The sequence below is a fragment of the Rhipicephalus sanguineus genome, chromosome 1 (genome assembly GCF_013339695.2).
Source record: "Rhipicephalus sanguineus isolate Rsan-2018 chromosome 1, BIME_Rsan_1.4, whole genome shotgun sequence".
Taxonomy (NCBI): Eukaryota; Metazoa; Arthropoda; class Arachnida; order Ixodida; family Ixodidae; genus Rhipicephalus; species Rhipicephalus sanguineus.
Genome location: NC_051176.1, coordinates 209,426,854 through 209,571,032, shown reverse-complemented (window position 1 = coordinate 209,571,032; position 144,179 = coordinate 209,426,854). Strand labels below are relative to the sequence as shown.

Sequence of the window (144,179 nt, the reverse complement as noted above, 5' to 3'; positions counted from 1 at the left end):
TTTGGTGCGCGTTCATTGGCTATTGAGCAAAACCAGAAAAGTGAGGGCGCTATCTAGTATCTACATCGACGTGAGGGTGCTCTACGGCACTCCTGACATGCCTGGAATAAACGAACACAACTTATCACCGTCGGATGGTGGTGAGGTCTAGCATTTCAGTGACACAGACGGTAGCTTCTAGTATTCAATCCTCGGTGGATGTGCGCAGCATTTTTACGTTCACGCTTTCATCGAGCATTAGCTTGGGGTGTCTTCAGTATACTCGTTCTTTGCCCGCGCGTGTTTTTTCATGGTTTGAACGTTCCAGGAACACGAACCGTGCGTTGCTCGCGTGCTTTATCGCGCGCCGGCAACATGTTGAGACGATGTCGCTGCGGCGGCACATATACAGATGAACGCTGTGAGTACGCCGTGTTAAGCTCTCAACGAAAATACATTCCACACAAAGTTGATTTCTTTAAATATTATACTATTATATAAACAATTACACAAGAAAATGTTGAAAGCACTTTCAACACGTCCTATTTTTCAAGTAGCCACAGCCAAGCCAAGCCACTGCGTAGAAGCCAGCATATATACGCTCTAAAACGACGCACTCGGGTCGCTCTGCGCTCGTACGGTACGCTCTCTCCTGTGTTGTGAGACATTCGTAACACCAACGGCCAGTGCAACAATGACGTCACAAGCAAGTGTTTCTTCAGTTATTGAACGCATCAGATTATACGTCACCAAACACGATACTATCGCCTTTCGCGATCGGTTGAGAATACGGGCCCTGTTCTCTTTCACAGAGCGCTGTTCTCAGTGCGGCCTGACTCTGTAAGATCAAAGCGGCGCGTTTCTTCGGCCGGGGAATGGCAGATATAGCGACCCATTTTTTTTTCTTTTATACTGGCTACCTCACAGTGAGCCTGTTTGAGGGCGCATCTTACTGATGCGCACAACAGTCTAGCCACGTGTCACTCTTCAGATTTCGCGGGCTTTCTTCATCAACCGGAAAATATGAGCGAGCAATTAGTACGTACGCTGTTGAAAATAGCGAAGTTAGATGTCATATGAACATGACTACTTATGCCTCATTTACATTTCCATAATAAACTTTGTCGAGTTACAAATATAATTATGACTTTTTAATTAAACCTCATTAACGAAAAGAAGATGGTTGATCCCTCTGTCATAGGAATCGGTATAAAAAGAAAGTGAAACGTGTCGTCACAGAAGTAGTTGACTGCTTTTGTGTATTGATATATCAGAGCTTGTATAATGTCTATTGTTGTTTGGCATATGTAGCGCCGCGTGATATGGACGTACTCACGTTGACGTCTAGTGGCACGTCTCCGTACCGACGGCTAGCGCCCATGGTCATGATTAAACTCTTGCGGTAGCTGAAGTCCTTAACATAACGTGGACACCGCATATGGTGAATCCCGCGCAAGGATGACATCAACAAGCACATAATAAAGACTAATACTCGATATGCACTCCTCCAAAGCGTCGTGAAACGCGAAGAGAAACGCTACGGGCGTCGTGTCTTCCGTCGTGGCAGTTAATTATCAGAGGGCGAGCGCGGAACGCGGTGCGACAGCCAGGCGAGCATCGGAGAGGTTTTTTTCGATATGGATGGATGCTATGAGCGAGGCTTGGGCTACAGCACTACTTCGCGGTGTGTTAAACGAAATTAAACTTCTATTGGAAACGCGCCGAATGGGACGGTTGCAGCAACGGCGCTCTTTTGGGATTTTTTTTTCTTTTTTGAGCCTGGTGGGACGCATGTCACAACCCCGTTATAAGCGGACGCTCATAGCATCCATCCATCCATCCATCCATCCATGCCAGAGCACTGTGAGAGGAAAGTGTGAAAGATAAAAGGCGCATTCATGTAGCCTCCTATATGTGTTTGGCGGTAGCTCAGTGGGCTAAACGCCCGTCAGCCATCGTCGCGGACCGAGAGTACATGGGTTCGAATCCTTTCAACGGAACGTTTTCTTATAGTTTTTTTTTTGCCATTTGATGGCGTTCATTTTGCTGACGTATTTCCGCGACGGAAATACGTCATAAAAATCTTGGTGGACCCCGGCATAGAACACTTTCGTGTTAAAAATAGTGTGGCTACTCCAGTGTACTAGGAACAATATAAACTAGGTTTGCTTTGCGTAACGCCATTCTTTCTTTTCTTAAATCGTGCTGCGTGATAGTTGGGACGCCCTGCATACATTACGCCTGAACCATCATATAAATTACAAGCTTGCTGATAACTCATCGATAGCATTAAGGAACATGCTTATTCACTGAGCTACATCAGTGATGCCGTTGCTGAGTTTGAAGGCCTGCTAATGTGCATATTGAAATACAACCTGAAAGAGCATTGTCGTGCTTCAGAGCACACCTCTTAGGCTGCCGTACCTTCGTAGAGCGTCGTCCCTCGTTGTCCATAGCCTTAACAGAGCGAAGGAGCTCAGCGAAAGATCGCTTGGCTCACTCGCCTCGAGCCACGCGACGCTCTTCTTCTTTTGCCAATGCCGGCTGGATTGCACTGCAACCTTCGCCGCTGAAACAGCAAATTTAAAAAAAAATATAAATAAACTACAAGAATGAGAAAACACAAAGGAAAAGAGGCCAACTGGATTACTCTGGAACCTTTGCCGCCGGCACAGAACATAAAAAAAAATAAGGACTACAGTATAAACACTTTAAAAATCAAAATAAAGCGTTGCAGTTGGCGCAGCCTAAGTGGAAAATAAGGAAGTATAAAAGAAAATAATAAAAAATATCAGAATAATAAAATAAGAAATATTCATAAACGAACATGTTAAAAATATTAAAAAATAAAACAAAATAAAGAGTAGTCTGTAACTGTACGTACATACGTATGTCTCTCAAATTCTTTGCTTCAATCTATCGTCCAATGCGCAGTCGTTTCGCATTAGGGAGTATCGTAATCGTCTGTCTTCTTTTTTTGTTTACCCATCACCACTTCAGCGCTAAGGCCTTTTGTATCATTACAAATGATCACGTGGTTCGAGAGTACCATCTCGTGCAGGCTAATTTTTGCCATTAGCTTGTTTTTGTCAGTGCTTTGTAGCATTCTTTGAAGCATATGACTGATGGCCCAAGCAGAAATCTTATTAACACTGCGTGCATGTTATTATAGTAATATTTTTTTCACTGTCTTACCAGCACATTATTATTGTGGACTCTTTTCGCACTCATGTATCGGTTTCTTTTGTTTTCTTTTGTTATGTGATACTCCCCTTACTCAATGCTCCCCATAGGACCTGTACGGTACTTTTAAATAAATAAATAAATAAATAAATAAATATTCTTCCGTGCTGAGTGTAAAGTTTTAAGGCGGTTGTTTCATTCGTGGTATCTTACCTATCCTGCAGTTACCTATTTAGGCGTACATTGCCAGTTACGAAAGTCTTTTTTTATGCCACTCTTGTTACGCATTATGATATACGACAGTGGTCTCAAGCTCATCTCAGCTGGCGGGCCGCAGTCACGAAATTCAGTCGCGCTAGGGCCGGGACAGTAAAGAAGGTTGGAGGGGGGAAGGAGGGGGAAGGAGGGGGGATTTGAAGGAAACGTCAGCTTACGGTGCCATTTGAAAGAAGACGTCCCTTCCCGGTCTCGTATATGGGTCATTTCAGAAAAGGAGTGGGTCGGAGGACTCGAGAAACATCGATACCGATCTACAGAATGGCTCAAACGTGGACGCCGGTTCTTAAATAGAGAGATTTTGTTGCGCGGTTACATTTCAACACATGGTGACTGCATGGTGTACGTCGGTGTTGTTAGATTTAGGTGCATGTTAAAGACCCAGGTGGTCGAAATTTCCGGAGCGCTCCACTACGGTGTCTCTCATAATCATATCGCGGTTTTAGGTCGTTAAACCCCAGATATCATTATTATTATTAATAATATGCATGGTGTACGTCACAAAAAATATGGGATGAAGGCAGGCATGTCCGGGCCGTGGGCCGCTAGCGAAGGGTGCGCGGGCCGCGTGTTTAGGACCCTTGATATAAGGTAAAAGTTTATTGGTCATTAAACACGTATGAGCTGAAGTATACGTTGCATATATAATTTTGCACATTTTACCTAAATTTTTCTCTAATAGTACCCGCGAGTCGGGCAGTTTTGACATGAGGAAGGAAGGAAAAGGAGAGAAAGGACAGGCAGGGATGTTGACCAGTCTAGAAGGAGCGGTATGCTAAGGGAGCGGTGTGCTAAGGTATGCTGTGGGAAGGGATGGGGGAGATATGAAGATAGGGAGAGACAGAAAGAGAGCACGCACGCACAAAAAGTCACACACATCTCACTGTCATGCTAACGCCGTCAGTCTATAACCGCCGGTGCAAGTCTGATGCCTTCAAGAAGTTGAGCACTGCCCTCGTCGCCTTCACCCGCGATGACCTCTCAGGATTATATTCCAGAATGGTTTCTGCCGTCATCGGTCTGGGATCTATACACCAATTTCACAAGGAGGCTGTCATTTTTAAAGCACTTCACCGCCGCAGCGCCGTCTACATCTGTGATGTTTCGCCCTCCTTCCGGTGTGTGGGGTTCTGCAGCGGTGTACGCAGCGTATACGCTCAGTTCACAAGGTATTGCTGTTCTTCGCGGTACACGAGCAAAACGCAGCAACGTCTCGCGAGTGTAAAGGCGCTGCTAAGTAATCGCCAAGCTGTCAGCTTCAAAATGGCTGAAACAGCAAGCAGCGGTGGCCAACGAGACTTTCCCGCAGCAGTGCCGACGATGAGTAGAATGCCAATGCAGTTGTGTAAATTGGTAATTCCTTTGTATGTTTTGTTATAGCTCTCCTTGTGGGGTTCTTGGAATATGCGCTATAAAATAGCGTCAACTTTTAGGGCAACTCTCGAAGTAATCGGTGAAACGTAAATGGAGACGAGCGAACACGTAGGCCATTGTCCGGCTTAGGGTGACTCTCAGGTTCCTTTGCCGTGACTTTTCAAGTTCAACGTGACTCTAATCCCCAACAGACCATTTGGTGCCGCTTGGTACGTTGCGATACAAAGTTCATGGAACGAAGTGAGCACAAACACCGATGCCTGTGTTGATTCGTGTCGTCGTCGTAGTTAAAAGCTTGTAGCCTCTGATCGGTTGCGCAGGATAAGAAACAGACGTACGACGGGTTAGCTCGAAATTCGGCATTGAAGCATCACGATTGTAAAATGAAAATAGGCCTGTTGCACATCTGGAAGCACGGCATGGCGTAAGTTCGCTTCGGCGCGAGCAGCCGTCACTAGAGATACGCTGAAAAGGCGCCTGTTTTTGGTAACATTATTGTTAGCTTGCTTTTAGCGAGTATTTGAGAAGCATTACGACAAGCGCAAGTGTTCAGGTAACGACCTGGCTTTAACGAACGTGGGTCGATTATTCACGACACCCACGTTGCCGTGCGAAAAAATAAAGTGTGGTTGTCCTAACGCTACCCCAGTTATCGTCACAAAATTGACAAGTCGAGAAAGAACGTGCTCTCGACGAAACGTTAGAGGCGCGTACCTGTGCCAAAGAACACACGTCATGCGGGCCTTTCTGTCATATCGAATGGAAAGTGCTAATTCGATAATCTCGTAATTGCATGCACTAAGATGGAACATTTTCTAGCCGCAGGCATTGTAAATCATGTGCTGTAGCATAGAAATCAGAGATGTTGATGTTATGAGAAAACAACTCTTGGCCAAACATTTTGTGTATTAATCGTCAGCTTTGACATCGGTTCTCTTTGGTGCAGATGATAAAGTGTACCAGCACCCAAGCACAATCAAAGGCTGGTGTGATGACTTGAACAAACGGCCATAAGTGCAGACACCACATATAATATAATATTTGTTGGAGAAGTAGGCGTGCCACCTAAGAGAAGCAAAGTCATTTAAAAGTTTGGTGCACTTCGCATGCCTCGGCTGCCAGTCTTTTACGCTTCCGATGGTTGTTGTCGCAGCCAAACACAGCGCAGTGGTAGCGTGTCGACCTGTTATCGTCCAACATTTCGATTTTCAGCAGCACAATTGCTTTAGCGCGTCAAAAAATGGAAACAACACACTGACCTCTCACGTGCCGCGCTCTGCAAAGCGCGGGAATCCGCACACACCAGCGGAAGTGGCCGGACGGTCGGACACGCGGTGGACAGAGAGAAAGTGGCGAAAATGCACCGATTCGAGGCTACCCTCCTCCTCTCCGTGAAAAAGGTCTATACGAGCAAGAGCGAGTGCGAGTGATTTTCTCTGCGCATTGTAGCTAGGACAGTCGCAGAAGATGTGCTGTAGTGTCTCCTCGCTACCACAGTTGTCACAAAACGGGTTGTCAGTCATTTCGATTCGAAAGGAGAATGACTTTGTGAAAGCCACTCTTAGCCATAAACGGCAAAGCAGATTGGCCTAGGTGTCTGAAGACGTAAAGTAGTCAGGCAGTGGCGATGGTGGTTGTGGTTGTGCAGTCTGCTTGCTGTATTACAAGTGGAGGAAGTCATTTCTTGTGCGGACGCTCGAAGTTGGCTAGCAGCATTGGTCCTTGATAGGGGTATTGTTTCAAGCCTGTCACCTTGAAGAGCTAATCGAGCAGCATTGTCGGCGTGTTCATTGCCTATCAGGCCGCAGTGACTTGGCAGCTACTGAAATGTCACGTGGTGTCCTTTCTCTAACGAAGTAAGGAGGAGATACCTAACCTCGAAACCAACTGCTCGTATGGTCCGTGCCGCAGGGCTGATAGCAAAGATTGCAGGGCTGCCTTCGAATCGCAGAAGATTGACCATCGTTGAGGCGGTTCGCGGTTGACTACACAAAGTGCAGCGCGAAGAGCCGCAAGTTCTGCTGCCGTCGATGTCGCAGGGTGGTCTGTTTGAAACTGACGGTAATAGCTTTCGCTGGGACGACCACTGCTCCGGACGAACGCTGGAGGGTAGTTGATCCATCGGTATAAACATGCACGTGATCAGCGTACTCCTCGTGCAAAAGATTCAGATATAGCTGTTTCAGCACTGGAGATGAGAGCTCAGATTTTTTTCTGATTCCCGGTGCGCTGAGGTGCCCTTCAGGTCGAATGAAGCACCAAGGTGGTATCGCTGGCTTAGATGCGGGGCTGAAGCCTGACGGAAGGTGGGCAGAATGGTTTGCAATCGTTGCACAATACGATGCCCGTGGTCTTTCTGAAGGCAATGTTGCAAGGTGGTGGCAATGGGCCGGGGAAAAATTCCTGATATGAGCTCTCAAGGCTTCCACCACAATGTGCGTTTGCATAGATTGGTCCCATGCAATGTAAATAGTCGCTTCAGTCGACGCGCATTTCGGCAAGCCAAGGGAAACTCTGAGAGCCTGAGCTTGTACAGCCTGCAGAGTGCGAATATTTGTCTTGCCTGTTTTAGTCAGTACAGGAGACTATATCTCAAAAAACCGAGAAACAGTGATCTGTACAGTTCCAGCATTGCGTCTACCGACATCCCCCAGGTTTTTCCACCCAGGAACTTGAACAGCTGGGAGATTGCTGTCAGGCGCTGTTTCATGTAAGACAAATGCGGGCTCCAACGAAGGTCTCTATCCACGATTATACCCAGAAATTTGTGATTTCGGTCATAAGCAATGGTCCGCCCTTCAATAGAAATGGCATAGTGGAGTCATTGGTTTACGTGTGAAGGCCTCTAATGCACATTTTTCGCGGATATTTTAAGGCCTTGCTTGCCGAGATAGCTCGCTGTCTAACTTGCAGCTTTTTGAAGCCTCGCTCGTATCTAGAGGCGTGTGACGGCTGATGCCCAGACACATATTTCGTCTGCGTATGCAGATATCTCGATCGTACATGGCAGGTATTCGGTAAGTTTAATGAGAGCGAGAATGAATAGAGTAGGTCTTAGTACTCCGCCCTGAGAAACGCCCCGGCAGGCATAGCGTCGTGTGGATGGGCCGTCGTCGGTTGACACAAAGAAAGATCTTGCTGTCATGTAGCTAGCAATCCATAGAAAAACTCGACCACCCAGGCCAACCATCTCAAGGGCGTCGAGAATGGCCTCGTGTAGCACGTTATCGTATGCGCCTTTTACATCTAGGAACAAGGCTGCAGACATACGCTTGCGTGATTTCTGCTGTTGAACATACGTTACGAGATCAATGACATTATCGATAGATGAGCGATCACGTCGAAAGCCAGCCATGGAGTTTCGATAAACCTTGTAATGTTCAAGATACCACTCGAGGCGGCTAAGGATCATCCGTTCCATTATCTTTCCCACGCAGCTGGCCAGTGCGATAGGGCGGTATGAGGCAAGTTCAAGTGGGGTCTTGCCTTGCTTCAGAAGTGGTACCAAACGACTTGTCTTCCATTCGTCAGGAACACTGCCCTCCTGCCAGGATGCGTTGTACAGACGTAGCAGCTCTCCCCGCGCAGTCTTACCCAGATTGCACAGGGCTCGATATGATATACCATCTGGCCCCGGTGGTGAAGAACGCCTGCATAGGGCTAGTGCCGCCTCAAGCTCCTCCATTTTAGTTGGAAGGTCCATGCGGCTGTCACGGGAATGAGGGGCGTCACTTCCGGCCAGAGCACCTGGACGAACTACTTGGTCTGCTATCCTCGCGCAAAAGTCTTCTGCGACATCAATGTCTCGCCGCTTTTGGAAGAGCGGAAGCGCCTTGAACGGAAAACGCTGTTCAGGAATGCAGCGCAGACCACGCACCGTTCTCCATATGTGAGATAGGGGCTTGCGGGGGTCTAGTGTCTGACTAAACGTTCTCCAACGTTCGGAGGCTAACTTGTCCATACGACGCTGAATCTTCTTTTGCATTCTTCTGGCTGTTCTAAGGTCGTGGACGGATTTTGTGCGCCGATATCTGCGTTCCGCACGGCGGCGAAGCGCTCTCAGTCTTTCCAATTCGGCATCAAAGTCGTCCCGCCTGGATTTAAAAGGTATCGTGCGCGTGGCATCTTGCATTGTGCACTTGAGTACTTGCTCTAGCCCAGTGCTTAGACCCGCTTGGCAAGCATCTTCCATGTCGGACTTAAACGTGGTCCAGTCAATTCTCCGAACGGCCTTCTCCGGACCAGATCTGGACATCCCTTTGATGTGAAGATAAGTGGGAATATGGTCACTCCCGTGTGTCCCAATATCCGAAAACCACTTAGCACATCTGGCGAACGAGTTGGAAACGAAAGCAAGATCAAGGCAGCTGCCATATTTCACACCTCGAAGAAAAGTGGGGCTGCCGTCGTTCATCAGGGTGAGGTCATGATTGTAAGCGAAACTTGCTAATCTGCGCCCTCTTGCATTTGTCCTCGTACTTCCCCATGGCAGATGATGTGCATTGAAGTCTCCTATGATGACCATGGAGCTGGACACAGGGCCAAGATACTAGCTAATCTTTTTGAGTCAAAATTACTTGAAGGCGATATATAAACACCTATGAGAGTGAACATGAGTTTGTTCTTCTTAATTGCCAGGCATATATATTGATTGCCATCATGAGGCGTAATTGGATGCAACAAATAAGTGAGTTCCCGACGAACATAAACGATGACTTTGCTGCATGCTCCACTTGCTGGGGATATGACAGCTTCGTACCCCGATAGTCTTACTGGCTTCGATAAGTTGGGCTCATAAATTATGATGACTGGGAACATGTTAGAGTGCACAAACTGACGAAAGTCTGAAGGGCGCGATGCTAGTCCTCTGGCGTTCCACTGGATAATGGACGCTGCCTTGACTTCTCGGAAAAGAGAGTGAACGTTAGTCATGTTTGTACTCGAGGGATTCAACCACTGGGCTTAAGGCGTCCAGTACTTTGAGAGTACTTTGACATGAGTTGTGCTGAATTACACATTGCCTGAGATATTTATGCTTTGTTTGCTGAAGCAGTGAATATTTTTTATCGGAGCATGTTACGATTATTAAATACGCTTTATCATTGCTTCTTTGCAAGTTCTCGAAGAAATAGTGCAATCAATGGTGGTCTTTTTGGTGCATTTGAGGCAATTTTTGAAGCCCTGTGCATCTAGTTCAAGAGCGTATAATATTTTTTTAAGTGCGATATGACACCTATATGCAGTATCAATTCAGACTAGCCTAAGGATATTATATAGGGGAACAGAGAACGTATGATGAAGGGAATGACGCAAGGGAAAATGGCTACATGGTATAAGTCAGGGTCTCAAACTCACCTCAGCTAGAGGGCCGCAGCCACGAAATTTAGTTCCGAAAGGGCCGAGCCACGGAAGAAAATAAGAGCGGGGGGTTTAGTTTACGCTAACATTCCCCCCCCCCCGCCCACAACAGCAATTCCTTCCCCCCCCCCCCCCCCACGGCAACGCCAGTACTTGGCCAGTGCTTGGCAATAGTGGAGTGACCTAAAGTCGCCTGTACAGTTACATTGATGGCTGCTAACTCTATGGCACATGGTAAATCCTTTTCGCAGTGTGACGTTAACCAAAAAATTAGATTTTATCATTAACGCTCTCCTTAAAGAAAACACCACAACTCTCAACAAATTTACAGTAATTCTGACGGTGCGCTTCTACTAAAGACAGATGATCAAATAGTCATAAAGAAACGCTTAACGGCTTAGTTTTGGGGAAAAAAGATTTGCACACATATGCATTTTCCCCTTTGAAAATCTGTATATTTGCCTCAACAAGTGCGAGGGTTTATGAGAAGGTGTTCAAGGTCAGCCTCGTTCACTGAAAAATTGGGTAAAGATAAAAACGTGTACCTGCAGTTGCCGATAGAAAGAAGCAAATTCCATTTTGAAAACAAAGTTGATAATCATCGCTAGATAATTGCAAGGAGAATTTTCTAATAACTGCGGCTTCTTGTAGAAATGAAGAAACAGCTGCATTTCAAAGCTGTTATCGGACAGATTGACTCTCTCCCTAATGAATACGTCCGCACCTACACTAAATAGGCCTCGAAGGACGCATTGGATGGTACTCTTACGTAACGTCTGATAAATGAAAATAGCGCGAAAGAACGTAGGACGAGGCAAAGAAAGCTACAGCACAAACGCATGTGCTGTAGCTTTTTTTTCGTGTCGCCCTACGTTTTTCGCGCAATTTACATTCATCATGAATTACCGCCTCGCCCAACAGTCAATTCTTAACGCTGGCGGGCCGGCATGAGTACGCCGCTGCTACAAAAGAACGTCGGGGCGAGCTCTGTAATAGTCGCCAATGAGACGACGGAATTTTGTGTAAAACTTCCGGGATAATTGAAAAAAATATAACGAGTAACGTGACGCCTCACGTTACCGAAAAATGTTGACGTAAGTACGTTACCCGTTACAGTTCCTAAATAGTAACGAGTACATTCTGGAAACATTTCGGCGCGCACACAAAAGACGAAAACAAAAGGCGAGTAGACAAACGGGCGCGAACTCACAACTAAGTTTATTGAAGGAAGTACACGAATATATAACCTAGGGTAGCTCAAGAGCGCATGTGCGTAAAAAGAATCAAACAAACAAACAAGCAAAACATAAGGAAACATAAGAAAAAACACATCATGACAGTAATTTTTGCAGAAGTATCTACATCGTGCAGCAGATTTTGAAAGTCAAGTGCTACTCAGTGTTTGTTTGTACTCAGTGTACTCAGTGTCAAGTGTTTGTTGTTTGATTCTTTTTACGCACATGCGCTCTTGAGCTACCCCTGGGTTATATATTTCGTGTACTTCCTTCAATAAACTTAGTTGTGAGTTCGCGGCCGTTTGTCTACTCGCCTTTTGTTTTCGTCTTTTGTGTGCGCGCCGAAATGTTTCCAAGAATGTCCTCAAACCAACTCGCCCAGCTCTCCATACAGTAACGAGTACGTTACCGCCAACACTGCATATTACACTGTATTTGCTTTGTCGCATAATAGAACTGTACTGCTGTGAAGCTAACTATATTAAATCTGTTATTTTGCACACTAGTAAATATGTAATTATACAGTGCATTGAATCTGAGGGGCGGTGCAGGCCACGGAGGGAAGTAAGCAAGGTGCTCATCAAATTATGTAGGGCGCGCGCAGCACGCAATTTCTTTGCACTCCATAGTGATGGATTTGCTTCAGTAAGCTTCACCGCTACACAGTTGTGTAACGCGATCGGAACTACATGCCGTGCTGTGAAGCGTACAAGCCGTTCGTTGCCGGAAAGAGTATCGCCACGTCTCTTCAAGTACCCAAGACGCCTCCTGGTCCGGCACGCGCGTGTCATAAGAATGGGTTGAAGAAAAATGAATAACAGGTAAACTTCATGGATTAGAAGCAGCTTTAGAGTGACCAATCGTTTAAAAAAGACTGTCCGAGATGTGCGATTATTTTAGAGAAGTTTTATACAGGCGTATTTATATTACTAATTAGTAATATATTGAACTCTTTCGTGATCCCCTTTGAGTTCGATGTGTCCTAGTTTTACTGTATCCGCCTAGCCGAAGGTGTGCACTATTCGCGACGTATTTATGGGCATGTTGAAAGGTGATTTGTATAGCAGTTACTGAAGCAGTAAGGACCGACGAAGAAAGAACAAGCGCAGGTATTGTTGCTCTTTCGTCGTCTATCTTTAGTCCTTCTGTAAACTGTTCTACTCAGCGTATTCCAACATAAACTTGCACAAACCAGCCCCTGCCATGTTGCCTGTGTTAAATGGGGGGTGCCCTTCCTACTTGAGAGAAGGAACACTGGCAGTGCCTCTTATTGGAATACGTGGTAGCGAGGAGTAGAAGGCGGTGACTTTGACTTTAGATCTAGAACATCTCGTTTTTACGTTCCTAAGTTCGAATCCTCTACCAAGCCACTCCACTACATTTCATGCGTACAGTGGCGCCTGAAACTGGCGAGAAAATTGCCGAGAGCTAGAAGCTGCGAAATCAGTCCAGGTGCAGTCAAATTCATATATTAGGAATACCACTCGCTGAGCTTCAGCAGAGAACATCCTCACCAGAACAGGAACGGGTTACCCTTGTGCAATATTTCTTCTTTCTCCCTCATCACTCTTTCAAATAACCCCTGACCCTCGGTATCCAGCGGCTGCGGAGCACATGGCCAAGGTGGCAGTCCGATCTACGACTCACCAGAAGGGGCTAAGGATACCTGGGCGCAGACAAGCAACCACTGAGGACAGTGTTTAGAAACGTTTAACGCGCGAATAATTTGGGGCGAATCTGGTTTAGCAGTGCACTTTACGAATTATCGAGATTGCCTACAGTACCTCAGTGACCTGCCTGAGGTTAAGACTTGGGGAGGCCCTCTGGACAAATGCCTTGCGGACTATTGAACGTGCCCTCTGCTGTGAAGTTGCTCCACATAAAAGAATACGAAGCGCGATTCGTAATTCTTGGTGACATACAGGGCAAAATTGATTAGTACTGTAGCAATAATACAGTGGAAGCAACAGTCACAATGAAACAAAATAGATGATATATTAGAGCTAGTGCCCCCCTATGCTCCAACGCTCATTCATGGCAATGGAAAAAATAAAATGTCTCTTGAGGATGCAGAATGAGCAATGAGAAAGGCACAGATCAATATACCACTCTCATGGGCGATGTGGCATTCATGTAGACGTGCCTGAAAAACGGGACTGTGGAACAGGCAACTGGCAAGTACGACTCTGGGAATACTGGAGGAGAGATGCTGGTAAACATGGCGAAAAGGAATCCACTCAGAATAATGAATACCTCCTTTCGGAGGGCATAACAGGAAGTGCACTCGGAGGAGCTCTGACGGGGGAAATGATAAATAAAGTAGATTTAATACTCTGCCAACCCCACCATGGTGTGGCCTCTAGAAGTGTTAGGGAGGGCAATGGCACTCTGATCGTACGTTACTGATGCCTGGGATTTCTCTCCATTTGAAGAGAAAAAGAACACTGACATTTCGAAGTGTTTTCGGTAGTGTGAAAATTGTTCACAGAGGTAATGTGCAGTAGGATAAGGACAACACGACTTTCGTTCAGCAAATAGAGAACGCTGCCTTCAAAAGATATATGCATGCCGGGAATCAGGTACTTGAGGAATCACCGGAGTGGTTCGTCTCTCTACGTGGTTTTCATAGTATACGAAAAGATATTTCATTCAGTTGAGATACTAGCAGTCATAGGGGCACTGCTCGATCAAGGATCACAGGAAGCACATATAAATGACTTAGCGAACACCTGCAAAGCCTCCGCAGCCGGCTTAATTCTCTACAAGAAAGTGTAAAGATTCCGATGATGAAATGAGTCAGCAAAAGAGACAATTTCTTCAACTCTATTCACTGAATCCACAAATAATGATTCCGAATTCACTCTGAGAAGAATTAAGAGTAAAGAACTACGGCAAATGTCTCATCGACCTACGTTGTGAAGGTGACATTTTCTCGTTCAGCAACACTGGAGATCAACAGCAGCAAATGACTGACGGCCTAGCCAAGAAAGTGTGTAAGTTAGGTTGAAGGATGATATGTAGAAGGGCAAAGGCTTCTTGGGAAGCTTGTCAAGACAACAAAATTTATGAATGGCAGTCAGGCCTCTTGAGTCTGTGCAAGAATATGTGCAAGGAGGAGGGAAAGGAGGTGAGGAGAGGGTGAATCATAGCATAGCCTTGTATAGCATAGCATCGGAAGGAGGTAGGAATGGAAGTGAGGGTGAGGAGCATGGAAAGGAGGAGGGGGAGAGAGTAAACCATAGCATAGCCTTGTATAGTATAGTATAGCAGGGGGTGAGAAGGGAAGGGATGGTGAGGAGGAGTGATGTGAGGGTTAAGAGAAGGGAAAGGTGTAGGAGAGAGGGTATAGCGTAGCAAGAGGTGGGAAAGGAAGTGAGGGTGAGGAGTGATGAGAGGGAAAGGAGGAGAGGGTAAGGCATATCATAGCCATGTATCGTATATCACAGCAATGGGTGAGAAAGGTAAGTGAGGGTGAGGAGGAGGGAAAGGCGGAGGCCACCAAAGGCATTAAAATCACTAATTCGCACAAACTCGTTTATTAACTTTTTAAATTATTAGCTGTTGGTTATATGAAAAAGTTGTAGCCCGTCGCAGTTTATGGCATGCCAGTTTCTTAGAAATGCCCAAAATTGCACGTAATTTGTGACGCTCATCATGGAGTTTCAGTGGCGATATCAAAGCCGAGTACGCAGGAAATGCGGCCGCTTTGTTACGTCAAACCAGAACTTCCCGTGACGAACTTTGAATGATGGCGCTTTGCCGCAGTATCTTGTCGTGAAAAGTGGTGAAACCCATCACTTGCACCAGCGAATTACGTTACCTTTGCGTGTGACGTTTCGTGCTTATCTGTTCCTTTCGCGCTATGCGCAAGAAACAGTAACTTCCAACTTTTATTTCACTGTGCAGCATAAAACTGCGTGGCAGCGAGTGCCGCCCTTCTTGGCGGCAGCTGGAGGAGTGCTTTGCGCCTGTTTGCAGCCCCGATTCCTGCGTGCCCGGCGCGCTAGGTTTCGATATCGCCCCTGGAATTCGATGTTGAATATCTCAAATTACGTGCAATTTTTTGTTATTTATACAAAATGACTATGACATATATTGTAACGGCCCTACAACTTTTTCTCATAAACAACTTCTCTTAAATAAACGAGAAAAATAATTGCGAATTTTCGCTAATTAGCGATTTCAACGTAACTATTGCTGGGACAAAGTGTTTTCGCCCCCACGGTGAGCGAAGCCGACAGGTGCTGGACTGTCACAGCATTTTTGCGCAAAATCTGCAATGGATAGAAAAAAAAAATAAGAAAAAGCACACTTGTAACCAGCTCACAGAAAATTTTCGTTTGTTCGTCAACTTCTTAAGGCTTATTCGTTATACTCTGATCTTCTCGGGGCGCCGCGGCGGTTACGTTTCGTCACGTTAAAGGACCAACCAGATGAAGCACACTTTCCAGTGAACAGTCGGCGGCGTGCCGTCGTCGTGCTGCACGCACATTCAACGAAAAACGGGCGGCCGCCGTCATGATTTCAATGTTGCTAGAAAGATATTTTGTTTTTGCGGAAAAGTCATTTATGATTTAATGGCAACATAGAGAACAGTTTATTGTTCAAGTTTGATGTCCACTTGACTCATTTGAGCCAGAAAGAAGCGAAATAATGCTGTTAAAAGAGAAATTAACATCCGTGTTGTAAGTGTCATAGCAGCAGCATCCCATAGTTTTGGCCATCTTCGGTTTTGTATGGCATATTACTCAGGTTTATGAGCCCAGCGGTTCAGGTGACCAGGTTGATTAGCGCAATTTACTTGCACTAGATTCTAAACGCGCGAATTAAGGTACAAAAACATTTATGAGCTCGCGCGCGCGCATGATCACACATTTGAGCCCTCTTTCCTCGCTCTTTCTATCGACTTTGGCCTCAGCTGACACGTACGTTTAGAAACCACCAGCACTTGGGGGGGTTTTTTCAATTATTTTCGGACAGCACGTGCCCAGAAATCGTCAGATGCAGTCGAGTGATGACTAGCTTGTGAAGCCCGCCACAGCTTCTAGTTGGTCGGGTTTTTTCGCGGCGTAGTCCTCACGAAAAAAAGAAACCGGAACATTTTAGCGATTGAAACAAAACGCGCGAACATCGTTTGGTATCACGTATACAACATGCAGCACGGAATTCGTTTGAGTAAATAACAAGCAAAAACGAGCGTCAGAACCCCATAATTGATGACAAGGCATGATAAGCCCGTCGCGCTCCCGCAATCCTTTCCCTGGAAAGATTGCTGTTGCACAAGCTGCCACGGCGGCAGCAACTCGCGACGTGGGTGATGTCACTATCTTTTCATATATACAAGAAACCAGCCTATATATGAAGAGCAGAAGGGGTTATCGTCAGCGATAATGAGGCTGAGATTACGAAACCCGCCAAGGACTACTTCCTATCGCTTGTCAGAACAACCTTGGACTTGCATGCTACAACGACACAAATCAACCAGCCACGCGATCATGTTTGTATTTGGTATTGGCCACGAATGCAGCGAAAGTGCTCGCTGAACACAGTACGGTGTATGACAGCGACCGCAAAGTTGTACAACGCATTCCGTTCGAGTATAGCCATAATTAATAGCCGAGAGGGCACGGAGGCACCGACAGGACAGTAGGTTCACACTTGCCTTTCTTCACGTTGCAATTACTCGTTACCTTTGCCGCTGGTTCTGGGTGCGCTGGACTCGCGTGGCGAGCCAATCGTCCGTGCTCGCGTCGCCGGCAAATTCGGTGAAGCTGTTTCTGCTACAGTTTGCCCGCATTGAAGTCATCACCAAATCCGAGTATGGAACGAAGCCCCACTCGTATCTTCGTCTCATAACAGCGCACACTTCACGTTACAGCTCAGACTTCACTTTTATCGAAACGAAATGTAAGCGGCGTTCGTTGGCGTATTACTGCGGGGACAAGCAATGCTAGACCATAGCTTGCTGAGTCACAGTAGTACGTATGTAATGTTTATTAGATTGTTTTCATGCGTGCAGCAAACACTGCAAGCACAATTAAAGTTTAACAAGCACCGCCACAACTGCTGTTGGGCAGCCGTTATTGTAACAGACTTACTTACGAGTGCATCGCATGGTAGCTGGCTAAGGGTCGTTGCAGCATGTTTGTCAGTGTTTGTGTGCAACATTAAACATCCCACAACAAACGGAATATCTTTCTCTTGTTAAATACATGCAAAGCGTCTTATAAAGTTTTCAATGTATCTTGCTGTTCCTGCGTTCATATAGACTGTGAATCGCATGGGATATGAGGAAATGGTTTCGTGAAGTACGTGACAGGCATGTCATGTTATTCGTACCATGATCTGTCGCTCATGTTCGTCATACACTCATGTCCTCTTATGCAAATTTTGGTATATCATCACAATCATCATCATCATCATCATCATCTCATCATCATCAGCCTGCCTTGCGTCCATTGCAGGACGAAGGCCTCTCCCAGTAATCTCCAACGCACTCTGTCCTGCGCGAGCTCATTCCATGTTAATGCCTCCGAATTTTTTTTTATTTCATCGCTCTATACCTAACACTTGGCTGTCCTCGTTCGCGCTTGCATTCTCGTTGTATCGATTCCGATGTTCTTACTGACCATCTGTTGTTTGTCCTTCTCGTGAAGTGGCGCCGTCACGGTGGTCTAGTGCTTACGGCGCTCGACTACTGACCCGAAGGTCGCGGGATCGAATCCCGCCCGCGGCGGGTGCATTTTCGATGGAGGCGACAATGTTTGAGGCCTGTGTACTTAGATTTAGGTGCACGTTAAAGAACCGCAGGCGGTCGAAATTTCCGGAGAACTCCACTACGGCGTCTCTCATAACCATATCCCGGTTTTGGGACGTTAAATCACAGATATTATTATTATTCTCGTAAAGTGGCCTGTCCAGCTCCATTTTTGCCTTTTAATATCTACTAGGATATTTGCTGCCCCTGTTTGTTCTCTGATCCTACGCTATCTTAGGGTTACGCCTATCATTTTTTGTTCAAATGCACGCTCTGTGGTCCTCTGCTTCTATTAGGGTTTCTTTGTCATTCACCAGGCTTTTGCGCCATATGAAGGAAGGAATACAAAAGGGAGAAGGCAGGGAGGTTAACCAGACAGCACGTGTATATACAAGTTAGTTAATCCCTTCCTTTCTGGCCATCTCGTGGCATCAATTTATGCAGACCATGGTTAACGACACCCATATGCTTGGCATAACTAAACCGATATGACACTTAAATCAGACAGGTCGGCATGAAATTTTCGTAGATATATTTGCTGCATACCTGAACTGACAACCCAGGAGTTATTTTTGCATAGCTTTCCTTCTGCATAGCCTTCATTAGATTCTAGCCCGCTTTATTAAGTCTACACAAAAATTTCCTCTGAAAGTTGTGCAGGCCCATCGGATATATCGTAGTGTGTCTTGTAGCGGCTAAGTGCAGAAAAAGTTGCCTTTTAAATGGCACGGCTGTATTTCCTAATACCGGGATGCTATCCTCTGACATGCCGAGCAAAGCGACTGAAGTAATATCACGAAAAGTCAGTCTTTACACAGCTGCCTGAGCTATGGGGCTCATGGAAGTATAGCATTTGGTTTTGGTGCCGGAGCTTCGCTCGAGAGCTGCGTTGCCTTGCGGTTAAGTTGACCATTTGAGGAGCCTTCACCATAGTGTGCTGACGCCGAAGGCTTGTTTGCATGGGCAACATCAAGATCTTCTGGAATTGAAGGCAGCATTCTATATGTTCAAGGAAATTAGAAAAAAGAAACAGTTCAACAACTAGGTATCAAAACAGAAAAGCGAAATGGACCTTAACTTACAATAATGAAATTTCTTTCTGAAGTGTGCTGACCGATACAAGCTTGCAAGGGAGTGTTTAAAAACTTAGGATTAAATTTGTTGCAGTGTGACGTCTTCGCAGCTCGATTTGGCTGGAACCAAATAGAAAATATAATATATGTTTATATGCCCGTTCTGAACAAACACGACATGCCCCCCCCCCCCCCCCCCCCCACACCACACACCACGGCAATGGAACGCGATGGTGCAAGTGCTCCGGCTTCGCATCGCCTCATGGTCCCCTTTAGCGGGAAATGGTGTTATTTTTTTTTTTGTGAAACAAATTAGTGCGAGCGCCTTCTCTAGAAATTAGACGAGCAGTTACGCCACTCGACAATGCGCCAAACAAAGGCGCCCGACACTACCTAGTTGTCAGAGACGTGAAACTACGGAATCGTAAAGTGGCTGCGCACGGTGCCTGCTAGTTCGTCATACCCTGGAAAGACTGCCGAGGCCAGCCACTCATGCAAGAAATGCATTTGAAAGATCTTCTTGAATTCTACTGACTCGCGCTCACGCGGGCCATTCGTCCAAGCGAGCGATGAGATTCATTGAAATTCCCGTAAAAGGCAATGTTTTTACGCAGAAAACTTCAGTGAACCAGCATGCAGCTACGCATATCCAGCTGGTACAGTCTCCGTTCCGTCTCGAGCGTTTCATCAGTCCTAGATTTCTCGGCGAAACTGCTACATAATAGCTCTACATGGCACCAATTATACTTATTACAGACGCTTACGCATTCATGCAGCCTGCTAATGCACGGCCGAACTTCACTTCGTCCCGGTCGCATACAATTTCAAGCCACACAACAAAGTCACAGCTCAAGCCAGCGAGGAGAATGGCGCACAGCATGCAAGAGTTCCCGATTTGTTATCCGCCTTGCCGCTAATTTATAAGCAGTATAAACACTCACCACTCACCTCTGTGAAGTGACCGCAGGATCAAAAGTCCGAGGCGTCAAAGGAAAACTTCTTAACGTTGGTCCCAGAGCTTCCGGAAGGAACAATGCTTCGGAAAGGAAAAGACAGCTACTGTTCCAGATAAAACTCGCGAATCAACTCGGATCCACATAAAGTCCCCGCCTGTTACGGTTAATCTATCTTTAGATGCGAGAAACCAGCGAAAACTCGTAACAAGGACGAAGAAGAAGGCACATTATCACACACCGTGGTGTGCGACTGAATGTTCCTTCTTATTCGTCCTTGTTACGAGTTTTCGCTGGTTTCTCGCATCTAAACATGAAGCAACCGGCCCAGCTTTCACCCTTCTTTAATATTTCTTGAAGACTGTTTTAGCTGGAACGTATGTGGACCAAGATTAAGAGTGTACTGGCACCTTACAATTTCAATCCGTTGCAGCAAGACAGTTTGCGTTCCGACTGAACGCTTGCGAACCACATAGCGCGTAACCAACGATAGCAAACCGCGGTCGAATGTAATCCATTGCCCGGAACTGCATTTTGTTCGTTTTCATATGGAAACTGCCACACGATTGAAGCATCGTTAACATTTCATAGCAGACAGGGGTGGATACATGATTTTTCAGAAGGGGGATCGGCTTGAGATATCATTAAAAAAATGAAGGGGGGGGGGGGGGGGGGAGCGAGTCAGAACATTCGGGCCTCCCCTCTGAATTTGGCAGTGATAGAACACGAAAAGCTGGAAAAATACGCATAGTAAAGGAATACGCGCGCAAGGCCTCTCAACAAAGCCTACCTTATTAAAAACTCGACAATCGAAAACAAGCTACAAACAACACGGTCCAGCACAATCGCTGAGAATCGATGACACGCTCGAGCTACCTGTCTAACATGTAACTGTTATCGCAATGTAATAAACAAAGTTCTGACGTCAACAGCAGTGCGGGCACACGCGAGTAGCCTCGATGCAGCTTTGAAGCTCGTACACGAATCCGGTTTGTCTGTGCACGCCGCACGCAGCGCGAAACTGTCTCGTTCCGGCATGACAAGGAGCATTGTTCTCTCATGAGCGCTGATGCTGTCACATACCGCGGCCCTGCAACGCCTTTCTTAGTTATATTGGAATAGTCTCGTTATTGACGTATGACTCTTCACGAGCCATATGCCGCAAAAATTTTTCGAATCCTTCAAGTATAAGTGGTGTTACCAAATTATAGAGATCACGTTTCGCAGCTTTCTCCCTCAACTCAACTCCGCGAGCGCGCGGAAAGCTGCGCTGGGCATGAAGGGAGGGAGGGCGGAGGTGCGAGGAGGCGCCGAAGAGTTTTTTGCTTCATTTTTTCTCTCTGGCGTCTCGGCGCAACCACGTGGTCTGTGGCGCCACTTCCGGTCGGCTCGCGCGGTCGTCGTCGAGCGGCGGAGCTCATCGCACCGTGTATCGCGCGTGCTTGAAAACTGCGAGTCGGTTTGGTAATGTTGGGTGTGCCCTCGAACTGCCGTAGTGTTTTCATCGCTCTGCCAACCATGGACGCGAACTGGCGTGCGCGTTTGGAACGAATGACAGCTGAGATGGGTTTCGACCCACACTCCGATACACCGCCTCGTCGCACTGCTCGCGCTTGAATCGTATTCAACACGGCAAAGTTGCGTGCACCCTTCTCCCAGTGGCGGTACTTCGATGCTGTTTGCTCTTCGAATGCGGGCGCACAGCGAGTGCGGGCTGACAACAAAGAACTAAAGACTAGAAGAAAGGATCGTGGGGCATCGGGCCGGCGCGGACCCATCCCCCGGCTGTCTGCAGCTACCGTGAAAATGCGAGTCTGCTTGGTTGCTGTGTCGCGGTTTCTCGGGAACTTGAGACTACGGGGAGGATACGCCGAGGTACGGCTCGATGACATACTGAACAGACAGCGAACGGGACTCTCGCCATACAGCGAACACAGGTATCCTAAGCTAGCCGGTGCCAGCATTGTTATCGGAGAAATGCTGCACCGCTGCCTCGGTCGGTCGTGAGAACGTGCCGACGATGCAGTTTCCAGCTGACGAGGCAACACTCGAACGGCTGCCACTCTCAACGGCAACCGGCGATGGTCAAAAGCACAGAAATATTCACGATTTCGGCACTGCACATGGTGAAGAAACGCAACCATGCAACTACGAGCAGACGAGCTGTCGGTGAGACCGGCAGTGCTAATATTAATGTTTGTTCGGTGTTTTAACGGCATAACACAATATAAACATACATATTATCTACTTATTGAACTCAAAATTAACAACGAAGGTAATAATGAGGGTGTTATCGTGATTATAACATCAGCCAATGGTGGAACTGCCGACAATCGCGTCATATATTGCGGACTAATACATCATTTGTCGAGAGAAGGGGAGCGATTTTCAGCTGACTTTGAGAATTTATTGTAAATTCCAGGCCGCTCGCTTCGCTATAATATTTGGCTCGCGTATTCTCGGGAGCCTCGACTACCGATTGGCAGCGCTTTTTGACCCTGCTTAAAAAGTGTTGCAGGGCCCCTTTAAGAACGGCGGACGTAAACACGGCGTTATAGTCGTAAGCAGCAGCCAAAGCAACGGAACGACGTGCTGCTTCTCGTCGGCCGCGAGTTTAATACGCACGCACGCTCCGTGTGTGCCCATGCGGAGCGCGCTTAGCTTTCAACATGATAGAAATGCGCACGTGGTGCCGCTACATGGCAGCAGATTTTGCATAAGGTCTATAGTGTAGCTACCGCGACCACCACCGAGGGACGCCAGGTGCCGACGCCGCGAGCGCTAGAGCGAACGCGTTCAAAGAAAAAAATGAAGCAGTGCACGACGATATAAATTTTGTGCGGGACTTTGGCCATTGCCATTTCCTGCTGTTCAGTTCCAAGCAATCTTGGGGACAAATAGAGAGAATACGTCCCTTGTATAGCCTGCGATAACGTCCTGTAACGCAGAGTATACTTCAAATATTCAAAACATTAACGCCACAGGCGATTTATGGGGCTGTCTAGTCGAAAAGTTAGATCACTCTACGATACGTAGAAAGGTGCTTTAGGGTTCCTTTAACAAGCAAGGAAAATAAATGATTAACTCCCAAGTTAACCACTGGCACTGAAATTGAGCTATCCTAGCAATCGCGTCAACACCAAAATGACCTGTCATAGTTTAGTGCTTCGGCCATTGCTCACCCGAATGACTCTAGGCGAGCCAGATCATTTTAATGCAGCTTTTTGATCAAACCGTAACAACAATTTTGGTCTCATAAGCAACTTTTTTCTAAATTGAGTACATTAACCTGACTCGATGAAAAAAAAATTACCGGGCTATATTATAAAATTTCTTTTTACTTTTGTTCTTTAAGCTCCTTTTTCGGAAAACTCTCTTTTCTCAATGAAATGAGCGTGTTCATTAAAATGCACTAAGGTTAATTAAAGTCTTAGAGGAGGAATACAGCGCAACTAAGCTTTTCGTTTTACCTGGCTAAGAATACCTGCAATCCTCAAGGAGAATATCGTTTCTTGGATATTTAAAGCGGAGTAATCATTTAAACCCGCCCATACATGCCTATAAAAGGAGAGCCCGGAGCACTTTTACACCCTCCAGCGAAAGTGTGCGGGACGCGAATTTTTTGAGAAAGTTACATTTTTGCTTCGTCTGGGAACATAGCCTCCGATTAAGTGTTACGGCTTGTAGTAGCATTTGCGACCTATACAGCTACCCGCTAGATTGGGAGCGTCATGTCCTAACAGAACAGAAATTCCCAGTTCCAGCGCAGCCCACGTCCTGTAAATTTTGCTGCGGAGTTTACGTCTTCTACCTGTTGCTACGTCATCTGACTTTATGTACGTATATCAGTCATGCATTAACGGATGTTTTAGCATTTCATGTAGACTTCGTTGGAAAATATGTTGCATCGGCCTGAGCCTTGTATCAAACAACTCTTGCATGCTTTACCGTATATTATACACATACATAAAGCCCCTAATACAGCCGCAGTGGGAAGTGTTGTCGAATCAGTGGTAAGAAAACAATAGCGATTGGCGCCTGCTTCTTAGTGGTTTGTTTGCTTATTAGGAAGGATACTAGCATGTCCGGGTGTATATGGATCAAGATGGGTGGGATAAGTGTGATGGATCTTTCTCGCGCCACAGCACTGTCTTGCTTCAAGGCGGAGAAGTCTTCGCCGCTAAGAGAGAGTTGGGAATTTTTTGGGCGTTAGAATTCGTAACATTCGTCGTACCAATGTGATGGTTGCACTAATTTAAATATGTATGCTCATTTCTGAAAGCGTGGGAACTGATCTCTTATTGGGCGCGAAGTAGGGCAATCAATAGGGCACAATTCGCGCGGGAATGAAAGAAAATTATTCTCGAAGTATTGTCCTTGTAAGGTATATATATATATATATATATATATATATATATATATATATATATATATGTGTGTGTGTGTGTGTCCAAGGGTCGTATATTGCAAAAGCACTGTTATTAGTCCAACTTTAAATTCCATTATTTGTTACCTTGGTTCCCAAGGAGTTGATTTAACCGGCGAATTAGGGAGGGCGCCTTTATTCGAGTCAATTAGCAGCAACAAACAGAGATGAAACGCGAAAGAAATTATTACAAAATTCGGTCCGAAATTCTCATTGACTATATGTATGATAGCTGGGCGATAAACGCCCGGTCACCTAGTTATTCTCCAGCTATTCCACGATCGATAACCGTCAATATAGGTTATTGCTCCTGCGCTTGGCCCTTTATCAAGTTTCACAACAGAGCCTGGTGGGAACATTATGGGCAGCAGGTACAAGGAGGCTTTCTGATATGCAAGGGGCAGGGTGCGAACTCTCAGCTTCGCGGATATCATAGTAAGACAACGGCGCCTTCTCCTGTGCAGTGTGTGTATTCTCTGTCCCGTACCTCATTTGCGCTCTGCAGTTTGCCATCGTGGATAGGCATGTACAAGCGAAACTAATTAAAATCCTCGAGAGGGCGGATCTAGGTGTGCGGGGAATACAGCTCGCCGTCTAGCTGCGTGAGATGTGTGCGCTCCCCTTGGTATCCTGACAGGCGAATCGTAAAAGCTTGAGTCTGGCCATGCATTTGCTGCAGATGTTGTTTGCCCTCCTCGATGCACGTGTACTGTGTGTAAACCGTTTCTCTGTGAAGGGTTCTCCCTTGTGCGTGAAGAGCGGCTTTGTTTTCGCGTATTTTTCTCAGTGTGTCGCAGAAATCTTTGCGCCCGGTTTTTTTTTTTACCATTGCAACAATGAGCTGCCCCTCATGGAAGCGCCTTCACACCGAGAGAATGCGATGGGAGCGAATGTCTGTTTCAGATACAAATGCAGGCCCTAATAAATTGCACGGCTGCTTTGACAGCTCGTGTGCCGTAAATACTTGTTTCGTTGTGCTTGAAAAGTGCAGAATGAGCAGTGGTAGATTAATTAGTTTTTTGTTCATTACAGCGTTTCTCATTTGCCATGAGAAGCACTTTTCTTTCACAAATTTTCTAGAGTTCCGAGTTTAAGCCCGTAAACAGTACACAAGAAACATCAGGAGCAAATATACCATCATCCTTCGTTCTAGAGGCTTGCGAAACAAGAGTAATCATTAAGAGGAAGCTCATTCTTGTCTAAGCAGTAGATGCCTCATGATGATCAAAGAGCGCGCGAAAGTTGTTCGCCCGCGAAAGGAGGGCCGTCTAAGGTAAAAAGAAAAAAGAAAGAAAAATAGGGAAAATAAACGATCACAAATATACACAAACAAAAGAAATAAGGGGTCAGAATAAAAAAAAGTAAAAAAAGGAATCGCAGCGTGAAGTTTCTGCAGGATCCCAAAGCAGAACCTCTAGTACAAGAGCTGTAAACATTACGCCATGACGGCATTTATTCATAAAGGTGAATAGAACAACTATAATCGTTCACGCACGTGCAAGCTCGATCGTTGAGGCGCTTCATGCATTCTCGTTTTGCCACGCACGAACGGGTCCCACCAGCTCGATGCCATGAATCCGTGCTGCATCGATTGGTGCAATGTTTCGCCAATTGATAAAGCGGGCGAATAAACGGTGTGTTATCGGAAATTTATAATAATAATATAATAATAATAATAATAATAATAATAATAATAATAATAATAATAATAATATAATAATAATAATAATAATAATAATAATATAATAATAATAATTGTTAGGGTTTACCGTCCAAAACCACGATATGATTATGAGAGACGCCGTAGTGGAGAACTCCGGAATTTTGACCCCCTGGGGTTCTTTAACATGCACCTAAATCTAAGCACACGGGCCTCAAGCATTTTCGCCTTCATCGAAAATGCGGCCGCCGCGGCCGGAGTGGATCCCGCGAGCTGCGAGCCAGCATTCGAGCACCAAAACCACTAGACAACCGTGGCGGGTTATCAGAAATTTACATTTTGCTTATGCATTCCGAGTTACTTCCCCAACGAAGAAGTATTTTTCTTTTATTGATTGAAGTGAGTTATTTTGGCGTACATTCTCACTCATTTTGCAGATATGGCTGATGTAGCACTGCTAAATATAGAAAATGTAACTAAAGAAGCAAGCAGGGATGACCGCAGCAAACATGTGGTCTTTTGAAAATTTGTCTGGAAATTGGATAGTCAGCCAACAGTAGCCAGCAGTTAGCCATCAACCAGCGTAAGCAAGCACTAACGAACCTTTCCAGACACGACTTGAGCCCACCAGCTGGTATCACGCGTGTAGTACGGCACATATCATGGAAAGTATATCATATCTTACTATATGTTATGTAACTCCACGAAAGTCGCAGGTACGGTCCCGGCCGCGGCGGTTGCATTACGATGGTGTTACGATCGGCACCTGCGCCGAAAGGGAAGCGGCGTCCCTTGTTCTTCGAACAAGGCGTCAAAGGGCTGCTTGCCTGCTAACAGTCGTTCAAGCACTTGAATTGTCCTCCCGAGACGGGAAGTGAGGCGCCGTGAAGTCCGACACATCAAGGTTCGCCGAGGACGACCGTAATGGTCTCCGGTCGCGACATCTTCCTTGAAGAGACAGCGGTGTCAGCGCGGATGACAACCCGTTCCACTAATTGAGCGGTGAGGTACGTACTTGAGAGCAGCGGACCTTTTGATGCGCCCGGGTGTCCGAGCGTGTGACCCATCACCCCACGGCCTTCACATGGCAAGGAAGGACTCCCTTAGTGCCAAAGGTGCAGTGTGCGATGGCCAGCCCCAGTCGAGGACGTTGACCTGGGCAAGTGTGAACGGCACCCTCATTAGTGCTGTATGTGACGTGATTGGACCCTTCCAACTTGGGCAGTTGCCCCTCTAGGGATCTGGGAAAAGAAACACTTTAAAATGAGCTTCGCAGGTTCACTCGACAAGAAATCTTCGTCATAGAACTGAAGGGTTCGTCACGTAAGACGAAAATGGAGGCCATGTAAAGAAATGCTTGCCACGTAAACAATGTAAATAAAGCACGTTAAGTTTCCCTTCAGTCTCTTCATGCTGCCTCTGCATCTTCCGCCCGAGTCTCCGGTGCCTGCAAAGGCCGCTCTCAACAATGGAGGCGAAATGCTAGAGGGCCCGTGTTTCTGTGCGATGTCAGGTACGTTAAAGAACACCAGATGGTCGAACTTTCCGGAGGCCTCCACTACGGCGTGCCTCATAATCGTATCGTGGTTTGGCACGGAAAACCTCAGGTATTTATTATATTATTATTACTATTATTATTATTATTATTATTATTATTATTATTATTATTATATTATTATTATGGTAGTAGTAGTGGTAGTAGTAGTCGTGTTATTATTATTATTACTACTACTATATAACTCATTCCCACATCCATATGTAATGATATGTCGTTCATCTTTGTCCGCATGTCTGTCACGCCACGCATATTCTGGTATATATGAAGGTAATGAAACGACTACGATGGCTTCACAGCGTACGCATGTCATTCATGCAATTCATCTAGATGTAAATGCATGAAACAGTCAAACAAAACAGCTACATACGGGGTAGTCATTCTAAAAGACAGGGCGTGCAAACACGGACACAAGAAAGAAGTCAGGACTGTGTCCGTGTTTGCACGCCCTGTTTTTTAGAATGAATACTTACCAACTAGCTAGCTCTCTGTTATTCTAAGCTTCATACGGGTAGATGATCTAACTGTAGATTCACCTGAAGACGACTTCCTCTGCTAGATCAACTATTCGTTCCTGGTCCTTTTAAGTGCTTCCACGGTTTCTGCATTCGTGACCTGCTGTTCGAGTCTTGCATTAGGCAAAAAAACCCCTCGCTGCGCTTATGTCTGCTCTGCAGATGGCGCACACTTCTTCCCGCCTTGTATTTTATTCAAGCTTCTTAGTGCCCTCCTACCACCACCATTGATCAATGTGTTGCGGTATACTCTGTTGCCTTCGTTCAGTATTTTCTTTTTAATATTTTGTACTTGGCTACGTTTCTTTCCAGCTTCCAGTAGGTTCCTCCAGGTGTCATCGATCTTTCCTGGGAAGCTATTTCTCTTGCTCTTGTTTTCATTTCGCGAACTTCTAGGGCCTTCACCGCTGTGCATCATTCTCTTTCTGTCTTAACCATTGCTCGGCCTGGTGCATGCAGACATTTATCTCACCAAGAGGCTTCTGTGCTCTTGTGTAGGTTAATGAAAATTTTTTCCGTAGTTTTTTAGCGCTCGTAAACGCTTATTTTATTCACACAGCGCGACATATTTTTCAGAAATATCAGGCGTAATGCACTTTCTTTTTATTGTATACGTCTAACTTCGATGCCCTGACGCTTCAATAATCCTCTATATTTACGTATGTTTTTTTTTTATATATATATATATATATATATTTTTTTTTTCTTTGTAAAAGCCGGTGGTTCATTAAGACGGAAAGGCGGGCTAGTTGGTTTCATCACACGAAAACACAACGAAAAAGGTTCACAAGGACCATTGCAGACCAACAACTGATCATTATTCCATAAGAAAGCACATATATACATTCCCGACAAGCACCTCATAATCTCTGCGCATGGGCAACACAACCCCACCTCGGTTCTTCTAACTAAAGGCTGTTGAAAATAAAATGTGAGGTGAAGGGGTGCAAGAAGCCGAGACACTAAGAAAAATTCGGTAATCCCCTACATGCGTGGCTTTTTACACAACTTAAGGAGGTGGCCGCTAAGTATGGTGTGAGTATAGTTTCCTCGACAAGAAACAAAGTAGGGGTGTTTGCCCTGCTGTAAATAATCTGTACGGAGACAAGCCTAATAGTATCGCTAAGAAGTGCTCGTACGTCCTGATCACCAGGTTGTGGATTGCAAAAGAACGTAGTTAACCAGATCCCGTTCAAATGTGGCCGGTGCTACGTAGGTGAGACCGGCCGATGTTTAAATGTAAAGTTAAAAGAACACTTGGCCAACCTGAAGGGAAGGCCTGACACGCATTTGGCATTACCATTGTGCGCGTTGTTCATAGATGTTATGTGGTCCATTGTGTAATCAAAGTGCTGTTCTGTATGTTCACCCTAATCAGAAACAAGAAAGATTGTAGAAACTTGGCATATCTCCAGACTTAAAGACGCATGTGTTAGTCATCTATCCATCGCATTGAATGAAGACGAAATTAACTTGCTAAACAAATTGTGGTAGTGTATCGGTTCTTTTAATGATTTTATCGTTTTTTGTAATGGAATATACGGTGCCGTGTTGCTCATGCGCAGAGATTATGAGGTGCTTGTCGGGAATGTATATATGTGCTCTCTTATGGAAATAAGGTTAGTTGTTAGTCTGCGCTGGTCCTTGCGAACTTTTTTCGTTATGTCTTCATGTGGTATACAGAAATTTTCCGCAATGCGGTAATTCATTGGTGAATTTTTTTATTAAGAATGGTTGGTATTGTACGCTCAAGTATTCGTCTTACTAATAACGCGATTCTTGATCGCATTAGGACTCTTTGTCCACCTAGTAAACTAATCAGTAGGTCTGTGCACTCGGTCAATCACTCTTGTATGTGATAACGTGTCAAAGTCAGTGCACAAGTCAACCATTTTGCCCTTGTCGTTGCTCTCCCAATTCTAGCCATTTGCCGTACGTAGTCTGCTCGTGCTGTTATTGTTTACTGCAATGTTCGCTTTAAGGTCGGCATTTTAAGAAGGTTTCTTACCGATCGTTTTGTCTCATTTATCCGTTCTTCTAACGCCTCTCAATCAATATGCATCCTTGAAGCCTGCTTCACGCTGCGGCCGCCAGATCCGCCCGTGTATATCCCCAGCGCTAGCTCGCTTTCCCTGAAACACACGGACATGTACTCACGCACACGTCCACAACACAGAATGGTAGAAATAGAGCATATCTATGCACATCACGAACCACTCATATACGCATGCAACCCTATCGACATGCGCAGAGCAGAAATATGCGCGCTACGCGCGTATGCGCGTATATTTCTGCATAGATGAACTGCATTTAGATTATTTGCAACTCGATGAATAGGTGTACATGCATCCAGATTATTTGAGCATGCGCGGCTGTCTTTCACAAATATGCAGAGCATTTCGCTCGAGGGACGACGTGTCGTGCGTCGTCGCTTTCTTTGCAAGCTGACGCCTTGCCCACTCTTCTGTGAACGTCTGCGACAAAGAGTGCGAGAAACAACGTACGCTTTGTTCTCATCCGTGCAACAGCAGGATGAATAATAGTATACTTGAAGAAATGCTACGGTTTTGTGCGCTACAATGACGAAATGATTACAAAAGATGCCGCAGTGGCCGCCTCCCGATAAATTGGGACCACCTTGTTCTTTTTAAGGGGCCCTGTCACACGTTTTCAATAGAGACAGAACGAGCTGCCGATCAGTGCTCCTGCGAACATATGGGCCAAATGTTGTTGGCTCACACGTGGAGAGCGTTGCTGTGGTTTCTTCACACTAACGCACTTGTTACTGTGCAGAAACCTTAGTAACGTAGTAATCTACCTCTCACTACGTTACTAGGTTACTTTGGTTTCTTCTCACAATTTGGATGTTAGGAACCAATCTGGCGGGCACCTTTCTTTTCATTGCAGTCCGCCGCGGTGGTGTAGCGGTTACGGTGCTCGGCTGGTGACCCGAAGGTCGCGGGTTCGGACCCAGCCGCGGCGGTCGCATTTAGATGGAGGCGAAATGCGAGAGGGCCTTCTACTGTGCGATGTCAGGGCACATTTAAGAACACTAGATGGTCAAAATTTCCGAAGCCCTCCACTTCGGCGTGCCTCACAAACAAATCGTGGTTTTGGCACGTAAAACCCGAGATAGTAGTAGAATTTTCATTGCAAACACTGTAAATGCACTCTACTCTTTCATAACACCACGCTTTTGCAACGCATGCTATAACTTGAACGCGAAATCATTGAGGCGTATTTCGTTAATCTTGAAGGAAGTAGGTGTGTCAGTGCGCCATCTATATCACCCTTGAAAAAGGAGCTGATTTCTTGACAGGTATCGTCGGATTTTTCGATAATGTGCGCACATGTCACTTTTGTGAGTAAACATTTAATTTGAAAGTCAGCGCTCGTCCTCTTTTTAATGTGTCTGTTCTCGTCCTTGTCTTGTTCCTGCTGCAGCATTTCTTTGATATGAACCAACGCCCCAATTCAAAGACTGTGCACGTTAAGACACTCCAGCTGGTCGAAATTTCCGGAGCCCTCGACTACGGCGTCTCTCATAATCATATCCTGGTTTTGGGACGTTAAGCGTCAGAGATTATTATTATTATTATTATTATTATTATTATTATTATTATTATTATTATTATTATTATTATTATTATTATTTACCATGGCTCCCAGTCGGGATGCATGCTTGCTATGCTCCTGCCCGTTTTTCGGTAAGCAGCAGTTTTTCCGCTGTGAAAATTGCTCTAAACGTGTTCATGCGAAGTGTGTAACCTGGCCTGATGAAGAGCTGCTGCAACTTTTGAAGTCTGGATCGCGCTCATTTTGCTGCAATTTATGTGATCTGAGCCGTGCTGCTGGTAAGCCTAGCGAAGACAACTCGGCGGCGTGCAGCGATGAGCACTGCAGCTCTCAAACCGGTTCCCTCTCCACGTGCACCCCTCCGGGTGGCGATCCTCGACGCGTTGGAGGGAATCTCGTTCCTCAGCGACAAGGTATCCCAATTACGCGAAGAAAACGAGCGCCTCCGTAATGATCATTCCCGCGGTGTTGAACAAGCCCGCGTGGTCGCCCCCCTTCGTGCAGAGGCCCGCTTCCTGCGTGAGGAGCTGACGCGCCGCACGGCCGGAGTGACAGTGAAGGCACCTGTGATCCCCCCACGCATGTAATCGTTGACCGATCAGTGACTTCCGAGCAACCTGCCTGCTCTGAACAACCTCTCTCCGAAACACTTTCATCTTAGAATTGGCCGCCAGCTGACATAGTCACGTCCGAGCGTGGCAGTGTGATGCCTGCGACAGCCTCTTCTGCAGCGGTAACTTAGGGTGATAGAAAGAAGAAACCCGCCTCATTTGGAGCTATGACAACATCGAATATATCTGTAGCTCAACGGCCACGACGGCCACAATGGCCAAAGGCCATTTTTGTTACGAAGCTGAGACCGGACACCACTGCTGCTGACATCAAAAAACACATTGCTTCATTGGATCTGTCTCCCATCTCCTGCCGGCGACTTCAAACCAAATTGCAGTCCTATTCTTCGTTCTACATCGAAGTTGACAAGGAAACACTACAACACCTGAATGACCCTTCGATGTGGCCCCTCGGATGCCTCTTCAAGCCATTTCGTGGGGAGCTGCGCGATGACATGCTTCATCCCTCTGAGCTAGTGACTGGAATCGAAAGTGCCGTGTAACGTAGACATATTCTACCAAAATGCTCGTGGTCTACGTACCAAGACACGCGAGTTTTTCTCTAATGTTCTTTCGTCTTCTTTTCCTATTATTGTTATTTCTGAAACCTGGCTAGGCACGGAAATTCCCTGATCTGACTTTTTTCCCCCGACCTACACCACCTTCCGCAGTGACCGAGATTTCAGTGAAACCAAACAGAAAGGCGGTGGCGTGCTGATTGCCATTGACAATTCACTGAAATACGTTAGACGGAAACACCTAGAAGCTATCGAAGAATCCATTTGGCTAGAAACCAACCTTGAGCGCAGTGAAAAATTGTTGATTGGATGTTTCTATTTACCGCCCAGCATGTCCCCTGCCTCGTTTCATGATGTCATGTCTTCCATTGAACTTGTGGTATCTTCTCATAGTGGGCACAGAATTATTGTTCTTGGGGATTTCAATGCACCTGGAATTGACTGGAGCACGCTTACCTTTTCTCATTAGAATCATTTCATAGAGAAAAAGTGCAGCCTGATCTTACTTTCTGGCGTTTAATTCCCTACTGCAACATAACTCAGTCGTCAATTCCAGTGGCAACGTCTTAGACCTGTGTGTGTCAAACGATCAACCCCTTGAAGTTTCCCGCTCCGACATCTCTCTTGTACGTCCTGACAAATTCCACCCACCACTTAACGTAAGATTGTCCGCATCAGCCGAAACAACGAGCTTCAGCAGTTACGTAAACAAATCTCCGAGATTTGCCTTCAAGCGAGGTGATTACACGGGCCTTATCATCACTTGTCCACCGTTAAGTGGTCACAGGTTACTGACAAACCAAATGTTGATGAGCAGGTTGATCGGTTTACGGAGCTTGTACTGAGTAGCATGCGTAATTTTATTCCCCTATATACACCTAAACAATGTAAATATCCCCACTGGTTCTCATCTGAACTTATCAGTGCACTGAAGCATAAAGATCACGCACACGGGAAATCTAAATGTCCTCCATCCAGCGAGTGGAAGGAAGAGTTCAGCTTCTTTCGAACTCTCTCTAAACGCCTATATAAACGGGATCATAGTTCGTCTATTGAATTCTTAGAAAAAAGCGCCTCTGACCGGCCGGCTGAGTTCTGGAAGTATGTACGTAAACGGTCTAGCAAAAACGGAGAGTCCTTCAGACTACTGGACTCAAATGGGGTAGAAGTGCATGCCGTCGCTGACTGTTTTGCCACTCATTTCTCATCCGTTGATAAGGCCTCTGACTCTAGCACTGATATCAGACAACAGACCAAGGCAGTTAGCTCATCCAGCGCTTTGTTGCTGGATGAAAATCTTATCTGCGAATGCATTAAGCGCTTAAAACCATCCTTATCATGTGGCCCAGATGGCATCCCCTCCGCCATACACTCTTAATCAAGTCCTGGCTAACGCATGCCCTTTAGGCGGGACGCTTCAAAACTCAGGAAAACTCCCGGCTATAGTAGGCCTTTGAAAAGGAATTAGCCGTGACAAGTGTATATAAAAAACGTGTACCGTTCAACGCCGCCTTATAGACGGCCTGCAGTCTCAGTGGCGCGTCGGTGGGGCCGCGTAAACGAGAATCCTGGCTACAGCTGAGCATGGGCTCCCGCGTGTTATAACTTGTCGGCGCAAGCGTCGGTGTATGCGCGTGCGCCGACAGCGTCAGCCGCAAAGGCGAGCACTGCTGCGAGGAGGTATACGCATGGAGCTAACTACGCACTCTCTCTTGCGTGCGTGAAAGAGAATAGGGGCCGCTACGCTCTCCGTTGCACTCCGCTTCTGCTGTTTTTGCGCCGAGAAAAGAAAGGAAGGAGGTAAAAACGAGAGTTCGAAGATATTGTGGATACTGTGCGATGGGAAGGGGGTTGCGTTTTTGGCGCGAAATGGGTTAGGTTTAGCGCATTCCACGACAGCGGCGGGTGTTTGATAGGTTGGTGTGGTTCGTTGAGCGTGCCGCGTGAACCGGTACTCGGCCGCCATGGAAAAATTCTCTTATCTCAATATTAAGGGGGTGTTGCGAACACACAGCGACATCCCCTTGCACGTGAAATGGCTACACGCAAGCTGTTGACGCAGGATTACACGACGCTCTCGCGCCATTTCTGTCTAGCTGGTGCGCTCACTGCGGACACAGCCCGGCGCATCATACCCGCCTGGGTGAGTGTTCTTCTTTCTTCACATACATGTTCGTGCTGTTAGCGTTCACATTGTTGCACGCTTGCGCTGATATATATGAATGACGTAAAGAACTGTCAGAATGTTCTTTTGACGGCTTTTGAAATAACTAGACGAGTATGCTTACGAGTAACTATGCGAGTATACGAGTACTTTGTTGTAATCGTCATCCGTCTCTATAGTCGCGCACGTGTTGTCATGCTGGTCGCATTTATTATGAACTCTCATACAGTTCAGACAATTTCGTCGCTCTTGACAGGTGTCAGTGAGATAATCAGTTAATCACTTCGTGTTGCTTGACAAGCTGTATACTATTAGCTCTCGCGTGGCTTCTTATCCCTCGGCTAGCAACTGTTCTCTGCATTTATAGTCAATGATACAATGCGGAAATAAAAACAAGCATATATTTGCTAGCAGTTGAATGATGTTAGGATCTGCTTTCATGGTAGGTCGTTATACTGCGCATTTATATTTCTTTTTTTACCTTTGGGAAGCGGAAAAACTTTTCCACAATCAAAAAGTAATAAAACTGCACTTACGAGTGCCGAAGACGTTAGTACCGTTTCATGGGATCAGGCGCTCATAGATACGACCAGCGGCATGTCTTGTTTTTAGGAGGCAATATCAGCAATTTGACTTTCTGAATAGCGACAGTCTTTAAAACGCGTTTTGCTGCCTAATTTCTAACATGTTTTAAAGCCAGCCTCATTCATATTCGTGAATACATGTGCGTAATTACTGTGCCCCTTCACTTATTTCCGTGGTTTTTGGTCACATTTGCCCATTGGTCTTATGCAGTGCCATGTCAAGTGTGGGCAAGTACATCAGTGCATCATGCAACGGCTGTGGTGCCTGTGCAAACTGCAGATATCGATTAAGGTAACGTAATGCGCGATATGAAATTTAGACGTTAGCTAGTTTATGGCATTTTTGTTCTCTCCTCCATCACTTCATGCGATGCAACAGCAATATATAACCGTGGTTGTATAAAAGTAATGTTGTTTTCGTTGGCAGCTTATTATTTATGTTGGATTGCTCATTGTTAATGTTATTACAGAGGAGTGTATTACATACAGCAGTCGTAATAAGGGATATAATTGTTGTTCATCCTCGTGATAGTATACACAGAATTTTATTACGTTTGCAGGTGACAAAACCTTCTGACACAAGAGCCAGGCGCAGTTTTATCGAGCCAGGAGCTCACACCTTGCAGGTTTTCCAGCAGTAGCAGCAGCAACACCGGCCGTGGCGTTGTTTACAATGCCGTAACTGAGCACACGATCTTTCTTTTTCTGTTTAATATTCATTTTCTTCTCTTTTTTTTGCGTTTCACTCCCATCTAAATATCTCCCGTCGCAGCCGATCATTGACCCGCCGCAGCGAATTAATTTTTAATCATGCATTGGCTGCTACCATTCAAATATTCGCCGTGACTGGCATTCACCTGGTATTGAAGATAATTCGTTTGCAATACTGTGCTATTGCAATATTGTGCAATATTGTGCAACCAAATTTCAAGCCAAGCTTGCCTGCCACTTTATTTACTTAACGCATGAATCGGGAGTCTATTGTAAAACTGCTTTCCTTGTACGTGATTCTCATCAAATGGCGACTGTGCTGTGGTTTTCACTTGCAGCCGACATTCGAAACAGAGCTTCACTTTTAAGAAAAACTGGAAGTTTCATGGAGAAGTTCAACAAGGTCATACTCGGTCACATGTGCAATGCCCGCATGTATTTCGTGGAGATCGATGAGTATTTCTGAGGAAATCATGCTAAGCTTTTTCTCCTAACTGTAGTAAGTTTATGGTTAAAACACTATTAGAAAGCTTCATTAGCAACTTCTGAAAACACTTTCATATTTGTAACTTCTGTGACGCTGTCTACACAAAATTCGACAAGGTGTATAACAGATTGAAAACGTCCGTTTACCAGGTAGATGTTTTTGTGTGATGGGCGAAAACACCAGGTGATCTAAGAACATAACGTCACATGTGTGCTCTGCTTTTCTTTTTTTTTTCTGTCCGGATGACATGCCAGCAGCCCGCCCATCGCCTGACCACAGAATTTGGAGGGAGTACGACGACAATGCGTTCTACGATCAAGTGCAAGGGAATGTGAAGCTTTCGGTTGGCACACTTCTAGAGAAAGCCCTTATTTGGTGCTTGACGATGTACTATATTAAGTACCTCACATACCCAACTGGGTATCTCAATACTTCGTCTTGTGTAGAGTATAATGAACCCAGTTGTTTCCCAGGTGTTTTGCCGGCGAGAAGCTGCTGAAGACATATGAAAAGATCAAAGGTATTCGTTAAGCACCAGAATATATTTGTCCTAAAAAACATTGGCTGGCACGTTTATCGTTTCCTTGAGCGCTGAGCATTGCTTTTAGCGCTGTTTGTATTTTTTTACAATAAATACTTATTTTTACACGTGAGCAGCACCTGTTTCTCGCATGCTTATACACGCTAGACACAGCAGGTACTATTGAACTATGAAGCTGGTATGGTACGTCAAGTCATTCTCAACCGAAATGATTCCGCTGAACGGTACATTTATGGGGAACGCGGTGCGTCCATGCTTTAACCGCCGCTACAGAAAAAAAAAACGATGCGAATTTTTATACGCATGTCTAAACACACTGCAGGCCTATAGTGCCCAAGCTCACTGTTAATGGTTAATCTAGGTACCCATCAAGGGGCAACTGAGCGCAGAAACGCTCCTATGTGATGTAATCGGTTCACGTTAAAGAAATCCCAAGTGGTTAAAATTAAGCAGTATTAGCATACGGTACCCAGCGCTTCATGTACACAATTTCTTGTGTTTCTTGCCACTGCGCATCTGTCAAAGACTAAACACTGGTATACGTACGTTACTTTCCGAATACAGTATAGCGTAGGTGCCCAGCCAACGCAACGTCTGCGTACACAATTCTAAAACTCTGTTAGCCAACAATCAACCCCTACACGGCGTGCATCTTGACGTCAAGGGAGTCCGCATTAGGGACATACCGCAACCCGACTGCTTTCTTCGTTCATGTGCATGCCACAAACACACAAAAATAGTAATGAAGACGATGGATAGGATCAATGCGGGATCAGTGAAGAGACCTTCGTGCTCAAGTGGACATAAAGTAGGCTAGTAATGATGAAAAACAAAATGCTTCCAAATACTCGAATAGTTTGCCGTGAAATCTATATATCTAATTTAATGTTCTACTATTAGTAACGGCATGCTGTCGATATCAAGTGCGGGCAGTAGAGCTTTTACGAGGTGTTCTAGATTTCGCAAAACCGTTCACACTTTTCTCCTAAATCCGCGGTAGGCAATGTCTAAGTCTGGAAAACAATATTTGCATAATTAACTTACCATCTTCTGGAACGTACATATGTGCCAGCGCGAAGTGCGCACGCCTGTGGGTGTACCTCGTAATAACATCGCCGCATTGGCTAAAAAAGTTCAGAATTCGTTAAACACCCTCATGTTCGACAAATGGCCACTCTACGTTAACTTTCTTACGATAATATGTCATAATTTAGCAGTTTCAGTTCCTCGCAACGACTGCCACAGTGAGGCGCAACCACTTTGTATGTGCGCAATAAAAAAAAATCTGCGCATAGCTCTGCAACACTAGAACCTATTACTCGATGGTGTCAAATTCATTTTCCATTAATGCACCACTGTACTATGTTCTGGATTTCTGCTGTACGCAACGCCTCTCAGTAATCCGCACATAAAAAATAAGTGCGTGTATACGTAAAACACTCCAGAAGGCTATCCCATGCACTCTAGCACAACAAACTAACATTCCCCAGTCGCGTGCGCATACAAATACAGCTGTGTGGATGTAGCTCGTAAATGTTTGCGTGTTCAGCCGTATTAATCACGGCGAGATTTGTCAAAAATTTATAAAAAGGTGAGACTTGTACACAGTTAGGCACTGCATGCCCATGAAAGTGCCTTTCGCACCAGTGACCAACACTATACTTAGTACATTGCATGGACTCGGGCTTCCAGAAAATGTTTCAGTAAACTTATGTGAAAAATATAGCATCATCCAGTGTGACTTTAGCGCAATGTCGGCTTTGAGACGAGTATGAGGTGATTTAAATAGCGCGGCGGGACCGCTATATCAGCGTGAATCTAGAAGTTCTCAAAAATATGGCCACTGATGGAGTCGTAACAGAACGCCACAATTATTTCTGCGATAAGTGCTGCCGCATATAAGATCCAGTCCATGTTAGCATCATATTCCTGCCTGCGCGCTGCGCGCCTGAGAACGACGAACGGCGAGCCGCGTCTCCAGCGTGCACAGCCCAATTCACGAGTCACGTACGTCGCGCGAGTGGCGTCCAACAAAAACATTTCCTCCGGGGCGCAGTCCGCCGAGCGACCGCGTAGCTGCATGCATTCAGCGCCAGCTCCTCGCTTCCATGGTCGACGCAAGGGTCGGCCACATTTTTCATTGAAGCTAAAATAATGTCTACTAGAATAGTGTCATTCACTTGAGGGGAAGCCACGTGCACTATCCAACGTTTAGAGCCAAGATGAGTTCCTTTACAAGTGAAGTTCATCGGCAGTGCGTGCACGGCGTACCGCACCTGCTCGGGCGTGTTCGCATATTTTATATATGGCTGACAATACCACGATTATCAGCGCATGTTCATCTCAGTGTGTAATTATTACGGGGAGAGGGTCGAGCCAACGACGGTAAGAGGTAAAACATCCTGGCATATGAGCGTGAGCGGTTTGTTCTGAAGCACGGTCGACTACGGCTTCGAAATAAACTGAATAGGCTTAGTGACGGTATCGGCTACCGGCCTAGTAACCGTCGGCGGTGAAGCGGCCAGCGACGTTACTGAGAACACGGCGATTCTCCGTCGGTAATCGGCTACGTCGCTGTGCGGTTGCCGCGGATGGATTCCGAGCACACGTTCCATGGCAAGCGAATCTTGACGTTGAAAACTCGTTCAATCCACGAAAGGCAACAGGCTGACGGCCAACATGAATAGAACTCGTATATTATGCATGTCAAAATTCTTTAATGTAACTGAGGCGCCAGTGCCAAATGTATGCGGAACAGTTTTATCGTTTGTACCAAGCACGCAAGTTCGCTTCAAGCATGCTCCCAGAAATAACTCGAGTGACCTCCTATATATTTTCACGAATGTCACTAAAAAAATGTCTCCTTACGTATGAGTGAACGCTGCATGCATAATAACCTCCACTGCACTAATACGCCAGATCGTGTAGCGACACATTGGTGCATATAAACCCCCGTTCTTTTGCAGCTCCCACTGTGGCGTGATGTGGTGTAGTGGTTAGCGTACGCGCTTGCTGATCGAGTGTTCGCGAGTTCGAATCCGCGTGTGTTTATTGTGAACTTTTCTGCGGTTTACTTCTGATTGTAATGTGTGTGTATAGATTATGTATGTCATAAAACATGTGTCTAAGCCTCCAAATACCCCGAATAGAGCTTAAAAGGTGACCTAAAATCAATTTTTTTTTCGCCGCTTCGTACACCGCCTATGGCTAGGACGCGCCGCAGCTGGGGCGCACCGTAGGTAGGACTCCCCGTAGCCAAGACACCTGGTCACGTGGAACGAGGAGATGTCTATAGGCGGCCTTAAACTAGCCGGGATTCGAGACGAAAAATCTCCGGCCTATATTGAGTCCCGCCTCTGAGATGAGCCGCTGAGAAAGCTAATACGCCGAGGGACGGCTACGGGCGGCGCCGCCTACAGGTTGTGCCGGCTAAACAAACAGTCTATAGGCGTTAGATTTTTCGTCTCGTTTCCGGGCTATAGACTGCCACTTTAAGCAGGACATGATTAAGAGTGTACTAAAAGCTTATGGTAGTATATTTGTTCCAGTACTGACTACGATATTTAATAACTCCCTGGACACTTCCACATTTCCTAGCATGTGGAAAACTGCTCGTGTTTTTCCAGTATTTAAGTCGGGCTCTAAAACAGATGCTTCTAATTATCGCCCGATTTCTCTACTATGTGCCACATCAAAGATCTTCGAGCTGGCTCTTCACAACATATTGTCTTTTAGTGTGAAAAACTCATTGATTCCTAATCAACATGGTTTTCTCGCTGGCCGCTCAACTACCACAAATCTTGCTAGTTTCATGACGCAGATCTCCACACCTATTTCTCAGAGAGGACAGGTTGACGTAATTTACTGTGACCTGAGCAAGGCTTTTGACGTAGTCAGCCACACACTGATTATGGTTAAACTTGCGCACTTTGATGTTGACTTGTCGGTTGTGAATCTCCTGCAGAGCTATCTGCTCAATAGATATTGTTATGTCCGTAAATGGCCAAACGTCTTCTTTGTATAAAGTGACTAGTGGGGTCCCTCAAGGGTCGGTATTAGGCCCACTCCTATTTTTAATTTACGTTAATGATGTTTCTTTTGCCATTCGTAATTCTTCTTTCCTCTTGTATGCCGATGACATCAAAATTTTTAAGGAAATTCATTCAGTTAACGACTGTCGCTTGCTGCAGCCAGACTTGCGCTCTTTTCCGAATGGTGCAACGGTAATAACCTTTCTCTGAATACCTCGAAGACAAAATTCGTGTCTATCACTCGCAAAACATCTAGCGTGTCATTTCAATACTCTGTCAATTCTGTGCTTTTATGCAAGGTTTATGAAATCAGTGATCTTGGTGTTGTTGACAGCGCGTTAAACTTTTCTTCTCACGTTAAGCGTGCTGCTATGCGGGGCCTTCGTTCTCTCGGATGTGTTTGTAGAATATCTCGAGAATTCAGGTCTCCCATGGCCCTACACAAATTGTACACGGCAGTATGTCTTCCACAACTTGAGTATGCCCTTACAAAAATGGACATTGACGGTCTTTAAACGTTTAACCAACGATCTACCAACTTTAATGACGGGCTATGGACTTTCACGTTCTATTAACATACCGTTAAAAGAAAGTTGATTTACTTTAGTCTAAAGACAATTTCTCAAAAGAAAGTTGCTTTACTTTAGTCTAAAGACAATTTCTCTAAAGAATGTGAAAATAATGTTTGTTAAAAAGATCTCAGTGGCGTAGCCATAGGAGGTTTGCTGGGGGTTTCAACCCCCCCCCACCCCCCAGGCATTGCAACTTTTACATTTTTCATGTGTGTACGCGCCTCCCCCACCGGGCCCCCACGCTAGTGGCGTAGCCAGGGGATGGCACATCGGGCCCGTGACCCCCCCCCCCCCATCGATTTTTTTTTCTCCGATGGGATAGAGCTCACAAAATGACACTCGACCACACCTACCTGCCCGGACCCAATGTCGGATCAAGTGCGTACACCCGCCCTACCCCCCCCCCCCCCCCCCCCCAAAAAAAAAATTCTTCCTACGCCACTGCCCCACGCACCGCAACTTTTACATTTTGCATTTTGTACGCACTCATATACAAACAGACGTAAAGGTCGTCGACCCCTCCCCCTCCCCCCCGTCCCTGAAAAAAAAGAAGCTGTGGTATATGCCCTTGGTGACGGTCATGTTCTTACTTCATTGTCATCGACTGTACATTCTGTCTGTGATTGCGTACTTATTTATATTAACCTTCATATATATATATATATATATATATATATATATATATATATATATATATATATATATATATATATATAATATGCCCGGGGATCTATATAATAATGTATATTCTACGTACATTCAGTGCAGGATAATATTACAATGTACCTTCCGCTTCTCTACGTAACAGCCCTACAACAGGGCTGACAGTATTAATCAATGGAAATGAATGATATGATCCATGCGGCAGCCGCGACCGGGATTCGATCCCGTGACCTTCGAGTCAACAGTCGAGCACCATAACCACTGGACCGTGGACGATATATATATTGTCTCATAACATATGCGCGCGCGCGCACACACACACACAAACACACACACACACACACACACACACACACACACACACACACACACACACACACACACACACACACACACACACACACACACACACACACACACACACACACACACACACACACACACACACACACAAATTACGTGTAAAGTTTTCATGCACCGTGCTCAGACCCCCGAGTATTTTTTTTTCTCGTCTGAATAAAATTTTTATTTGGTATCTATTTAGTTTGACACAAGGACTATGAATCATTACATTGAAATGTCGCGTGTATACGTGTGCACCAATTGAATAACTTTAATTCACAAGATATATACGTTTTGTAGCAATTATTAGCGTTCTTGCTCACTTGTTCAAAATAACGTTCCCTGCAGCTGCACCAGACATTTCAAATTTCGCGCGCTTGCATTCCAATTTTTCTTTTTTTTTTTGCAAAAGTCAAGACATTGTACGCATCAAATATATTTTGTATTTACATAAATGTTTTTTTAAGTATTTACAAGCAGGAATGAATATTTTTAGTTAGGATTAAAAAATAATGGTGCACGAATGCGGACCCGTTGACGTCTGCGGGACTGAAGACTCATTTGCTTGTTTGTTGCTCGTCGCGTCCATGCCGCTTCCCAAAGGGCCGAGTTTGAAGTTGAATTTTCTCTTGTGTGAATGGTGCTTGCGCTCTGTGCTCGTGTTGTGGGTTCTGCCAGTGCTGCTTACTACGAAGACTCAAGCGAAGACCTGCTGATATCGTTGAGCCGTCGCCGAACGAAAACAGGTACGTGAACGTTGCTGCTGTCAGCGCTTTGTTAACACCGTGAGCGGGATAATAACGCCGTTAACTATGTTTTTCTTGACTAGTAGACGATAAGTGAGCTTTTGTTAACGTAGCGAGCCTGTTAGTGTGTATCATTTCATCAGGATCAAGGCAAAGTTGTGTGATGTTAAGTGCAGGCGAACTTTTTTTTTGTTTGGAGTGGAAAGCAAGTGTGCGCATGTGCGGCTGTGTTTCGGCGGGCGATTTGAACTGAGTTGTGGTGGCGCTCTCCTCTGTCGGCAGTACTGTTGGAAGGGGGGGCCCTGCTCGCGATGAGTCACTATTTTGGTTTAATAATTGTAGGGCGGGGACGGCGCCTGCGTGTAAGCGTCGACCGTGTCTAAAGCGCGTACGCTTGAGTATGTTGCTAATTCAGGGTGAATTTTCTAGCGCACAAGATCGTATGTGACTAGTATCAGAGACGTGTTTTCCTTGCGTGTGACCAAACGTGTGCATGTGTATGCATCCGCAAAGGCACGTATTTACCGTGATATTCGTGTTAATGCGTGTGCTTGCACTTACGCTTAGGTGTTAATACAGCCAGTTTAGTTAAATTCGGACCGACGTTTTAATTCACCCGCAACATAGGTACCGATCACCCGTGCCTGTTGAGCCGTTAGTTAAACTTGAACTGTAGTCGAACGGATTCTTGTCTGTGTGTGGCCGAATAGCCGTATCTTAACTGTGCAAGCGCTAGGTTGAGCATTAGGGCATGCGTTCGAGCACAATTTATTTGATTCTGCTTGTTTCCGCCATATTTAGCTTTAATGATTTTGTTCTGGTTATTAAGAATTGTATGCCCGTCGCCCCGCTTTGTCGTAAAAACTTCCCTAACTACCTTTACGTGTACGAACATTATAAAACAGTTTGTAGCAAAGCAACGCACGGCTAGGCGTGGGAGGGGGTCGAAACCCCCCCGTTAGCTCGGGTCCGTGGTGTCGCTACACACCAAACGCCTGCTTGCGCAGACGCCCCTGCGGGCACCACCTCCAATGACATTTTCTGATGATGACAAGGCTAACGGTCTATCGAATATAGCAAATTCCACAGGTATACTCTACAGGTATTAAAGGGGTCTGTGGTATGTGCAGCATATGAATATTTTATTTATTGGTGAAAACTCAATAAAGTTATGCATACTTCACGGTACGCATGCGTAAGTCATGCATGTGTTGCTGCTCAAATGTAAAATTAAACAATGTATTTATGTGAGCACACAGCAGATCTAGACTGCCTTTTTTCAAGCTGTTGGCATTGGAACAATTATACAACTTCAAACATCAGTTTCACCGAATGCATATTGTGTATTCCTAAATTGCGGTCAGTAGCTTCCAGGATTCTGGGTGCCGGGGGTTGCTAAAGCTTGCGTGCTTTATTGTGATGGCATGTGGTTCAAGATTGTTGCCTTGTAAGTCTTAGCATTTCCACCTTTTTCCCCGGCCTGTGCTTCTTTGGTGAGGAGTATTGCCTTTTTTAGCCAACCAGAATCATGGAAACTAATGACCACAATTTGGCGGTACACAATAGTCATTTAGCGAACTGAATTTCTGACATTATATAATCGTCCCATTGTGAGCAGCCTGAAGAAAGCTACATTAGTTGTATTCACAAGTTAACATGTAATTTAATTTTAGATGTTACCTGCAATGGATGCATGATGAATGTGCATACCGTCATGTATGTGCAGTGGTATTGTGCTTTTGTGCAATAAATAAACTTTCATGTGATGCATATTGCATTGCATTCCCTTTAAGAAACACATCATATGAGTATCATAGTATATCTACTGAAATACAAATGTACCTGTGTGGATGCACTCGTGCACACGTTTCGCCGCAAGAACAGAACTTACCGATAGCAGCCAATGGCCATTACTCACACACAGAATTTAACTTTCAATTACACGTGGTTAACACATACAGCTCACAGGGGGCATCTCTGCCTAAGAGCTGTAGCTTTACGTTGGTGCATGAGTGAGCTAAAAAGGGTAAAGTTCAGATCTTTGATATCAAATGTATGAAAAGTTCTGCCACAACACCCTTTTTGTTGCAGTTATTCTTCAGCATGCCCTTGCATTTATCATTGTGTGGAGTCAGATTTTACTGAATATGTTGGCCGTGCACTGCATTTATACCCACACAGAACTAAGAAAATTCCAGCATGACGGGAGCATACTGTATGTTACACCCTTTCTTGGGAAACTCTTGGTCATTACTCCTGTTTTTGTTTTAGGCTTCCGGGTATGAATCTACTGTAGAGAAGGAACACCGTGGCCCCACTTCTGTCGAAGGAACCAGAGTCGCCTGGGCAGCTGAAGATGGATTGTGCAAGCAGCAGTGAAGAGCTCTGATCTTGTAATGTGCAAGTGTATGAACAGTCACGTTAAGTTAATCTAACACCAATTACATTGCCTTGTCAAATTTTGTGATTTTGTAATGCGCAAGTTTATACACAGTTACATAGAGCGAGCTGTAAATAAGCCTTGGGCAAGTTTGTGATCATGCAGTTTGGCGGTTTTTACAGCACATATGTTTTACAAATATTATCACACTCTCGTACTTTTCTTTCCTTTTTTTTCAGTTGTGTATCTGCACTGTCAACAGCGTCAATATGCTTTTTTAACTTCTGATGCCTCTAATGTAAATTTTTATGGTTCCAGATAGTTTACTTGTTAACTATTATGTATGAGGGGAAGTCAAGAAGTAAAGGCACATTTGAGAAACGGTACACTTATTCTAATGATAGAAAACTGAAGCATACATTATTTTTGCTACATTACCTGCCTGCACTTCAGCGCACTTTGTGCAACGTTTCACAAGTTTCTTCATTCCGTCAGAAAAAAAAGTTCTTTGGTTGCACCTGTAACCAATTTTGCACAGCATCATGACTTCTGCGTCAATAGCGAATCTTGTTCCCCCGAGTGCTTCTTTCAATGGTCCAAACGTATAAAAATCGCTTGGAGCCAGGTTTGGACTGTGTAGTGGGTGTTCCAGCAATTCAAAACCCAACTTTATTGTTTTGGCAGTCTGCTTGGCAGAATGTGGCCGAGCATTATCTTGCTGCAGGATGACATGTTTTCGCAGTTTTCCATGACATTTGAATCTGATTGGAGGTTTCAGTTTGGTTCGCAACACATCACATTAGTTCACACTTCACAGTTTCACCTCTTGGGGGTGAAATGAATGGCTACGACACCGTCCTTGTTCCAGAATAGTGTTAGCATAATCTTATGAGCTCATGGTTGACGTTCAGATTCCTTAAATTCTGGTGATGAGGGTTTCTAAATTATGCTCGCAGCTTTACCTTCCGGTTTGTGATGATGTACCCAAGTTTCATATACAGCAACAATTTGCTCTAAAAAAATCCCATCTCCCTCACGACAATAACGGGTTAAATGTTTATGAGAGATATGTCAAAACTTTGTGCCTTATGATGTGCTGATAATCCATTCGGGACCCACTTTGCACACACTTTAGAAAAATTTAGCCTGTTTTGTAAGATGGAATACGGTGAACGAAAACTGATATCTAAAGTATTTGCGGTTTCGTCCGCTGTGATTCGTCTGTTTTCCATCACGATACCCAAACGTCGATGGCCTGCTCGATCTTTCCACGTCACATAAAGCTATTCCATATTCAACACGCAGTATGGATTCAGAGGTCTTGCTTCGTGATAAACAAGTGTCACCATAATGTACTTTCTTTCGACGAATAATTTCTGCTGGTTTAACACCTTCCGCAGAGAAAAGCGAATCACTGCCCTCATTTCCTCCCTGGTGAAGATCGACAATGGGACTGCAATGTTTAACGGTCTGCTACACTCTTGACTAAAGCGGGAATAAGAGTGACACATTCCAGAGAAGTGTTGCAGACGATGCTAATCCAGTGCTGAATACTATACTAGGCGACAACTTATCTTGACAGTGGAGCCAAGGCTACGGAGCCGGGGCTTCCGCACATTCTTGTGGCTCCGCAAGTAGTACAGCAGCTTGCGGCTGATTTCGATTTTGCTCGCTCGCATCGTTCACGCGTTTAAACAAACATATACACGAGAAATGTGAATGGGAGAGACATCTTGATTGTTCAGTGTACGTTTTAGTGTCATATTACGAGTATATTTTTCTTGGAGAACTAAACAATGCATTTGCGGCCGCACACTGACTCACTACGTCATGGACACCTTGTTTACTTCGGAAAACGGGCATGCTGAAAAGGTGGTGCTGTCTATGAAATAGAAAGAACTGGACAACATTCTTGCAAAGTGAGCAATAACTGTATTTTACCTGTGACTTTCCGTCACTGTTTCAGTCTCATAATAAATAAAGTAGCATTTATTTCAGCAAGGCAAATGAGAAAATTATCAGCAAACTTAAGTACTATTTTTTAGCGCGGTAGCAGGCATGCGTTTCGGTTCTGTAGCTTCCACAGCGCTGTCTAGAAAAGTTGTCGCCGCGTGTAGCAGTGTTAACAAACCCTAGTGGGGAGAGATAGCAAAAGTCGCTTTAGTTTTTGACTTCCCCTCGTATATATACATCTGATTATCTTACAAATAATTTTTATTTATGCAAGTGATCTTTTCCTTAGTATTGTCGTTTTGCCACGCAGTTTACACATTAAGGACCTTTTTCGAAGTTCTGTGCTCTATCAAGCCACTAATTTTTATTGATGTAAACACATGTTGTGCTAAAAAATAAACATCTTTGTTTGAAAGTTGTGTTCACTTATTTTGGTCAGTTGGACAGCAACTTTGCTAACATGCGTCAGAACTTCAGTCACTAACTTCAGGCATCACTTAGTTAAATATTTACTCAGATGTGCTGGCACACTGTCAAAATATTTCCTGTGTGAGCATTTGTGGACTTTACATATAATTTAATGTTTACAGTAAACTTGATGTACCTAACACAATTTTAAGCATGTGTTGGTGCGTTGAACAACTACATTATGAAAAGCTTTATTGCACATTACAGCAACATTTATTACAGCTATATTTCCTGCTTGAGATCATCCCACTTTGGGACGGTGGCCAAGTGTAAGTGTAGGCCCTTCCGTAACGCAAGCCAGGGTGACTAGGGCATGCAGCACAGAAGGGCCTGCATTTACATTCGGCCGTTCTCCTAAAGTAAGAGTAATTTCCATTAGGCAAGATGCATCAACCAAGCTTCAATGACCAATAGTCAAAGAAACATTGGTAACAGGTATTTAGCACGCTTAAAAACAGTGTAATTTTCAATTTGACGTTCCGTTAGCATCTATTGAAGGTTATAAAGGAAATTTCAATTGGTTATCGGAGGCCAATAGTCGACTAAACGTTAGTTGCTGGTATATAAGACGTTTAAAAACGGTCTAAAAACTTTCAATTGAACGTTCCTTTAGCGTGTATTGAAAGTTATTAAGGAAATTTCTATTGGTTATCGGTGGCCAATAGTCGACGGAATGTTGGTTGCTGGTATACAAGACGGTCTAACGACTTTCATTATACCGTCGGTAGGCTTTATCGACTTTTCCCAATAAATTGTCTATTGACGGTTGGTACAAATTTTTGTAAGGGTGCGCCCGTGATATGGAATGGCATTGCTCAATCCAGCGGTAACACCATTGAACGAGTCCAGAAAAAATTCCTCAGCGTATATAACCATCGCTTTGCTAAAAATGACTGTGGATCTCGTTCAAATACTGCTGAATTATTATCACTGCCATCACTTCACTGCCGACGAAATTGCTCTGATCTCTTATTTCTTTAAAAGCTAGTCCACGGTGTCGTATCCTGCCCTGCACTTCTCAAGTGTGTTAATTTTCGAATTCCGCGTAAGTTAACCAGAGAGAACAGACCGTTTAATGTACCCGCCTGCTTCTTCCCACACTCTACAAAGTCTCTATAATGTTAACTTTTTAATCTTGACGTTTTTCATAGTCCACAATCATTGTTTTTATCCGAGCTTTGCACTGTTTTGACATAGTGTGGCACAATGTACGAAGTCTTCCCTTCTCAGTCTTTCCGCATAGTTGTATATATGCAATCTAATTTTTTATTCCCCGTCAATATTTCTCGTGTTGTCTTATTTTACTCCTTCCCTTTTGTGTTCATTTCTCTTTGTCTACGTGTTTTTGCTCTTTTTTATTTCTGAAAACTGTCTGTATTGTATTGTTTATTTTTATAGTGTTTTTTTGCGTGCGCCTGCACAGAAACCTTACGGTTGTTCCTGGGCACGTTAAATAAATGATTGATTGATTGATTGTTATTATTATTATTATTATTATTATTATTATTATTATTATTATTATTATTATTATTATTATTATTATTATTATTGTCAATTGAAAGATTCTCAGAGTGCTTTCGCAAGCGCAAAGGGTCTGACACATCGCGCACGCAAAGGTAGAACAATAATAGCTAAGTTTACTGACATGCCTACGTGTGCTTTAGTTGTATAGCTTAATGCGGAGAGGATGGTCTGGGCACCCGGCTTATGTTATATATACATACGTGTGCGCGGCTTCTCCCAAGCGCAGTATAGGCGAGTATAGGGCTTCTTGCTAGTATGCCGACATATGAGCGAATTACGTAACTCGCCGCGTAAGTGCTACAAATGAAAGTGCATACTGCATTAGTAGGACGTTCTGGCAGGCTAGTTGGTTCATACTTTCGAGTGAGGTTAAAACTGCGCGAAAAAAAAAAAAGCCGGCAGATCCCACGCATTGTGGGAATCGATGTAATGCGAAGCAGCCAGCAAAGAGCTGCATACATCGTCTTGTATGTCATTGAGGAAAATGCGTGTCATGATTTTCATGTTAACTCCTATTATTTATGTTCGTCAAACAGTAACGTCACGCAATACCAGCTTCGGGGTAGATCAAGCTAGCGAAACATAAAGCGAAACGACCGCCAGCGCGCCATGAGCGTGGCACGTAAGTGATGCTGTACATGACATGCGTGTCATGATTTTCATGTTAACTCGTGTTATTTATGTTCGTTACACAGTCACGGCGCAAGACACCAATTTCGGGGTAGATAAAGCTAGCGAAACGGCCGCCAGCGCCCCATGACCGTGGCACGTAAGTCATGCTGTACATGACATGCGTGTCATGATGTTCATGTTAACTCCTGTTATTTATGTTCGTTACACAGTCACGTCGCAAGATACCAATTTTGGTGTATATAAAGCTAGCGCAACGGCCGCTACCGCACCATGAGCGTGGCACGTGAGTCATGCTGTACATGACATGCGTGTCATGATTTTCATGTTAACTCGTGTTATTTATGTTCGTTACACAGTCACGTCGCAAGATACCAATTTTGGTGTATATAAAGCTAGCGAAACGGCCGCCAGCGCACCATGAGCGTGGCACGTAAGTCATGCTGTACATGACATGCGTGTCATGATTTTCATGTTATGACTTATCATTTATGTTCGTCATACAGTCATGTTACGCCATACAAATTTTGGTGTACATTCGACTAACCAAGCGACCAGGAGAGCATAAAGTCGTAGGCGGATAGATAGATAGATAGATAGATAGATAGATAGATAGATAGATAGATAGATAGATAGATAGATAGATAGATAGATAGATAGATAGATAGATAGATAGATAGATAGATAGATAGATAGATAGATAGATAGATAGATAGATAGATAGATAGATAGATAGATAGATAGATAGATAGATAGATAGATAGATAGATAGATAGATAGATAGATAGATAGATAGATAGACGGACGGACGGACGGACGGACGGATGGATGGATGGATGGATGGATGGATGGATGGATGCGCTCAAAGTCGCAGAAGTTCGCTAAGAAATGCTTCGCATTTAAAACCAGGACAGGCGAAAGGAACGATCAAGACATCACGGGCGCAGACTGCCAACTGTTATTTCTTGGAAGTCACAGTACAAGCATTTTTCGAGCAAGAACGAAAGCACGTGACCACATCTTCACAAATACACATGCCGAAAAACATGAAACCGTACACGATAAACATTCATGGTGTTCCTTCCGCCTGTCCCCGTTCATAATTCTTTTTTTGCGCAGTGTTAACCTCACTTAAGCTGCATTAGAGTTTAAAACATACTAAATTCTGGGGTGTTACGGCATGCTGTAGTGGGAGCCTCCAGACTAATTTCGACCACCTGTGGTTCATTAACATGATCTATGGATGCCGGTCCTTTTTTTCTTGCGCTTCGCCACATTGAAATTCCGCTACCGTGGCCCGGAATCGAACGAGTGTCATCGAGCTTAGCGGCGCAACGCCTTAGCCGCTAAGCTGCCATGGCGAGTGCATTCGAGGTACAGTTGCCCCTTTCTATATTCATGGCGTCCTTTTTCTTGGGGGTCTTGATGCCTATCGCAAGCGTCCTCGCTATCCAAACGTGTCATTACATGTCTGCATTATCAGCATTACGGTTATGAGTATTACAGCAGCTACAGGTCCTTTTGATAACTGTGCGCTTGTTAACCGTCGCAGCGCTCTATGTTCTTCTTCTGTATCGAGATGTGTTAGAGTTAATATATAGTCTCATGACCTGTTGGGCATTTTTGAGGGCTGTCCTCTCCTTCATCTTTCTACTCCCTTTCCCCAATCCCCCAGCGTAGGGTTGCCAACCAGGCACCTTTCTGGTAAGCCTCTCTGCCTCCCTGTTTCATTTCTTTCATGAGGGCCATGCTCTTATGGGAAGTCTGCAGAATTCTTTACAGCGTTTATGAAATGTATACATTCAAATGCTGCCTGCAATTGATATGTGAGGTCTTATATTGAAGAGAACGGAGTACTACTGTCAATTCTACGTTTATGAGGATTTGTAATGTGACTTTCCCGCGTGCTACTTGCTGCAGTTCGGCGAGTGAAAAGAACACATCCCAAAATATGGATCCGGCAGCCGAGTTATTCAGGTTAAGCCATCTTTCTGCTACGTAAGCTATAGAGTCGCTTTTTGTTTCGCTACGCTGCTTTTGGCGTGACTTTGCTGCGCACCACACTAAACTGTACGTTTTACACAGGTAAGTTTTGACGACTTAACTGAGATAAAGGACTCTTTCCGGAATGCGCTCTCACTTTTGTGTCCTGCTCGCTGTTTGCTGAACGATGGCGAGTTGAAACGCTTGGAAAGCGTGGAATTAGGTTGGATGGCTCTAGTCATTTGAGAGCGAACTATCGATATCTTTTACGACCATCGAATCGTCCTTTCTCTATAAGTGCGCGTGATTGTGAGACGGCGCTCTGTTATAACGCCGCCCTTGAAGGGAAATAACGCCGTCGTTTTAAAAAAAGTGGCCACGATAAGCGCTGAGGCCTTCTCGAAATGACCAAATCTTTGAACAGCCACATCAATAGCCGCAGTCCGCTTTCTTTCATTCCTTTGTCCGCGCTTTGTTACCGTAGCTTACATATATTTCTTCGCACACTTTTGTGCGTATGGCGTTTTTTTCCTGAATGACGTGGCCATGTTTGAGACACTGATAACGAAAGTATATGGTCTGCAGAAATTCTTTCATGGTGTCGGCAGTGTCGGGCTGCTCACAGGCGCGGTTTTACGCCCTTTCAAAGGCAGACGTTTTAGCTTCTGCCTGTTTGCGGCTTCAGTGAGCTGATGGTGTTTTGTGCGCTTTTTTATGCATTATATGCGCTTAATCCACTAAAGTTTTATCGCCAGGCTTCAGAGATCACGCTTTCGGTGGCTTTACGAAGTGTGTCATGTTCGACAATAACCAGATGCCTAGGCAGTCGGTATGTGTGGTTGCCCCTCGATATTATGCAAGCCTCGGTCCCATGCAGTTTCTATAACATCAAAAAATAACACGAAGCTGTAGTGATTTATCCGGATTTTGTGTTCATTTGGTACGGCAAGAGTTGCTTATCATACTAACAAAAAAACTAGAAATGCAATGACTGATAGCAAGACCACAATGTGTCCATCAGACGAATAAAAACAACTGTGAATCAAAAGTGTTTGATAACTTCGCAAATTCTGCACGTAGCTGAGTAAAAAAAAACTCAAGTACTCTATCATGCTCGAGCACAAGTGAACATTTTTATGGCCATACAGAGGAAAGAAGAAGGCTGCACTCTGCGATAGCATTTCAGACAGACAGCACATTTATGGTATTAAGCAACAACGCATATATCTTGGTTGACGGTGCGAAGCGGGCTCTAATTTACGATCATGCGTTTTTTTAGGGTGCTAAGTACTATCTGGGCTATAAACCGTGCTACCCACCGAACAGCCCGCTAAAACGGAACTCTAATAAAACAGGAATGAATCCTTGGATGCACGCTCTAACGCAGCTCCACAACCTTGCTGCATTGCCCATTATAAGCAGTCCCTGTTATATAAGATTACAATGTTACAACTTTGCAATCCTATTAACCCGTAAGCACTTTTTGCCGGCCTCCACCGAAAATCGATCCTGTGTAGGTACGCAACGGAATCGTCATCACGCACACTTACTGGAATCCCAGCAAAATTGTGCCACCTCGCCGTCACTTAACTACACTGTGGCCGTGTACAGCGGCCGTGAAACGTCTCACGCAGCCGACTGCTTCGTTGCCAATGAGAAAGTCGTTGCGTTAAGCACCGTAGAAAGGCAGGAACGAAGGCTGCCTTCCACCGTGCGACAGACATATCACCCGCCGGAAATCCAACGTATTTGAACGTAGCCGGTGCGGACCACAAATCACGTTTTTTGCACTCAGGAGAATGCATCCAAGTTACCTTGTACAAACATTAGCCAAAGACGCTTCTAAGCCGCACAACGAGTGTAAAGGCAACTAATTAACAGACTTCACACCTGTACGAATCACCTCGTCAACAAGATGCCGCGCGCAAAGCCAAGCAGCGACGTCGCCATCGACCCGTAAATCGCGTCCCATTCGCAGCGGCGGAACGTGACTTCGTAACACGATTTACTAACTACCCCTTCGGGATTCGTTTCTACGGAGTACGGACGGCTCTGGCTTCTGGCCAATTTGCGCAGTGCCCCGGTGCGTGCCGTAGAGCGCCTCCGTGGAATGCGTTCCGGTCGCGAGATGTTCGATGACTTGAACACTTGCGCCAACTATAGGTAAGTATGGTGGCTAATTGGGCGAATCGGTACATATTGAATCACAGTGCGAACGAAACAACAAGACCACCACAAGAACTACGCAATACCAGCACTGATTCACGACGCAAGGTTTTATTCATGCGAGAAAAAAAAACACATATATCGAAAAACTCAAGCATGCGACACCAACACTGCTGCCCTTTCTCTCAACCACGGCGCGAAAAACGAGAGATAGGTAGAATAGATAGAGGGGATCATGAAGAGCCTTTCTTTGCTGCGCAAGGAAAGAGCGAGAGAAGCAACCTTATTGTGCGCGAGGCAAGTGACACCTTGATGACGCACCTATCGCCATATTTAGTCATTTCGTAATAACAATAATTGCCGGGGTTTTACGTCACAATATGATTATAAGGGACGCCGTAGTGGAGGGGTTCGGAAATTTTGAACATCTGGTGCTCCTTATGGTGCACCTAAATCTAAGTACACGGGCCTCTTGCATTTCGCCTCTATCGAAATGCGGCAGCCGCGGCCGGAATTCGATTTCTCTACCTTCGAGTGAGCAGTCGAGCACCATAACCACTAAACCACCGTGGCGGATTACTGATTTGGTTGGTTGGTTGGTTTTTCAAGTGAGGCGGACTTCGTCATTATTTTTCCATAAAATTCCTGTGCAATCAAAAGTAGGCGTGCAAGCACAAGCTGCATATTGGTTGCCAAATGTGGTGTACCTGCGTTTTTTAGTGTGGAACAATGTTCTTCCAGCCTCATTGTGATACGCCTGCATATGTCGCAATAACCACACGACCATAGCATTCCGTACACGACATGCGCTTTGACCGGCGCTTTGCTTTGCGTGAATTGTGCGCAACTGAATCTAACATCTCAGCGCGTGTTTGCTCAGCTTGGCATACGCTGGATAACTTTTTTTTTTGGCAAGAAAAAAAACTTGCCCCATAACGGTTCACTACGTTCATGAGGCCATGTACCACCCTTTGCACATATGAAAGAAGTGCTGGCCTTTTGCAATCACTGTTATAATTTCCGTTACTTGCTCATCTGCTTCTCAGCCATCTGCCCTTTTTTTTTTTCAGCCGTCTATAGCTGTGTGCTTAGAGTAACCGGCCCTGTTTAGTGTGCTCATTCGTTCATTAGCGCCTTCCAGCATAAGGGGCTGACAAGACTTAGATATAGCGGAACGGAAACAGGCAAAGACAAAGGTTTCTCAGAACACAGATTATATAGCCAGTACATGCGATCTTTCTAGAAACTCAGCCCTAGACCTGAAAAGAGTAGCGTGTTACCCTAAGGTGATTCAATGGTGAAGCTCAGCCCCCTTCCACTTTCGCGAAAGATCTTCAGTATATTATCAGCCACTTGGCCACAGTCTGAGTTATCCACCACAACTACGCAGTCGTTAACAAACCGGAATACATTGATTGCCAAACCACAAAGCTTCTTTTTGAATTCTTCTGTCGACGAAGCTTAGGACAGGGGTCACTTTTGCCCCAATGCATGCACCAGATTTTTGTAAATACAAAGCGTCTTCCCAACACACTACAGTGAAGTTCAGGTACATGGAAAGTAACTCAATAAATTATTCCACAATAATGCCACATTGACCAATGAATCTTATTTCATTTAAATAAAAAATACAGGCTTTTCCGCATTTCAGTCATTCCTTGCATGGCTGCAAGTGGTAAAAGCCTGTATTGTTCCAGTCTTGAAGAAGACAAGTCCACTAGTCGAAACGTCGGCTCGAGCACCCACCCACTGTTTACGGATTTTTTCATAGCAAGTGGTATACATACTCAATGTCCATGATAAAAGCCTTTCTGCTTTCAGGATTATGGCCTCTCAAGAACATAACATATTATTCACAATTGTGTACCATAAAAGGATAATCAAAGCACAGACACGACTAGTGTTTCTGCAAGTATGTCGACACCAACACCTGCCACAGATTCTTTTCTGATACGATGGTTCGGAACAGCATGTTAAAAGTTATGGGCCTTCGCGCTAAAGAAGAGTTGAATCCGGTGTTTTTCTCACTTTTAGTTCTGACAACAAATCTTCAAGACCTAATTTCTGCCATGAGCTGCTAATAGAGTGGACGCCTTCTCCGGGTGTTTCTGAAAATTCTTGTCAACCGCCTACCTTGCTTTATCAGAAAATGTTTCCCTGGCTAACACTACAAGCTACCCTTCTTTAACCGATAGCACAACGAGCAGATCACGCGAATCCCTCAGCGACAGCAGCTCGTCCGTGGTGTACAGTCGCAAGAACTTCGCATGCCCGGAGTCCCAAGCCATGTATCACCACTGAAGTTTATCTTGGTTTTATGGAAGGAAACATGGACGAAGATACCAGACACACAGACGCATAAGAGGGCTGAGTAACAACCGAAATTATTTGCACTTCAACGTGCCTTTTTATCCACAGAACCTGGCCATATCACCCACAGAGTACAGATATAACAGAACTTAAGAAAAAAATATAATCACATGTCTTCAAGCTGGACCAGATAGCAACACTGATGCGCGCCCGTTTACCACAATATCAAATTCATCCGCTGAAAACAAGAACAGGGACAGAGGGGTGAGCATTGAGCTAAATGGTAATATTATGATAATTTGATCGCAATGTGGCTTTCGAGCTATTGATTCAAGTCTACAGCGCTGTTGCATCTATCACAGCTCTTAAAAATAAATCGCACTTTCGCCGCAAGTGCGAAGCAATGAACGCGATAGAAAGAAATTGGAATGTTATACGAAGTAAGGCTGGCAGCTAACTCTTTTGGATCCGATCTCGCGTAGCTCAACAAAGCGCTCGTTTAAGGAAATACGGCCGCTCTAAAAACCGAAGCGGTTTTCGTGCTGTCAATACTCTAAACGCGAAGCGTTGAGAGCATATCAAGTTTACGAGCCGTCTCCTGATCGCATGCAAAGCAAAATTAGGTCTTGACGGTTTGATGAATGCATGCGCCTTTTGTGCGACGGAGATGGCCGGCTCGTTTCATCTCTGCTTCAGCCGCGTTCGTCCCCAGCGCTTGCGTGCTTTTACTCGCTCCCAGAACTTGTGATGCACGGGACGGTGTTATCGATTTGGACTTTGTACGGAGCATGACGGCGACGGCGAAAGCAAAATCCGCCGAGAATGTCCATATAATTTCTATTGCAATAAAATGTTTCCGTAGTTAGGACGTCTTTGAATGCGTAGTTCAAGATGTCAAGGGCGTGCATGCATCAATTCACGACGCTTTCCTTCTTCATTTACGTTTCAATTTCTGCGTTTACTGTAACATGTAGATCACAAGGACCACAACTGACATACTTGCTTTTATTTTTGCCCTTACTTATCTCTTTTGATACAGGATGATGCTAATGAATATGCCGACAGTAATTAACCCAAAAGTATCATTTACGCGTGATTGTTTTTAATGTATACTGTTGAACAAAGCCTTCAGTTTACCTGTATTTTTTGTGTGTCTTTGCTGCTTGCCTAACTTGCCTGCAGCAGAATTTCTTATAACTTTCTTATTTATAATCTAAACCAATTAATGGTACGCATGAAGAATCAGCAAAGTTTGAGATTGGACTAGTTAGAAATCCATCGTCAACAACCAGCGCAGAACGGACAAGGGAGAAGAAAGGTTGGGTAGTGTTCGCCGTTTTGTGCGCTCAATAGTAGCCCCTCGAATTGTAGTGCGAAAAATAGCGTAATACATGAATGCCGGTGTTGTGATATGTTAAGGTCACATATGTTCAGGAAGCAAAGCCCCGTATAAATAATACACGTTCCTGATCGTCATCTTGCCTTCTTACTAATTAATTCCTTTATACGTTGCTCAAGTAAAATACTTTCTTTGCTACATGGCATGCTTTGTCAGTGCTGCACTGCTTAATGTTTATCTGTCACTAGCGTTTTAGAACGCGTAAGTTATGTAATTATTTTGCCGCCATTTTTTATTATTTGGAATGCTCCAAAGTCTCTTCCGCGTTTTATGTTGTGTCGAAGACAAATAGGTTAGATACATTGCTTCATGAAATATTCGTTTCTATGGCGCCATCATATAAATGAACTGCTTCGAATCGGAGCCCTATTCATGTAGATCTTAGACAGTATAATCAGCGTGTAGCGCAGGTCATTTCGCATAATCACAGGCATAACTCTCAATGCAGCTCTGTAGACTGTTTGCACATTTTCATGAATTTTTGCCGAGGTTCATCTCGGGCATAAATAAAAACTTATGATTTTGGTTATTAATATAATCGGTAAAAGTATACCTTGTCGAAACAAATGAATTCATTATACTAGCTCGTAACACCACAATGGCAGCAGTCGTGAACTTTAATTTACCAGTTACCCGAAACGCTCATTTTGAATGACCGAGTTATTCCTGAGCCGACAAAATGGGAAATTTGATACTTTTCTCGTATCAAGGGACCCAGAAACTTTAGGAAGCAGCAACGAAGACTCGAAATGGTTTTCGTTTGTCACTTCAAAATCTGTTCGTTCGTTAGTACTCTACAATGTCTCACTTTCAAAAAATGTTTTTGTATTTGTTCCATTTGACTCTTTTGAGTATAAGAGTGAAATATTATTATGGGCTTTATTCTCCCCAAAATTTTGTTATTTTTCTCTTTCTACTGTAAATTGTTCACAAATACGGGCTCTTTAGTGAATCAGTTGCAACGCCTCAGAGTATAGTGCATAGTAGTTTTTTTGTTTTTCCCGAAGAAAATACTTTTTTTTTTTAGTCCTTACGATTCCAGTCGATGCCAAACAATACAAATCTTTCCCCTGTATTTGTTTCTGGTATTTGCTCAATAATTATTGTATGCAAAATGTGTGTTTTGAATACATGAAACATATTTAGGTGGTATTTATTTTTGTCTATAATAATAATAATAATAATAATAATAATAATAATAATAATAATAATAATAATAATAATAATAATAATAATAATAATCAATCAATCCAGGGGCGTAGCCAAGGGGGGGGTTGGGGGGGTTCAAACCCCCCCCGAAATTTTTCAGTTTTGCTTGCGTACATATACACGAACACATACAAACGCACGCACGAACATGCATAAAGTATGGTTGAACCCCCCCCGAAAAAAATTTCTGGCTACGCCCCTGAATCAATCAATGATTTATTTAACGTGCCCAGGAACACCCGTAAGGTCTTTGTGCTAGCACACGCAAAAAAAAAACAATAAAAATAAACAATACAATACAGACAGTTTTCAGAAACAAAAAGAGCAAAAACACGTAGACAAAGAGAAATGAACACAAAAGGGGAGGAGTAAAATAAGACAACACGAGAAATATTGACGGGGCATAAAAAATTAGATTGCATATATACAACTACGTGGAAAGACTGAGAAGGGAAGACTTTGTACATTGTGCCACACTATGTCAAAACAGTGCAAAGCTCGGATAAAAACAATGATTGTGGGCTATGAAAAACGTCAAGATCAAGAAAACTAACATTATAGAGACTTTGTATTCTGTGAACGGTAGAGTGTTGGAAGAAGCAGGCGGGTACATGAAACGGTCTGTTCTCTCTGGTTAACTTACGCGGAATTCGAAAATTTACACAATTGAGAAGTACAGGGCAGGATATGACACCGTGGACTAGCTTGTAAAGAAATAAGAGATCAGAGCGATTTCGTCGGCAGTGAAGTGATGGCAGTGATAATAATTCAGCAGTACTTGAACGAGATCCAGAGTCATTTTTAGCAAAGCGATGGTTATATATGCTGAGGAATTTTTTCTGGACTCGTTCAATGGTGTTACCGCCGGATTGAGCAATGTCATTCCATATCACGGACGCATACTCAAGTTGCGGAAGACATATTGCCGTGTACAATTTGTGTAGGGCCATGGGAGACCTGAATTCTCGAGATATTCTACAAACACATCCGAGAGAACGAAGGCCCCGCATAGCAGCACGCTTAACGTGAGAAGAAAAGTTTAACGCGCTGTCAACAACACCAAGATCACTGATTTCATAAACCTTGCATAAAAGCACAGAATTGACAGAGTATTGAAATGACACGCTAGATGTTTTGCGAGTGATAGACATGAATTTTGTCTTCGAGGTATTCAGAGAAAGGTTATTACCGTCGCACCATTCGGAAAAAGAGCGCAAGTCTGACTGCAGCAAGCGACAGTCGTTAACTGAATGAATTTCCTTAAAAATCTTGATGTCATCGGCATACAAGAGGAAAGAAGAATTACGAATGGCAAAAGAAACATCATTAACGTAAATTAAAAATAGGAGTGGGCCTAATACCGACCCTTGAGGGACCCCACTAGTCACTTTATACAAAGAAGACGTTTGGCCATTTATGGCAACATAACAATATCTATTGAGCAGATAGCTCTGCAGGAGATTCACAACTGACAAGTCAACATCAAAGTGCGCAAGTTTAACCATAATCAGCGTGTGGCTGACTACGTCAAAAGCCTTGCTCAGGTCACAGTAAATTACGTCAACCTGTCCTCTCTGAGAAATAGGTGTGGAGATCTGCGTCATGAAACTAGCAAGATTTGTGGTAGTTGAGCGGCCAGCGAGAAAACCATGTTGATTAGGAATCAATGAGTTTTTCACACTAAAAGACAATATGTCGTGAAGAGCCAGCTCGAAGATCTTTGATGTGGCGCATAGTAGAGAAATCGGGCGATAATTAGAAGCATCTGTTTTAGAGCTCGACTTAAATACTGGAAAAACACGAGCAGTTTTTCACATGCTTGGAAATGTGGAAGTGTCCAGGCAGTTATTAAATATCGTAGTTAGTACTGGGACAAATATACTACCATAAGCTTTTAGTATGGTGGAGGGGATGCCATCTGGCCCACATGATAAGGATGGTTTTAAGCGCTTAATGCATTCGCAGATAAGATTTTCATCCAGCGACAAAGCACTGGATGAGCTAACCGCCTTGGGCTGTTGTCTGATATCAGTGCTAGAGTCTGAGGCCTTATAAACGGATGAGAAATGCGTGGCAAAACAGTCAGCGACGGCATGCACTTCTACCCCATTTGAGTCCAGTAGTCTGAAGGACTCTCTGCTTTTGCTGGACCGTTTACGTACATACTTCCAAAACTCAGCCGGCCTGTCAGAGGCGCTTTTTTCTAAGAATTCAATATACGAACTATGATCCCGTTTATATAGGCGTTTAGAGAGAGTTCGAAGGAAGCTGAACTCTTCCTTCCACTCGCTGGATGGAGAACATTTAGATTTCCTGTGTGCGTGATCTTTATGCTTCAGTGCACTGATAAGTTCAGATGAGAACCAGTGGGGATATTTACGTTGTTTAGGTGTATATTGGGGAATAAAATTACGCATGCTGCTCAGTACAAGCTCCGTAAACCGATCAACCTGCTCATCAACATTTGGTTTGTCAGTAACCTGTGACCACTCAACGGTAGACAAGTGATGATAGAGGCCCGTGTAATCACCTCGCTTGAAGGCAAATCTCGGAGATTTGTTTACGTAACTGCTGAAGCTCGTTGTTTCGGCTGATGCGGATAATCTTACGTTAAGTGGTGGGTGGAATTTGTCCGGACGTACAAGAGAGATATTGGAGCGGGAAACTTCAAGGGGTTGATCGTTTGACACACACAGGTCTAAGACGTTGCCACTGTAATTGACGACTGAGTTATGTTGCAGTAGGGAATTAAACGCCAGAAAGTCCAAGAGCAGGCTGCACTTTTTCTCTATGAAATGATTGTAATGAGAAAACGTAAGCGTGCTCCAGTCAATTCCAGGTGCATTGAAATCCCCAAGAACAATAATTCTGTGCCCACTATGAGAAGATACCACAAGTTCAATGGAAGACATGACATCATGAAACGAGGCAGGGGACATGCTGGGCGGTAAATAGAAACATCCAATCAACAATTTTTCACTGCGCTCAAGGTTGGTTTCTAGCCAAATGGATTCTTCGATAGTTTCTAGGTCTTTCCGTCTAACGGATTTCAGTGAATTGTCAATGGCAATCAGCACGCCACCGCCTTTCTGCTTGGTTTCACTGAAATTTCGGTCACTGCGGAAGGTGGTGTAGGTCGGGGGAAAAAAGTCAGATGAGGCAATTTCAGCGCCTAGCCAGGTAATAATAATCATGTTGGGGTTATTGCGCTCCAAAACCACCAAAGTTATGTATAGCAAAAAAAAAAGTACAGCAACCTCTTAATACAGTCAAAATACCTTCGTGTACTTACAAGTTTTCTTTTGGGGCTGCGTTTCATCAACCGCAATTGCAAGCGCCTGTTTAAATCTTGCACAATGCAAGTCCCCAAGCGCAAATACATTGTGGCATATGACAAATCTTAAGGACAAGATGTTCGAAAGATTTTTATGCTCAGCATGGCACTACTGTTTTTTGCTTTGTTTCAAGAAACGAATATATTTCAAGAAACTAGAAATATTCGGGAAAATAAAAACCACGAAATTATAATTCTGTTCTCTTTACGAATTAAAGAAATCAGCAAAAAGTCCACCAGTATCGAACACCTCCTTTATTTCCGCTGCTTGTAAAGCCGTAATGTTATGTCCTGATATACAAGGAATTTCAAATACAACTCAAATACAACCTCACAATTACAAACACCCAGCCGAAGACTGATGACTGCATGTCCTTTCTTTTTCAAGACAAGATCTTCTTTGGTGACTTCTCATAGGTTTGGCCGTACTTGGGATCTCGGTATGTATCATAATATTGACCATCATGGAACACTCTTTTAGCCTTGCTTTCTTGGATTGAAATTACCCGGAGGAGTTACAGCAGGCTAAGGCAATTGTTTTGCAGAAAGGCGGCGACGCTAATGAGCTATCCAACTGCACACATGTAAATATCCATACAGCCAGTGCTGTCTAAAGATTTCGGGAAGGTAACAACGCACATGAGAATAATTTCCTTTCTTGAAGAGCATCAAACAATAACGGTGAGGCAGTTTGGTTTCAAAAAGAGATTTCATACTAAAGACGCTCTTTTTTTACAGGAAGAAATTAGTATTTCGAGCGTCAAATGTGCACACTTAGCGTATATGTAGAGTATTTGAATGTTTTTGAAAATGCAGATCACAGTACTTTACAGATAAAGTTGACTCACTATGCTTTTTCGTGAGGTGTTTCTGGAGCTAAACACTTCTTAAAAAATCGCAGACGCACAGCATACTTAAATCAGGTACGTATTAAGCATCACGCTTCATATTTAAAATAGCGTGCCGGTGTTCCGCAAGGCAGTATGCTGGGACTGCGTTTGTTCTGCGTCTGTATTAACGGTATATTCAGAAATAATGATTTCAAAAGATTCAAAATATACGCAGATGACACTGCTGATTTGATTAATGATCCGAACCGTACATTTACGGCGCCATCATCGTGGGATGCGGAGAATTATCTTTAAATAAATGTTTAAAAGTGTGATAAAATGAATATTAAAATAAGGCGAGAGAGAGAGAAAGAGCAGAGGAAGGCAGGGAGGTTAACCAGAAGTTTGTATCCGGTATGCTACCCTGCACTGGGGTTGGGGAATAGGGGGTTGAAAGCGAGAGACAGAAAATAAATAATAAAAAAAAACAATCACAACCACAACACACAAGAGCGTCCCGCTCGGAGGCGCTCTGACAGGTCAGTGGATCGCAGGAAGGCTAGTAGTGCTTGTAAAGCCTTCTTCTGCGACGTTATGTCCAAACGATGGCGTAAAAGTCTTTCTTCTGATAGAGGCTGGTCGTCTAACTTGTTGAGAAAATGAGGCAACGGCCGTTTTGGTATACGCCCAAAAACGAAAGATTGAAGCTCAGATTTTATTAAAGTGAATATTCACCTATTGAAACAATGGCTGTACCAAAGACTTTCGGTGTTTTTTTGTTCATTCTGTTTTTTTGAGGGACACACTCCACGGTATATGCACAGGGAACTAATTACAAGTAAACTTGTGCTGCTCGGTGGTATAATCAACAAACGCAAATACTTTTCAGTAATATTCAGCTTATTATTATTGCGATAGCAATTATATGAACAGTCTCGGCTTATTTTTGCCGTCGCCGCCGTCATGCACCGTATATGTATATGTCTATGTATATATATCAAAGCCACAAAGCAAAATAATTCAAAAAAACTTTCCGACGCGCGGAATCGAGCGGGCGACCTACCGCTTTCCAGCGCGCGGCGTTAGACGGTTAGGCCACCAACAGCACCGTCTTTGAGCCTGCTAACGGCGAGCTATTTATATACACCACTTACTTCAGCATGCTTTCTTAGTTACCACATAGATGGCGCGATGTGCACGCGTGGCGCGCTTTAAAGATCGTCGCCCCGTTCCTGCGAACGTCGTTGCTCTTCGACCTACAGGGCGCTGTCGCCTTCGTGAGCTTATCTCGAGGAAAGAAGGGGGCTGGCGCCGGGGGGGGGGGGGGGCGGAGGAGCGGGGGGTTGTATGTCTTGTGCTTTCCCCGCGATGTCTGCGCTGAAGTCAGAGCGTACGAAGGTCGCTTCGCTCCCTGAAGTGGCCGCGTTTGCGAAAGGAGCGCGCTGTTCAAACAGAAATAAATAACAACTGGGTTCACGCTCGTCTTGCGTGTAAGTATCTGTTGGTTCGTTTCGTGCGTCCTGCTTTATGTTTGAGCAGTGCGCTTCCAGTGTCGAGCTGTGACGCATGATAGTTCGCGCTCGTCCTGTGCGCGTTCTTTTCGTGCGTCCTTTGGGCTCGAGCGACGCGCAGGCAATTTCGAGCTGCTTTCCGTTCTTCGCGTTACATCACAATTTATTGCTATCGCATTCATTGCTTCGCTGTTACGGCGAAACTGTGACTTTTTTATGATACTTAGACAGCCTGTTTGCATGTTATATAAAGTATTTCTACTTAATGTGGGAGACGACAACTCTGGCCACTATCATAATGCTTCATGCAATCAAAAAAAAAAAAGCGGTTCGTGCCATCATGAATACCCCGTATAACATTTACACTGAACTAATTTTGTACTAGTTTAGCTTAATTCCGTTACCACAGTTCAACAAAATACAGTAAACTCTCACTTGTACGAACGTCGGTTTAACGAATATTTCAGAATAACGAACTTTTAGAAAATCCCCGGCAATTTTCTTATGCATTCTATGCAAAAATCTTTCAGTTAAACGAATTTCAGAATAGTGAATTTTTCAGTTGAACGAACTTGATCCGCGGACCCAGGCTCATTTTTTAAATCAATTCAACGAAGTTTTGTGCACTGCAGCACTGGCATAGCCGATGCGATCCGCCACTAAATCGCCCATCCATCGGCGGCGGCGCGACACAGCTGGACGTTGACAGTGGTGCTTCATTTGAGGACTATGTGCAGTCTGACAGTGATCTTGTCACTTGTGCAGAACTATTGATTTGGAAATTGTTTCTAGTGTTCGTCCGGAACCAGAAGAAGAAGAGTGCGACGAGGAAGTCGTAACGGCTGAGGCAGGTTCAATCCTGTAACTCTAGGCGAGGCGGTAGAGTATGTTAGAAAGTTGCGAGACTTCGTGTCTCAGCAACAAGCTGTGCCAGAGGCAGTGCACAGAAACGTAGACTCTCTGGAAAGCTTTGTCTCTTCTTGCGCTTTAAGGGCACCAGTCCAACTGAAAATTACAGATTTCTTTTCAAAATAAATTGCATTTCACACTTTTGACTCTAATGTCTGCTGTGCCCAATGCTGTTCCATATTCTAGTGAATATTCAGTTTAGTGAACTTTCAGTTAAATGAACTATTTCCTTGGGTCCCTTGAAGTTCACTCAATTGAGAGTTCACTGTACTCTTGCTGAACGTTATAAGGCAGACGTCGCCAGGAAGAACAGGTTTTTACGCAGCCTTTCTTGTCTAAAGGAAAATTAGACTACGCGTTGCCGTCATTCCTGAAGAATAGAAACTTCCGCGAACTCGAAACTACTACGAAAAATAAATGTTACTCTACTTATTGCCACAGCATTTGAACAATTTTAGATGCGACGAATCCATTGACGACCGTACGCTCGGGAACCACGTGTGCTGGCACGCGCTAGCGCGTTCGGGCCTGTGGAAGGGGCTGTGTAAGACGCTGTGGCCTCCCCCCTTACATTCTCTCAGCAATCGCATGATGGCGTCGGGAAACGATATTCTGCAGACACGCGATGAACCCACGTGCTTCCGCGTGGCGTAGCGATGGTCCCGCGTGCCGTGCTCCAACAATCGGGACGAGTAACAGCATCAGCAACTACAGTGAATTCATGGTGTGCTATCTATCTATCTATCTATCTATCTATCTATCTATCTATCTATCTATCTATCTATCTATCTATCTATCTATCTATCTATCTATCTATCTATCTATCTATCTATCTATCTATCTATCTAACGTTGGTCGGTAACATTAACGTGACCGTTTTAAAAGCAGTAGACATATTTCGATGTCAAAGCATCAAGCCTCCCCAGGAGCAAGTCTAATAAGTCTGAGGCTGGCTAAGTAGAGTTTGGGTTCTTCTTAATCTGAGTGAGCCCGGCCGAGTAGAATTCTTGTGACTTGGAGTGAATCCAAGCAGAAGTATTTCTTTGAGCGAAGAAGCGTTGATTCCCATTAAAGGGCCCCTCACCACCCCGCGTTCAAAGACGATGGAGTGTCTTCCACGCCTTCGCTGCCCTTCCTACAGGCCATATCTCCCCCTCCCCACTTATTTCTTAAAAGCGCGTGTACCATGTCAGCAGTAAGGGTTGACCCTGTGAAGATTCCGCGCTTGTCGGCTACACGCTGTTATCTCCGTTTGCGCTGTTGGAAACACAGAAAATGAAGTGAAATCAGTTGATCGCGCACGATAGTCATGCGAGACAAGGAAGAACGAATGGGCGGCTGCATGGCAAAGCAGTACAGGAGACAATTCACATCTGATATTTCGCGCATATGAACCAATAGAGAGTATGTATTATATGGACGTCACGGGAATCACTGTTCTGCGTCGCGAAGTGCGCCAGAAAGATGAGAAACGCCAGGAGATAATATTGCGCTCGTTTTTTTTTTATTTTCATAGGCTGATGGGGGGCCCTTTAAAAAAAATTAAACACCGCTAAAGTTGCGGTGATAGTGGGAACGCGATTTTACGCGCAGCATAAGTCGCACGAGTGCACACACAAGCTAAAAAAATAAAAGAAGTCCGCAATGTCGAACACCGGAGGAAATACGACCGTCGGCGTTGTAGTTTGGCTCTGTACCACAACTACTACCTCCCACTCCCCCTCATCAAGCTCACGTACTTAACGCGCCACCGCGACAAGTTGACGCCGCTAAATCCAGAGTGCTACGGCGCCAAACTTCCTGTCAAAACCACGCCCCTATTATGCCTGGAGCGTCGACGCTATTACACTATATTACTCTTGCAAGGAAGCTGTGCTGGCTTGCGTTCAGTCTGACTGAAGAGTGACAGCACTGCACTCTTCGTTTGCTAGGCTTGTTGTGAATGTCTGCTTCCGGCAATTTATATACTGACTGGTACTTATCTTGATTCAGGGGAGCGGCATGGTTTTTCAAACGCTCAGTAACCAACGCAACGTACTCTTCTCATTCCACAAACTGAGTGGGATTTTGAGCACCTCTTTCGTGAATCGTATGCGCTTCAACTGAACGTCGACACTGCAGATTTCCTGAGGATATTTTTTGGGGCTAGAGACAAATGACAAAAAAACATGGCTGAACCTTTTGTCATAGGAATCGGTATAACACGAAAGTGAAACGTATCTTCCCAGACGCAGTTGAGCGTTTGTTGTGCATTGCTTTGGCACAAGGGCGAAGGAATGAATACTGTAGCAACAATTTGTAATGCCACGCGAAGAACGTCAAGCAGCTCGAGCAGAAAGGACGCGCGGTAGGAACATAAACAGGATGAGCGCGAACTAACAACTGTCACAGCTCGACAGTTGAAGCACGCTGCTCAAACACAAAGGAGGATGCATGAAATGAACGCAAAAGTATACGCAGGAAGAACGCGAACTAACTGTCACAGTTGTAACTTATTTGTGTGAGCAGCGCACTCCTTTCGCAAAAGCGGCCGCTGCAGTGAGGGAGGTGACCTTTGTGCTCTCTTTACCTTCAACGCAAACTTGCGGTGAGCGCACAAGACGTACAGACCCCCCATCACGAGATAAGCGCGCGCGCACGAGCGACCACGCCCTGTGGAGGCGCGCGCGCATCGCACACGCCCGGGGCGACGACCTTTAAAGGGCCCCTCACCAGGCCACATAGCAAATTTTAGTTAGACGCTGGAAGTTGTTGTGTGCCGAATGAAGAGCAGTATGCCGCAAGAATTTTTCAAATCGGTTCATTACGAGCTGAGAAAAACAATAATTTGTAGCGGCGCGAAACCATGATGCGAGGAGGCGGGTTTCAAACCCTTGCCACTCGCCCCGTGTAGCCTTCGCAAGCCAAATCCCTTCCCTGCCCTCTTCACTTGACACATACGCATGAACACGTCATGCGCATGCATGGTCACGTGCGCATGACGTGCCCGAGCCAGCCGGAGCGCGCGAGCGGCGTTGCACGGCCGCTACCTTGTTTTTTATGTAGCGGCCATGGGCGTTTTCTCGGCGTTCTCTGTGGTGTACTGCCCGTCTCTGCGGGACGGGCATGAAAGTTGAGACATTTGTACGGGCACGAGAGTGGTGATATCATGAGCCAGTGCCGCATTAACGTTTCCTTGGACGCCGTAGAATAAACGAGCATAATGAGTGCTCGAACGCGCTAGAACATTACTTTCGTTTCCAGGGCTGGCGTCTGCTCGATGCGCTAACCGCGGGGACACGAACGCATGGGAAAGGGAGGCACATTAGCCCCGCATGTCGCTGCAATTCACGAAAAAAAAAATGAAAAAGACGCACACATTCCCTTTGTGTGTCTCATTATTTCTCTCAAGTTTTATTAATCTATTCAAGCAACAAATTACACAAACTACACATGTCGTGTCAAATAATTATCGCAGCGTCACGTGCTACTGTTGGCGACGTCAGAGCACAGTCGTCTACGTAGAGGAGCGACGTCACAGCACTACCATCTACGTAGGGCCATTTTCTCACGTACGTCATCCCCTCATTCTCTAAAGCGCTCGCCCGCGAGAGGAAGGGCAAGCAGCGTTCACCTTGAAATTTGGCCCATTTCCGCGGCGCGTAGCGTCGCAAATTTTGGCAGACGTGATCGTGAACGCCCAGTGTATGCATTGCGCTCGTTAGCTCAAAATTGTCAAACCTGGTGAGGGGCCCTTTAAAGCGCACCCTTCTAGAGTCACTAGAAAATTTTCAGAGTATCGCGTCTGTTTTCCGCGCGCCGCCGCCAACGCGATTAGCTTACTCGCATCAGGTGACCTCTCGCCGCCATATCCCTTCCAAGCGCTTTGGTTGCAGGCGCGTTGAATGCAGAGCGTGGCCGGACATTTAGCAGTACCACGGTCCCTAGAAGTACTTCGTTTTTTTTAAACGCGTCATGCAGATGCCAGAGAGTAGCTCACCAGCAACCGAACAGTGCTGGTAAGTTACTCTGGGAAGCTCGTATATTTTTGCATTCCGCGTGGGAACGTTTAACGTCAAAGAGCTTCGTTCTACGTGGCTGCATAGTTGGCCGCGGAATGAATTCGCTCCCCTCGAAGAACACTCCTTTCTGTAGTCAACTACAAAAACTTTGCTGGAAAAGCTCTCATACTTCACCTTTTCGGTTCGCTATGTTCAGCAATATTGAAAATTACACACTAAATACCTTTCTATTTGCTCGGCTGTTTATATTTCGATATGTTGAACAGATTGTGCATGCAGTTCGAGTTATAAGCGTGTCACGCACGAGAGCGAAATCGACGACTTATTAAAATAATAACTGTTCACTGTACACCTTGAAGGCAATTGGGGCATGATCATTTGCCATTGCGCAAAACACAAGCGTGGAACTCTGTTGACTGTTGATAAACTTGGTATAAAGCAATGTTATTAAGCGTGTTTTTTTTATATTTTGCAAAAAGAAGGTCCTAATGCTGCTTTGCGCCGAGTGTACCCTTGCAATAATCTTTAGTGGGTGAGAAATTTAGCGGTGAGAAAAAAAAATCGCCTTATCTCACGCATTGAGGGAATCGATTTCATGCGAGCCCTAGGTCTACATACATACTGTGTTGCAGTAACATGCGCGTTAAAAATGTTCGGGATGTGCTATTTCTGATCAAAACAACATAAAGCACTGTGCCGAGGAAGTTTTAATAAGAATTCATTATGGAAAAAAAAGTTGAAATTAAAAGCAGTGCAGAAACCGAACGCCACCTGTTTACGTGCTGGCGACGCGAAAAAAACAAAAACAAAACAAAAACTGTTTTTCGGAACACAACAAAATATTTGAAATGCACTGCAACGTTGGGACTATTAAAGAGACAAAAAATGGGAAATGAAATAATTAAGTAGTGATGTCAGGCATTTTGATGGTCTATTTTCTACGTATCTGTTAGGAAATGACAACGTAATAAGATGCACCTTAGCTACCGCACGGCGATTCACCCGTGCGTTCGGCTGCTGGCGTTCCGAACCGAGATAAATACTTCACGCACAACTTCCACTTACGGTACATACACCACTTCTATTACACATAACACCCAGCTAAACAGCAAGCATGGTGCGCAAGCAAGGTATGCGTCAGCGATCAGTAGAAGGACGCAATGTTGAATGTTCTCGATGTTGTACGATAATGTTCTCGAGTGCGTTATGAATTGAACCTGAACACCGACTGCGGAGCTAGCGCAAACGGTCAAGATTCACCAAGTGTCCAAGCAAATGGCATCTCGCACGAAGTCACTGCGCTAATGTAACTATGTTTACAGCTCCGGACCTAGCGAACACACCCGGCCGTGACACAAAAAGAGAACGATGAAGCCACGGAGAGAGTTCGCGAGCACATGGCAACATTCGCCGCACGTTTCATTAGTTACACCGCTTACCGCGCAGTCGATTCATAACTGTCGACGACTCGAAATCACTTCGGATATCCTGTTGAGGAAACACGCACACACATATTGCAGTTTCGCCGAGCGTAACGCGGCATAGAGGCGAAAAGATCGTTCACTTCTCAACACACGCTACCAACGCGCCGGACGGTCTGGAAGGGGAATGGCCGCCGCTGCCCAAAGTTGCCCGCGCGCAGCCTACCTTTGCGGTACTCGATATTTTCCAGTGACTCTACAACCTTCGAGCTCTTCGCGCCCTCTCGCCAGTAATGACGAAAACACGCTGAAGTGCCACCGATCTCCGAGTATCGCCTACGGTAAGTGGTGTATATAAATAGCTCGCCGTTAGTATGTTGATGAACGTTCCCGTCTGTGGCCGAGTCGGTTCGCGCCGCGCTCTCCGGACCGAGTGGTCATATATATAGGTTCGACTACCGGCAACGGAACTTTTTCTTCTAGTTTATTTATTTGCCATCTGTTAGTGTATATTTACAACGTCATATCCGTGACGGAAATACGTCCGTGGAGCCGCGATGGACCCTGGTAGAAAACACTTTCATGTTAAAGGGACCGACAATTGGACAGAACTTGTGATTAGATCTTGGTAGAAATGAAAAGACCGTGAAATATAGTGACAGATTCTAGCATCTCTTTCGCGTTGAGTAGGACTTATATTTTTAATTCGTGCTTAAAAGTAACAAAAACCGGCATGTCGCGCAGCCTAGCGCAAGAGCCTTGAAGCAGGATTGTGAAGACGGTCATTTTGCTGTACGTAGTCTTATGCTGTGATGCGCGCCGTATATGGTCCTCAAAGTTAAAGTATGTATATTATCTATTCCCGCTCTGTTCTGTGTTGCCTACGTGGTAAAAGGAGTTGCACGGTGAGAAGCGGCGCTGCCTTCGGGGCTGCCAGTGGCCATGTAGAGCCACGGCGCAGGCGTGCGGAGTGCACGCATGCGCAGCTAACCGCCGCGCTCGAACACAAACTGCTCTCGCGCTCACTGTTTGCAGCCTGGGTTGTCACTTGTGTTTAATACTTCATTTTCGCCTAAGATGGAAAAATTCTGATTACAAATGTTTCACGGCGTTTTCCACGTTACAGTTCCGTGATTAGACACTCTCACTGGTAAGCTTTCCGTTGCACCAAATAAAATGGGCACCTTAAAAATTGGTTGTCGACCCCTTTAAAAAAAAAGCTAGGACACATTATGACTAGGCATTTGTAGGTTCGGCAAGCCAACATCCACTGACGCCGCCCCGCTATCTGTACGATGCTTCTACGGTAGTACGCAGTCTACGGTTTGTGGCCATTTTCAGGACACTTTTTGGTGCGCTGTAGCTGTTAGTGTCGCCTTCGTCTCAATCTAGCATCAACATGTGCCCGATGAACTAAGTTTACGCGTTGTACACGCCATGCCAGTCAGAGGCTAGAAATTACTGCTTTAGCGTAATGTCGTAAAGACATATATGTCTTTTTAATGAGCCTTTCCTTTATGCGAGTAGTCTCCAAGATGGTCACGTGATATGATGGTGTAACACGATGGTCCTTGTTACTTTCCTTGGTCCGTGTTTGCTGCTCGCGTTTAGTGCGATTGACAAAAAACTCTGATGTCACTGGTGGAGCTGCGCTTCTGTATACTTACGGCACGCAGTGTCATAGACAGAACTAATTTTTATTTTGCACATAAGACTTGAGAAATTCTGAGCGCCTCAAAAAGCAGTACCGCGAGGCATAACCTTGTGCGGCGCCATCGTGAATGAAATGGAAAAAGGTGGCGTTGCGTAAAGTTTTCTTTGTGCACGATGTTATAAGCATCCCCGAGGCAGGCCTTCATACCGCTCAGCGCCAAAATCGAAAAGTCTGAGTAAAATCCTTTGCTGTCAAAAACACAAGCGCTCTCCACTCGAACAAAAGTGCGGGCGTGCCGCGAACAAGAATGCAAAGACACACAAATAAGAACTTTCATATCCTTAAATGGCTGCTTTAGCACATTTTCTTGCTCTCTCCCTCTTTTCTCTGTGTCCTTGTGCTTGTATGTATACAAATCAAATAAATAAATAAATAAATAAATAAATTCTTACGCGAAATAATTCCAGCACTGTCGCAATCGCGCATCATATTTACTTGTTTCGTACAAGATGTCGTGTTGCCGAACAAACATTCCTGTGTGTTTCAGGCTCTTGTGCATATTTTGTCGTTTAATATTTAGCGTTTGTATTCTTTACTTGTACGATATATTAGTCTCGTACGAAGGTCAGGCTGTTTGTTGGGATCAGTTCACGAGGTGGCTGGAATGAGTAGCAGCCCAGCAGAGTTGGCTGCTGGGAACAAAGTGTGAGCTAACGTTGCCATTTGAATGGAGGTCTTTCCAATATCTCATATATGAGCGATTTCTGAAGGGGATTTGACGTCAGGTTTTACAGTTTTACGTCTTCGCGAGCGTTTGTTTTATATCGCCATGCTCCTTCATTGCCGTCGAACTCTTGATTACGATAGCCCGTACGTTCCGTTCGTCTTCTTTCGCGGCGAGTTTGGGTGACACGCCTTAGCGCAATTATTTTTTCGCTCCTTGTCTTAACCTCTTGTGTGTTTTTTTTTTTCTTTTTGCGAAAGTGAATCCATTGCACGGTACACCGGAATGCTTGGATACAGCTCACACTTGACTGAAGTCGCCGCCGCCGGGATGGAATTAAGTCACGACCTTGCACTCAGCAGCGCACTGTCATAGCTAATACTGGTTAACTACGACGGATCATCCCAAAAAGTGCACGCATCCTGCTCTGTGCACGTGGCCTTTACAACGAGTCGAAGCGCTCGGGGCCGCGCGTTCGATACGCCATCTGTCGGCGGCCCGCTCATCCAGGCCGGCAGCGCCGCCAGCCGCGAGCGAAAGCAGCAGGCGGCCCTCGGTTCGCGCATCCCCGCTGGGCCACCCGGTGTTTGCGCTCTTCCGGCGGACTACGCGAACGCTCGCCGAGCCCCGCTCCCATGGAATCCGCACGTCGGGCGTCCGGCGCCTGGGCCCCGGCTCTGCTCTCGATTACGTTCGCCCTGATGGTCAACGCTGCCCCGAGCGAGCACGGTGAGCGCGGCAGCTGTGTCAACCCTTCTCTTCTGCTTTCTCCACATATCTCGTTTGTGTTTCTCTACTCAACTGAAAACTTTCAGTAGACTTCTTATAGAAAAGTATAAAAACTCTACTGAAAGAGCCCCGGAGCTTCGCTCGGAGTACCAGGCGCCGGCTGACAGGAGGGGCAACGCGCTTGCGTTGGACTTTTCCCAGTGAACACTTTGTCAGTTCAAGAAACGCTTAGCGCGCGACAGTTAATTTTTTTTAGCAGAGCCCATCCGCTCCTGGCTTTCGGAGTGGTAGAGCGTTTCTGAATAGGGAATATGTGTGCTTGTTTACTGATTGATTGCTGAAATGTTACTACCATCTACGGTACATGTTGCCGTCGAGCTTAAATCGGTCACAATGGTCAGCTACTAGCAACTTTTCTGTGCTAGCTTGACGTCAAGCCAATTTTATCATTAAATATGCACTTCTATCGAGCAGTTTAAGAAATTAGAAAACTATCAGCCGCCCTCGTGTATTTTGCGGAAGCAAGCACGAGTTTTTTTTTGCAAGCATTATAAGACGAGGACTAGGGCGTGCTTTTTGAATTAGTACGACGCAAACATGTTTTCTTGTGATATCAAATAGAATTTAAGACTTACGAAAACTCACCTTTAATTTCAATACAACGTTGTTATACGTACTTTAAGTAATGCGCAGCAGGATCAGTGAGGAGTTCAAACGACCACGGGGACTGAATAAGGAGGAAAAAAGAGACGGTCATGAAGAAAACAGGGATAATAACAATACAGGCACTGTAAAATGAACTTGACTATACGTACGAAAATTTGGAAAGAGTTTATATGGAGTTTTAAGGCATAATGCCACGCTCTACAGGCGATAAAGGACGAGGACAAAGTATTCAATATTGCTCAAAGCCTACTGAATAGTAATCGAATAATCGAAGAGAACAAGCCGCAGTTTTCTTTCTATGTCTGGTTGCATAAGAAGCACTTCACAAGCAGTCAAATACACACAATAAACGATTACGCCGCAAACATGCTCAAAAGAAAAGCTTGTTCGCGAGAAAGCTCATGTCCTGGGAAAGTACTGGAACAAACTTGTAGGTTTTTCTTCGGCAATACGCGAAAAATAAAGTGAGAAAATAAATAAAATTTTGTTTGGAAGGAGCGCTGTCGGTCGCGGAGCTCGTAGGGTAAAGTGGATGCACGGAAAGAACAAGGTAACCTCTCCCTTGCTTGGTTGTCGGCGTACTGCACGTCAATCTTTTTTCATTTTTTTTTTCACGCAATACGAGGCGATTTGTGAAACCTGCTGTATTTTTCTTGGACTATCATTTTCGGTCAGCTTGTTTGTTACGCCTTGCCTGCAAGCAGGTATAACGCTCACGCAAAATAGCAGCAAAAAATTCACGCTATCATTTCGGCAGAGAGGTGCACCACAGACAAACATCATTGGGCAAGCCGGACATTATGTCGTGTGTACATTATTGTATGTATATTTATATTATATTAGTCGAACTTTACGGATGCAAACGCCCGCGTCCTCTTTTTTCGAATGTCTTGTTTGTTATGACCATTAGCAGGATAAGTACCAGGTCAGAGAAAATTATCCAGCGCCACACATATGAACCAATTTTTGCGTAACTACTCTTATTAAAAAAAAAAAAAAACTTGGACAATGTCGAGGTCGAACTGCGGAAAAAATTCTCCAGAATTCGTATACGTTTTACCTCCCGAACACTCAAGTCCACACGGCGAGAACTAAATCGCTTCTTAGCATCCGTAGGTGCGCTGTAATAATCGCATTAAAGGCGATTGCTGTTGTATAGCAACACTGCTAAGATGTTCATGCCTGACACTTCGAGGCAACCTATCTTGAACTTTCCTGGTGCCTTTACTTCGCAATCGCCGATGTGGATGGAACGAGAAAAATGAAAGAAAAAAAAAACTTTAGCGAAGCCTTCATTATCATTATTCCAGATTTGAAAGACAGGCTAAAAGCTGGCTTATTATGTCTAGCTTACTTTGGTGAATTGCGGTCTCTCGAGACGAAAGCAGGGGAATATAAGGGATCCTTTTTATTTGTTAGACACAACGTTAATGAGAACTAGCAAACAAGTTGTCTTTTCGTCCACTTTAGGTTCTTCACATTTATATCTTAATTGCTACAAAGAACATCCATTATACTTTCCTTGGCTTGATTATCTGTTGGTTCTCATCATCGTGGTCTCTTGTTACGTCACAAAATATTACACAATGTTTATTACGGGTAGGAGTGCGACGACCTTTGAGTTCTCCATAGCGTTTAACAGAGAACGCGGGTGGTAGTGGAGCAAATTAAATCATAATGAGCAGCGTGAACTGCCCCAGCAACGACACTTCGCTCTTATCTGAATATCACATAATAAAGCATTAATCTTCGAAATATTTTGTAGCGACAATATAGAGAGAACGGTCGATAAAACCAGTAAAACTGGCAACCAATCATTAAGGATGCGCTCCTGGTGTAGCAGGGCACAGCTAAACATGCTTCGCCTGCTTTCCAACTTAATTTTGCGAAGTGCTTTGTATAATCGCCGCTGACAATTGATACATTTACGCATCGTAAAAGAAAATTGTTACAAAAGGTTAGGTTTTACTTGCTGCAGCCCTCGTTCGGACGAACGTAATGAATGCCGCCGTGAATTAATAATTATATTTGCCCTCCATATGGTGCGCACGGTAAACGCAAAAGTGAGAGTGCAGGACACAGCCAGGTGAGTGCGGTTTTATCAGTGTGTTCATTGTTCCGAACATCGCGCTTTCGGGGTCACATTTGCATTTACGCCAGATTTTGTGCTTCTATGGATTATTTATTGGGTATGACTCTCACATATGGCACATTTTTTTTTCTTTTTCTTCTTCTACTTGCTTCTGCAACTTAAATAACGAAATGCTTCATTGAGGTCTCGCAATTTACTTCGGAAATGCTCCCTCGAATAAACCACCGCTGATTATAATGGCGTACCGAGAAACATTATTAATTTGTAGCTACGCAGCGTCTTCTCTCTTCTCTCAACGCTTATATGCAAGATAAATAATGTGTCTACTTCAAGGACGGAAAGTTACCGCGCTGTTCCATGAACGCTTCTTTGCGTATACTACGTCTTTAGTGGTTTCGACTCGGGGTTGAAACATCGATACCCAAAATAATAATAACTGGTGATCTCTGGGAGAATTCATTTCATCGTGCTCGCTTATGAAGCCACAATTCGAAAATAATGAGAACGAAAGCACCTTCAACGATTATTTCCTATGACCCAGTGTCTGAAGGGTGCGTCCTTTATCTTTTCTTTCATTCTCTCTAACAAAGGAGTTTCAAGCGTGATTATCAGAAGATCTTAGAGTGTACGATTATCTGTAGTGTCAGTTGCTATTCCGCACATGAAACTACCCTGTAATTAAAAGAAAGGGTTGCATGAAGATCTTCAGCACGGTATCCTAAAAAGAGAAGAGAAGCTTGGAGGCCTGATGCGATGAGAAATTGTTAAACAAGTAATGCCGCTGGAGCGGACGTTTCGACAAGGGCGCTTATCCGGCTCGTCGAAACTGCAGCTGCATTCCTTGTTCGACTATACCTTTCATGAATGCCCGCCACGGTGGTCCAGTGCTTATGGTGCTCGACTGCATGCTGACCCGCAGGTCGCGCGATCGAATCTCGGCAGCCGCGGCCGCATTTTCGATGGAGGCGAAAATGCTTGAGGCCCGTGTACTTAGATTTAGGCAGACGTTAAAGAACCTCAGGTGGTCGAAATTTCTGGGGCCCTCCACTACGGCGTCTCTCATAATCATATCGTGGTTTTGGGACGTAAAACCCCAACAATTATTATTATATTACTTTTATTCAATGTAGACTGTCCTAGTAGGATGTTGTTTTATTTTTTTTCGTATATTTATTGTTTAGACAAGATTTTGTTTTGCAGAAATCACGTTCCTTTCCGCTTGTACGCAGCTTCACAATTTAATGAACAGAAACTGATAGCGACAACCATATGAAATCCATCACTTCGGTTGCATTCTATGAAAAAAAGGCTTCATGCGTCGGAAGGAGTCGAGTGATAGCGATGTTACATCACCGACCCGTTATCGACATTTTACGCCATAACGCACGCACTAATATAGTATATGTAGTTAACGTCATGGCTGAATTCTCATAGCGGCAGTACAATACTGTATTGTATTACTTCTCGAGCTTTTTGTAAGCAGCTACACTTAATAAATTATGCTTTGAGTGATGGCCACCTCTGAACATTCCTCTATCTTCTTCCCTACACCGTTGTGCAGCTCTTCGGCTTCGCTTCTCAGTGATGGCTTCCGCTGGGCGCCTTGGTTCGCCTTTAGAGTTCGGTCTCGTGTGCTTAGGCTTTTAGCGCGCCATACCGTGTAATGGCTCGCCACTTTTGCCTTGTTTGCCAGGAGTTGCGACTTTACGAGCGCCCCTTGAGATCGCCGCTCCCTATGCGGCTCGCAACGCCTTTTTTTTTTCGGCTCGTTCACGCCAACGATTCGCAGAGTTCACGTGATCAAGTGTGTCCCAAATCTACCGCTCTCAAGCGGTATAGCTTTCGTCTGAGAGGCAAAGTTTTTGGCGAATCGCGCGAATCGCTGCCTGCTTCATCTTTCATTCGCGCACTTGCAATCACAGCGCTGCACTGCAGGACCTGCCAGCGGCGGTGCACTACGACCTGTATGACGTCGGTATGCGTTGCGAGTAACTTTTTGTGATAATGACGGGGGACGAGCTGACGTGTTTAGAATAACAGAGAGCTGAGGTAGTTGGTAAGTATTCATTCTAAAAAAGACAGGGCGTGCAAACACGGACACTGACGTGGTCGGCACTGAGCTGACGTGGTCGGCACTGATCGCGAGACAATTGTCGCTGTGGCAGCTAGCGGGCATGTGGCGTTCAGCGGTGTGTACGCTGGTCGGTGTTAATCTATAGCTTTAGGCGCTGTTTGCAGGGTGACGGGTTATTCCATTCGGCTCCTCCCTGCTCGACCCGGCGCGCTTTCGATGACCTGGTACCGAGCGTCTGAATTCCGGCTTCCGCAGAACCACGACAGCGTCGAGCACCTTTTTTTTTTTCAAATAAAATTAAAGCGCCAGTTTTCAAGAGCTTTAGAATGAACTGAAAAGACCAGTCTGGAAAAGTAAAACGAAGGCGAAAGCGAATACTGTTCGTATAGTAGCGGAAACAAATAAGCATTAAAGGGGCGGAATTCACAAATAGCTTTTTTTTTGTTTTAAGTGAGCATTGTCATTGTCTGGAATCATAGATTGGCTGGAATTCATTCTTACCAATATAATTCTAGCATAAGCGATTTTGTGAATGACATGGGCCTAGAATTTCATCGTCCTTAGCAAAAATAGCAGTGGTATAGCAGCGGTATATATATATATATATATATATATATATATATATATATATATATATGGTATGTCCGAAAAGTAATGTCAGTGGGCAGATTACAAAAAATTATAGATCAGATTGTTACCACACATTCAAAGGTTTTGAATTAGGCTCGACCTACATCGATACATCGCTTCCAGCATGATTTCCATCCGTTGACTGTGTCACAGTAGGCCTCTTCCGGAATGTCGTTTAGCGCCTTGGCGCAATCTCCTTTTCATGGGATGTTTTACACTCCGACAAACCATCATCACCACAGGCTGTCTTTATGATAGGAAAAGTTTACCCTGTGGTCTTGTCGAGATTCAATCAAAGGTTGGTGCCAATCCTTTCGCCTGTGTTCCAATGATCGCAGTACTACGGCTTGCACGGCAAATGAAAACGAGTTTCACCGTAAAGTTTGACCTTACTCCTCAGATGGTCACAGACTACTGAGCGACCGTGCGTGCATAAGAGCACTTAGCCTTCCACCAATCCCAACCTTCCCTGGCACGCTACGGCATACAATCACTTCACAATATAATCATTGACATTACTGTTCGGACAAACCATATATATATATATATATATATATATATATATATATATGGGGGGGGGGTGAGAAATGGAAGCTGTATACAATGTCATTTCCAGGCGCAAGAGCAGCTTTCCTACCTTCAATTATCTTCATTGTGAAAGCGGAAAAGCTTATGCCGATAGTTACGTCCGACGCGATGAGCAAAAACACAATTAAGCATAAATATAACAAAGTTCTCCAGTACCGCACGTCGCCATGTTATCAATAAGGCTAATAAAATTTGGGCGTTGATTGGACGTGCTTTGTTCTTCCTGTTTTGATCTGTCAATCCGTTGCTGTCGAGCACTTGCACGGCCATATCGTTGGGGCTGGTTCGCATAGGTGTACGTTTAATTTGCGCAACCACTGTTTCATTGTCTTGCCGTTCCTTCAACTCACGTGATATAGGGAAGAGGGGCCAATAGAAAGAGATTGGTCTTCGTTCCTGAAGACAGGAGGGCTCCCTGAGATTATAGTTCTTCGACACTTGCAGCACGCATCGGTAAACACAGAAATTAAGAAAGGCTAAGTTTCACTATGAGGTTATTTTGCCATTGATGGATTCATTGCTGGATCCCCGTAGTAAATGAGGCGTTGAGGAAATAAGAGAATGGCTGCAAAGGGAAAAAGAGCAGGGCACCAGCCGGACCGGGAATATTTGACACCCAAGAAAAGTTCCGCACGATTGGGCCTTGCTTCTGTGAAGGTATTCGTGAAATTTGCGCGAGTGCCACGGACGCTTGCTGGAGTGTTGGTTCAGCAATGCGATTTTTAATTTGCCCGAATTCGAACTCCCGAGTAACATTATATTTCGACATACGACATATATATTGGGCTTCTTTGTATTCACCCTTCCCGGCGTTATACTGCGGATTACCAGATATGTGAGAAAGCATATATGCGTGCTAACGCTGAAAAGTCATATTTTATTTTTCTCGCTGTAGTTGTTGTAATTTGCATATGAACCAGGCTTATCTACATGTATTAAAATATCGGTTTTTATCCAGCAAGCAAGATCATTTTCCTGAACGTTTGTTCATCTTTAAATCTTCCCCACCCTGTTCCCATGTCTAAGGTAGCAAACCGGTTTTCCTAAACTGGTTAACCTCCCTGCCTTTCCTTCTCTACAATTTCTTCTCTTCTCTCTTCCAAAACGTGATATCATTTATTTTTATTTTATTTTATTTATTTAGTACATACTGCCAATCCCTTCAGGGATTATTGCAGGAAGGACACAAACTATAAATGTATAAAGGAAAAGACAAAGGAAAAAATCATGCAATGTAACATAACTGTTTTTTTCCTGTTTTTTTGTGCGTGAATGGTAATGTAAAGATCAATACGAAAATTCACATATGCGAAACATCTATACACAACTGTGAAATCTAGCTGTATAATGCTGACACATCATATCATATCAATGTAATTGCAATTATACAATCATAGTCACTCATAATTACGTAAGCTTTACAAAACAAAAACATTCTAACGTTAGTAAGTGGACTGTGGTTATCGGGATAAATACTAATAGTAATATACATCACTAAGGAAAGGTGCGAAATATTTGTAGTTTTATGTTTGTGCATCATGTAAGTAATTTTCAAGTAGTGAAAGAAAGGCAGTTATGGAGGAGGTATTGGTAATAGCGGAAGGTAAGCCGTTCCACTGTCGTATGGTTAGCGGGAAGAAAGAGTATTTAAAACAATTTGTACGAAAGCGATATTCATTTAGGGTGTATGAGTGCTTTAGTCGAGTTGTTCTTGTGTCTGAAATAGAGATGTACTTAGAACTATTAACATTTAACTTGTTATGAATTAATTGATGAAGCAGTTTCAATCGGGCGAGCGCAGCGCGGTTTTCAATTGTGAGTAATCCAGCCGATTTGATTAAAGCACTTGGAGAGTCTGTGAGTTGATATTTATTGAATATGAATCTTATCGCTTTTCTTTGCTCTCCCTCTATAATGGTAATTAATTTATTAGTCGATGGAAACCATGCTGGGGTAGCATATTCTAATACTGATCTGACGAGTGTATTATAAGCTAGTAACTTAGTCTCACGGGGCGCTTGACGAAGGCGTCGCTTAAGAAAAAAGAGCCGCTTAAGTGCAGTTGAGGTAATATTATTGACATGGCAATCCTATCTAAGGTCAGACGTTATTGTTAGTCCAAGGTACTTGTGCTGAGAGACTACTGTTACCGGGTCATCGTTTATGACATAAGGAAACTCCTGTACGTGTTGTTTTCTTGTTATTCGCAAAAGAACTGTTTTTTTAACATTCAGGCTCATTTGCCAGTTAGCACACCATGCGGAAACTGTCCTCAATGCATTATTTAAGGTTTCATGGTCGACTGGAGAAGTAATTTCTTTGTAGAGTATACAGTCGTCAGCAAAAAGTCTTATGTTGACAAGGATGTCGGTGGGTAAATCATTGATGAAAATGAGAAATAGTGCTGGAGCCAAAACGCTACCTTGAGGAACTCCGGAGGTGACATGAGTAAGTTTAGAACTGGTGTGGTTAATTTGCACAAATTGCGTCCGGTTAGATAGGTAGTTCTTTATCCATCCACTAACGGGCCCCTTGCCTAATGTGTGTTCAAATTTTAGTATTAGTTTTTGATGTGATACGCGATCAAAGGCCTTTGAAAAATCAAGAAAAATAAGGTCTGTCTGGTTTTGTTGATCAATACTACCCGAGATGTCATGTATAAGTTCAACAAGTTGAGTGACTGTGGATGATCCCTGTCGGAACCCATGCTGCGCTGGCGATAGAATGCTATTCTGCTCGAGGTAAGTATTTATATGTTTGAGGATGATGTGTTCAAGTAGTTTGCATGAAGTGCTAGTAAGGGAGATGGGCCTGAAGTTAGAAGGTTCGGTTTTATTTCCTGACTTGTGGACTGGGATAATTTTTGCGATCTTCCAATCACTTGGTAGAGCACAAGTTGTTAAAGATTTTTGATAGATGATTGTTAGATAATGGGATATCTGCTCAGCATATCTTTTAAGGAAGGCGTTTGGAATTTTGTCTGGTCCGGGGCTTTTTTTGCTGTCTAGTTTCAGTAGCAGGTTAAACACACCACTTCTGGTTATGTTCAGAGGTGCTAAAGCTATGTTAGGGGAAGTTTTAAAGCTCGGTAGGTGACCATCATCTGCTGTAAAAACGGAATGAAAGTAGTCATTCAGTACATTAGCTCTGTTTTCATCTTCCCGTGCAGACTCAGCACTGGGGTTGCCTTTTGGCAAAAGGTAATTCCAGAATTTTTGCGGAGAGGACTTCAAGAAGTTAGTGAGGGTGTTACGAAAGTAATTATCTTTAGCTGCTTTTACCTTTGCTTTCATGGTTTTTATGGCTAGTGTGAGCCTGTTTGTGTGAGTTGTCTGGGAATTTGTTTTCAAGTATTTTCTTAGCCTTTTCACCTTTCTTTTTTCGTGAATGATGTCACGTGTAATCCAAGGATTACGTCTGTTCTTCTTTTTTGTACGAGAGGGCACATATGTATGAATGCAGTGCAGTACGACTGATTTGAATTTTTGCCAGATAATCTCTACGGTACTATCGGGAGCGTCGGCGAGTTGTTCAAAAGCACCTAGTTCGTAAAGAAGATAGTCGAGTATGCTGTTATCATCTGCCTTGTTGAAATCGGAGTAAGTGGTGATTTGTTTTTACGGTAAACAGGCATCGTGTAGAGGGAGGGAGCATAAGCTAATTTCGTGGTCTGACATGCCATCGATTAGTTCAATTTTTGCATCGCCTGCTGGAAAGTGGTCACTCAGGAATACCAAGTCAAGAATGTTAGAACTTGTTGCGTCTGTGCGCGTAGGTTCTGTCACGATTTGACACAGATTAAATGCGAGCATCAAGTCTATAAGCATATCAGAGCATGCGCTTCTGCTTTCCATGGTGTGCCAATTTATATCTGGTAGGTTAAAATCGCCAAGTACGATTAGCCTAGATCCAAACACGTGTTTGTGCATGTACGCATACAATGAACGCATCACCTCGATATCAGCAGAAGGGCTTCGATATACGTAGCCGACAACAATTGGGTGAGGATTAAGAAGAAGTCTACAAAAAACCGCTTCCACGCCTTCTGCAATCGGTAGAATAGTGAAGGGAATTTTCTTCTTTATGAAAATGGCTACGCCCCCGCCTCGAGTTGGTCTGTCTTTGCGTACTACTGCATAATTTGGTGGCGTTATTTCGAAATCTTGAACATCTCTTGTCAGCCACGTTTCAGTCACCGCTACGAAGTCAGGCTCAATGCTGAGAAGCAAGGTTTCAAGCGATGTTAGTTTTGGTAGTATACTGCGAGCATTCAAATTGAGGAAACTTATTTCTGGGTTGAATTTAGGCGGTGAGACCGCAGTGCGCGTCTTTCTGGTTCTCCGTTTTTTTTTAGCACCAGGCATGTCAGTCATGTTTTCAACGAGGGTTACCTTATTACTCTGAGCATCCCATCGGTAGGTGGAACCATTAATACGAAGTTTATCGAAAGCAAGAGAGACTTTAGCTCCAGACTGTTTCCTTGTTTTTGCGAAGTTCCACAGCTCTTTTCGAATGGCACGCACTCGAGGTGAAAAATCCTCCCCGATGGAAAAGTTAGACCCTTTGAGCTTGTTACAGTTTTTTAGAACCTTTGTTTTATCACGGAAGTCAAGTAACTTCATTATGATGGGCCTTGTTTTCCCAGGTGCAGGTTTTCCCAGTCGGTGAATTCGTTCTATTGAAACTGGTTGGAGCTTCAGAGTGTCTTTAACAATTTTGTCGTTAATTATTTCTTCAAGAGAGTGGTCGTTCTCGCCTTTTTCTTCTGGCACACCGTAAATAATTAGGTTGGATCGCCTCGTTCTGTTTTCTAGGTCGTCTATCTTTAGTTTCAGTGAACATACTACTTTTTGTAAGTGTGCGACCTGGTCAGCACACGTCGAAATTGCACTGTCTAGGGATGTCAGTTTTTCTAGCTTTTCTTCGATGGAGTTTAGCCGGTTTTCCTTAATGTCCTTAAGGTCATCAGCAATTTGCTGTATTTGTTTTGCTAGTTGGGACATATCAGGACCAGGGTTAATCTCAACATCTCCCGACAAGAGCAATAATTCCTTGAAATACAACGCCAAGTCACATAGAGCCGGGCATAGCAGCCTAGGGCACGGCAGCACAACCAAGCAAAGATTATTCGAGCGGAAGGAAATACCAAAACGTTTCCTCACCTGCACGATATAAAGGAATGGATTATTCCACATGTCTGCAGTGCCACCGTGCCCTATGACGAGCTCGAGACGATTCTTTGCTTTTGTAGTGGTCCGGTATGCCGGCAGCGCCACCGTCGCGTCGAAGAATCTGGCGTCACAGAAGACAGTAGAAGCGCCGTGCTCCGGTCGCCAGTTGCCTCCGCCAAGGATCGGCCACGCAGTCGGTCCGTTAGGCAGAAGCGTGATGATCGTTTCCGAAGCTGGGCTACTTCCTTTCCAAGTTGTTGGTATCAGCACCAGTGTGCCGATAAGCTGCACGATATAAAGGAATGGATTATTCCACATGTGTGCAGTGCCACCGTGCCCTATGACGAGCTCGAGACGATTCTTTGCTTTTGTAGTGGTCCGGTATGCCGGCAGCGCCACCGTCGCGTCGAAGAATCTGGCGTCACAGAAGACAGTAGAAGCGCCGTGCTCCGGTCGCCAGTTGCCTCCGCCAAGGATCGGCCACGCAGTCGGTCCGTTAGGCAGAAGCGTGATGATCGTTTCCGAAGCTGGGCTACTTCCTTTCCAAGTTGTTGGTATCAGCACCAGTGTGCCGATAAGCTGCACGATATAAAGGAATGGATTATTCCACATGTCTGCAGTGCCACCGTGCCCTATGACGAGCTCGAGACGATTCTTTGCTTTTGTAGTGGTCCGGTATGCCCTTTTTGTTTGTATGTTCCCTTTTTGAAGTCTAGTGGAAATAAAGCAGCTTCATGCTCATATTTACGACGACGTTCTTGCAAAGGCAGTGCTCGAGAACATAAACGGCCATGTTTGGAAAGTTGTACGCGATCGAATGATAATCCAGGCGCAGGCAGCAAGCCACTCTCACATGCGCGGGAAAATTTGAGAATTGGGTTGATGAGTTCCAAATCCGTACGTTGTATGCGCTGAGCTTCGGGCGCCTGCATTTGTGCTCACTCAGTCACTGTCACCATCGTGTAGTTTCCGCACTCGTCCACCTTTCGAATTGCAAGAGTCCGTGTGAAATCGGGCGTACTTCATCATCTGCGAGGCGCTAAACCCTCTAACGTCCTCTAGTGTGGCGTGGCATCATCACGAAAGTGTTCCCTTTCCATCATCTCAATATATTTCTACAAGTTAAGCAAAACTTACTAACGACCAAAGCTTAGAAGTAACTAACTTTTTGTGTTTCCTGCGCATCTAGCCACTACGAGCTAATGCGCTTAGCGACACGAAAACTGTGTATACCTCACATTTCAGTATGGGGATTGCTGGTTCAGAGCAACATATCTGCTGACTGAGAATGTAGAGGTTAAGCTAGACTGATTGGGAGGGTATATACCGTTACTGAAGTGACATTCATAAAGATGCGTGTCCCGCGCACTGTTACGAGTAACAGAGTTGAACATTCGAGAAGTGTTACAGTAGTGCATGCACTGATTGGAATGCCGCGTATGGTTTTGCTTGACAATCGCTCATAAAACATGCGGCTGGGATTTGGAGAATTATCGTTGCGCGAAACATGGGGCAAATAGTTACACAGCGCGAGACACAGACGCGTGTTTATAGTTGGCGGGGCGCGTGCGTTCGTGGCGAAATTCGTGAGCGGAAAGTCGTGACGTTACCATCATCACGTACGGTGTATGGTTGCATACGTGGAGATAACTTTATTGGGTCGCTCAACGGCGATTGAGGTCGATCAAGGATTTGGCGGATGCTGGAGATAGTGCGGATGTGAACCGCGCTTTACTAGTTAGACCGACCAAGCAGGTGACCAAGACAGGAGGTATATTGAGGTTAATAAACTGTGCTCATTGTCACATTCCTTGGGCTGAGAATATGCAAGTGCGGTTTGTCGTTTTACTGCTTAGAGCAACCCGCGCATCTGTGGTAGGGCTGTGCGAATAGTGAAATTTTATCTCGAATCGAATTCAAATCGAATATTGCCGAATAGTGGGCAGAAATATCGAATATCGAATACGAAAGATGCCATTGAAAATTGCGGAGAAAGAACAAAGAAATTAAATCTGCTCATGTCCTTGAGCACATAATGCGGTGGCGGTGAGTGACTGCTACCGAAAGGCTACAAATTGTCGTGCAGAAACAGAAGCTGTTCGACATGACCTGGCTTCAGGCTCTCTCGCCGTGATGTTACGGTGTTTAGGGCTCATCTGACAAGGGTACTGCTGTAGTTTATTGTCATGGGTGCTCCGGGCCCAAAATTTTCGGGCACCGTTCACAGGAGCATTTTAACTGCGCGCCGGAACGATGGGAGTTTCTGAACGAGTGGTGCTGTGCGGCAGTGGCAACTGCACAGAGTGAAGAAGTTTTCACAATTGAAGCCAATCACCGAGGGTTTCGCGGGGCAGAGTCGGCACGTTTTACCACGCTTGCGGCGTACGCGACCGAACTATGCAAGTAGTCTGCGCGTTCGTTTCAGAAGCGAAGTTGTGAAGGGCTTGACGGGTTTCTCATGTGTCTTTTTTTTACGTGCGAAAATGACGTAATCTCTGTTAAAATACGCTGCGCTCGCTTTTGAACCAGGATATTAGTGAAAGTCTTCACGAAAGGCGTACTTTAACGATGTTAGCGTTCGTTTTAGCCACCCCACCCTAACAAGTTGCACCATCGGCCTTTGTCACGTTTTAGATATTCGTCCTGTCTAATTATCGAAACTCGAATGCTAGCTATTCGAAAGTTGAATCAAATTATTCGATTCGGTGTTATTCGATTCGAAACTCGAATATTCGCTCATCCCTAATCCGTGGAGTTACAATTTAGATGTGGCAACATATAAATTTATTCGAGCGTTACTTTTATGAGGTTTTTAGGGGATTTTAATATGTACCGCGTGTCCCTGCGTGTTTATATATATATATATATATATATATATATATATATATATATATATATATATATATATATATATATATATATATATATATATATATATATACACCCACGCATAGAAGCGGAGGGTTCGTGCTGACATTTTCAGACGCTCGCCCGCGAACGGTGTGAAGCAATAGAACAGCTCACTTTTTACTTATTATTGTCATAGTCAGCTCGATTATGGCCACAGAATCTATCGCACGAACTTTGTTTATTTAGATTGAAGGTGTATTATCCTAAAAGGCATATCAGATATCTCTCAGAAAAAAAAGAAAAAAAAAAACAGGAAACACTGCTCAGAAACGCGCTATTCTCACAGGAACATATAAAAAACGTCCTGGTCACTCGTTCTAAGTTTGCAGATGCGCCTATTGTTTACTTCGAGTCTTTTTTGAAAGGTCAATGTTGTTGCTGCAGAACGCAGCGTAGCTCACTAGATGTACAAAATTTGATGCGGCAGTATCTGGAAAATCCGAGCGCCCTTTCTAAGCACATTTTAGTTTTCTATAACAGCAATCGCTATGGTATCAACAAGACAGTTGCTCGGCATCAGGTTACAAGCTTTCTTTGTTGCGCCCCATGTGCTGCGGTTGCGGAGACCTCAAACGTATCTAAAATTTAAAGATACTCGAAAAGTTGTGGGATACCGTGATATGCAGTGAATTGCATTTGTTTCGAGAACATTATTAATGACATTTCATATTAATCATCATCAGCAACAGCAGCAGCCTGAATGCGCCCGCTGTGGGGCAAAGGCCCATGTTTGGCTAATTAACCCGGTCATGTGTTCACTACGGCCACGTTATCCCCGCTAACTTCTTAATCTCATCTGCCCACCTAACCTTTTGCCTCCCCTTCGCGCGCTTGCCTTCTCTTGGAATCTAGTCTGTTACTCTCAATGACCTTCGCGCCACATACTCTGCCCATGCCCATTTTTCATTCTTGATTTCAACCAAGATGTCCTCAACACCCGTCTGTTCCCTGACCTAATCTGCTCTCTTCTTGTCCCTTAAGGTTGCGCCTATCATTTTTCCTTCCACGGCTCACTGCGTCGTCCTCAATTTAGTTTGAACCCTTTTCGTCAGCCTCCAGGTTTCTGCCACGTAGGTAAAAACGTATGCGGTAAAAACCCAATGACATTTATATCGGCATGTTTGCGAATATCTGTACAACTACATTATGTCTCCATCCGGTGTGCCACCTTGTTGCATTTTGAAAAATTCCTGAATCGCTGGAGCCGACGTTTCGACAAAGGACTTGTTCAAGGCTGCAGAAGAAGTCAAGACCGCTTGTCCAAACCTCGGCTCCAGCGACAACCCGTGTTCACGAATTTTCCATCTCTTCAAGCTTCCATCTTTCCCCTGAACTTCTGCCTTTTTTGTTGCGCTTTGAACATTGGTGGTCCAAAAGTTTCCGTAATGATATGCCCCGTGTACACGGCGTACTTCTTCAGTGCCAAGAAAATTTTCCGAAGGTATAAGCAGCAGAAATGAATTGCTCGGCCCGTATTGATAAAAAAATGTCTCATACGCTAGAACTTTTCGTAAAAGAAAATTTCATACAATCCTGATGCTGGATTAGTGCAGCAGAGGTTGGCCAATGGCAGAGCTCACTTACAAGCTTAAAGCTTTGCGAATATGGCCCCTGATTTTTCGAAGACATATTGCTGGCTCGTGATGTCAGAAAAGGAGGCATATGCAGGTTAACGCAGTCTGGGAGTGCCTACAAAACAGAAAGAGAAGATGGAAGTGCTTATAAACCAATGAGAAATGAAATTTTCTGCGTAACTCTGTCGGAACTTTCGTGTTGAGGAAAATTCGAACTAATTCTGAGAAACTTACTAATGAACAAACTAATTACAAAAATATTAGAAAGACAGAGAAACAGACTTGTCGTAGAGAAAAACCGCAGCATCCTTCAGTGGGCCTTGGGTGTGAGTGGAGTCCGCAGCTCTGAAGTCGATGAACTGCAGCCGAAATTGTTTCTTCGGGGTGACCAATCTTCTCTTATTAAGACAACGAAGCACCCACAATACAATATAATGGTGACCATACTTAATAATCCAAAGGGCCGCCGTTTCTTACTTGAATGGGGATTTGAAGTTTTACTTCAAATTACGCTCAAATAGATTTGTGCAATTTGGGATTCAAAGCATCTAGTAATTGCTGCTATGATTAACAACAGCGGAAGCTCCAATGCAGTTGACTTCGACGTAATACGAAGCATTTTGCGAATCGTTGCAACACTAGGCGAATACGCGTTTCCAGCTGGTGGAGTCCATCGGTCCATGGCCAAATGCAAAGGCGATATGCGTCTCGAAGCGGTGCCTTTAACACGTGGAATTCTTATTGGCTTATCTGGAGAAGCTAAGTAAAATGCTGCCATAAAGTCAATAACGCCGAAGGCGACAACAGAGGTGGAGGCACAGGGTTTGGAACGAACGCTGAAGCCGGAAACCACTTTCTCGCGATTCTGGCAGCCTTTCGACAGGATAAATGGTCTGTCACCGTTTGTTTTAAAGCAGCCATTTTACTTTGAGTGCTTGGGTATAGTTCTTTGATGAAGCTTCGTTGGATTCACGACGGTTCGAACAGTTAAGAAGAGTAACCTTACAATCTTCCGCGAAATGAGTTTCATCATGACGACCGCACACTGACTGCTTCTTTCATGTGACACTTCTCTCAAGAGGAACGAGTTTCAGCCGGGATTTCGAATCGTAGTGGCTTCGGTACGAAAGGCCGAACCAAATAACCCACCTTTACATGCTAAGGTGGCGGGCCGCCCTTCACCTTCGCAGACTATCTTCGAACTACGAGAGTTGCCCAGCTTGACTCGAATATACTCTAGTACTGCTCGCTATTAGGCTAGTTGGCGCATGCTGGGCTATTGTTGGGCATGCTGGGCTATTGTTGGGCATGTTGGGCATGTTGGCGCACGTATAGACAGGATGGGCGCATGGAGCGCCCATCCTGTCTATACGTTCTTTTGTGTTCCTGCGTGATCGTGTTCTTGGCGACAAGTATACTATTTATGTCGACAAGAATATTTAAGTTTGAGCATGGCATTAAATCATCTATGTCGTAGATAACATCCATGACGTCGTTAGCGCCCACTGAAATATAGGAGGGCATCTTGTTTCTGTCACAGTGTGTACAGTGCGACCGCATGCGCAACCTAAACCAGCATGACGTTCTCACTCGTATTAACCCTGACGTAGGTAATTTTATTTAGCACCAGGCCCTCCAGGAGCACCGAAACAGATTGCCTGTTAAGGTGCGTCATGTTGCTGTTGAATACATCATGAGCAAAGGCGTCAGTTTCAATTTCGGGCCAAATTAGAGATAAGTACGCTATCAGTGAGCCGGGCTAGGGTTGGGGTCGATCAACTTTATACATTGAGAGTGATCAATAGGGAGGCCAGTGGTGGCGGCGCATGCCGCGCACATTTATGGTGAATGCACGAGTTGTGACGGCAAACCGTGAACGCTGTTAAACCGCGCCAAGCGTCCGAACCAGTTTGCGTGCAAGCACACACCTCCGGCTTCAGACGATTTTTACGAGCTGATGGTTGTAGTGCTACCGCAGTATGAAAGGATGACATTAATCGCTGGCCTCCGTTGCGCTTCTTAATTGAATGTGCTGGATGACTGAGAGGTAGACATCTTTTGTTTCTTCGTCTTAAGGCTGATTACAAGATTGAATGCTTCGTGGTGAGACTCCCTGCTACTGAGTTAGTAGACATGGGTGTCCCCGCAGTCATAGTCGCTGTAACAGTTTCTTTATGGACGTAGCGGGCGCTGCTGTCACTGAACCGGTAGACTTCTGAGGCGGTTCAAGTCCACTGTCAACGAACAGGAACGCATTGTTCGAGAGGTGCAAGTATAATTTCGCACAAAGGCAAGAAATAATCAAAGTTGTTTCTGTTCCTGTTGCTGTCTCACTAAAGGGCTTGTTCTTCCTGGCAGACCCTTCGCACTTGTTCTTGCAGTGACTTTAATATCGAAATAAAAACAAAAAAAAAATGGACGAAAAAACAACGGGCCTAGGACGTGCTACGAACCCACTTTTTCGTATAACGCGTGCGACAGTGTTTACTTAACCACTTTCTCGTGCATCTATATGTATTGGATCTTTTGTATCTAACATCCTGGGAGTGTTAACTTGCGCCACCACTCGCGACCATGGAGGCGTACGTGGAGTATCCTGTCTACCGCAGGGGTCACGTAGTACGTGAACGATTTGAGGCTAATGCGCGCTGATTAATGGACACTCGTATGCTACCTGAAGGCATCAAAGGCAGGAGTTCACATCCTCGCTATGCTATGCACAAAAACAGTGGAACAGATACCCTCTATATTACTGTTATTGACAGTCATTGTAACAAGTACAAATATTCTTCTATAAATTCCTGAAAGTACAGCTATTATTTCTTCTTTAGTAAAATAATCTGTCTTGAAACTTTAAGTTCAACGCTTTCACAACAGTTGGAATTTTACGGATAAGGGCCCTTCACGACCTTGAGTACGAAGACGCGGTTTAAAGCAGAAGTAAGGTATTTGCTGGTGTGTTCTCTAGACGAACATAAGCAGTCTGTCGACCAGTACCCAGATTTACAGTTCCCACGAGGTAAAATGGATGGGTATTGCGAACTTTAAACGGTTCCTATTCATTAATTGCGTTCTGCACCGTTCTTATGCTGTACTGTGTCCAAGGAAGAACAAGAAAGAGCTTTATTTATAAAGTCCAGCGAAGTTGATTCGGGGTCGGCATCAACCCCGGCCTAGGCATCGGCCGCGAGCTTGCACTAAGCCGCGCAAAGCTGGATACAGCGAAACCGAACGATTCTGAAGACTAATATGGTTGCTCCTAAGTTGTTTCCTGGCCTTAGCTAGGTGATGCAGGTTGTTTCTAGGTTGCTTCTAGGTCGTTGCTAAGCTTTAGCTAGGCGATCCTAGGTTGTTTCTATGTTGATTCTCAGCGCACAGAGGTTCGGATGTCAAAACTCCGGAGACGAGAAAAGATTTTTTTAAATACCGACAACAACGTAGAGCCCTTTTCTACGCATGATATCCTTCGTGAAATGTACTGTGGAGTAATAATATTGTTCTTTTGCTACTGATGAAGCATCGTACCCTTATTTATACAGCTCCAATAGGATCAGTTATTTAGAATTATTACTGGACAGCTCCAATCTGATTTTATGCAGATATGCTATATGCACAGTAAAATGGGCCAAATGCAGCACGCCGGACGAAACGGCGAAGTCTTATGTTCACCATCGCAGGAAATACTTGGAATGCTTGTTTCAAGATAAAGTGATGCCAACAGACACTCTGTGCCATCCCATTAACTTACGCTGCTATGTCGCAGATTGAAGGAGTTTCCACGAGGACATAGTATTTATTCTATCCGCACGTGCATGCAGTGAGGTCGCGCGTCAATGCTATTGTAGAAACAATCGCGTTAACACTGCCGCTTTATTGTTGGGATGAGCTCCTCTAACATGACCATCGTGTACATGTCCGCTGCGCACGCACACGCGCATGCGCACACGCACATGCACCCCTATTAACAGCGGCGCTGTTTAAGCCAGCCGTAAAAACTTTGGTGTCCGCAGAAAACCACAGCTGGGTGTGCGCCACAGGAATTGGGCAAGCCCCACTACCGAGTACATCAGGTGCGAGTCTTAAACGAAAACTCTGCTCGGCGAAGTGGAGCATGGGAAACACGTGAAAGAGAGGGAGAGCGAGAAAAAGCGAAAGAAAGAAATGGAGAATAGATAGAGAGAAAGAGAATAAAGACATAAAAAGATAGAAAGGCAGAGAAAGACATATAAAGAAAGAGACACAAAAGAGAGAGAGAGAAAAAAGCAGAGAGCAAGACCGAAAGAGAAAGCAAGAGAGAAATAAAAAGAAACAAAGAAAGAGAGAAAAAAGCAGACAAAGAGAAAGAAAGGGAAGAAAGCGAAATAAAGGTAGAAAGAGCGAGAAAGAGAAAGAAATGGATGCATAGAGAAAGGAAGAAATAGAAAGCAACAGGAACAAAAAACAAATGCAAGAAACAGAGGAAAGAAAAAAAGAAAGAAATACAAAATAAAGAGAAGCAAGGACGGCCACGCAGCTCCGCTCTTCCTTCAGGCTTGGCACCACTAGTGCGAAGCTACCGTAATTTTTTTAGAGAGTTTCATTAAGGCTGCGACGTCAACAGCGCTTTTTTAGTGGCGCATAACGCACAAGTGGTGCTTTGCCATGGGCCAAGAATATGCCGCAGGTTTTGAGCACTTCTCCCGATGAAGGTGTAATGACGTGTTAAAAGACTGTCTCTCTCATGCGTTTCGGCTGCAGTCACACAGAACACGTTGCAGGCCTTCCGAGGCGTAACAGCGAGCCAGACAGTTTAATCTTCCACTTGAAGTAGTTCGTATAAGGGACGTTTAATCTGATGCGGTGCAGGCATGTTTCATATTGTCTGTTAAGATCTTAAGGCATGCAGAAATCGCACGATGGATCAATTTTGTATAGAGGTCCATAATGGTGACTTGCATCTGTCCAGAGGGTCGCTGGAAGCGCCAAGCGTGTGCTGATACGAGTGTCGCCGCGTCTTTTCTCGAGAAAGGTACCTCGACCATTTCTCTCGAGGCGTCGAGTCCGGCCTGGACTTTGCCTTTTATGCCGCAGTGGGCTGGTATCCATTGCAGAACAATGGTGTGATGCACATCGTACAGTTCGTCACAGTATATATACATGTGAGCATGTTAATAATTGAAACTAGAGAACGTAACCGGGATGGGCTCCAGAAAATGAGCACGATACCATCTTTAGGTGGCCACAGAGTCATTATGCATTACTGGCAAAAACCTCTCTGACAAGGCTGCCCGGTTTGCCGACAGAGGCACTCGCACTACTTCAATTCAACTGGTGAGGATGGGCGCTGGAAGAGAAATTTATTTGCTTTTAAATAAACAAAAGCACAACGGCACAACGGCACAACAGTTATGTGTAGCTTCCTGAGCCTATCTGATTATCGCTTACATACCCAGGGCCATTTGTTGCGTCTGTAAGGGCCAATGAGCTTTTCTCGCCGGGATGCAACACTGTTCAACCACGTATCACTTTGTGTAGCACTTACGAAATCGTATTTCTTCGCTCTTGAAATGTCTGGCACTCAAATGCAGTACGACACCCGTAGGTTCCAAGAAACTACCGAACACCTGCGCGTACTTGCCCTTAACAACAGATGTAACACACGACTATAGCGACCGCGCTAAGCCGACTGAAATTTAGAAGAATATTCACCGGGACTAAAATTCTTCGAACACTAGCCACATCCATCAGTATAGCTCATACAGTTAAGTCTTGCGCTATTGCAGTTATGCAATTCACCACCCTCTTCGGCTGTGCACCCTACTTTGAGCGTGCATGCAGCGCTTTCGTTCATATGGTTAACACCGATAGTACGGGCCATTCTAACTGAACAAAGAGCCCGTCGTTCAAGAACCTAGCGGGAAGCCTCAAGGCACCGAAATCCAGAGACCTTAGTTTCCGCCTTTGGATGTCTTTGTGTGTGCGGGGGGAGGGGGGGGGGGGGGGGAGGGAGAATCAAATGTTTGTGTGCTATGCGGCTGTAACAATACCATCCCATACATCTCATTCTATTCCATTGGTCAATGTGAGCAGAAATGAATTATCTGCTTTTGCAACGGAGATTACAATGGCAGCACAGAAAGATGGATAAAGTATGTATTGTGGCGTCTTTTTTCGCCGTCGTTTACTGCACAAGGAAGAATTACAGCCGAAAATTATTACGACCATTTTACGCCTTCTTTTCTGTAGGCAATAACGTTACATAATTTTTTTCTCTCTGTTCCTGTGCCATGAATGCTAGCTGACCGGATTACCTTCTGATTATCAGCTTTCTTTAGCCCTCATAACTTTTGCAGAATACGTCTTGAAAGATCTGCGTTTTTTGTGTTGTTATAACAATATACTTTCGAGTTTTTGCTGCTGTTTGCTGCTTCCGCAAACCCCTTTCACTTTGTTATAATTACATAAAAAGATAAAAAAAAGTAAGAATTTTAGCATTTTATAATACGTAAATAAAATAGAACACCTGACACATTAAAACCAGAAGTAACCTATCTGAAATTTTTCGCTGATACAATTTCTGTTGATGTCTTAGTTTCACTGGTCTCAGAAGCACAAGTACACAAGCTGCAATGCATCCAATATTTCACTCAAAATATGAGCGTGTTCAGAGAAGCCTTCAAGTGTTTTTATTGCTTTGTGATGTTCTTTTGTTGGTGACATCAGTAATAGCACGCTGGCAAGGTCTGACATCTCATCACGCTCATACACTCTAAAGGCATTACTTAGTATCCTAAAGCTCCTAGTAGAATCGTGGAGGGAGATTATTACATACTTGGTTATAAAACTTACGACAACGCACTACAAGCACCACCGTTGCGCGTGTATATTGCAGGCTTAACGATAGCTTTTATTCAGGCGCTCATGTGGAAAATAATCTCTAACTGACTGTAAGTGAAAGTTATTAACCTAATATGTATGAATAGTGTTGTCGTTTCCAGAAAATCAATTATTCAGAACAGTAGCAACATGTATAATTCAAAAGTAATAGTGTACTTCCACCCTGTCCATTCCGGCTACTAAAACGCCGCCATGCAGTCATGTTCATGAGACGTTAGATATGTTGCTTCAATATCTCGACATACGTTTTCGTACTGCAAGCTGTGCAATGCGTCTGTGTGTCCTAGCTGCAGTGTAGAAATGGTGGAGTGAGGGAATTTTGTATATCGTGACTGGACCGGCTAGTGCGATGGATTTAAGCGTGGACAAAAAACAAACCGAAATCCAGGGAACGGCCTTCCTTTCAAGAGCGTTAAAACCACTCCAAAAAACAAGGCAATACGGGCCAAATGGGATTTCTTAAACCTGACGACGTAAACAAGAAATGATGTGTAAAGGAAAACAAAAAATAAGGGGGCTTAGGGAGCGGCCGTAAGGTTGTTTAGGAAAACGACGCGATGTACATATTCTACAGAATTGTTTAATGGCTTTGACCGCTGTCGCTCATTTTCTTTTGTCTAGTCGTTTGTTTTGTCTTCGCATTTACGAAGCATTATTCTGATGTCCTTGTCTTCTTCTTTGGTGTTGATGGCGAACGGTCCAGCTAGTGGTCCTCTTGTTTGAAGCAAGCAGTAATTCTTTCCCCGCGCATCAAGCGAGGGATTAGTAAGGCCCAGTGGTGGCCGCAGAAAGCTCTCCGAGCAGCACGCAGAGCTAAGGGAGTCTGGAACGAGCGTCACTGCGTGGTGCGACGAGCTGGTGGATGCAGAGGGTCCCGAATGAGGCTGCCATAATGATGCGGCCTGGACTTCGGCCTGTGCGACGTGGCCTGGTCCGACCACACGCAACGCTGGCTTTGTCCCACGCTTCGTCTGCTTCGCTGCATTCTCGTTCGATGTCGTCGCGAGCGTCTGGATTGCGCCGCTCAGGTCCAGACAGCGGACCCAACTTGCATATGCCAGCTAATTATAACTAAAATGATTGCTGCTCACAAACGCGTGCTCATTCAAGCACGCCCAGGGGAAGAAAGAGGTTCTGAGAGAAAAAAAATATATAATGATCATAAGGGAAGTGGAAGAATAAAAGAAGAGACAAAATGACTGGGGACTTGACGACCCGCCAGGAAATGAAATTTCGCTGTGTTGAGCAAATGCTCGAAATCATCTTTCAAGCCACGTTTGTTTATTGCTGTCGCGAGATTTTCAGTTCTGTACTGATGGTGCGGTGCTCTGCAGTATCTTTTCACTGACGTTGTTACAGTTGGATACTTTGTAGCTGCAAGCCGAGCGTTTCGAAAATCTCTCGGCACTGGCAACCACGCGACCCAGGATTGTAACAGACTCGCTTTGTGGCTGAAAGAATAACCACTTGACAATGGGCTTGCCTAAGTCCTTATGATCGTCAGCATCGGTGTTGTAATTCTTATTAGCCATGCGTGCATAAGATGCAGCCATAAAAAATAACAAAATAGAAAAAAAACGAGTTAGCAGTTGCGTACGCTACCGCAAGAAGCACAATGACTACCTGCTTAAAGGGCAAAGAGCATCATAAGGATGAGCACAAAGGATAGAGAAGACGGCACGTTTAATTATGCGCACTAAGGGCAAGATAAGGCGAAGAAAGCTAGAGGATTGCAGCGGACGTAACTTTTTCCTGAAACATTTCCACACTTCGCGGTGTTCCGCAATATTCGCAACAGGACTTGAAGCGCAAATTACATTCAAGATCCACAACATTGTCATGACAAAGAACCAAATAGAAAAACATAGTTCGTGCTCTATCAATACGATCAGTGCCATTCACAGAACATGAAAAAGAAGAAATTCTGCTGGTTTCCTTTCTTGCTGGCGGGATATACTGTTACTGACGGTCTGGCGGCACAGATGGAAAGTGGGTTGGTTCCCTGGATCCAACTTAAACCATCGACTTCGATCAAAACTTCGCCGAGGCGACGCAGTAGACATCTTTTATTAGGATATGATTGTGTGCCGTGTTTACCAACGCATCTGCGTTCTGCGTGTTGATGGGAGACACCACAGCTTGTGACCATTGCGGCGATGACGACACAAATCGTAATATTCTGTGAGACGGCCTTTCTAACGTGCCTAATCAGACGAATCTCGGGACTGTATAGAAATAAATAATTCTTTGACATTGACATTACCTAACGGCGTACATAAATACGCTTCTCGGTATCCACCGGCCTGTGTGAAGGTATCTGATCGGAACGAAATTCTTGTTTTCTTTTTCTACTTTTATTCTCTATCTCTTTGTATTCTTTCCAACAACTATGTACGGACCCCGGTGCAAGATATCAAACCGAATATTTGCATCCGGATAACCTCCCTGCCTTTCATCTTGCTCTCTCTCCCTATAGCTCTGTACGACAGGTTTTCGGAAGATAACTTCGCCAATTATGAGCATATTTTCTTTAGAAGCATTCCCCTAATGTGGTTCCAATTCACTGGCTACTCCTGAGGATGCGATGGGTATCAGCAGCGTTAAAGCACTTTAACGGGATAGCGTTAAAAATTACGCTTCGCAGAAATTTCCGTGTCTGCGTCGGCGTTGTCGGTCGTAAGCGAAAAAATCGGCGTTTTCAGTGAGCGAAAAATCGCGATGGATGCAACAAATAAAAATCATGGGTTCAAGCCGGAAGCGAACACAGGCTTTCTGCGTTGCAGGCAGGGGATCTATCACAGAGCCACGCCAGCTTTTAAAACTGTTTCGAAATAAAACTGTTAACGCATGTAATATTGCGTGGCAGTAGCGTGAGAATTGCACCAAGCGTCAAAACACGTGAATTGCGCAACGAGTGGTTGATTCAAACGCCCACTCATTACAAAGCGCACGGGAAAGATTATTGATTACCATCTGCATCAGCATCGGCGAAACGCGCAGCTGCGCAAGGGCGCGTATTGCCTTACGGACGCGTATTGGGTACTTCGCTTATTCGCGGAATGATGAATTATGGCGCAGTGGGCACTCCGCGACTGTACTTTCAATAGGCATTATAGGATAAATTTCATCGGCCAATGTTACGCATAGAGGCACTCCTTTCCTCTCCGCAAGATTGAGGTGCCCACCGAGAAGCGAAGCCTGAGTAGTCGATGATAAGGCGATGCGAACGGGGCCCAATTACGCTATCGCGTTTACACTTGTAGGCGAAGCTCATGCGTCGTTCAGGCTTTTCATGGGATTTTGTTTCTGCGAAACTTCATCAAATGACTACACTTACTACACTGGCGTAACCAGGGGGGGGGGTTGCTTCGATCCCCCCCCCACCCAAGTTTTCAATTTTGCATGTGTATACAGGCACACATATAAACGCACGCACGATATGGTTGAACCCCCCCCCCCCCCCTCGAAGAAAATTTCTGGCTACGCCATTGACTTACTCCTTCGGATGTAGTGAGCTTCCATTTCGCGACAACCAGCAGTGGTAGTTTAGGGACCATGCCGTGGTTCTGCTCTCGACATGGGCTTAACTTTCGTCCGCCATTGGATGTGAGCGGAATGCGCAAATCCGTAAGCAGGGGGTGGGTGGTCGAGCGGACGTTTCGACAAGTGGACCTGTCTTCTTCAAGGTTGGAACTTCAAGGCTGGTTCCAGCCTTGAAGAAGAAAGTCCACTTGTCGAAACGTCGGCTCGAGCAACCCACCCCCTGCTTACGGATTTATTCATCGCAAGCTTCCATCTTCCTCTTCCGTTTTTCATAATGCACAAGCCACATACTGACTGCTAAGTCGAATTTACCGGAGTTGCGAGCCATTACTACGTCCTTTCTCTCGAGTTTCGTGGAAGTTAGGTTTCACGTACTACATACGTAGATGCTGAAAATATGTGCTGATTACGTGCATTTTTTTCTTCAAGTGCAGTTCAGCGGCCCATTATTTTTTTTTCCAGTTTCTCTATCACAATTTCCGTCCCGCCTAGATAAACGCAATCGTTCTTGTCTAACCCGACAGGATGAGTACAATTCACGAATTCAGTCAAGAATAATGGGCGTTAGGAGGGGAGTTCGTACGCGCCACTACACTCTTAGCAAACGACCGTATAAAACAACGCATATAAGGCGGAAAGTAGGTCAAATTTTCGACGCTTATAAATGCCTCTCTAAGCGGCCTACATATACGGCTCTTTCATGCGGCCCTTCTTTATGCGGCCTCTGGCTAAGCGGCTCTTTCTTATGCGGCCTAAGTTTACGCGGCTCTTCCATATGCGAGGCCATCTCGTTGCCAGAAGGCCGTTTAAAAGTGACCGCTTAAAGTAACGCATACCGTCGATTTGGTTAAGCGGTATTTCAGGTCAAATCTGTCCGGCTTATATATGGCTCAATGTGCGGTCGAAATATATGCGGTACTTTTCGCAAATTTTTTGAAAACAAAATTCTTCTACATTGTAGTTGATCGTGCAGTGTTCCTCCTTTTTTTTTCTTTTGTTCTTTTCAGCCTTCCAACTCATGAATATGCATTTACACATCACAAGAACACTGCACAGAGAGTCACGAACCATGTATCAACACACACACTCCACCACGGGGATTTGAACCCAGGCCAACCGCGTGAAAAGCAGACACTGTAACCACTACGCCACCGCACCACACGATCTGGGTGGACTTCCGCGGCTTTATATATGCACTTCACGTTATCTTGGACGATTTTACGATCGGCTACAACGCTATAATTTTGCATATATGAGAGGCATCGTTCGCGTATAATGCGCGTGTGTACGTGTGCACGACCTTAAGCGAACCCTCGCGGGCAGTCACAGTCAGTTTGTGTGTGGAATTATGTTTCTCGTCCGACGGCTTGCGCATCCCGCACGGAGACAGAGGTGAACAATGAACGATGCGTTTCCGAGTGCATTTCCATTTTCCGGCATCATACAACAGCCAAACGTGCCCTGATGTGCAACCAGCCGCCAAAGAAAAGTTTTCTGCGATGTTTGACGCAGTACAGGCGGTGGAAGTCAGCTGATCTCATTTCTACTTGGCGAAGTACAGTCTCCCACGTCCTTTGCAAGCATCGCGTTGATGTCGGTGCGTTTATACGGACAGTATTGTGTAGAGGTTCATCTCAGGGAATCGGATTAAAACACATAATCGCTTATTCGCGCAACAGATGGGTTTAGTGTAGTGCAGCGCGTACGAGGCGACGGACCAGCTTTCAGAACGGGCGCGCTCATTTCTCTCCCGAGTATAGTATAGACGATGAAGAAACTTTGTTGTTGAGTCGAAAGAACAACGAGCCTTCGCAGAAAAAGAATGCAGTCTTCCGAGCTCGAGGCTGACGGCGCCGACGAGCGATGCCGTGGAATTGTCATGCTGGGGAGGACGGCGGGTCTGAGGTTGTTCGTTCACGCGTGGTTCGTTCGTTGTTGACAGTTGGAAGTGATGCTCCCCTTGGCTTCCACAAACGATGAAACGTATAGTGCATGACTGGCGCGGAAAGAGCACGCATGAAATCGCTTGCATCACCCGTTAGAACATATGTTTCCTGCCAAGCGTCGCATCAAAAGAAGCTAGCAATGCTTGAAATCGAATGAAGTCACAATATGATCCAGCTTTCGGGGATAAAACCATGCTATTTCTTCAAAAGTCAGAAGTGGCCTGCGGGATTCAGAAGGATCATGTGAGCAATTATACTGAATAATGCAAAGATTAACTTGAAACATTCTAATATTTAATAGGCGCTGTTAAATCTAAATAACAACCCCAAATTAAATATGCACTTGTTTTGCACCTTGAAGGTTCATGAACGTTAAACTCTACAACATGCCTCAGGTGACCGCATATCAGCGTCGAAGAGCGATATGGTGGAAGCCCTGTGTTGGGGAACATGGCAGGTTGAAGGTTGTTTTCGTATTCCACCCATTGTCGACGAGTGAAAGTGATTCTTTCTTTGGCTACGAGATGTGATCGGAGCGACAAGGGCCAGTATTACTTCACTCCATGTCATCCAGTCGAGTATGCTTTGAGCTTAATGACGCATTAACGCATAAACTAGCAAAATGCTAAAAGTGGCTCAACTCGGGCAGTAATCTTGACTTCTAGGAATAAATGTTCACCTGTCTTAAAAATGTGCAGTCAGTAGCATCCTGCTTGATTCGGATCATGGGACACGACATGCAAACGTATAATACTAAATAGTAGATATAGAGGAACAATTCTTATACTCAGTAGGTGTCATAATTGCAAATAACAGCTGCAAATAAAAAGCACGCTTTCACACGAATAGCACACCCATAAATGTTGAGCTTTACCTGTCCCAGTTAACCTCCCTCATGTTCATTACCGGGGGCGTAGCCAGAAATTTTTTTCGGTATGGGGGGGAGGAGTCATTCATGCTTTATGTATGTTTGTGCATGCGTTTGCATGTCTCTGTGTATATATACGCAAGCAAAATTGAAAATTTTCGGTGGGGGATTGAACCCTCCCAGCCCCCCCCCCCCTTTGGCTACGCCCCTGTTTCATACCATGTAGCTTTACGTGCACCTTTATTTAAATGTAAGCTGTCATGCAACATCCTTAGCTTTGGCTGGTACAGCAGCTAATACAAACTGTGCTTGAGAATTCAAGATTTATTGCCAGTACCAACACTAGCTATACACAATAACATTCTGTAGTAGTTCAAGCGCAAGTGTTGCAGCTTTTTTTCAGAATTAGCAGCTCATATATCGCTCACATAAGCATGCAGACATACACGTCTAAATGTGCAGCTATTATTCTTTTTTACGAAGAACTGCGCGAAATAAACTGTCACAAGGAGACGCACGGGCAAGCGTCTTCCTTGTGCCAGTTCATTTCGCGCAGTTCTTTGTAGTCATGAATTACCAACTTGCCCAGCGATCAATTCTTCGATATTATCCTTTACATGCAGCCCACTTCCATGGCAGTTACCACGGCACACCATCTGTCAGACATCGTGCCACATGAAGCGTATTCGCATATAGTATTAGACTTGTCCTTCACTAAATATTGAGACCTGAAATGTGTTCTTTTTTTGGCATCATTTCAAAACATGACCTTTCCCTTAAAGTGTTGAGACGTATCTTTGCAGTAAGTTAGGCATTGTCTCCAAATTCATCACTGTGCCAGCCTGGCACTTAATTATGTATGCATGGGTCCCTTATTTCCATTCTGTGCTCCAAGCCCTTTCCTTCACCCATTACTGTAGAACTGTGGCATTTAAGTGTTTCATCTGGCAACGCTTATTGTTGTTACATTTTGTGCCATTTCTTCGAGTACCCATGCCAGTATTTAATGCATTAAGTGAATGAAGGAACATGTTATGTTGCTGTGCAGCTGCACACTGAGCAGAACAATGAGATAAAGAGCCATGATAGAAAATATAGAGAACATTGTCACGGTACAACGCACACACAAGACAGTGAGAAGTTCTACAAGAGTAGGACAGCTTGTTGACACATAAAAATGGCAGGCACAAACATGTCTAACAAGACAGAAACTTGGGCTAGTTGGTTGTCCTTCATGATGAACCAGCAGCACAACCACACACGGACAAAGGAAAGGTACACGAAACAGAGCACTCTGTTGTGTGCCTTCTTTCCTATGCCCGTATGTGGTTGCACTGCCGGTTCATCATGAAGGACAAACATGATGTCTTCGGCAAAATCCCAAAGACCCACTAGACATTGATGTTCATTGATGTCCCCATTGTCTTTCTCACCTGCAGAGCACACGCGTCAATATATATACAATAGGATGAATCGTAAGGGTTTTTCACCTATATGCTCTGTTGTTGGAGTAATAGGGCATTGTGTGAACAAAATAGTGAATGTAAAAATAAAATCACCCTAATATGTATGCCATATTCCTTATTGCTCGATTCTCAACCTCCACGTGTTGCACTTCAGCACCTGTGCACATAATGGCCCCCTAAAGGATCTCGGCAGTAGCTTCTCTGAAATGGTTTTGAAAGCTGTTATTGGATCAGATTAAGCTAACTTAATCTCATGAGCGTATCCTTTCAAAACAAATAAGGGGGCAGTCCACTTATTATTTTCTAGCCAGCTACCTTAGCAATTTGGCCTTGAATGTGTGCAATTTCCTTGCAGTTGTGTCCCAAACAGCAGTCAGTGGCCTATCGGTTATCAGTAAAAATTTTCTTTATGAACAGTCTTACAAGTTCAGTAATGCAGCATTGTTATGGATGTATCATTCTGACATATAGTTTAGGCATTCAAAACTGTTCAGTTGAAATTCCTAACCAGTTTCTCTATCAGTGATGACCACAATTGCTATGCAACTCTCGGTAACATCGTCTGCATACATCATCTGCATGAAAATTGGTAAAAACAGCAGCCAAATGAGTGTACTGAGACCATAAGGTATGGAAAGCAGAGCCTTGGCTTGCTTCAATAGTAGGCTGAAATGGAGGCCTGAAGCCACCCCTCAATGATGACATATCACAGGTGGTGACAGATGGCATGTGTGTTGGGCATGTCCTTTTGCACTAAACTTGAGTGCTGTACTGTCACGCTCACAGGGCAAACCTGGAAATACCTGGTTTCTGTTTCTGTTGGGAAATGGAACTGCCACAGGACAATCAAAAAGGCCCGAATGGATTGCCTACATTGACTTACATGATTGCTTATGTGTATACGCCTTTGTGCATACAGATGTACTTGAACTATCTTAAACTATTTTAAACAAAGGAATTGACTGGGCCCTATTTAATGGCAGAAAGGGAACTCTGCTACAAACAAGGTGGACGTAACGACAGAGTCCACATTGAAAAAACTAAGGGCCATGTCCACACTAGGATACATAGCAGTTCCCAATCATCATGTAAGGTGGCTACGCATGTAAGGTGGCTACACATAGGCTAGTATCAATATTCTCTGCAGCACCAAGGAAACAAACTTCAATTCTACATGGATGTTCTAATACTGAAATTTGACATATAATCTTTCGTTGAGTGAATGATACAAATTACATTCAAAGTCAATGTCAGAGTACTTTAGCAGACTCAAAGTGCCCACTTTGTGTAAACAGATGCATGCAGTGAATGGTGCTGTTGTATATAGACTAATATCACAACTTTGCAGGTCCTTTCGGCTGTCAATGCACACGTCTGAGAGTGGTGCCACCAGCTGCTTATTGAATATTGTCTTTCTTTCATTGAAATTAAAGCTCTTTTGCAGAAAAACATTCTTGTATTCAAAAGTATTTTGTGTTTGCATATAGCATAATTGGGCATAAAATTACCCTGAATATCTCCTTTCAACGTGGTCTTGACAAACATGTATTTGTCGTCTGGTCAGACATAGAATAGCTTTTTTTTTCATATGCTGCGCCAAAAATTGCTGCATAAGTGTGACAAAATTGTCGTGCGAAAGAAAATTCTTCAATGGAATGAGCTAGCTATAGACTTAATTGTAATTTATCAACTCTCCGCCAGAAAGAAATATCGAATTTATATTTGTTGCAGGAGCTAAACGCAGATAAATAGTTACATTAGGCAGTTTCAGAATAGCGTACGCTAAGTTAGCGTTAGCGTTTGCGGCCCGCTATTTCAGTCACTTAACGGGAACCCGCAAGCGGTTAGCCTACGACGCATGCACAGTTGCGCGAAAGGCCACCGCAAAGCTTTGCGTACGCTATTCTAAAACTGCCTATTGTTTACGAACGTTTTACGATAGTAAAATGTTCGTAAACATGTTTTACGATAGTCATGCGCTTACAATACTGATTCCGTTTTTGAGCAATATACGAGAGATAGATCCGCTTCAGGTGCACAATTGTAGATGCTGCCCGATATCGTTCTTCATTCGCGAACCACATAATAGTGAGCAACAGTGTTTCGCTTTCTGACAATTTGCGACCTTCATGCATTTCGAAGTAAAGGCCCGAGCAAGAGGTTCTTCCGATGCGCCTTTCACAGATCTATAGAGACTCGTTAGGAGCGGTGCTAATTGTTTCTAACAGCACAACACAAGATTAGGAGCATCGAAATAAACTCACCCAGTCGTGCATGGTTCACGGGGCAGTGCCCGCAGTGGGAGCACCATTCAACTTGATGTGGCACGCCTGGTTCCCCTGGCTGGCGGCTGTACGCGAGCAATCTGATGCACTCACACTCACATCGCACTCACACCTGCCATCATAACTGCCCGCTCCTCTCTGAATGCCTTTAACGTCGGTCGAGGTGTACATCCCACGCAGCAGGGCCTGATCGGCACTGCCGAAACGTTGAAGCACGCCAAGACGATCGCGGGACCGAATTCTCAACGAAAACATAGAGACCACGCAAGGAGCGGGCGCGAAAGAGACAGACACCGCTCGACGCGCATGGGAGAGAGAACTGTAGGGGGAATAAGTCAGCAGCGTGAGCAGGGAGAGAACGCGATCAAAGGTGAAAACTTCCTTCGCACGTTGAGTTTGTAGACGATCGGCCAAGGCCAGGGAGGTGCTGGCTGTATCAGCTGTATCTCGAGTTCACCGGCCGCATTCGGCGCCAACACAGGAAACACTACACGACGTCAACGTGGACTTCGAGCCTTGAGCACGCTCGCTCGGCGCTGTTGGTATAAGTTTCCCTCTCGCTTCTCGCCGCGGCGCCGATCTCAATTTCCCGCATAAAACAACGGGCCCTGCATAAGCGTTGCGTCCGCTCGAGACATTTTCGCGTCAGTAAACACCGGGCTCCATATAAGCGTTGCGTCCGCTCGCGGCCGCATATAGCGGGCCCAGCCCGTCACCGCAGAATTTGTCACGCTTAATGGCGATTAAAGGGCCGCTTATATGGAGTACCTTGTGGTGGAATAAAAATGGGCCGTTTATGTGCCGGACGTTGTACGGGACTTGAATAAGAGCGTACGATGCCACTAAGTACCATGAGCCTCAATATTCGATATTTTCGCAACTATTCAAGCAATGGCGTAGTTTGCTGCCTTTTTAAGGTACGCACTTTTATCTCCACAATAATTCCTCGAAACTTGGGCAATATCAATAAGTATACACAGCTAAACATATCAACCCAATTTAGAAGGCAATTTTGGCACCGCTTATTTTTTAAATGCGCCTTAACATATTCTAGGTTCCATGCCATTTTTCAGACCAATGCATGTTATCAGGTAACTGCCCTAATAGTTTTGCTGCACGCCCGCTACCCTAGCCAAAATGTCTCTCTCTCTTTTATTTTTTTGCGAGCTTCCGTGGCCCTGAGGTTGAAACCTCAATAGCAGCTAACATTTTGACTGGCATATGATTAGCACCCATGTTAGAGCAGTGAAGATTAGTGCACCTGGAGAACGTGATTGCGACAGTCTGTCTTACGCCACGCTATGAAAGTTCTCCTTGAAAAATCAGGGGGGTGTAGTAATTTAAATAAATCCATCACTCTAATAAGCCAAGCACGGGATAACAAAGTGTTGTGAGAGAATGCCCTGTCTTTCTGGCTCTCCACCAATAGGAGCGCAACAAACGAACGTAACGATGTCCGGATTGGTCGTTAAATGACACTCCTCTTTACCATTAAATGACACTCCTCTTTACCACTTGAACGAACGTCAGTTAAGCGAACTATTCAGTTGTACGAATTTTATTTTAAATTCCCCGCCGAAGCGTCATTGCACCCAATGCTAACGCGTTTCACTTTAGCGAAATTAGTGCAGAGTCATTTTCAGTTCTACTAACATATCTTGTGACACCATCGAATGCCCCTCACGGCATATCGATCAGAAATTGCCTGAAAGACTGGGTACAAGCGGCGCTTTGCGTTTTGAGGGCTATGTCAGCTGTGACTCTCGCGTTGAGACATGCGCTACTATGTCTACAGAAGAGCTTGTAGCGAGCATCCTACTTCAGGAAGAAGAAAAAGAGGAGAAAGAAGTAACCCTTGTAGAGATAGCACCAAGAATTTCAGCTAAAGAGCTCTGATGTACTTGGAGAAAGTGAAGTCCTTCGCCGCCCAGCAGAGCGTTGTGCCGGAGAAGTTTTCTGAGAGCTTGGGCACAATGACTAAATTCATGACCACTGCAGTCCTAAGTGCAGAAGTGCAGCAAAAGATTACTGCAAAATATTCGAAACATGCTATATAAGCAGAAATTCACATCCAAAGAAGCAGGATTGCAAATAAAAGGGTTCAAATTTCGTTTCAACAACCGATGTTTTCTTTAGTTCCTTATGACAAGTTGCAACATATGTATTTCAGTTCAGCGAACTTTCACTTAAACGAACTTTTTCCGGGGGTCCCTTGAAGTTCGTTCAAGTGAAGTTTCACTATACTACGATACAGTGGGAAGCAGTTGTATGTAAAGCTATATGAATAAGAAACAATCGTAATAAATGAGAAAGCGGCGTGCTCAAAATAAAAAAAACATTACACGTGTATTCCAATCCTGAGCAAATTAATGCATGAAGCGTGTTGCGTATTATAGCGGGAAGGTTTTCACGGTAAAGAAGCAGGTAATTTTTTCATGCAGCATAGGTAAAAGTCACTATAGCACAAGCTGAATGCATGCGCAATCTATTTTTACTGAAAAAGCCGCGGAACGCAAACTAGCACAGTCACTCCCTGAGCTGCAAGTGTTATTCCTCTACGGTAGTCTTTTTTTTTTTCCTTTAAGAAAGTCGAATAAGAAACCCGCACTCAGTGTTCCTCATGAATACGTCTTGTATTTGAGCTGTTCTGTTAACGCACTGTTGCAAGCAGTTTCATAGGGCGAGCGCTTGTTCAATGTTTGGCACGCATGATCAGGCCTTTTCATTTCTGCAGTATCACGATTACGCATTTGCATGTCCCTTCTGGAGCAAGACCGAATATTTGTTCGGAAGTACTCCACTGCATTGTGTTTCTGTATTGTGTTTCTTTCAGCTTGAGCCGTATATAAAATTGTGACAAAGACCAACGCCAATTGTGTGTGTGTATGTTCTTTTTTTGCTTGCTTGCTTGTTTTGTATTTAATCATCTGCGTACGCGTTGGACAATAAGTCAAGATGTCTGATAAACTGTTTGTTTCGTTGTTATTTTTTAAATCACAATATGCGCCATGACCTTTGCAATCACTAATTGACGTTAAGGTTCGAAAGCCTCGCTGGCGAAATGAACAGTGATGCAGATGAGATGCTCGCAAAAACAATTGACTGAGTCGGTGACACGGCGGAATCGTAATGTTAGACGAGGCGCTGTAATCGAACGAATAAGATACGTCAACCCCAAGCACCCCTGGCAGCCACAGGCTGAAAGAAAGTGCGCTTTCCAGTGAAACGAACATCTTTTTACCAAGACAGCGTCTAAAATTCAAAGCTTTCACGGGGAAATAAGCTCTGCGTGTTTATGGACATACATTCCGCGAGATGGGTGTATGGTGAGCCGCCGCGTAGGTACAGTGGTTACGGCGCTCGGCTGCTGACCCGAAAGCCGCGGGTTTGATTTCGGCCACGGCAGTCGCATTTTTGATGGAGGTGAAAGTGCTAGAGGCTAATGTACGTAAATTTAGGTGCAGGTTAAGGAACCCCAGGTGGTCGAAATTTGCGCAGCCCTTCACTGAGGCGTGCCTCAAAATCATATAGTGGTCTCGGCTTGTAAAACCACAGAAACTTTTATTCGGGGTGTATGGTCCCTCAATATTGAATACGCATTGCAGATATTGTGTGAAGTTTGGTGAATGCATGGAAGTCAGTGAAATGTAAAGACCGTCTGAGGCATTTAAGCACAGGGAACAGCACTTTGTAAGGAAACTGCTGTCGGGACTGGTATATTCCAGGGGTTTGACCAACTTCAAAGACACCGCTTTCAATTTGCCGTAACAGCGCGTCTCGGATCGACCAGAGAATGAATCTTTACGAAATTGCGCTTTTTGTAACGCTGTGACCAAATCGAGTGAAAAGTGGTAGATGCAACCCTGCTGGTTAGGCACCACGTTTCAATGGTATTGAGTGCCTTTTGTGAACGGATTCTCGTTGGTAAGGTGAACGTCTGCTCGCTGGTTGGTCGTGCACGCTGAATGAACTTTCCCTTTTTAACAGCCGAGCTGCTTAAGCCGGGAGTAAGGTGTAATCCGTGCATTAGAAAAACGTCCCCGAGCGGTGGCGTCCTTCCCAGAACACGTGCGCACGAGCGCGCGCAGCCGGGGTGACGTCTCGCGCCACTCCCCTAACCGGCACGCGCTCTCTTCGTCCTCTTCTTCATCGTCGTCGTCGCCTTCTTCATCTTCCGCTTCGTTCCCAGACCACGTGCGCCGATTTAACCGGCACGGGAAGCAATGACGCTGATGGGCGAGACAGCTAGTACAGAGAGAGAGAAAGAAAGACAAAATGAGAGACAAAAAGAAACAGAAAGAAAGATAGAGAAAGAGAGAAATTCTAGTGGAAAAAAAATTCTTCGCGAGGCGAGATTCGAACCCGCGTACCCACGATCCGAAGGTGAGCCACTCGGCTATCGAGGCACGCTAGCAGAGCATAGCATAGCCTTGTATAGTATGGTATAGCAAGTGGGAGAGAAAGGGAAGTGAGGGTGAGGAGGAGGGAATTGTGGAGGGGAGAGAGTAAAGCATAGCATAGAAAGAGAAAGAGAGAAGTAGAGAAAACGAAAGGCAGAAAGAGAAAGGAAATAGAGATCAAGGAAAGAGAGAAAAAGAAATAGAGAGCGAGAGAAAGAGATAGACAGAAAGAGGAAGCGAGAAATACCGAGAGAGAGAGAGAAAGGCACGTAAGAGAAAGAAAGAAAGAAAGAAAGAGCAAGAAAGAGAGAGAAATAGATAGACAGAGAAAGAAATAGAAATAGTTGCGTCTTGAGAAAGGCCGGGCTAATAAGGCTGAGAAACGTCGACCCAATACACAGCTGTTCTTTTTAAAGCGCATCAGCATTTCAAATAAAACCTTGCGGCAACCGGAGTTAGCTCTTTTATATTGAAGTCTTTCTACGCAATAGTTAAGGAGTAATGCGTAAAAATTTAGGAGTTGCAAATTTCCGCAAGGAATTGTATTTTCCAAAGTTATGCACGTAATAGAGTGCGTTCTGGTTATAGAAGACACGCTTCCTAATGCCCATGGACGAAACACAGTTTGATTTTCCTTTGTCTATGTTTTTTTTTGTTCTTCTCCGTCCAAAGCAATCAGGAGAAGCAAATTGTATTAGCTTCGCACTGGAGTTTCCAGATCTGCGTTTAGAAGAGCGAGAAAAAAAACGTAGAAATCAAATACAGAGAATCGTTCTGAAGGCACACTTCCCACCAAGGAAGACGAAAACACAAGAAAGGCTGTCAGCGCTCATAGAAAGTAAAGTTCCCTTCGATGAAGTCATTTTCATAACTGGCCTGCTATGCGGCGCTACAACTGCCAACAAGTTGAAGCTCAAGAGACGCCTCTCTGAATGTCTGTGATTTGACATTTGGAGGGGCCTTCCTTATAAATATTTATTGGCCGCTATAACAAAATACAGCCGTTAAACTAGGGCGAGATGTGTCGAGCTTCGAAACCAGAGGGCTCAGAGATTTATAGACAAAGTTCGGACGTGATGAGCATTTCATGGCAAAAGTCAGAGAATGACAGAGAACGGGAATGGTACATTTTTTTGCATGCTAGAGCCCCTATTCCTGTTCGAATGCACACGCACATAAAAAAAAAGACGAGAATAAAGTGGCCGATTTCAAACAAAATTACGAGGCTTAAAGTACAAAGGAAGTCTGGGGATAGGAGAAACGCCTTAGTAAAATGCTTGGGGTTAACGCCTTGAAAAGGGAGGAGGCAATTTAAGAACCTTTTTTAGGAAGCACATTTCGAGTGTAGGCGCATGTTAAATATGGTGCAAGCACAAGTTTATGGATAGCCAACCGCTCGTAAACGAAGTCCGTCATTACTGACCGCGGTGGTCTATATAGTGGATATGGTGTTCGACTGCTGACCCGAAGGTCGCGTGATCGAATCCCGGCCGTGGCGGCCGCATTTTAGATGCAGGCGAAAATGCTTCAGGCCCGTGTACTTATATTTAGGTGACGTTGAAGAACCCCAGGTGGTCGAAATTTACGGAGCCCTCCACTACGGCGTCCCTCATAATCATATCGGGGTTTTGGGACGTTAAACCTCAACAATCATTATTATTAAGTCCGCCATTTCTCGGGGCATAAATATGAGAAAATTGGAGCTTAGCAGGACTTACGTACGCCCTCAATCATGCATTTAAAGTGTGATATACCAGCATTTTTCGCATTCCCCTCATATCTTAACTGGGACTCGAACCTGAGACCTCTGTTTCAGCAGCAGCATGCTGAACCTAATAGAACGTAGCAGTGTCACAACCCATGAGTGTGATGCAATCGCCGGGCAGATTCCAAGGACCGAAGAACTGGACCCCCGAAACGCGCCACGAAAGCACGGACAATTTGTGAGTAGGTCCTTTTGGTGCGCCATTGCACGCCGGCTGTGGTACAAAGACCACTTCAGAGTCCAGAGAGAATAACCTTAATTCAGGCAGTAACAAAATTTTCACATGCGTTCAAGCTTGGCTAGTTATATCGCAGTAAGATTCAGATGGCTTTAACAATAATGGGGAACAATTAAGCCAATCGCGATCGAAATACAAGGTGTTGTACTAGAGAATATTCAAGAACACGAAAGGTACTTCCATATTCACCAGGCTTGTTTACCGTTCGGTTCATGGCGTCTTATTGGGGCATTTCTCAATTATTATTATTCCGAATACACGGACGCGCATTGTATTCCCTTGACTGCGGCACTGATCAGGCGTCACCTTCTGCCTTGACGATGCAGTGGAACCCTGGGAAAGGGTACCTTCTTGCACGTTCGTCTGGCGTCGGCGGATGCGCCAGCGGTAGCCGCAATTTGACGCGGGCTTTTAACGGTGGTGTAAGCGCTCGTTTGTGACAAGCAGTTTGCCACCCACATTTCTTAATATTTCTGAAAGTGAATACTATCAGTGAAATGGTGTACGCGGCCATAAAGATCCATATCACAGCAGCATGAACATTTCAAGCGAGCTGTGAATATATTTATGCAATTAATATCTTGTTTATTGTAGTTTGCTGAGCACACAAGACAGTCAAGTTCAGCGGTGAGCTTTCGCAGGAACATGATATGTTACGTGCCCATCTGACACTTCTTTAACGAAATTGTGAAATGTGACAGGCGGCCATAAACGGCTATGCAGTTGTGACCTACGCACTGTACCAAGTCCCCATTGCCCCTTAGAAGAAAATATAAGCACGAAGTATATGTAATAAAGGAACATATATATCGCATTTTTCTTAACAGAGCTTGCCCGACAAGACTGTCGATCTGAGATATAGCAAACCTCCCTCCCGTATATGTAGAAAGAACGGTATTAGTGTACACGCACAGCACATACAGGGAGCCGAATTGCATTGGGCCTGAATAAACGTCATTTCACTGCATGCGACCCACATTGCGTTTTTATTTAAAATTTCTCTCCTCCACACCCATTGTGAAAACAGAACAGGAACTAAAGTACAAGCACGCAATGCAAACCCTGCAGGTATTCCGTAACCTGATACTTTTTTCCCTCTCTGCCTGGTTCTTCTAGAATAATAAAAGTTAAATTTCACGGAAGGCTTTCGCAGCAACATGATAAACTTAGCTTTTTCTTTCGACGCATTTCTTTTCGCATGAGTGTACGTTTGTGCTTCATAAAATACAGGCAACTAGGTAACACTGGTCATGAGCACAATATTTTTTTTTAGAATATCCTACACTACAACACATCGCCCTCACATTTTTAGTTCCAAAGTGGCCCATAGCGCCCGCACCTGCAGGGTAATCCCGAATCACTAATTCCAGGTTGTCAGTTTCTGTATAGTTTATTGTAAACAGTTAGCATACGCCAACGTTTAAACGTTAAGCATCAATTGGCGAAGATAAAAAAGGAAACGTATTGGCAAACGCCACAATGTAGTTATAATAAACATTGTTTGAAGCCCGCCATGCTAAATTTAAGATAAATGTTTCGTCACGCCACAGACACGGTGACGAGCGCACTGAAGTTTGACACGCTCCCGACGTTCTTAGCTGTATGCATGAAGATACGTACTGTAAAGCCGTTGTGATTTCGACCGCAGGATAGCTCATTCAGCAAAATTTGTTCCATTTGCATTGTATTCCTCTTTATTTAACTTTGAGAGCTGAATTTCAGCTGAACTATAGCAGCAGTTAATAACGTTTTAGGAATCTGGTTCAAGTCAATTTTGAACAGCACCGTTTCGAACACTAATTAAGTTGGAGGTTGGATGGGGCCTTGTGTTTACTGGGCCATGTATTGAAAATTCAATATGAATTTTGAAGGAAAATTTGGACAGACGCGGTCAATGGTGTTGTAGTTATTTGTGAACTAATTATTTCATTTATGTTATTCCTTACGACACTCTGAGCTCTGTCAAGCTTTTATACTGCAGGTATCTTCAAAGAATAAAAATACGCACGAAATACAAAGCACGAACGGCATTTTCGAGAAATTGAACAATCTATCTTTATAATTACAAATTTTCCTACAATTTTTTACACCTTGAAATTAAAGGTAGTCAATCCTTGAATCATCTCCATTTATACAAAGAGTCATCATACGTACCGTGGCTTTTGAATTATTCGTCCTCAGATTCTCTAATGGAATGCTTTGACATTCCACTTCGCCTTAGCGAAATTCTCAACTGCATTGCCACTGCTTTTCTTCGAACATTGGGAACGAATATCTTCCAACTTTCTCTAGCTTCTGGCCAGTATTTTTACACTGCAGTGTGTAAAACGAAAAATATACCTGGTTCTTGCCAGGTATATTTGCCGGGACAACGCATTAAATTTGTTGAAAACTGCTTTTGTTAGAGGGTATACATTTAACAAACCAAGCTTTTCGATTTGTTGAATAAAATTCGTTATAAGCGCATGTTACTGCGTAGAAACATGGGTTGAAGAGCTGATAATTGTACGTGCGTCACCGCCTGTAAAAGAAGACCTACAATTAAAGCCTGAAATTATGTAGATGGGAGCATAAACGATGACGATTCAGACACAATTAGATCCTTTATTGATCACCTACGTAACCACAAAGGCACAAAACGGGATATTCGACGAAATGGATTCTAACACCCTAGCCGACGCACCCTGATGTACGCCGTAATAATTTATGCAGCGTGTTTTTTTTTTTTTTTCGTGCCAGGCGCTCGCGTAACTCAAACTGTCCGTAAATTAAAGATTGTAACTGTCCGTAAATTAAAGATTGTAATTATTATGTGAGATCAAAATGCACGAAATCGAATATATGAGCGGATGTTCCCACAGGGATTGAGCACCAGGCTTTCGGATCAATATTAACTTATTTATGAAGGCCAGCCATCATTGCTAAGATGTACTACATGATTATGCGAGCGAACAGTATTTTTGCTTTAATGGAAGTAGTCCGTCATACTCAGTCACGTTGTCCTTGGACTCGATGCTGGAGTTTTCTTTTTCAATTTTTCTTATCCGCAGTTTAAGGCAGCAAAGCAGGCGCTCACCTGGGTGACCCCGCATTTTTTTCTCTCATTGCGTGCTTCCTTCTGAAACACATGATGGCGATAAACGTACGTGGGACTAGAAATTTTGACTTCCAGCCTGGGCCAGCGTTATCGTGGTCTAAAAACACAGATTTGGTTCGTTGCTCGCAAATCTAGCTTGCCCGCCTTGTAACCCATGTTGAGGCAAAGCACGCTTTAGAGAATTAAAGAAATAGGATCGGTATGATAAACAACACGAAGGCACCTCGCGCCAAACTGCAGGGGAAGAAAGCAGCGTGAATCAGCATTTTAGAATGGACGAGACTTGTCAGAAGAAACGAAACGGACGCACAACATGTGCACCTAGTCTAATAACATGATGGGAAGAAGAAAAAAAAAACGTGACTTTACCGCCCAGTAGCGCGTTACCACAAAGCCACGTTAGTACGAAAAACTGCTTGCGTTGGTTTAGCACGTTCTAAGGTTGTTGGGGCTTTGCGTCCCAAAGCCCCGATATGACTATGAGAAATGCCTAGTGTGAATATTACAGATAGTCCAGTGCAATTTTTATGCGGTAACTTTTGATGCATTTTGTTTTCTGAAAGCTTGTTCGTGTGTATGAAAGTCTGTTTGCGCGTTTCTTCAACTACAGTAGTTGAAAGTCACTGCCAGTGCAAGTTGTTTTTGCCCCACTTCATGTCTTCGTTTACTTGCGCTGCGCGAAATTAGTATTCCGGAATACGTACAACGAGCCCTGGAGCAAATTGTTTTGGGTGGTGCCGCCTTTACAGGGATGACCAACTATGATCTGATCGCTTACGTCACCCATGGAGTTTTCCAGCCAAGGGGAAGCCCTTCGGTCGGAGCCGCCGTGTTTCCCCCTGGTTTGGAAACAACTTATTTTCGTCACGTAATCACAACTACGCTAATTATCTGCCCAAATATAAGGTAATCCAATCTTTAGTGCTTAATATTCCTCCACGCCACACTGCGCGCCAGTATTTATCTTAGCCTTCGCACGAGAACAACCGGAAACGCGCTGAGCCTGCTTGAATTCGAACTTTCGTTTTTTTAACTGGGCCACGGGCCCTATTAAGTCGTGTATTACTGTCGCTTTTTATTTATTTTCGATTATTTATGGATCAGTTACTCGGTGTATTTGTTGATTTGTTAATTGCAATATTCTTTATCACTCTTGGCGCCTTAACTTAGGCAGAAGTGAAATACAGTAGTTACGGCAGCATGCTATGAACCCTTTCACATTTTTAAGACATCGATCATCTGCTATGCCGCTGCCCTCGATTTGCCTCTGAAAGACGAACACTTTCTGATGCGATGCGGCGATTGGACGATCGGCCGCTCTCCGTGCAGATGCTGCTGGAGCACCGTCCCCATCGCTCGGCGGCCCACAAGGCAGTTAAAGCACTTTTGTGCTTCTTAAGGACTACGGGCCTTTGTGAACGAGTATGACTGTTGTACAGTGCCACCGCCACATACGTGTCAGCGCATTTATTGATCATTTCCTTCTTTTTTCACGCTCCTCCCTCTGTCTCTCTCTCTGTCTCTCCCATCTTTCCACTCCCCTTTCCTTTCCCCCGGCGTAGGGTAGCCAAACGGACTGCTGTCTCGTTAACCTCCCTGCCTTCTCCCTTTTGTGTTCCTTCCTCCTTCCTTCTCACGCAATTTTTGGCGCCAAGAACAGTTTTCACAGAAACATTAACATTGGGTGTAACGTTGCGTACGTGCAAGCATGATCTTCTGTGACATTGATGTTTTGTACGGCAAAAAAAAAAATAAGAAAGAAAACACGACGAAATTCAGCTGCCTCCCGCTCTATATTTGTTCGAGATGAACGCATTATGTGGAGTGCCTATCTTTAACCTTCGGTATACTTAAGCTGTTATTATTTCTACCCTGTCCCCAGGCATGTCTTTATTCTGAGCCACTTCTCTCAGAATAAAGACATGCTCAGTTATCGTTGTGCTCGGTTTCTTTTTATGTATCACTAATTACCCACCCACGGCGTGCTTATAAATCCGCAGAGCTTCCAAACGCACGAACTGTTGCTCAGGTGGCTCAACAGCTTAATGAGCTCTCTCCGCTCTAATTCTCCGGCGGCGTGTTGGAGCAGCATCGAATTCCAGCCACACCTTCTCCGGGCGCGCAGTCTTGATGACGCAAACATACCACGTGACACGTATTTATCGAGTAAGCTGTCGAAGTAGAGTGAGCAGCAAATTGATCACGCGATGCCTTCCGTGCTACGACTGCACGAGAGGAGCTGATAAAGTGCGTCCCGAGTGAATAGCAGATCGGTAGCACGTGGCGTCGGCACGAGGAGCAGGCGAGAAGGATGGAGTTAGCGGCGAGGTGGTCACGCAATTCGACGCCATGCTTGCGCCTGAGTGAGGCACGCGTCTCTACTCCGAAGTGTCAGTAAAGATTCTCTCTTTTCTAAGACACTACCGACAATGCTGCCGCCATCTGCGTCTGGAGGCATTCGGCAGTTCTTCGATAACCCTATCGTTCCAGAAGTGGAGCGCCGTCCAGAATTGCGACGACCAGTCTCGTACGCACAAAGTGTGCGCACCAATTCGAGGCGTTGTGTCATCGACAAAGGCAGCAGAAATATTTCCGAATCGTTGAGCTACTGTGCCAGACAAAGGCAAGCGGTCTCTCCCAGTGCGCGTCGTTTTGGAGGGACCGTGCACCACACCGACATTAATTTCGCGGGCATATATAAACGTTTAAAATTCGTGTGTGTGTGTGTGTGTGTGTGTGTGTGTGTGTGTGTGTGTGTGTGTGTGTGTGTGTGTGTGTGTGTGTGTGTGTGTGTGTGTGTGTGTGTGTGTGTGTGTGTGTGTGTGTGTGTGTGTGTGTGTGTTATGTTTAAATTGCTGTATTTTAATTTTTTTTATATTCTCGTGTCCTGCCAGGAAGGCTCTTTATCAAACTCACTGTAATTTTCAGAGGTCTGAAGAATATTCTGTGTTATTGTTGATTATAACATATTTTCTTACGCAGAGGGTTACAGAGTAGCCGAAGAGCTTTGAGGAACTTCGCGCCGTATCGTCATGCAGACGCTGTCCCGTAAAACGGCGTATCGTAGGCGGGCAAAATATACGCTATTCGTTCTTTTCCTTTCTTTTTTTTTTCTTCTTTTCTGTTTTTTAGCATTACAGCGCGACATTAGGCGACAGTAAGTGCCGTCTTCTGACGGCTTGAACAAAGACAGAAGCCGGAAAACACACGAACACAACCAGTATATGCTGGAGTAAACAAAAACTAATAAAAGAATGTTTCATACGAGGCAAAATGCAAGACCTCTAAGGAATGGCAATAATAACTTACGCGATGATTTTTGTTTTTTGATGACTTGTATACAATGCGGACCATTGATACATTCTCTACGGAAATGGTAACAAAAGTAAAAGAACACACTGACATTGTATCGAATTTTTGACAGTCAGCCGGAAGTGAACCAACGATGAGAACCAAATGAATCAATCGGCTTACGATCATTGATTTTTATTGCTGTACTTCTGTTCACTTCTAGTGCCGCGCGACAACTTCGAATAATTTTATATGCGGCCGTTGCAAGCTAATACTGCCTCCTTGTATTGAGGCTATTGATACATGACAAATGTCCGCATGCATGAGCGTATTTATTCATATCGGAGTGGAGCGTGATATAACGAAGCGCGGCATCTGAGACTCTTAACGAAGCGCAACGACTAAACGATGCGGTCGTGATTTATGAATGCATCTTGAATAGAATATCGCAGAGTGTGCCTCCCCATGGAACGGCATTTAGCGCCTAAAGATGATCTGCTGCATCGAGTGGCGGCTGCGCGCGGCGCCAAGATTTTCTTGCGACGTTTTACGATTTCCTCGCGCGCCTCGGGCGTAGTCAATTGTCGTTCGGTGGATCGCGCGCGGTTTCTGGTAATGATTTCTTCGAAGAATTCGTACTGGCTCATTATGGGCCTGAATGCGCACCCCTTACAAGATGCCGAGGAAAGTGTCGCCTCTGCGCTCGTACTTCAAGGGCACGTAGTTAGCGCGTCAAGCTTGGCCAGTGACGAGACAAATTAGTATAAGTTTATACTTACAGTTACGTAGGCTTGTCTGGCACGCTCAATTAAACGATCGCATGTCAGCGTCCAGTTTTTATTTTTGAATAACTTGCGGCTAATCATTTAGGGTAAATAATCCTAATAGGTGATTGCCTGCAGGCATGCGTCCATGAGCTACGAGTTTTTTTTTTTTTCATTTTTACAGCCTTTGAAGGAATACTATAACGTAACAAATGTTCGTACATGTGCTTGTTTGTTTCTTGTGACTGGCAGAAAACTTCTATGGGTATTTCCGCAGCGATTCGACTGCGATAGTTTGTCGATTTGCTTGTCCATGCGTCCTGTAAACTGAATCGAGGGCTAAAAAAATTTAGATTGGGCTCGACCTGGCACTGCTAAGCTAATCGGCTCTCTTTGCAAAACCGCACGCGCTTACATAGAACATCCAACGGTTTGACAAATGAGGCCCGGCAGGACCTTTGTTAGGACGCTCGGTGAAAGTGCGGCGCCAGCTGTGGGTTAATACCACATGTTGTTGTTGCTACAGCCGAGTCGCTCTAGACTCCTGGTGACGTCATGAGCATATGAACAGCAGCGAAATCTTTTCAGCGCGAGTTATTTAATTTAACGAAGGCGTTCTCCTGTGGTTTGATGGATATGCGAGCAAACCGTCTCGTGCACGGCCACCCTTGTTTTCACTTACCTTTTACTTTTTGCAAGCAAATTTACGCTCCGTTGAACCGGTAGCTCGCATGACATGGCCGAAATAATAAAGTTTACGTTGCGCGACCTCTGCATCGAAAGAACCCTTTTGACCGCTATTAATCATCCTTATGACCGAGAGATTTGGTTCTCTTGGCATTCCATGGAACGCTCAAAACTCTATACGCCAGCACTAGTGTTCCCGCACTATCGTACCATTATTTTTTTTACAATTCCTAGCTAACGTTCTTTATTCGATATTTCCGCAAGCTCCACGATTCGCACCGATGCACCACCACAGAAAAAAACCGCAGCGCCAACTTAACACGCGTCTTAGTTTTAAAGCTAATATTTGTCTTTCATAATCATTGAAGGTCCACACATTGCTGTCCTTCATGATGCTGTCCTTCGCTGAATACCTTTTTCACATCTGCCATCGTTCTCTACTCCTTATCCTAGACAAATATGTGTTAGCCAAATTCTATTATTTCGTTGTTTATCTGAATCATCTGTTATTCGCCAATTGCCATAACTACAGTTCTTTGATGCGTAAAAAAAGTGCAGGACCCTGGGGTTCTTCTTTTAACTTCAAGTTGGGGTTATAGGTCCCTCATGCTTCCTCCTACTAAAGTAGTAATGTCTACATAGAGTAAGCTGGTTACTGTTGTTCCGCAAATTTTCACTCATATGGCTGTGCTATTCAGTATGCTGTGCTGTTCAGAAAGTTTGCTTTTCTTACACGCACGATATTGAAGACGGACCAAGAACAAAACGGCACAAAACTAGATAGCTCTCGTTGTTCTCGCACATACTTATTTCATCTGTCAACGACACAATAAATGTCAAGTGATAGCATGCATCAACGTAATACGTCATCGTACTACTGTGTAGACTAAGATTAAAGATTCTTGTTGTGCCAATAGACGCCAAATGTAGCTGTTACGTACGACGTAGTTCCTGCCACTTTCTTGTAAATATTCCTGTGCTGTGCGGTAAATATAACCGAATTGAGGAGGCTCGTCTTTTATTTATTTATTTTTTCGTCGTTGTTGTCAAACCTGCATGAAGCAAACAACTGTGAAGCTAGAAAAAGCAGGGGGGTAATAAACCTGATACCTATTAGAAATGTATAACAAGAACCAAACTTTACTTGCAAAAAAAACTTCGTTGCCCCTAAAAGGGGACAACGCGGTGGGGGTCGGGCCCCTATTCCAGTGCACCTCTGGCCCTCGCCATCCTATCTGCCCTCGACAATAGTCTGAGGTGGTCCTTGAAGGCAGGGCTGGACAGCCTCCCACCTCACTCGTGCTATTCTTTGTCTTTCTTTTCTCTGAGAGCCGTGCATTCCCATGTGATGAGGTAGGGTGTCGGTGTGCTCCCACACCACCGGCATATGTCTTCGTATGCTGCTGGGTTGTATGCGTGCGATCCATGGAGGTTTGTGTATGCGTCTGTTTGGAGATTACATAACGTCGCAGGGTGTGGCGCTGGTTAGAGTCTTTTCAATTCCCAGTAATATTGCAAGATTGCTTTTTAACCGGGATCGATGGGTGTCTTGTACTCGACGTTGTTGCCATTGAAAGCTCTGTAATTAGTGAAACGTCGAGCCACGTCTTCTTCGTGCAGGTTCCGTGCAACACCCTCTTGTACCGAGTTGTTGTTTGGTTATACTTGACGTGTAGTTCTCGGCTGATTTCGGTAAGCATTCACTGTGCCTTCGCGCCGATTGTTCCCTTGTGGTGGTTCCTACATGCGGCCTGCGAATCTGGTTATTGTCAGAGGAGCGTTGCGCTCCATTCTTTCTCTTCTATCTAAAGCAATGACTGTGCCTTGAGCTTCTATAATGGTTTCTCGGGAAGCAGAAGCACAAGCCGTGATTCCACCCCTCGGTTTACGACAACTGCCGCCATATTCTTTGCGTTGGCCAGGTGTCGTGAAGCATCCGTGAATATTGCAGTGTCCAGGGATTTTGTTGTTTTGTCTAACTATTGACCTATCCGGAATAATCTTCCCCTCCAGTCTGGGGTGCTATGCAGGACGTCTCGAGTTGGGCGAAACTCGGAATGTCTCCGAGCTCTGGCGACACCCCCTCTTGAACGAACTAATAGTACGAAAAGGTCAAATGCAGCCCTCAGCGCGCACCACGTTTATTGGTTTCGATGGAACGCGGCGTCACGTCAAGAGCGGTCGACATAGGTGGGTGGCAATTTCAAATCAGCGGCACCTTCTTTCACTTGTTTGTCGTTCCACTGAGAGCAGAAGTGCGCCCATGCAAGAAAAGTGTCAGAAATTTTTCAGTAATCATAATTTTAAAAGGTACGGACTGTTTTAATTCATTTTCAAGCGTTTAATGCCGGCACTAAATATTCTTTAGAATAATTCGTACCGTGGCCCCCGAGATTAGCTCCAGCCGAACGCCTTTCAACAGCGCTCGGCCCATGGAGGAAAGAAAAACTGAAGAGGGGCCCTGACGTCACTCTCTGTGAAGCCTTGGTGAAGCCGGAAATCAGCCATATTGACTGGGCCGATACCCTTCTCTTGTTTACATGTGAACAGTGAATTAGAAGGCAGGTCTCTCTCCCCGGGGCGAAATCCACGTGGGCAGAGGGGCGCGCGCGCCGTGGCGATCCGAAACCAACGGAACGGAACTCAACGTGTTGGGCCACCGCGATAAATCATGTCGCCCGAGTATACTCCGCTCTTGCGCTGGAACTTTATATGAACATTGTAAATAATACCGTAAGATCTTGCTTTCATTAGTTTATGTGAGAATAAATATGCTTTATCGGACCAGCCAAATTGTTTTTCCGATGACCAAGCGCCGGTAATTTCCAAAGGTTTTTTTGAATGCTTTATTGTTATGCTGCTGCTTTGTTTTCACCTGTCTCGATTTTAAGCCAGACTGCAATCTAGACGCATGGATGCGAAAAAATCCGCGCATTCTCACGGCATCAAGGATGCTCGGCGATGACCGGCAGCACTCGTACTTCACGTACGTGCGTATACATTCTGACGTATAGACCCATGGCTAATCCATCGGCAGTTTACGATCGCAAACACGTATTTTGATCGTGGCTTGAGGAATCGTTTTAACTTACTGAAAAAGTTTCGGGGGGCCACGCACGGGGGAATTCAATGCGGTGAGCATCAACGTGCCGAGAAGGAGGCAAGCACAAGAGAACGCCGCGGACTAGATACACTGACTACGGCATGTACTATCGTGAGCAATATGAGCTGTAATGCCGAATTCGTGTTTATTCATCATTTAATTGTCATGTACTTATACGAATGTGACGTACTAAATTTGCAGAAATACCTATCCGCTTGAGCATTCAATGTCATTAACAACTTCGCGCTTGCCAACTGCGTTTAGCCGCTATGACCTTTAAGAGGTAATTTCTGTATTCCAGCTCATATCGCTCCAGACTATACGTTGTGTCAATGTTTACACGACCTTTATTCACGCACAGTACATAAAACACGATCGGCAGTGCGCCGGCTTCTATGGTTGCAATGCATCTCTCTCGCGGCGCCCGGTAACCGTGTCCGTATTCCACGTGAAAGCACACCGGCGTCAGCATCGCGCAACCGGTGACCTTGTGCACGATGCAGGTGAGCGAATGACACTAGAATACGTGTGCTCTAATGCCAAGAATACACTGCTAGGGCCGAGCGCCGTAAGGAAAACAAGAAAGGTGTTTTAATACGCACAAGCACGTTGTTATTGCAACTACAAAACACGATACAATATATATATGATATGTCCTCATTCCGTCCGCTGTCACAAACAGGAACACTGCACAACCATCACTAACCTGCCAGATGTTCTTCGTGCACATTCTGTAGCACAGTGGCTCCGTTCTGTCAAGGTGCCTTAGCACAATTTCGCTGAACACTTCAAATCTTTCATCTGCATCATCCGCTGCATGATACGTGGATACGCGTTCGTTCCACGCACTCTTGAGACCCCGTGGCTACCAACAGCTTTCATAAATGTTGCTGGGTACAATAACGCCGGGAGAACACTGCGGGGCTAACAACGCGGCGCAAAGAATTAATATTGTCCGCCACGGTACGGCACGATATCTACGGAAGCGCGCATGCCGCTGCTGCTACACAACACGGCGGCGCCATCCCTGACGGCGCGCCACATAAAAATAGCAACGGCTCCATTGTGCCCAGTGGATGTGGCCGCTAAGACATCATTTCCTCCACACTTTTCTTCCAGCGCGTGGGTTGGCCATGCCCTCTCCTCTGTTCTTTCCTTCCTCCGTGGTGCGGCCGCACCTAATCGCCAAGGCCACATGTATCATCATCATGATCGTGTATCATCATCATCAATGCCTTTTAGGCATTGATTGTCCGGCGCGCGCTCTCTTCCTCCTCCTCTTCACCTTCTGCTCGCTCCCCAAACGCGTGCGCCCGGCTGATTAGTTAATTAGTTAGGCAGTAGACCTAGCTAATTAAACCAAGACATGCTATGACCAAGCTAATTAAGCCATGTCATGCTAAGAGCGAGCTTATTAAGCCACGTCTTACTAAGAACATGCCATTTAGGACCATGCTAACTAAAACCACGCTAGTGAAGCAGGTTCATGCTAAGGCCGAGCTAATTAAGACCCTGCTAATTAAGACATGCTAATCATGACCGAAGTAATCAATAGCTTGCTAGTTCAGCTTGAGATAACTAAGGCCATGATAATTGAGGCCATACTAATTCAGATACCATGCTAATTAGAACCTAATGATGAAGACCAAGTCAATTAATACACTGAAAATTGATAGGGAGCTCACGCAGTCGTCACTCCAAAGGAGACTGAGCAGAACGAGCAGACTGAGTTGACGTTCGGCCATGTAAAAAGCTGGAAGAAGCTGCTAATTAGTGTCCACCGCATGAAACACTTGACTGTACACTGGCACTATGACAGTCACGAGTGGAACTGGGGCCTTCTCAGAATCAACGAGTTTGAAGCCGAGCTCGCGTGCCAAATAGTATGATTGACAGGTGCCTACGGCAAGGCTCGGGCCCGCCCGCCATGTTTCCTCTTGCCGAGGCGCAGTACTCACGCCGAAACGCCAGCGAGCGGCACGATTCAGCTATGAGCTGCGACGTAACTTCATGAAATGAAATGAAATGAAATGAAATGAACTTTGAAATGAAATGAACTTCATTATATTTGACGTCACATAATAATCGACGTAATATTCGATTGAAGTGAAGCAAACTGCACGAGACTGCTTTGAGTGCGCCCTTGTTGCCTTCGAGTGGAAATTTCCATGCTCCGAGTGGAACGAAACAAATTGCCTGAAAGAGGATGACTGCCAACGAACACGCCTGTGGGAGGGGCGATGTTCAGTTGGCAAAGAAATAGTGCAGGAATCACACTGGCGTTGCAGCCGTGTTGAAATGTTTGCTGAGTGGCGGCACTGATGCGTTCGCACGCGCTGTTCCTTTGAAGACCGCCGCAAACGCCGCACGTGCGTTTGTGACGACATGCGCGTTTTTGTAGCCGTTTTTCACAACGCTGCTTTCGCGCGCTCCGCACTGTGTTCCTGTCATGACCGCCGTAGTGCAAGCTCGGGCCATCCTGCACAGCACCCCTGGTCCCGAATTTGAGTCTCGGATCAGTTGTTTGTTTTTCTTTTTTCTTTTTTGTGAGGCTAATGAGAGTCCACCCAGTATCCCTTTGTGACCTACGTTGTCAAAGGCCCCTTTTATGCCAGCCATGACAATGCGTTCTCCTGCTATGGGGCGTTCGTTAATACTTCCTCTTTTAAAAGCAGGAGAATGCCCTTGAAAGATATGGTCTGATGCCAAATATGGTGCCAGGCATTAAGTTGTATTCTTCAAGATGATGTTGGCGTCTACTGCTTGCTATTCTCTCGAACACATTCCCTATATATGATGTGAGATTTCGAAAATGCTTGAGGCCCATGTGCTTAGATTTAGGTGCATGTTAAAGAACCCCAGGAGGTCGAAATTTCCGGAGCCCTGCATTACGGCGTCCCTCATAATCATATCGTGGCTTTAGGACGTTAAACCCCAACAGTTATTATTATAAGATGTGAAAGAGATGGACCTAAGGTTTTCAAAAGTCAAATTGTTCCCTGTTTTTGGGGTCATGATTATCACAACGTGTTTCCACTGTTTTGGTATCGTTCGTATGACCCAATGGTCATTTATACAATTCGTGAGGACGGTTATGGCTTCATCATTCATGTTTCGGATCATAGCGTTTGATATTTGGTCCGCCCCTGCCGCTGTGTTCTGTTTCGTACCAGCGACTGCTACTCTAGTTTCTGCTTCCGTGAAGGGTTCACCCATTCCTGGGTGTGAGTGTCCGTTGAAGTCGGCTCGGTATTGGTGTATCGGGCCTTTGTCACCGAAACATTTCCGGACTGCCTGAAGAAGTTCGTCTTTTGTGCCTGGGGGCGAGTGTAGCATATCTCTCCAAGTTCTTTCGTCCTTCGCGTCGGCTTTTGAGCGGTTCAAACATTGCTTTGAGGATGCTCTATGTTTGTCCCGTTCCTAGGGTCCCATTTAGTTGGCTTCTGTGGGAACGCAAAAATAATAAAGAAAGTGAAACAAAATCCAAAGGAAACTTGTCTCAGGTGCATGGAAGTCAAACCAACAACTTCCTCATCACAATCGGCATTGATAAGTCTGAATTTCACATGTATAATATCAATTCTTCATTTCCAGACACTATGTAAAGCGAGTGATCTAATTAAGTCGAAAGAACTGTTATAATTATTTTCAAAGAAAGTGATCTTCATTAGAATTATTCGGGAGTGTTTTTGTTATTTTATTTCCGTTTCTAAGCGTACACCGGAGCATAAAAAAAACATATCGAACCATTCAAAGAAGATGTGCCCAATTTTAATCTTTCTTGCTACACATCCTAAGGTAGAAAACTACACATCCCCAGGTGGAAAACTGCTTTCGCAAGCAGCGTTGGTTTCACAGGTCATGCCCTCCTGGATGAGAGAGACTTCTGGTGAAACCGGCACGTTTTAACAGTGGAGCTGTCTAAGGCAGCCGTTAGTCCGTGAGCCGCGAACAGAAAATCATCACCATTATGAACCGGCACGCGCTCTCTTCGTCGTCTTCTCGATCCTCTGCTTCACTCCCAGAACACGTGCGCCGACTTCTCCGGTGCGGAATGCAATAACTCTGATGGGTTCGACAACGAGTACAGAGAGAGAGAAAGAAATAATAATAATAATAATATTTGGTATTTAACGTCTCAAAACCACGATATGATTATGAGGGACGCCGTGGTGGAGGGCTCCGAAAATTTCGACCACCTGGGGTTCTTTAACGTGCATTTAAATCTAAGTACACGGGCCTCAAACATTTTCTCCTCCATCGAAAATGCAGCCGCCGCGGCCGGGATTCGATCCCGCGACCTACGGTTCAGTAGTCGAGCGCCATAACCACTAGACCACCGCGGCGGGGCAGAAAGAAAGAATGAGAATGAAAGACAGACAAAGCGAGATATTCTAGGGGGAAAGATTTCTTTGCGAGGCGAGATTCGAACCCTCGAACGTCTTAACCACTCGCCTACCAGGCACGCTAGCAGAGCGTAACATAGCCTTGTATAGTATAGTATGGCAGGGGGGTCAGAAAGGGAAAGGAGAAGGGGAGAGAGTAAAACGTAGCGTAGAGAGAAAGAGATAAATGTACAGAACGAAAGGCAGAAAGAGAAAGAGAGAGAATCAAAGAAAGAGGGAAAGACAAATTGAGAGTGAGAGAAAGAGATGGAAAGAAAGAGGAAGCGAGAAATACAGGGAGAGAAAGAGAAGGAAGAGAAAGATAGAAAGACCGAGAAATAAATAGAGAGAGAGATAGAGAAAGAAAGAAATAGAAATAAATAGAGACGAAAAAATCCGACAGATCATATGCACTGTGGAAATCGATGTAAAGCGAAGCAGCCAGCAAAGAGCTGCACGCACGCCTTGTCTTTGCGGCAAATGAAGTCATTCATGTCATGACATCTAGTCCACCGTATATATATATCGCATGTTTGTCATGCATGCATGCATGCGTGCTTGTACAGAATGGTATATACCATTCTAATGAAACGTATATTCTGGTACATACAATGCATGGCCTGTCACTTATGTTCATCACGCACTCACTTCATGCCATACCAAGTATGGTATATATCTGGTTAACAAAACAGCCGGAAGCGCACCAAGAAAGTGTCATGTAAGTGATGCCGTACACGACATGCATGTCATGATTTCTATGCTACTACCTGTCATTTATGTTCGTTTTACAGTCACGTCACGCAATACGAAGTTTGGTATTGGGCACCATGAGTCTGGCAGGTTGCTCATGCCGGACATGACATGCATGTCATGATTTTTGTGTTACCACCTGTCCTGTATGTTCGTCATACAGAAATCTTTTGTCATACCAGTTTTGGTATATATCCATTTAATTAAACAGCAGCGAGCTCCCCGAGACCATGTCATGTAAATCATGCTGTACAGGACATGCGTGTGTCATGATTTGCATTTAGGGCCTGTCATTCATGTTCGTCATGCACTCTTGTTCTGCCATCACAGTAGTGGTATATATCAAGTTAACGAAAAGGCTGCAAGAGCACCAAGACCGTGGCATGTAAATCATGCCGATCATGACATACATATCTAATTTCGTGTTATGACCTGTCGTTTATGGTCGTCATAGAGCCATATTATGCCATACCAATATTGGTATACATCCCATTAACGAAACGGCCAGGAGAACACGAAGTCGTAGGCGGATAGATAGATAGATAGATAGATAGATAGATAGATAGATAGATAGATAGATAGATAGATAGATAGATAGATAGATAGATAGATAGATAGATAGATAGATAGATAGATAGATAGATAGATAGATAGATAGATAGATAGATAGATAGATAGATAGATAGATAGATAGATAGATACGCTCAAAGTCGCAGAAGTTCGCTAAGAAATGCTTCGCATTTAAAAGACATGCACAAAAAACAGAGATAAGAGAGATAAAGGAAGAAGTAGAGGAAGGAGGAAAGAAAGAGCAAATTTGCAAAACTTCGCAAAAAAGCAAGACCCAGGACCACGTAGGGTCCCATCAGCTCTGCTGTCTCTTTAGCATTGCGCCTCCAGTGCGAGCTACGCTCATTTTTATTTTAATTCCTTTCAGTGTATCCCTTTCTGTATCTAGATAATACATTTATCGTCACGTTGCTCCTTGTGGATATCGGACACATATGTCCGTGATCAAACTTTTGCGAGTAACGTTGCTCAGTGCATTCAAGTCAGAGAGAGAGATAAAAGCGAAGGAAAGGCAGGGAGGTTAACCAGGTTGCACCCGGTTTGCTACCCTACACGGGGCAGTAATGTACCAGACAAATGAACTTTTGTTATAGCACCTTTTATCTTCACTGTCATTCGGACTTAAATGAAAACTATCTCCGGCAGTACTGTTCACAAGCGAAGCTAACCAGGCAGGGCTGTTCACATATATGATGTAGGTTAACAAAATATGTTGCTGGGCTAGTTGGTTCATATTTTTCTAAATTGGTTAGCGCGAAATCGAACAGGACTACGAAGGAACACAAATGTACAGGACAGGCGCTTGTCCTGTGCATCTGTGTTCCTTCGTAGTCCTGTTCGATTTCGCGCTATCCAACTTTGAAGAGTATCATGTAGGTGTCGCAAAGTAGCGCGAACTTGACACAGAAGCACGTGTACAAATTCAAGTCAGCCATAACGTACTCGTTTGGGAAGATACTTGTGCGTTGAGTCTTTCTTTTTAAGTGAATCTCACAATGCTTAATTAGAAAACACGCATTTTTCAAGCAGGACAATTACGCACGCAGAAGGAGAAAGAAAGAAAGGTTTCGCATTCGCTACTTTCTGGCCGCGCTTGCATGTTTAGTATTCTGCTGGGAGAATGTATTCTTTCAACCTGAACCAAAACGTCCAGCTCGTTACTCTTACTCACTGCAGCAGATAAAAACAAGTGCTTCTGCAGTAGCGTAGATACTGCAACAGCTGCTGTGATCGGCGGACACGCCATGATTGAGTGACGCCACGCCATGGTAGTTTATCCATTAATCAGCACCGAGACGAAAGCGTTAGAAAGCACTGAGATCGAAGAAAGGAAATGCAGGTTAGGTAAGAGGAAGAGGAAAACGCCATATGTCTCTCCACTTCTCAGCCATCGAGGAGTGTTTTGTTCAATGAAAGGAGGGAACACTTCATTTCGCTTCCTCCGTGCTTTGCGAAAGTGAAGACGACTCAAGCGATAAAGAAGGTTGATTCATTAGTTCAGCTTTAAGCATCGCGCATTCCCACCATGAGGGAGCGATCAAGAATTATATTAGTTGTAGCTACACGAGGTTTTAACGCGATAGCGTTAGAGAGCTCGTGTCGCAGAAATTCCGGTGTCGGCGTCGGCACCGTTGGTTGTGAGCGAAAAATCGTCCGTGAGCGAAAAATCGAGACAGAAGCAAATAAAACAAACAACAAAAGTCTTCGGTTCCACTGAGGATCGAACCCGGGCCATTCGCGTGGCAAGCAGGTGTCCTACCACAAAACCACCATGTAACTTGCAGCTGCTTCGGAAAAAAACACTACATAAATGACATGTAGTGGAAGGAGTCTCCTTAACGCATTTTGTTCGGCAGGTGTCACGACGAAAACGAACCCATTCGGCGATTTGTAGGTGCACAGGCGAGGCCATCAAACTACGTCGAAAAAGGCCGGGATAGTGCAGCCATCGCCGCTAAAAAACACACACGAACTTTCAAACAGCTCTAAAGATGGACAACTATGTCCATCTAGCGGAAAACATTTCAAGCCAACGCCAGTTTCTAGAGGAGGCGTTGATCAAGAAAACAGCAAACGCTAAGTAATGTGTTGCCATCTGTGAGGCATTGTGAGAAATATGTTTCAACTCTTTATGGCCTCCGAGATGGCGAATGCGCGGCGCATATCTTGGAGGCCATGCGACTCGTGCTTTAGATCAAAAACTTGTACCATTCGCGCGCGCGCGCGCGCGTGTGTGTCTGTGTGCGTGTGTGTGTAACAATACAAATTAATAAGTATGCACTTAGTGGTTGAAGTGCGCACTAAGGGCCGGATTTCGCTATCGCGTTCAACTCTTAAAGGCGAAGCTTAAGGGTCCCCCAATCGTTTTTTGTCTCATTTCTTTTTCTCTAAGGATTAGCACGTTGTTATGAATGGGGGTTGCGTGTCGTTAAAAGCCGGGAGGCTGGCGAGCCGATGTAGCCGAAGATCGGACTATCGCTTAGGATCAGAGCAAGGAGGCACACGTTTACAAAACAGTAACAACGTTTATAGCAGGTATAGCAGGTTATAGCAATACAGAGCCTGCCAGCACGACCAAGTCGGCTGGGGCGACTCCCCGGCTGGGGCACGGCTTTAAATAATGTACAAGTCCATTGTTTGTTCTTCTTTCCATGATGTCTGGGGCTCAGACAAATCGACGTATGCGGGCGCAGATCCGTCGAAGAAGGACCTGTTCTCCGGAACCGTAGCAAAATAGAGTTGGTGGCGGAGACAAAAGTTCATAGAAACTCTTGCAACTGGCAGGTCCACGCGTGGAAAGCACGTTGCAAGAGGGGTAGGACCTCTGGCGCGTAGAAACTCTTGCAACCGACACAACAGCAGAAACTCTTGCAACCGGCAGGTCCACGTGTGGGAAGAACGTTGCAAGAGGGGTAGGACCTCTGGCACGTAGAAACTCTTGCAACCGGCACGACAGCAGAAACTTGCAACCGGCAGGTTCACGCGTGGGAAGAACGTTGCAAGAGGGGTAGGACCTCTGGCACGTGGAAGAGAGAGAGAAGGAATGTAGGAAAGGCAGGGAGGTTAACTAGACAATGCGTCCAGTTTGCTACCCTACACATTGGGAGGGGGAATAGAGGAGTAAAAGAGAGAGAGAGAAGGATAGACACATGTCACATCACACACACAGTGCCGAGTTTCACAGGCGGTCGCTGAATAAGGTTCTTTTCAAGTACCGCAGGAGGGCTCGTGTGGCTTTCCGGGCTGATATGCTGCGCGACCAGGCTCCTAAGATCTTTGCTTCATTAAAGGCCCGCCATCCAGTCTATTCAAGGCACACTGGAGAGTCCGGTGATCTTCATCAAATTGGGCACAGTGGCACAAGAGATGTTCAATAGACTCTACACAATTGCAGCTTTCGCACATGGATGAATTTGCCATGCCAATGCGATGGCTGAATGAGTTAGTAAACGCTACACCGATCCACAACCGGCACAGCATTGTAGCGTCACGTCGAGAAATCTTGGATGACAATTGTAGCTGGAGTAATGATTCAAGGTTCTTAGGGCGAGGATTGGAGTTAAGCGGAGAATTCCAGTGCGCAAGCGTGGCATTATGCGCGATGTGACGAAGTTCTCTAGCTGCATCTACTGTTGATAAGTGTATGAACAGTGTGGGCGCTCCATCGTGGGCACATCGGGCAGCGTCGTCAGCGAGGTGGTTACCACTGATGCCACAGTGACCCGGCAGCCATTGTAAAACAATGTCGTGTCCTTGATTAGCGGCGCGATGACAAATTTCATTGATATCAGACACCAACTGGCGGTAGTTTCCACGCCGTAGACTTCGCATGCATTGAAGGGCTGCCTTGGAGTCGCAGAATATGGCCCATCACCTAGGGATTTCTTGCATAACCAACTCCATAGCGGCTCGAAGAGCGGCGAGCTCGGAGCCCGTAGATGTCGTGACGTGTGATGTCTTGAACTTGACGGTGACTGATCGAGATGGTATCACAAAGGCACCTGTCGAACTTCCCGAGACCGAACCGTGCGTGTAAACATGAATTCGGTTAGCATACGACAAATGCAAAACGCAGATCTCACTGGACCTTCTGGCACGTGGAAACTTTTGCAACCGGCACAACAGCAGAAACTCTTGCAACCGGCAGGTCCACGCGTGGGAAGAACGTTGCAAGAGGGGCAGGACCTCTGGCACGTGGAAACTCTTGCAACCGGCAGGTCCACGCGTGGGAAGAACGTTGCAAGAGGGGTAGGACCTCTAGCACGTGGAAACTCTTGCAACCGGCAGGTCCACGCGTGGGAAGAATGTTGCAAGAGGGGTAAGACCTCTGGCACAACAGCGTACGCCTGGAAGTGTTTGCTTCAAATGACACCGCGCAAAACTTCATAACGCCTGCTTCGTGTGATATTGCGCCAGTTTTCATGTCACTGTTGCGTATACTAGAATAGGCGTTTTCTTGTTCATTTATAATAGTTGTTAATATATATCATCACGCTAGCAGTCGGCAGTGCTGCCAGCTACCACTCTTCTCTTCCCTTCTCCCTTCGCTGGTATATAGCTCTCAGCAGCACAGCAGACAGGATAAAAAAAAGCCAACTCACCAAAACATGTTGCCTAAATTTATGCATACTTATAGGTTAAAGAAACACGCTGTATATAAATTACGAAAAGCTCTGAATGCTATTTCAGGAAAGTAGGCTAGCAATTTTTTTATGCAGGAAAACGCTATTAGGGCCTCTTAATAAACCGCGCTCCTTGGCGGGATGGCCTTGCGGCTTTCGTAACTATATGCCTTGAAAACACCACTTTCACACGCCATTTCTTGTGTGTTTCAACGAAGCGGGTGCGTTTGGAGCCGCGAACTCCAGGAGGTGGCTTCTTAGGCTGGTTTAAACTTTAAACGACGTTGTCGTATACCTTCAGCGTTATTTCGACGAAAAGTCTCGGCGCTCTAGGCCTTCTCCACGACCATACTGCGACGGTGCGCTCGATTTAACCTCTTGCCGTTAGCCTCACCAAGTTGGCCTCTTGTTTAGTAGAGAAACGCGGTGGTTTATCACCCAAACTGCGGCCTATTTGCCGGTCAGTTTTCTCATCGCTTTAAGGAAATTGAGTGCAACCTTTGAGATCGTGTTCATACAGCAGTTTTCGTTTTTTGCTGTGTTCAGGAGGGCAATCTTTTTTCTTTTTTTAAGAAACAAGCTCACACTTTGAACACAAACGAACACAAACTATATATATATATATATATATATATATAAATAAAGGACTCTCTCTCCCGGTATTGTGATTGTGTTTGTTTGGAGAGTTCTTCGTGAATAGAACGTGCACCCCAGATTCGGCAACGACAGGAGTGTAATAATAGTAAAAAAAAAAACGAAGCAGCTCGAAAAGAGCAGTATTACAAACCAATTTTCCACGTGTATATCGTACGCTCAGTTTGAGAGTAATAGAACGCGCCGATCATGTCACGTGCGATAAAGTCACTTGGGCGTGTAGTACACGTATAGGCTTGAAGCAGACGCGATGTTCGTAATGAACGGGAGCGGAAAATTTCCTCCAGTGCGACGCATAAATTATTCTGCCGCTAATCTGCTACGAAACTTTGTTGAACAGGATGCCTGTGCTCTATCCACTCTCAGGATCGATAGAAGGTTCTTTGTTTTTTGTCGTTTTTGCATTGCGAAAAGAAAGACGTTAGACCAAGACACGCACGCACCTTATCGCGCACTTATAATAAAAGAAGCCGAAGACATTAAAGGACTCCACTGCGGGACGGTGAAGCAATGCATTTTTACATAGAACAAGAAGCGCTTTGCGCTGTTCAGGAAGCTGCATTGTCTGATGAGCAAATGATCAAGCGAACACTCTCACAACGGCTGGCTCAGGGAACGTAGCCGATAGTAAAGAAAAGCAAAAAAAAAAAGGAAGGAGCTGAAGGGTACCGTATCAGAATAAAGAAAATTGGAATGAAATCGCAGCAACGATAATCACTGCTTTGCGCGCATACGGAATCGATGACTTGATCGTCCGATGGGACCCCTATCTGGATCGTGCGAAACAATTCGGTATCTTTCGCGATGAACAACATTGTATCTCTCGGGATGCGGTGCGCTTTTTTCTTACGTTCAGTTTGACGTTCTGATATTTAGCCGCAAATATAGCGCTGCTGCTTTACTGTTGTACAGTGTCAAACTTTTTTTCAGTATTTCTCAAAAGTGAAAAAAAAGGGCCTCTAATTTTCCCAATGGGCCCAAGTCGTCGGCGGGATGATGCATGATTAATTCTATTCTTTCCCTTCATGCAACACAGGCTCGAAGTATATTAGGCTAAATTTATTGTACATCATAATTTCAAATGATCAAATTCTGCGCGAATGAAAAGTATGAAATGCGTGTCATTGTACATCATCTGCCTTTATTTTCAGAAAGTTAGGGCTGGAAGTTGCTTACTAAAACAGACTTAGTTAAGCAAGCGTAAAAAAAAATTATATATGGTCGATAACATGTATTTGTGAAGTGAGCACCGCGCGACACTGTTGTTTCTTGCGCAGCACTTCCGCTTCACCTACAGACTTCCGGTTTAGGTAAGAAGTTTGCGAAAAATAGAACCATATAAATAGTGAGGCTGTAGTTAAGGTTCGTGATAGATTTGATATCACAGCATAAGGTTAGGTTGAAATAGTTTCAAACATAGCCGATGAAGTGTCAGGAATAATTAGAGACCAGCAAACAAATAACAAACAAACACCGGGCGCTGCCATTTTCTTAGCAAGATCCCTGCATACGGACGGTCAGGACACCTAACATCCTAACCCCCACAGTCGGCTACTGGCCGCGAGATCGAGCGGAGTCGCCGCCTGGCGGCTGCTGGCTGAACCGCGCCTAGTGTGGATTGCTCCATGCGTCGTCTGCTAGCCACGTTGTGTTTGCATGTGCGCGTACGTCGTGCAGGTGCTCAAATGGCGGTTTGTTCCGTTTCGTTAGTGCAACTTTAACCGCACGTACGTATGCCTAACACGATGTAAGGAATCATTTGGCCTTGATCGGCTGTATATGTACTGTAATAAGATCTGTGAGCGCACTTGTCGAGAGTGCTGTGTGTGGTCCTCGTACCCTCCGTTCACGAGAGTCATATCAGTGTAGGTGCCGCTCTGTGGTTCAAGCGCATTGCAAAGTGCACTTGGCGTTGCACGAAAGCATTAAATCTCATGTGAATATCGCCTTTTAGCGGCTCCGTAGTAAAAAAAAAAAGGCTCGCATGGACTTGCGCGTTGTGGTTAGGTGTATAACTTTGGTACTGTCGTTCATAGGTTACGCGACGAGCTTTAGTTGTGTACGGTCCTGGTCCCACTACAGAGAAATATTTCTGTCAAGTCACGCCTGACACTTCGGTACTTAAATTGTCCCCTTAAAAGAACAGATAATGAAATTACGCGGAAATCGCAAAACTGAGTTGCCTCGCGCAATTTTAACTTGTGGCGAAATTTATACAAAAACATCCGTGTACTTAATTAAGGTACGCGTAAAAGAGCCCTGATGGTCAAAAATAATCCAAATGGCGTACTTTACACATATGTCGTAATTTCACGCGAAGCCACATCTTTTTTGTCTTTACATTATCTTGAGCGTTTGTGTTGCGTTGTTTAGATTGACGTAAGGCAGCGGACATTATCCGTATCAAAAAACGTACTTTGGTCCCGTGAAATAACCGGACCTTTGTTCCATTACTGTCGTGCAAGTAATCAATCGAAGAAATTTCCGTGCTGTACAGTTAGCTTTGTCTACTGTTACTGGAATAAAAACAAGCGTGTGCGTAGTAGTACTTGCTGTTGGGCTAGTTGGTGCATGTCTGCATTCAATAATGAATTTCGCGCCAAAATCACGACCACACTGAGATACGAAGAAATACATAGACGGGACGAGGGGGTGCTCCCTGTCTATATATTTCTTCGTATCTCAGTGTGGTCGTGATTTTGGCGCGGAATTGAGAATTCATGCGTGTGCGTGTTAAACGTCTCCGTATAGCGCTAAAGCGCTGTCAGCCACGTAGCTTTCCTCAGTAAACCTATCAACTGTCCTACATTGCATGAAGACAGGGGCGTAGCCAAGGAGGGAGGGGTTGGGGGAGGGGTTCAAACCCCCCCCCGAAATTTTTCCATTTTGCTTGCGTATATATACGCGCACACATACAAACACACGCACGAACATACATGAAGTATGGTTGAACACCCCCCGAAAAAAATTTCTGGCTACGCCCCTGCATGAAGAACTGAATAAGAAATTTGGATGAATATTTGAGGACGCAGTTCACAGAGTGCTATTTGAACTCATCGTGCAGGAATACGGGCTTTCTTTTTGTTGGGGGGTATCCAGATGAACAAGAAGTAAATAATGAATTCAGTCACGCTACAGCAATGCGTAGAAGGTGGAACACGAGCTAAACATGTACAAATAAAAATACAAGAAAACGCCATCCATTGCGAAAACGCCGACTGTTGCCGAAGACGGGCAACCCGTTCGTTGGCAGAATGCGCTTCTCTCACAAGTAATAGTGGCGTTCCGCTCGCTTCGTGCATTACTTCGGGAATGAAGAGCGCACATATTACCAGAAAGCTGCAGTCAACGCATTCTGTTTGCCGGAAATCGGGTCAGATCGCTTACAACGAAGCGCTGTTGTGTGCGTTTGTATACACGCTGAAAACCGCCCATCCACACTAGCGCGGCGACGGTGCTGCCACCTGTAGCCCGATCTCGCGGCGAATAGCAAGGCCAACCTTTCGTACTATGAGGTGAAGCATCCCGAATTTACATAGGGGCAAATGACTGATTGGTCTAGACATGAATAACGTCACATGCTCGTCAATTACGTCACGATTAACGACGCGGGTACGCATGTTCGAGCCAGGGATATGCGAATATGATTTTTTAGAATAACAGAGAGCTGAGCTAGTTGGTAAGTATTCATGTCAAAAAAAAAAAAAAACAGGGCGTGCAAACACGTACACAAGAGAGAAGTGAAGGCACCACAAACGCCGTTTGTAGTGTCTCTCTTGAGTCCGTGTTTGCACGCCCTGTTTCCTTGATTAACATGAATGCGAATATGAGCCACACGTAGAGAGAATGAAAAAATAAATAGAAAAGAAAATAGAAAATAAATAGAAATAATAAAAAACACCCGTGGCTCATACACGCATTCTGTGCTCACGCCACACAAGACACCCACAAGGTTAGGGGGCGTCAATTTTTTTTTTGTGTGTGTGGTCTTCAATCGGAAGGTTAAAGAAAGCCTCAGCGAGCCGTGATCGGCAGCGCTCCTGAAGAATAAAGCAAATATATAAAAATAAAGAAAGGGACTGTGGACGAATACCGGCCTAGCTTATCGCACCTTGAGCAAGTATTCACGCCCATTTTGTCTGCGTCTTCGGCATCTTTCGTCGTGCATTGTTGCCTCTTAGGAAAAGGTGATTTTTGAATATGTGCTACACCAATGCCATTGATGTCCTATATGTTATGTTAACTGAAAGTTAAACAACTAAAGTTAGTAGTGAGATTTTTTTTTCCGATACGAACAAATATTTAAAATAGAGTTGAAACACGATCTAACGAAGTGACGAGCGCGCTCGAATGATTTCGTTACATCGGGAAGTTTGTAAAATCGCGAAATGAATTTTTTGGTCCTTCCAAACCTAAAATTGCAACGTATGCAGCCAAAAGCTATACCGCGGCACTGCTCTTACCGCCAAACCACACCTGTGGGTGTGAAAATTTCGCGTGGCCGGCCCGGTCATGGAGTCTTCCATATCTGGGCGATGCAGGCCAGGTAATGTGAAGCTATGACAGGCTACCGATATGAGAAGATGCATGAGAACGAATGCAGTGGTTGTTCGAGCTGGCCCAGCGAGAATGTTCTGAGGAGACGATCAGAGCTATCTGTCGCATAAACGATGACTCAAAGAAAGCAACCACCACCTCCCTCAGCACCATCGGGTGCTTAAGAGCGCTACCGACTGACGAGTACGTTGTTTCGTACATGGGTGTGGCGTGCAGCCTCGTCAAGTTAAAGCTAGGACCGTGACTAGGGCGCCTGGATGTTTTAATGCGACAGCGTTAGAGCGCACGCCTGTAGAAAAGCCCGTCTCTGTCAAAATGAGAAGAAAATCGCTGCTTTGTTGCTCAACTTTCCAGGAAGAGCTTGGTTAAATTGGGTTGATGGCAACACTAAACCTTATGAGTATTTGCCGAGGAATGGAAGTTTCTTAGTAAGATCGGGAACTTCGTAAATTCGGGTTCCGTTAGATCGGGTTTTAACTGTACCCCTAAAGGCCCTCATCGACGGTATTACATAGTGGCAGATATCACACTCAAGTGGGTTGAGTGTGAGTGAAAGAGTGAGTGAAGCGTGAACAAAAAAAAAACGCAATCATGAACACTGTCTGCTATATAGCGGGTAAGAAAAGAAAGAAAAAACAAACAATATATGCAAGGCCACAATATATTTTGAATTAGAAACAAACAAAAATTAAATACAAGAAGGTAATGCGTGCTAAAACAATTTAAAAAATGCGTAGCATATTAGTTACAAAATGCTACTGAAGCTTACAGTACATAAAGTACAAAATGTTTTCAAAAATACACAGGAACTGATGACAAAAAAGAATACTGATTCCATACACAAAATTGAAATTGCTGAAGAAAAGTAACAGTTCCTTTCAAAGTATAGGAAACTGAACACAAGGACGCGTTAACAAAAGAAAAAAAAAAGGTCAACATAAATCAGTTCGGAGAGAGAGAGAGATACGAAGAGGAAAGGCAGGGAGGTTAACCAAGCTTTGGCTCGGTTGGCTACCCTGCACTTGGGGTGGGGGAGAGGGGGAATAATAGAAAGGAAAAGGGCAGAGAAGAAAGAAGAGTAAGAAAGAGATGGATGAACAGCGTGAAACTACGCAACACGAAATCAGGTCGGACAGTGCGTTTAGGCAATGCGCTCAGCGCGAACAAATATATTTGGGCGAGCATGTATACCGCCCATTAGTATATACAGTAAACGCCGCTTGCGTAAAGTCTCTTTGCTATCTTTTTTTTCATATTCATTCAGGGACACTTGGATGAGCAAGCGGTTAGGGTGGATATAGAGAGTCAAGATGAGTTCAGTAATCAGGGAGCGTCGGCGCGTCCAAATATTCAGCAGTGCCTACAGCGCGAGGCGCTCTGATGTCAGAATTTCAAGATTTTACGTAACAGATACACAGATTCTACTTCGTAAGGTGGGCTTGTTCTTGCTACCGGTTCTCATAAAAATATCTTATTCACTATAGCCATACATCCAGTTGCTCCTGCTTATATACAAATCCGTATATTCAGCGAATTGCTTTGTTAACCCGGTTACTGAATAGTCGGTTCAAGTAAGTTGGTTACCCGTCTATTACGTGCAGTCTTGTATGGGAAACACAGTCCTAACTCCCTCTTTTTCTTTCTTCTATTTTTTTTGGATAGCTGAAGTGTGATGCGCTTTTCCGTTTAAATGGTGCTGCAGTGTGGCTTGGGCAGTACACGAATATCTTTTCTGTTCCATTGAAACCTAGATGCGGTGCGTTCGTACTGCATCACTTTTATATAAAATTACAAAATAAGTGCTCGCGCACATACTGTAATGATGCTGCCGCGGTGGTGCATTGGTTACGGTGCTCGGCTGCTGACCCAAACGACGCGGGTTCGATCCAGGCCGCGGCAGACACATTTCAATGGAGGCGAAATGCTAGAGGCCCGTGTACTATTGCGACGTTAAAGAACCCCTCGCGGTCGAAGTTAATTCAGCGTCCCCCACTACGGCGTGCCTCATAATCCTATAGTGGTTTTGGCTCGTAAACTCGCCGAAATTATTATTAATATTATTATTATAATGATTCAAGGTGCGTCCGGATCCTGCTGAAATGATGTTGCGTGACAGCAGAATCGCGGTGTAAGTTTTAATTCTTGTAATACATGTCGATACCGCGACGCACTCAGGCGCAATAAGAACGAAACATATTGATAATTATTCTCACTTCATGACATTCGTTTACAAACTTTTTCTCTCTCTCGTCTCTCTTACTTTCTTTTTTTTCTTAACAGTTGGATGTGATGCAAGCAGTGAAGCGAATGTGAAGGCGGTGCTTCTTTTTTTTTTCTTTATAGAATGTCCACTGTTAAGCACTCTAACTTCAAAGTGGGATTACGTGCCCACCAAAGTTACTCTAAAAACACCATTCCTGCCATCGAGTGTCCGATCCCGGTGATAGCTGCAGCTCGACTTCGTGCAAGCCAATGACTAAGAGAAAAAAAAATATTCAAAGAATACGGCACCAGCTGTTACATACATCGCACTTCAGCCCTTTACCTCCCTTTGACAAAAGCATCACTACTGTCTAAGAAGCACGTCATAATATATTCAACGCGAACCCGTCGGCTTTTAACTATTCGGTCTGGTTCACACTCAATAAGCCAGCACACTCTCGTAATCTACAAAGGCTAGCAAGTCTTGTAGGCACCCACTGCAAGCACACTTTCACACTTTTATTAGCTTCATTTTTTTTTCTTGTAAAAGGCACGATAGTAAAGTTTTGAAGAAAGTTGATAAAAGAAACGCGGAACAGCGTAATGTGCGGAGGCGGTAAGAGTGAAAAAAATGGCATAAGTAGCATACAAGGAAAGAAAAAAAAAACAGCAGGGAAAGCGGAGCTAAGTTTAAAAATAGAAAAGAATTGGCTTCGTCAAAATTTGTTTGTCCTCGGCTACTTGCTTATACAGAAGCAGCTGTCCTCATCGATTCTGATTCCCAAGTTCCTAGTCGATTCCACTGTCTTGACCTGGGCTCAACGCAACCAGGGAGCTGGTAGATAGGTCTTCCGTGACGGAGCTTGTAAACAAGGGTGTTCCTTATATACAACGCGCAAACCTAGCACACTTTTAGCTTAGCGTTAGCTTTCTTTTTCTTTGAATTCGGCGAAATTTCTTTACTTTTTTCCACTATCGTCGAGTCATTCCGAAGAAATACGGGGCAAGTGATTTACTTGAAAGCGCGGAAGTTGGAGCCACCGAGTCGATCTACTTATGCAGATGGAGCCGCATAATCTACGCGCTCGTCCCGATGTGGTGACTATCGCTGTGCGTTTTACTGGGGCTGCATACTTCTCTTTCTTTCTTCCTCCCTTCATGAATTCCCCACCTATCTGCATTATTACCATATTTTATCTCCACGAATTTGGGCGACGAGAAAAGAGAAAAACAAGGCGCATTATCTCAATCGTTGCCTTTGCTGAGGGGAGGGGGGGGGGGATGAGTGACGCGGTATTTGCTGGGCGTCCTTTCTCGCTCGCATTTCACGTTCTCTTGGCATGTGCGCTTTGCACGTTTGTTTTGTTCGTCAATAAACTA

At 44.7% G+C, this 144,179-nt stretch overlaps 1 long non-coding RNA gene across 1 annotated transcript; it reads right to left on the bottom strand.

Moving 5' to 3' along the window:
- Positions 1–30,371: 30,371 nt before the first annotated feature.
- LOC119406494 (uncharacterized) lies at positions 30,372–96,496 on the bottom strand. Its single transcript, XR_005186566.2, has 3 exons — positions 96,159–96,496; positions 75,671–75,752; positions 30,372–30,476 (listed from the first exon to the last, which is right to left on the bottom strand). It is a non-coding gene; the product is annotated as an uncharacterized LOC119406494 (long non-coding RNA).
- Positions 96,497–144,179: the final 47,683 nt, after the last annotated feature.